At 59.4% G+C, this 106,509-nt stretch overlaps 3 protein-coding genes across 24 annotated transcripts; 2 read left to right on the top strand and 1 right to left on the bottom strand.

Annotated features, from left to right (window-relative positions):
* Window positions 1-16,378: 16,378 nt before the first annotated feature.
* Window positions 16,379-19,759, bottom strand: GRINA (glutamate ionotropic receptor NMDA type subunit associated protein 1). Of its 2 annotated transcripts, XM_054499071.2 has the most exons (7): window positions 19,602-19,759; window positions 18,192-18,594; window positions 17,990-18,102; window positions 17,716-17,916; window positions 17,421-17,549; window positions 17,186-17,329; window positions 16,379-17,102 (listed from the first exon to the last, which is right to left on the bottom strand). In XM_054499071.2, the coding sequence occupies exons 2-7, from the start codon at window positions 18,568-18,570 to the stop codon at window positions 16,953-16,955; spliced, it is 1,116 nt and encodes a 371-aa protein (XP_054355046.1). In that variant the 5' UTR covers window positions 18,571-18,594; window positions 19,602-19,759; the 3' UTR covers window positions 16,379-16,952. The 2 variants fall into 2 exon arrangements, with proteins under 2 accessions (XP_054355046.1, XP_063525363.1); XM_063669293.1 differs by having other exon boundaries at window positions 16,379-17,916; window positions 19,602-19,758.
* On the top strand, window positions 18,880-33,144 carry PARP10 (poly(ADP-ribose) polymerase family member 10). Of its 4 annotated transcripts, none has more exons than XM_063669290.1 (12): window positions 18,880-19,188; window positions 24,057-24,134; window positions 24,259-24,437; window positions 24,515-24,769; window positions 24,842-25,078; window positions 25,162-26,027; window positions 26,138-26,359; window positions 26,465-26,561; window positions 26,759-27,403; window positions 27,506-27,639; window positions 32,223-32,397; window positions 32,474-33,144. In XM_063669290.1, coding segments are annotated over exons 2-12 (3,159 nt in total). In that variant the 5' UTR covers window positions 18,880-19,188; window positions 24,057-24,132; the 3' UTR covers window positions 32,821-33,144. The 4 variants fall into 4 exon arrangements, with proteins under 4 accessions (XP_063525360.1, XP_063525362.1, XP_063525361.1 ...); XM_063669292.1 differs by lacking the exon at window positions 18,880-19,188 and adding an exon at window positions 19,834-20,069; XM_063669291.1 differs by lacking the exon at window positions 18,880-19,188 and adding an exon at window positions 23,668-23,737.
* Window positions 33,145-33,248: 104 nt separating this feature from the next.
* Window positions 33,249-94,712, top strand: PLEC (plectin). 18 transcript variants are annotated; one of them, XM_063669279.1, is made up of 33 exons: window positions 33,249-33,599; window positions 34,928-35,126; window positions 71,482-71,543; window positions 71,935-72,024; window positions 72,933-73,010; window positions 73,104-73,196; window positions 74,163-74,329; window positions 74,860-74,975; window positions 75,056-75,150; window positions 75,244-75,363; window positions 75,443-75,538; window positions 75,727-75,854; window positions 76,077-76,170; window positions 76,805-76,959; window positions 77,045-77,363; window positions 77,444-77,521; window positions 77,598-77,759; window positions 77,925-78,029; window positions 78,130-78,225; window positions 78,504-78,629; window positions 79,573-79,725; window positions 79,811-79,965; window positions 80,047-80,173; window positions 80,280-80,463; window positions 80,538-80,695; window positions 80,829-81,007; window positions 81,893-82,031; window positions 82,119-82,475; window positions 82,550-82,633; window positions 82,801-82,905; window positions 82,994-83,092; window positions 83,990-87,370; window positions 87,479-94,712. In XM_063669279.1, exons 2-33 carry the CDS (start codon window positions 34,934-34,936, stop codon window positions 93,695-93,697), a joined length of 13,713 nt encoding a protein of 4,570 aa, XP_063525349.1. In that variant the 5' UTR covers window positions 33,249-33,599; window positions 34,928-34,933; the 3' UTR covers window positions 93,698-94,712. The 18 variants fall into 18 exon arrangements, with proteins under 18 accessions (XP_063525349.1, XP_054353734.2, XP_054353747.2 ...); XM_054497759.2 differs by having other exon boundaries at window positions 33,328-33,599; window positions 75,056-75,162; XM_054497772.2 differs by lacking the exon at window positions 83,990-87,370 and having other exon boundaries at window positions 33,328-33,599; window positions 75,056-75,162.
* Window positions 94,713-106,509: the final 11,797 nt, after the last annotated feature.

Raw genomic sequence — 106,509 nt, 5'->3', positions numbered from 1 at the left:
GTGAGATGAAGGCGAGAACGAGGGCAGGATGGCCTTGCAGTTTCTGGCATGGGTGGTGGAGCCCCTGTTTATACCAACCCAATTGGAAGGAAAACCAAGTTTAGAGCGAATATTTGGAGTCAGGTTTGGATGTGCTGCTGAGATCAGGATGTTAAGGAGATGAGCCAGGAGGCAGGGGGTACTGCTCCAGGTCCTAGAGGAGAACCTACTCTGGGCTGGAAAGATACACGTTACAGGTATCAGCTCCTAGGTGGCAACTGGACCCGTATGAGCGGATGAGTTTGCCCAGGAATTGGGAATGAATGAGAGAGAATAGCCTTCAGCCCACTGTGCCTAGTAGAGCCAGGACAAAGCTGCAGAGGACATACAGCAGAAGTGCCCATAGCAACAGGAAAACCGGAGAAGGCTGAGCTGGGAGGCCACGGGCAGAGGATATTTCAAGATTATGTGAAGCAGCAGTGGTATCTAGTGAGGCTGAGAGGTCAGATGAGACGGAGACCGAAAAAGTGTGCGTCAGCTTTAAGGACTTGGAAGTCATTGGTGGTGTATCAAGGGGTGTTTGGGTGAAGTGGTTTGGCCAAGTCCAGATTCACAAGTCTGAAAAGTGAGTGGGAGGGTAAGGTGGAGATAGGGCACACACAACCCTTCCCAGAGGTTTGTTTGTACGGAGAAGTGCCGGCAGAGCTGCAGGCAGGTTCCTCCTTCACTGTTCTCTTCCTCCTCTTGTAGCCTGGTGCCAGGGAAGACTGGCCCACCATGCCTCCGCTGCTTCCAGCCCCTCCTTAGAGTCACAGTGCACAGTAGAGGCCCTCAAAAGACCCCCAGGGTCCCCCAGAATGTTAAGCTGCAGCTTCTTGCTCCTTTCTTTGCATTAGCCTCCACCAGGCTTCCTCTCCTCCCCCTACTTTTATTTCCTCTTCATTTGCATTTTCTTTTTCTTTTTGTTATGTTGTATATACAAAGTGTCCTTTGGTGTCCAAGTCTATTGGGTTTGAGCTTGGTATAAAGAGTACCACAAGTTTGGGAGTGAGATTCATCCAAAAATGTATCCACATCCATTTGGATGGTATGTCTGGGGGCTAGAGTCTGGGGAGTGAGAGACACTGGGCCTCTCTATGCTGCTCTCAGTCCTGCCCTTCTGAGCTCTTGGACAGTGTCACTTGGGAACAGTCCCAGTTCCTGGCCGCAGGGAGGCTGGGCCCACAGGAATGACAGGAACCTCCTGGGGTGCACTGGGGTTTGCATTCCTCCCGGCCCGTTAGGGGCTCACTGTGAACAAACCTCCAGTGTTGTCCCACTTGCTTTTGCTGAGTCAGATCTCCTCCTTCCCGTCTTGGGTCACTGGCTTTTGCACAGTTTGTCCTCATTCAAATTTGCCTCATTTGATTCCGCTCAGCATTTCAGCTTGGCAAGGCCTTCAGGGATCTTTGCCCCTTTCTTGGCTTGGGATTCTCTGTGTGTTTAACAAGTTTCCTTCTGAAGCCGTCTTTTCAAGGCATAAAGTTGCCAAAGAACGGGGGCCTGCAGCCGGGAGCCCCCTGTTCCATCCACCTGACAGGCCCCAACGTGCTGCCTCCATGCTGGGTGCGCTGAGAGGCACCTCCTGGGAAGCAGCTATCCGCTACGTGTCCTAGCAGTACTGGCCATGAGAACATTTCAATCCTGCCTGCTGTGGCCATTTTGAACCTCCGGGTCTGCCTGTTGCTGACGAGGAGCTGCCGGGAGGGAGTTGTCCAGTCTGTGCTCCCACAGATTCAGTTGGCATTTGACTTCCAGGGCCCTCTGGGACGTCGGCAGTGACTCCTCTCCATTGCTCTCCTACACTTCAGACAATGAAAGGGCCATGGCCGACATTATTGAGCGCTTATTGTATACCAGGCACTGTTGTGACAGTCCTAACAAGCCCCCGAGGCAGGTAGTACCCCATCCAGCAGGCGGGGCCACTGAGGCATGGCCATGTCAAGTACCTGGGCTCTCCCATGGGCCCTGGGTCTTTCAACATTTTCCCAGCTGTCAAGGTCAGGGCTTGGTGCAGGCAGCCTAGTCTCGCACTTGCTCTTCTCGCCTCTAGCCTCACCTCTTTTGCTTCAGCCTCTCTCTGCACAGCTGCCAAGAGTGGCGGGTGTGTCTTTCTGACACCCCATTGGAGCTAGGCTCTGCCCAGAGGAAGGACCTAGAGTGATATCTCAGGAGAGGACAAGGGCCACAGCAAACTCTGCTCTGCATCCCAGAGCTCAGCACAGGCCCTGACACATGATAGGTGCTCAATAAATATAGGAATGCATTTTTATTCAACCTTTTTCTTTTTTCTAAAGGAATTGCACAATGAAGCTGGAGAAGCTGCTGTATACCAGCAGTTGAAACAGACAAGATAATAACTGGCTTCTGAGTGTCTGAGGACATGCCCCTGGTTTCTGAGGAAACCAATATCCCTTTGATTAGTCTGGAGAGCCCTGGGGAGGCAGACAGTCCCCACAAGAGGAGGGATATCTGCTTGTCTACCCGGGGCCCTGCCAGCCAGGAGCTGGGAAGAGTGACCTCAGAGGAAAGGCTCCTGAGGTTTTGGCTAGAAGTAGAGACTTTTGGTAATATGAACGTGGTCATCAACCCCAGGGGTTATCCAGGTACCCCTCATGAAAGGCTCAGGGACTAAAAGCCAGGGACAGAGACCGGGAGGGCTTTGTCAGGCTTTGGAGCCTTGCTAACTTCTCTGTATTGGCTGGTTCCTTTCTGCTGTTTACACAGCATTGTTTGGAGGGCAGCAAACAATGTTTGGTGGGGCAGAGCAGGGGGGTGGCATTCAGGCTGGGAGTCAAAGACCAGGAAGGGTGGACTGGAGAGCAGGTGGACACCAAGGCCTGCTGGAGGTGTGTGGTTGGGCTTCCAGCCCCTCAGACTCCAGAAATGACTGTGGACTTGGCAGCTTAAACAATAAACGTTGATTTTTCATGGTTCTAGAGGCTGGGAAGTCTAAGGTCAAGGTGCCTGCAGACCTGGTGTCTGGTGAGGACCCTTTCCTGGTGAGCAGATGTCTGCATTCTCGTGTCCTCACATGGTGGAGTGGAGAGAGAGAGGAAGCAAGCTCTCAGTGATCTTTCTATAAGGCTCCACCCTCATGACCTAATCACCTCCTAATGCCGTCATATTGGGGATTAGGATTTTAACACGTGCATTTTGAGGGGGGACACAAACATTTAGTCCATAGCAGACTCCAGAGCCCCAACTTCAGACCCATGTTACCCCCTGACCCCAAACTTTGGTTAATTCCTACTCTTCCTTCAGACCTCCACTTGCGTGTTGCCCCTCAGGGCCCCCAAAGTCTTCATCAGTCCTCATCAGACCAGTGCCCACCCTTCAGCTGTAGCACAGGGGAACTAGAAGCACCACTTCCCAGCTTTCTCGCTATGGGCCTGGGGCAGGCCCCTAACCTCTCTGTGCCTCTGTTTCTTCATCCGTCGAGTGGGGATAACTTCCCTCCTCCTGCTGTCATTGTGAGTGTGAGATGCGGTGATGCGTGGAAGACAGAGAAGGCACTGGCTGGCTGAGTAAAGCTTAACACACTTTCTCTTCAACCCATAGATCTTGAAAACCTGCTAGGTGCCAGGCACATCGTGGGTCCCGCAGGACACAGCAGGGAACAGCCAGACATGTGGGAGCCGTTGCTCTCCCTCTGGCTCTGTTTATATTGCCAGGAAATGCCCAAGGCAGCCAGGCTGGAAGTTGATCAGGGGACTCGGGAGCACTGGGGTTAGGGGGGCCCTAGGATCTGACAGGCCTGAATGAGGGTCCCCACTCTTCAGTCAGTGTTGAGCACCATCTCTTACCAGTGCGGGGAGAACAGCAAAGGCTCTGGAGCTGACATTCTGGAGGACAGTGGGCACTTGGAAGATGGTCAGTGTGGTGGCCTGTGCTCCGTGCGGAAGGTGGAGGAGGGGAAGGGGGCAAGAGCAACTGTCTGGTACGGAGTGGTCAGGAGGCCTCCTTGACAAGGTGCTGCTTGGGAGCAGACCTGAAAGAAAGCAGGGAATGAGAAGGGGCAAAGCCTTCCAGGCGGAGGGGACAGCCAGTGCAGAAGCCCTGGGGTGGGTAGCAGGCTTGGTGTGTTTTTGAAGACCGTCAAGGAGGCCAATGAGATGGAGGGGAATCAACCACTGTGGGGAGGGGACGGCCGGGCCGGAGAAGCATGGGATGGAGTCTGTAGGCTGAGATGAGGTTTTGGATTTTACATTCAGTGACATGGAAAGGCTATGAGGGTTTCTAGGGAGTGGGAGGAGCTACCCTCATTCAAAGAACTGTCCTGATTTTTAAGAACCAGTTCATACGATTATGATTGGCAAGCCCTAGGGGCAGGATAGTAGCCTCTGTTAGGTGGCTCAAGTCTGCTACCAGCACTTCCATAGGCGCTTGGTAAATCTTTGTGGAGCAAATACACGTGCTCTGCCTGGGCCTGTCTGCTTCCCTTGCTCTGAGGCCTCAGGGTAAATTCCAGGCCTCCTTGCTTTCTCCTCTCACTTCCTGTATCTCCATCCACCTTCAGCGGCTCACCTCGGACGTGGTGGATGCTGGTCCCTCCCCGATGCTCTCCTTACTCCTCTCTTGGTACCTTTCTTTTTTTTTTTTTTTGAAAATGAGTCTTGCCCTGTCACCCAGGCTGCAGTGCAGTGGTGCGATCTCAGCTCGCTGCAACCTCTGCCTCCCGGGCTCAAGTGAGTCTCGTGCCTCAGCCTCCTGAGTAGCTGGGATTACAGGCACCCGCAACCACGCCTGGCTAATGTTTGTATTTTTAAAAGAGACGGGGTTTCACCGTGTTTGCCAGGCTGGTCTCGAACTCCTGACCTCAAGTGATCTGCCCGCCTCGGCCTCCCAAAGTTCTGGGATTACAGGCATGAGCCACCGTGCCCGGCCTCTTGGTAGCTTTTCAACTGTGCCCACTCCATTCACCCCAGGAGCCTGCCCTGCTCCCAGTCTGTGCCTTGTTCCTGCTCTGGGACACTGGGTCTGACTTGGTGCCTCTGTCCCACCCTTGCTGGACCCCACAGCTGAGCGCCGACCTGTGAGACACTGTCTCTCAGATATAGTCTGTTCCTGAGTGGAGAGTGAGTTGGTCCTCTCCCCAACCCTCAGCTCAACTGAATCAGCATAGACTCTAAAAAAGGAATTTTCATCAGGAATCTCTATGAACATAGGGAAGGAGACAGAGGGGCTTGGTTTAGGCCCTAGCCTGGGGAGTGGTGTTTAAATCTAGCCCAGTCTTCCACCTGCTGCGTGGAGTTGGCAGTGTGAGGTGCCGGCAGGTGGGGCTACTTCACTTGTGGCATGGGGACAATGACACCTACACTCAGTTTGTCCTAAAGGTCAGAGGACATCTGGTAGGCACTGAGGCCAGTGAATACCTGGTTATGATTTAAGTTTTGTAAAACTAAAACTGTCCCCATTAAACAATAACTCCTGCTTTCCCCTCCCCGCAGTCCTGGCCCCCACCATTCTACTTTCTGTCTCTTAAGACTTAAGGGGGACACCATGCAGATTTCTTCTTTTTTTTTCTGAGACAGAGCCTCAACCTCCTGGGCTCAAGTGATCCTACTGCCTCAGCTTCCTGAGGACTGCAGGCAAGCACCATCATACCCAGCTAATTTTTTGTTTTTATTTTTTGTGGAGATAGGGTCTCATTATATTGCTCAGGCTGATCTTGAACTCCTGGCCTCAAGTGATCCTCCTGCCTTGCCTTCCCAAAGTGCTGGGATTACAGGCAGGAACCACCATGCTGGCCTTTGTTGTTGTTGTTGTTGTTGTTGTTGTTGCCTGAGCTGGAGTGCAGTGGTGCAATCACGGCTCACTGCAGCCTCGGCCTCCCAGGCACAAGTGATCTTCCTGCCTCAGCCTCCTGAGTAGCTGGGACTATAGGCATGTGTCACCACACCTGACTAATTAAAAAAAATTTTTTTTTTTTTTTTGAAGAGATGGGGCCTTACTATGTTGCCCAGGCTGGTCTTGAACTCCTGGGCTCAAGCTATCCTCCTGTCTTGGCCTCCCAAAGTGCTGAGATTATAGCTGTGAGCCACTGCGCCGGCCCCTATGCAGATTTCTGTTGCTCTTTTTTTATGTAGAGTTGCCTCCTTTCTAGAACTCTGTCCTGGAACTATGTTTAGCTTCTTCAGCTTCTCCAACCTGATTTTTATCTCAGGGAGATGCCACTGCTTTGCCTGGGACTGTTTTCTGTCACGTAGCCTGAAATGTGCCTCTAGGCAGAAAGCCAGGATGATCATAGTGCTCCTGTCTCCGGGTCACAGTCCTGTGCTGCCTGTTGCATCACAGGACAGTTTTACAAAATGTTGGTATAATTTCTGAAAATCGTTTCATAACTTTTTTTTTTTTTTTGATACAGAGTTTCACTGTGTCACCCAGGCTGGAGTGCAGTGGCGCAATCTGTCTTGGCTCACTGCAACCTTCGCCTCCCAGGCTCAAGCTGTCCTTGTGCCTCAGCCTCCCAAGTAGCTGGGATTACAGGCATGCACCACCACGCCTGGCTAATTTTTGTATTTTTAGTAGAGACAGGGTTTCACCTCATTGGCCAGGCTGATCTCAAACTCCTGACCTCAAGTGATCCACCCGCCTTGGCCTCCCAAAGTGCTGGAATTACAGACGTGAGCCACCGTGCCCGGCTGTTTCATAACATTTTTTAGTTGTTTGTAGTGGAGTGTGCGTGTAAATCCTGGTTCTGTCTTAGTCCTTTGTGGCCGGAAGTCTCCATATTTATTTTAAAAATCGATTGTCCTGCATTGGTTTGTAGGAATTCTTTTTACATTTTTGATGGAAATCCATTGTCTGTTGCATGTGTTATGAATATCTCTCCCAGTTTTTAACTTGTTTTCTCAATTTAATTAATTTGTTTTTGAGATGGGGTCTAGCTATATTCCCTAGGCAGGTCTCAAACTCCCAGATTCAAGTGATCCTCCTAACTTGGCCTCCCTTATTTTTTTATTTTTCAATTTTATTTAAGGTATCTTTTGATGAACAGAAATTCCTAATTTGAATAGTGTCGAATGTTTTTGTAATTAGTGCTTTCGTGTGTCTCAAGACAGAAGTTGTAAAGTTTTGCTTTTGAGATTTATATTCTTCATCCAACAATGGTGGATTTTTATTTTGAAGTAGTTACCCAGTTTCATCTTTAAAATGGGTGTGGTTCTATTGTTAGCTTTTCTGTTATATTCCTTTTTTTTTCTTTTGGTCTATTCTTGCATTAATACCACACTGTTTTAATTGTTATTGTTTTATAATATGTCCTGATATCAGGGCTAGTCCCCATCCAGAATCTTCTTCAGAAGAAGTGTCCTGAGTATTTGTGTATTCCTGTTCTTTTACTCTTCTATGTCAATTTTAGAATCAGCTTATTGAATTCTGTTGGGATTTTTTTCTTTTTTGGAGGTAGGGTCTCACTATGTTGCCCAGGCTGTTCTCAAACTCCTGGGCTGAAGCAATCCTCCTACCTCAGCTTGCTGAGTAGCTGATACTGCAGGCATGTACCACTGTGCCTGGCCTATTGTGATTTTTATTGGACTTACATTGAATAAAGATCAATTGGTATGAGATTTACTTTTAAAATAAAGATGCCTCTATTTAAAAGCTTTTATTATGGAAAATTTCAAACCTATTGAAAAGTAGAGAAAATAGCCTGATGGACCCACATGTATTCATCACCCAGCTTGTAAAATTATCAGCATTTTGTCAATCTTGCTTTATTTATCTCCCTCTTGCCTTTTTTTCCCTAGAGTATTTTAAAGCAAATCCCAGGCACTTTATTGTTTCATGAGTATTTCAGTATGTATCTCCATGGGAAGAACTTTGATATTTAACATAACAACAATGACATTATTATCTCTAACAAAATTAACACTGAGAATCGACACACACACACGCACACACACACACACACTTGTGTATACATATTTAGAGATGGATCTTGCTGTGTTGTCCAGGCTGGTCTCCAACTCCTAGGCTCAAGCAATCTTCCTGACAAACTGTTGGAATTACAGGCTTGAGCCACTGTGCCCAGACTTTTCTTTTCTCTTCTCTTCTCTCTTCGAGATGGAATTTTGCTCTTGTTGCCCAGGCTGGTGTGCAATGGCGTGATCTCAGCTCACTGCTACCTCTACCTCCCAGGTTGAAGTGATTCTCTTGCCTCAGCCTCCCGAGTAGCTGGGATTACAAGAGCGAGCCATCACATCTGGCTAGTTTTGTATTTTTAGTACAGACGGGGTTTCAACATGTTGGCCAGGCCGGTCTTGAACTCCTGACCTCAAGTGATCCTCCTGCCTCAGCCTCTCAAAGTGCTGGGATTACAGGCATAAGCCACCACGCCCAGCCTGTATTTTGAATTAAATTTATATTTTAAAAAATAAGGTTCGGCCAGGCACTGTGGCTCACGCCTGTAATCCCAGGTACTTGAGAGGTTGAGGGTCTCTGAAGTAGGAGCGTTGCTGGATTCCAAAGGTCCAGGCTGCATGAACCATGACCATGCCTCTGCACTCCAGCCTGGGCAATAGAGTGAGACTCTGTCTAAAAAATAAAAACTAGAGGCCGGGTGCGGTGGCTTACGCCTGTAATCCCAGCACTTTGGGAAGCTGAGGAGGGCAGATCACGAGGTCAGGAGATCGAGACCATCCTGGCTAACACAGTGAAACCTCGTCTCTACTAAAAATACAAAAAAATTAGCCAGGCGTGGTGGCAGGTGCCTGTAGTCCCAGCTACTCGAGGGGCTGAGGCAGGAGAATGGCGTGAACCTGGGAGGCGGAGCTTGCAGTGAGCCAAGATCGTGCCACTGCACTCCAGCCTGGGCGACAGAGCGAGACTCCGTCTCAAAAAAAAAAAAAAAAAAAGAATTTATTTTTTGTAGAGATGAGGTCTCACCACGTTGCCCAGACTGGTCTCAAACTCCTGGGCTCAAGCGATCCTGTCTTGGCCTGGTATTACAATCACCTGGGATTATAGGTGTGCGCCACCATGTCCGGCTGATTTGCTAATGTTTTGCTTTTTTACATATATGTTTATGGAGATATTGGCTTGTAAATTTCCTTCCTTTTAATGAGCTTGTCAGAATTTGGTATCAGTGTTACACTAGGTGTATTAGTTTATTGTTTGTTTGTTTGTTTTTGAGATGGAGTCTAGTTCTGTCGCCCAGGCTGGAGTGCAGTGGCGTGATCTCGGCTCACTGCAAGCTCCGCCTCCCGGGTTCTAGGTGTATTAGTTTATTAGCATTGGTAAAGTCCACAAACAGCATAGCTTAAACAGCAATATTTGTTCTTTACAGTTATGGAGGCTAGAAGTCTAAGATCAAGGTGTCTGCAGGGCCTTGCTCCCTCAGGTGCTAGGGAAGGATCTCTTCCAGTCCTCTCTCCTTGCTTCTGGTAGTTCCTTCCTTGTGGCAACACACCTCCAATCTCCACATGGCATTTTCCCTGTGTGTGTGTGTCTGTGGTCAAATTTCCCCATTTTATAAGAGCATCAGTTATGTTGGATTAGGGAGCCACCCCATTGCAGTTGACTTCATCTTAACCAATTACATCTTCAACAACTTTATTTCCAAATTAGGTCACACTCTGAGGTACTGGGGATAAGGACTTCAGCATATGAATTTGGTGGGGGCACAATTTACCTCACAATGCTGGGCTCGTAAAATGAGTTGGGGAGTTTTATGAGATGAGCATAACCTTCTTTTTATGCAAGTCTTGGTAGATTATGGGTTGATGTCTTACCAGTTTTGGAAACATTTCAAGCGTTATGTATTCAGACATTACTTCTTCCCCATTCTTTCTACTCCTTCTGGGACTCTAATTATGGGTATTTGTGACCCTACTCCCCACATTCTCTTATACTTTGTTCTCTATCCATTCTCTTTATTCTCTTCATGAGTTTTAGGATATTTTCTATCGACCTGTCTTCCAGTTCACCAGTAGTTCACTTCTGACTTGTCTAATTTGCTTAAACCTGTCTCTTGAATTTTTGGTTTCAGTTAACTGTATTTTTCTATTAAAGAAGCTCAACTTGAGCCAGTGCAGTGACTCACACCTATAATCCCAGCACTTTGGGAGACCTCATCTCTATAAAAAATAAAAATTAAAGAAAAAAAAAGAAGCTCAATTTGAGTCTGGATGCGGTAATCCCAGCACTTCAGGAGGTCGAGGCAAGAGGATTGCTTGAGGCCAGGACTTCGAGACCAACATGGGCAATATAGTGAGACCCTCGTCTCCTCAAAAAATAAAAATAAAAATAAAAGATTAAGCTGAGCGTACTGGCTCATGCCTGTAATCCCAACACTTTGGGAGGCTGAGGTGGGCGGACCACTTGAGCTCAGCAGTTCAACACCACCCTGGGCAACATGGTGAAACCCCATCTTTACAAAAAATACAAAAAATTAGCCAGGGGTGGTGGTGCATGCCTGTGGTTCCAGCTACTTGGGAAGCTGAAGTGGGAGGATCCACTTGTGCCTGGGAAGTGGAGGTTGCAGTGAGCCGAGATTGTGCCACTGCACTCCAGCCTGGGTGACAAAGTGAGACCCCATCTCAAAAAGAAAAAAAAATAGCCAGGTGTGGTAGTGAGCGCCTGTGGTCCTAGCTACTTGGGAGGTTGAGGCGGAAGGATCTTGTGTCCAAGAGGTTGAGGCTGCAGTGAGCCATGACTGTGCCACTGTACTCCAGCATGGTCAACAGAGACCCTGTTGAAAGACAGAAAGAACAAGAAAGAAAGAAGGAAGGAAGGAGAAAAAGAAGGAAGGAAGGAAGGAGAAAAAATTAAAGAAAAGCTTGATTTGATTTTTTTTTTTTTTTTAAACAGTATCTCACTCTGTCACCCAGGCTAGAGTACAGAGGTATGATCATGACTCACTGCAGCCTCAAACTCCCTAGCTCAGGTGATCCTCCCGCCTTAGCCTCTTGAGTAGCTGGGACTACAGGCACACACAACCATGCCTGGCTAATTTTTGTATTTTTTGTAGAGATGGGGTTTTGCCATGTTGCCCAAGCTGGTCGTAAACTCCTGGGCTCAAGTGATCCGCCTGCCTTTGCTTCCCAAAGTGATGGGATTAAGGCCAGCCCTTGATTCTTTTTATAAAATCCAATTGTCTAGGGAAATTCTCCACATTTTCTTCCAGTTTTCTCCATTTCCATGTGTATTTTTCTTAACATCCACCATATTTATTTAAAGTCCTTATTTGCTATCTTTAATCTTTGAGTCACCTCTAGTTCTGTTTCTGTTGTCTTGTATTTCCTCTTGGTTTTCAGTCATAGTGTCCTTTCTTTTGAAATGCCTAGTAATTTTTAACTGAATGACAGGTGTTGTCTATAAAAAATTGCAGAGGTCATGGATAATATCTTTTTCCAGAAAGCATTTGCCTTGTCTGATTACCTTCAACCATTAGAGGCAGAGCTGAGCAGAGTCTGGGTTGTAGTTTTGCTAAAGCTCTGTCTGGTTCACATCTGCCCCTGGTCCAAGGCCTCTAGGTTTCTAGCTGAGAGCCTGGAGTCTCGCCAGTGATCCTTCGCTGGGTGGGTCCCGAATGAGAATCCCCATCTCCTGAGTGCAACTATTGTGAATCACACAGCTGCAACTCTTTCCTCACAGTTGAGGGGTCTCTCTTTACATTTGTTATTACATTCCTGCTCAGCTACATATATTTAAGTGTTTTAGAATATTTCGTCTTGGCTAGGCACAGTGGCTCATAGCTGTAATCCCAGCACTTTGGGAGGCCAAGTTGGGAGGATCGCTTGAACCCAGGAGTTTGAGAGCAGCCTGGGAAATATAGCAAGACCCTGTTTCTACAAAAATAAAAATAAAAATAAAATTAGCCAGGCATGGTGGTGGGCACCTATAGTCCCAGCTACTTGGGGGACTGAGGTAGGAAGACTGCTTGAGCCTGGGAGGTTGAGGTGCAGTGACCCATGATCTGTGTCCCGGTCTGGGTGACAGAGTAAGACCCTGTCTCAAAAAAAAGGAAAAAAAAAAAGAATTTTTTGTAGCAAATTTTATGTGTTAAGAGTGGGAGTTGGTTGCTTCAGTTACTGCTGGGAAGAAAAAGAGTGGGAGTTGGGATCTCAGGTCCCAACTCCTGGGACTCAGTTCAGTCCACCATCTTGGCTGGAAGTTCTCCAAAAAGAACTTCAGAGAAGTGAAGGAGTTTAAGCAGGGGAATGACATTATTTGATTGTTCATCAAAAAGATCCTTTTGTGGTGCTGAGGATAGATTAGGGGTTGCTATAGAGGCGATCATGGCCTTGCCTTCAGAGAAGGGCATAAAGTTGAGAGTGTTCAGAAGATAGAACCAGAAATAACCAAGGGTCATGATAGCATTTGGGTTAGAGAGGAAGATTTTGAGCTTGGTACTTGAGTCCTCCCACGAAGCTGTGGATACCATTGAAAAGCTGGCCAGACTGGGAGGAAGGAGTTGCACGACAGCCTCGGGTTTGGAAGTTGCAGTGAATGGGCAAGAGATGTGGATGACAGAGTGAAGCGGGTCCAGAGGGTGGAGGGCCTGCAGAGAGAAGAGGCATTATCCGGCAGTGAAGAGATGGGAGTTGAGAAGTTGGGGGTGGTATTTGCATTTTGGGCATTCTGAAAAGTCTTCAGTGTGTCCTATAAGCCTTAGGGAAAGTAGACATTTGGGAGACATCTGTAGAGTGTCTTGGTGCCAGCATGAGCCAGACCATCCTGCTGCCTGGGAAGCAGCATCTGGGCCCTGGCAAAGGAGGGGCCACCTTGAAAGCCTACAGGGCTGGGACCAGGTCCCCCAGGAGTCCCTCCCCTCCCCCCTCCCACTGCCCCCAAGTCCGGGTCTCCCTGCCTGCACCATCACCATAGGCTGCACTGATCTTCCTGCCTCTACTTAAACCATCTCAAGGATGATCACTGCCTACAAAATACCGTTCAGACTTTTGAGCTTTTTACTCACGGCCTCGACTGGCCGCCTCAGCACGCTGCGACTCTCCCATGCGTCCTCTCCTTCTTCTACCTGCTTCCCCAAATGTGTCTCCTGCATCCCCTGGGCTTTAATGTTGCTCTCTGCACTCCTCAGATGCTGACACTGAGCCAAGGTCCAGCAGAGTACGGTGTCCTCTGGCCCTGGTGAGGGCAGTGAGCATTCGTGCTGATCGTGCTGTGAAAAGGTCATTCCTTCATTTCACGTTCGATGCCTGTGGTGTGCCAGGCCCTGGACTGGGTGCTAGGCTGGATGTTAAAACTCACAGAGCACAGTCCCTGTTCTGAAGGTGCTTCCAGTCCAGAGCTGCAGAACAGTGGCCCCGGTTAGCCAGAGGCAGTGGAATGGGGTTCCCGTGCTGGTTTCACCTGAGCTGGGGTCCAGAGCTGGCCCCAACTGTCTGTTAGGGTTTCAGCAGGCACCGTTGATTGACAGCATTGCTTTGCAGGGTGGGGAATGGGGTGGAGACTTGGACATTTTGTTCCATAGATGTCTGTGTTGTTTAATCTTGAAATCAAGTGTGGGTTTAATATTTGCTTATGTATATAACTTGTTTTTTGATTGAAAAATAAATTCTTTTATTTAGGTCTCTTTTTGGCCTTCATATAGTCAGTAACCTGTGTCAGCGTTCCTTGTGAAGCCCCCAGGACACGCCCATGCTTGAACAAGCCCGGGGCTGCTCATCGTGGGGGAGCGTCCACACCCTGGGGCGTCGTGTTAAGAGAGTGCTGGGAAAGGACTTCTTACAGGATTTGGCTTGAGTAATCTGGGGGAGGGTTTAGGGAAGCAGGACTTTGCTTTGGATTGGTGCTGTTAGGAAGCAGGCGTCATTCTGCAATTGGGAATCTCAATGCATCGTATTTGGAAGGAGGACAGACTAGAGCCAGGCTAGAGCTGTCAGCTGTGAAGAGGCAGCAGCCACTCAGACTGGCTGGGACAGGGCACTGCTTGCCCTTTTTACAGCTTGGACAGTGCCCGTGTTTTGTCTGTGTTCAGACGTGATTACAGAGGGGGCTTGTTTTTGTACTGATCCATCACGGTCACAGAGCAGTCTGATGTCGATATTCTATGAAATTTCAACCAGGAGACACCGAGGGCTCTATCTGTGAGTGCCAGGACAGCTCCTAGCAACACCAAGGCCTCTATCTGTGAGCACCAGGCCAGCTCCTAGCAACACTGAGGCCTACCAGATAGGACCAGATCAGCTCCCAGATGTCAGCAACTGGTCTTCTTTCTACCTGAAGAATCAGTGTGGTGGCCTCACAATTGCTATAGGTGCGTTCAGCCTCATGACTCCATGTGAGCACCCCGTGCGGATTCATCTGCCTAGCCACATCACCAGGTACTTGGACTCATTTCACTCCCTGGCTGGGACACAGCAGATAGCAGACCTCTCAGTTGCCACACACATCCCACTGGCCTTCGGCTGCGCCCAGCCTGGCTTAATTGGCGCCTCCCGATGCTTCTGGAGGCATCTGTGCTCCTAGCTCCTCTCTGGCATGTCTCAACGGCTTCCTTGTGGCCCACTTCACCTGTTCACAGCCCCATGACTTCCCCTGCACAGTCTATTGCCAGACTCATCTTCCTAAACACAAACCCAGCTGTGGCCCCTGCCTGAGGGCACTTCACCTGCAGGATGGGCCCAAGCCCTCCTGTGTTGTTCAGCCCTGGCCTTCTCTCTGGCAGTGGGGGTCTTTGCTGTGGATCCTCCGCCCCCCGGCCCTGCCCCACACCTCTGGAGCTTGCCATCCCCAGGGAGCCTCACTAAAGCCTCTCCCTCTCAGCCAAGAGTTTGTGTCCGTCTCAAACTCCTCAAGAAAACAATGTCCTGGCACATTTTGCTTGGCAGTTACTCCCGAGGCCACCCCCTGCCCCCGCACTGACGTTCTTGTTAGCCACATAAACACTTTATTCTCCTCTTTCGTATAAAATCCTGAGGGGTCTGGGAGCTAGAGCTAGGCAGGTTCTTTCTCCTCCTCAGCGTGCTGGCGCACAGGCAGGCACCCGGATGAGGAACTGCACCTGCTCAGGAAATGGCCGGAAGGGGAGGTGGGGGAAGGGAGAGCCGTGTGGCCCACTCGCTGCTCAGCATGTGGTTAGCCACAGCAGAGGACACGGTGGACTCCAGGAGGTGCCCTCATGGCTGGGAAGGCAGTGTGTGTCCCCACACAGGCAGAGGGACCGTCTGTGAACAATGACAGCGCTGCAGCAGGGAGCCCACTCGTGACTCAGGTTGTGCAGGGTCAGGGCCCTGGGCTGAGAGGCAAGAGGACAACAGGAGGGCAGCTGGAGCCACCAGTGGGCAGATGGCAGGGCCCGTGTACCAGGCTAAGGAGCGTGGACTTCATCCTGAGGGCACTACCGAGGGTTTTAGGCAGGCGGGCAGTGCAACGCATGTGATAGATGTTTCAGAAACACACCACTAGGGTCCTGGTGGAGGGTGGGGCAGGCGAGGCTGCCAGGTGAGGCAGGGAGGTTGGGAGGGAGAGGGAAGCGGGGCAGCCCTGCTCTGGCCTGGAGATAATGCAGGAGCAGGTTTCAGGAAGGATGAGTTTGGCCCTGGGCAGCCTACAACTGCGGTGCCCGCGGACATCAGGGTGGCGCTGGCTTCATACATAGAGGTGCTAAGGGGACTGACTGGGCAGTGGGGAGGGGCCTTGAGAGATCCTCAGGCCATGTTGCATGGAGAGCCTCGAGGCTGCAGTGGGAATGTCCAAGTCCAAGGCTGCCTCTGGGCCTAAAGCCGCGGGGCGTGAGAGCTCAGCAGGGCTCAGACCAGCCAGGTCCTAGGCAGTGGAGGGACCCCCTGCAGAAGCAGCAGGTGTCACAGGGCAGGAAACGCAGTATAGGCTGGGGCTGAGGGCTCCAAAGGACCGGGCCTGGGCAGGCCAAGGGGCCCAAATGGCTGAGCCCTCAGTCTCTGTCCAGCTCTTGGACGGGATCTCCAGCCTGCATTTCTCGTGGGGAGGCTGGAGAGAGGCAGGCCTGGGCAGAATATCAGGGTGCCCACACAGATGGACTGCACAGAGCTGGGGAGGCCCAAGGAGCGCCCAAGAAGCATGGCAGGCTGCCCTAGGGCAGGCCAATGACCTGTGCCGCTGGCCCAGGTGACAGAAAAGTGAGGGGGCTACACCGTACCATCTCCAGGGAGCACCTGGTGGACACAGCCAGGCCACTTACCATCGGGGTACCCCAGCACAGGCTTAACTCACTCTGGGCACCCCAGGGTCTCTGTCCATCAGTTGGGAACCCAACACACACCTTATGATGTAGCTGTGTGTAGGCAGAGGCTTGGTACTGTATTAACCTCCACTATTCATTTCTGGTCCTGTGTCCCCATCAGCAGGGAGGGCCTGGAGTCCCTCCCAACTTCATGTTGAAAGTGGCAGGCAGAAGAGTGACCAGGGGAAGGCAGAGAGCAAATCCCATTTATTGGAATTTCACTGACAGCAAATTGAGAGGAAGGCGTCCCCCTCCCCTGAAACATGCCATCCTCTCTGCCCTCAGGGCTCAGCACAGGGATAAGAACCCCACTCCGCATGTCCCCAGAGGGCAGCACTCCAGGGTGGGGGGGGGGAGGGGAGGGGTGCTCTACGCCAGGCTGGGGAGCTGGGACAGGAGGGAAGACGTGCACCCTCACCTCTTGGCTCAATCCCTCTCCCCGGGACCTGGTGCTGCCCCCAGTCCCTGGGGTGGGCTGGCAGACAGGGCTCATGCAACAATGAGTAGACAGGAGGTGGCACGGAAACGTGGCCTTGGTGCCCCTTGGCGGGGGCGGGAGGACTAAAGGGGCCATGCTGTGGCCACAGAGGATCCAAATGGAAGTATCTGCAGTGTACATACAGGAGGGTTGGAGAGAGGCATCCTTTGCCCCAGACTGTGCCTGGGGACAAGAGAGAGGGGAAGTACAGCTGGCACTGCTGTGCCAGGGGCAGGGTCCAGGCCAGCCATGCCACCTGAGCGGGCACAGCGAGCTGGAGCTCGGCTACTCCTTGGCGCGGCCAATGATGGTGAGGATGTACAGGAAGATGTTGATGATGTCTGTGTACAGGTTCAGCGCAGCAAACACATACTCTTCTGGGCTCAGGGACAGCTGCTTGTTCCCCAGCAGCAGCTGGGTGTCCACTGCCAAGAACTGGAGGTGACAGCACAGTGGTGTTGAGGGACAAGACTGCCTGCCCAGCATCCCACCCCTGGCCAAGGTCACCCCTCACTCACGCAGGTGAAGAGCAGAGCGCCCAGTGAGGCGTACACAATCTCCAGGATGCGGTTCCGGATGAAGATGCAGAGGATGGCGAAGATGAAGAGCACCACCATGCTCACCAGGAGCACGCCCATGCATGAGGTGAAGTCATAGCGGGTCTGCAGGTGGGAGAGGAATGGGCCATGGGGCTGGGCCTGAGAAAGCTGCTCAGCCCCTGCGGCCACAGCCCGGCCACGGGAGGCCCCTCACCTGCATGGAGAAGATGACGACGGTGAAGCAGACGGCTGTGGTGATGCCCACGGCCATGATGACTGCCTCGGTGTTGTAGAAGCTGGCGATCATCCCCACCATGTACGACAGGCTGGCGGTCAGGACCGACTGCGGGTGGGAGACACAGGCTGGCCTTGGGTGTGTGCCCCCATGCCACCCCTGCCCGCCCCTGCCTCATGAGCACCAGGAGAACCACGGTGACCAGGCCTGGAAGAGTGGGCGTGTGGGACTGCACGGCCAGACCCGGGCCCAGAGGCTCAGGTTTGGGGGTTACCAGTGCAACAAGGTTCCAGGGGTGCTTTCGCCGGAAGTCCCCACAACAGCTGAGGACGATGAGGGAGATGAAGAAGACAGCATAGGAGACATAGTAGGTCCAGACGTTCTCTCGGACAAAGCCCTTCACCTCCGCAACAAAAGTGAACACAGACACCGTGGACAGGGTCACCGACAGCTGCAAGGTCAGCACTAGGAACACCTGGGGAAGGAGCCGCTCAGAGTCATCCGCTGGTAGCCACACCCCCCACCGCCTCAGAGATGCCCCTACCCACCTTGCGGATGAAGGCCTGTCGGATGCTCTTGTCATCCCAGTTGGTGGCAGGGAAGTCCTGGTTGTCATAGTAAGATGGGGGACCCTCCTCCTGGTAGTTTCCATGCTGGGGTGCTGAGAAGCAGACAGGCTGGGTCAGTGCCACTCACAAGCACCTCCCCCTGCCCTCCCTGCCACCCCACCCCTCCCTTCCTGAGACTCACAGTCAGGGTCTTGTCCTGGGAAGACCTGTGGCTGTCCATAGGGGTTGGGGGGGAAGGGGCTCTGGGGATATGGCCCCTGGGGGTAGCCCCCTTGGGGGTAGGGGCCCTGTGGGTAGCCCTCTTGTGGGTAGGGGCCCTGTGGGTAGCCCCCTTGGGGGTAGGGGCCCTGTGGGTAGCCCCCTTGGGGGTAGGGGCTGGGGCCATGGGGGTACCCTGGCTGACCGTAGGGGGAGGGCTGGAAAGGGGGCTGTGGGTAAGGGGCCCCAGGGTAGGGAGGCTGAGCATAGGGGGGCATGGGTGGTTGGGGCCCCCCCGGATATCCAGGGTTGGGGGGAGGATAGTTGTCCCCAGACACCAAAAAACTCTTTTCATGGGACATGGCCTCGGGTTCCGCGGTCCGCCCCTAGAGAAGACAGACAAGGAACAGTGGAACAGCTGGCTTGACGACAGTGTCGGGACCCAACCCTGCGCAACTCCACCTGCTTCTGGGAACCCAGGGAGAAGCAAGGGAAGACCGTGACCTTTGCCCCGGGCTGTGGGGAGCCCCGGAGCCTGGGCCCCGAGAAGCGCGTGAGGATCGGACCGGCGGCGCCGTGGGGCCTTCCCAGGGCTCTAGGCCGCCTTTAGGGTGGGGGAGGGGCCGGGCGAGGGGACGACCGCCAGCCTCGGGATTCGGGGCTTGGGTCGTTTCTCACAAGCAACCGGAGGCCTGCGCCGCTGCCGGCGTCTCCCGGGTGGGAGCTCAGCGCGGAGGCTGGGGTCCCGGTCGGGGACGTGTGGGGTGTGCCCGGACCCTCCCCTCCGCATCCCGCCCCTTAAGCAGCTTTAAGGGGCCGGAGCCGGCGGCTATTTCTATCCCAGGAAATCCCCGGGCCATCTGTGACCAACAAAGGCCCGAGCCCCCCCACCCCCCCGAACCCAACAACAGGGCCCAACGGCCCCTGGCTCCGGGGTGGGGGGATCTGGCCTGGATCGGCTGCCGGTGCCTGCCAGTGGGGTACGCCGGGAACAGCGGGGTGCGGGGGTGTGTGGGGGATGGAAGCGACCACGGGGCGTGCGGGGAACAAAGCGGGCGTGGGGCGAGGCGGGTAGGGGCTGCGGCCGTGGCACTGGCACCGAGAGCGGATGGGCCCTCCGCGGGCCGGGGGCGCACAGGGTCATGGGTCCAGCAGTCGCCGCAGCGCGCCGCCCCCTCCCTCCGGCTCCAGGCCGCCGCGGCTCCCCGCCCCCACCACCGCCGCCACCTCTGGCCGCGAGCTGCCGCGCGCCCCGGCCGGACCAACTGACTGACCCGAGGCGGCCACGCTCGGATGCGCAGGACCCGCGTGGGGGGCGGGGGCGGGGGCGGGGGCGGCCGGCCGCGCGGCGCAGCGGGGCGGAGGCGCTCCTGGGCCCGGGCCGGGGACTCACCGGTGGCGGGGCGCCGCAGGCCGGTACCCACGGTGTCCGCTGCGCGGCCGCGCGGTGATGGCCGGTGCGCCCGCACCCGCACCCGCTCGGCGGCCGCTCGGCTGGGCCTGCGCCTGCGGCTCGGAAGACGCAGCGGGGCCTTGTGACGGGGCGGGGCAGGGGGCGGGGCCGGGCGAGTTCGGGGGTGGGCGGGGCCGGGCAGGCGGGGCTTCCGCGGACCCCACCCGCTGCGCCGCCCTGCGTGTTCCTCTTCGCTCGGGCCAGAGGCCCGCCGCTCCCTGTCTGCCGAGGGGTGGGGTCGGGCGGTGGGCGCTGAAGACCCCTGGAGGCAGAAGTCTGGTCTGGCCAATTTGGCTGGCCGTTCGGCAGTTAAGAAATTTATTCCTAAATGCGGGGTTTGCTGAAGCTGCCCGGGACTGACCATCCGTTTTCGGCCTTAAAACCCGACGTTCACTTCTTTTCATCCAGGTGTGTCCCAAATCAAGAAGCCTAATTGTTCAGTTCCCAAATCGAGGCCTCGTGGTTTAATTGCCCCATTTTCTCTATCAGCCCAAACTCTGTCAGGCCTGCTACTAGAGACCCTTTTTTTTTTTTTTAATTCTTGTGGATACATAGTAGGTGTATATTTATGGGCTACGTGGGATGTTTTGATACAGGCATGCGATGCATAATAATCACATCAAGGTAAATGGGGTATCCATCAGCTCAAACATTTGTCTTTCGTGTTACAAACAATACAGTTATACTCTTGGAGTTGTTTTAAAATGTACAATTATTTTTGACTACAGTCACCCTTTTGTACTAACAAATACGACGTCTTATTTTCACACTAAAGACCCTGAACGCTCGCTTGTCTGCCTAACGTCCTCACAAGCTGCGAGGGGCTGAGGCTTGGGGATACAGCAGGACTGGAGGCTAGGCCACCTCCCTGCTTGGCTCCGAAGTCCTTTTGGGGGAGCAGTGACTGACACAGGCAGGGTACACCCTGCTGCCAGCCTTCCCACCCAGGGCCCAGACCACACCTGCCCTCCTGCCCTTGGACGGCCGGCCTCTCCCAGACCGCTCTGAGTCCTACACCTATGGTGCGCTGGTGCAATGTTTAGCAACCAGACCTAGTGAGGGGAAGCCTGGGGTGCATTTTTTGTACATGCACATGGTGTGAATACTCCACCGGGGCTGGTTTCAAGTTACCCCCAGCTGAACAACCAGTCCACAGAAATTCCCGAAACTGTACCAGTCTGCTTGTGGTGTGAGTGGTGCCTGTGGCAGGCCCTCTGCATCCAGGGTTGGCGTAATGGGTAACCTGTGATGAGTTCCATTAGAGGAAACGTGGAAAAAGCAGGGATGGATTTACCTTTGTAGAAGCAAAAGCTCACAAAATTTGAGAGACCTTTAAGAAAAATAAAATGCTTGCTGGGCGCGGTGGCTTACGCCTGTAATCCCAGCACTTTGGGAGGTCGAGGTGGGTGGATCACAAGGTCAGGAGATCGAGACCATCCTGGCTAACACCGTGAAACCCTGTCTCTACTAAAAATACAAAAAAAATTAGCTGGGCGTGGTGGTTTGCACCTGTAATCCCAGCTACTGGGGAGGCTGAGGCAGGAGAATGGCTTGAACCTGGGAGGCAGAGGTTACAGTGAGCTGAGATTGTGCCACTGCACTCCAGCCTGCATGACAGAGTGTGACTCTGTCTCAAAAAATAAATAAATAAAAATAAATAAAATAGCCGGGTATGGTGGCTGGCACCAGTAATCCCAACACTTTGGGAGGCTGAGGCAGGTGGATCATCTGAGGTCAGGAATTCGAGACCAGTCTGCCCAATAGGGTGAAACCTTGTCTCTACTAAAAATACAAAAATTAGCTGGGCATGGTGGTGCGTGCCTCTAATCCTGGCTACTTGGGAGGCTTAGGCAGGAGAATCCCTTGAACTCGGGAGGCAGAGGTTGCAGTGAGCCAAGATTGCACCACTGCACTCCAGCCTGGACGCAGAGGGAGATTCCGTCTCAAAGAAAATAAATACTTTTTTTTTTTTTTGAGACGGAGTCTCGCTCTGTCTCCCAGGCTGGAGTGCAGTGGCGTGATCTTGGCTGACTGCAAACTCCGCCTCCTGGGTTCACACCATTCTTCTGCCTCAGCCTCCCAAGTAGCTGGGACTACAGGCGTCCTCCACCATGCCCGGGTAATTTTTTGTATTTTTAGTAGAGACAGTTTCACTGTGTTAGCCAGAATGGTCTCGATCTCCTGACCTCGTGATCCACCTGCCTTGGCTTCCCAAAGTGCTAGGATTACAGGCGTGAGCCACTGTGCCTGGCCAAAATAAATAAATTTTTAAAAATTAAATAAAGTAAAATGCTGAGTACAAAGTTGAGTAAAGGGCTTCAGGAGGGGTCATGTAGGCAGAGTCCCTAAGTGTTTTTAGATTTATGTTAAATCTGCCTTAAAAACAGAGTAAGGGGCTGGGCGCGGTGGCTCATGCCTGTAATCTTAGTACTTTGGGAGGCCAAGGTGGGTGGATCACCTGAGGTCAGGAGTTCGAGAGCAGCCTGGTCAACATGGCGAAACCCCGTCTCTACTAAAAATACAAAAATTAGCTGGACATGGGGGCAGGCGCCTATAATCCCAGCTGCTTGGGAGGCTGAGGCAGGAGAATCACTTGAACCCAGTGGGTGGAGGTTGCAGTGAGTCGAGATCACGCCACTTCACTCCAGCCTGGGTGAAAGGGCGAAACTCTGTCTCAGAAAAAAAAAAGGCAGAATAAGGGAGATCATGACAGAGGGGTGGCCATGGGGGTTTGTGGGGAAGGTAGGGCCAAGCAGAGGGAAGGGCCAGTCCCAGGCCACTGAGGCAGGAGTGGCCTGTAGCTCTGCAGGAAGAGCTGAGAGCCTGGAGCCCTCTGAGCATCAGGGTGTGCAGGGGGCATGGGGCCAGAGAAGGGACTGAGGTCTGGTCAGGTGCAGCTGGGCAGGTCCTCAAAAGGACTTTGGGGTTTTTTTTTTTTTTTAGACAGAGTCTCACTCTATCACCTAGGTTGGAGTGCAATGGCACGATCTCAGCTCACTGCAACCTCCGCCTCCCAGGTTCAAGCGATTCTCCTGACTCAGCCTCCAGAGTAGCTGAGATTATAGGCAGCTGCCACCATGCCCGGCTAATTTTTATATTTTTAGTAGAGACAGGGTTTTACCATGTTGGCCAGGCTGATCTCAAACTCCTGACCTCGTGATCCACCTGCCTCAGGCTCCCAAAGTGCTGGGATTACAGGCATGAGCCACTGCGCCAGGCCCCCAGGACTTTGGTTTCTACTGTTGCTGATGCTGGGAGCTGTAGCAGCTGCTGGTGTCACTTTACAAGGCTCACCCTGACACCTCTGTTGAGGACCCACCGTGGGAGTGGCAGACAGAGACTAGTTAAGAGGTTAGCCTAGCTACCTGGCGAGAGATGCTGGAGGCTGGGACCAGGGTCGGGGCAGCAGAGGTGTGGCATGTGCAGGGTTAGGAGTGCAGGCTGGCCAGGTTCCTCAGCTCCCTGGAGAGGGGAACAGCAGGGGTGGGGCTGGGTTTTGGTGGGCTGAAGGGTGAGTGGGAAGTAGGAGATGGAGAGCGGTAGTGGCCACAGCTCTTTGAAAGGCTGGAAGCAAACGGAGCTTGGGTGATGTGGGAGATTTGTGGCGAGTGGGAGTGTGGATTCTGAAGGCACCGCCCAGGTTTGAGGCCTGGTGCTGCTGTGGGCCTGTCTGCACCTCCGTTTCCCTTTCTGTGGTGAGGATTAGCGGCAGCAAGGAATGCAGTGGAGCCATCACCTTGTCACCTTCTGGGGTTACTTGTGACGATGCCACTGATGGTGTGAGATGGGGAGGTGCAGCCAGGACAGAAAGCTGCAGGAATGGGCAGGCAAGACCTGAGGCAGGAGGAAGGCTGTGCTGCAATGCACATTCTTGGAGACCAAGGGTGGGGAACTGCCCATGCTCAGCACCTGGCAGGTGTGAGGGACCAGGAGCAGGGTTGAGAAGGTTGCTGGGGGCGTTGAAGGCCAGCCTTGGCCGGGGGCGGGCCTTCAGACCCAGCACTTTGCATGCAGAGGGTGTCATGGACACAGAGGCTTGGAGATCCTGAGTGAGGGGCAGTGACTCAGGCCCCTTGGTGGGTTTAGTGGGGCAGGTGATTGGCCATTTTCGGGCCGTGGAGGACAGACCAGTGGAGGGCCATCAGAGGACACTCCTGTCTACCCTGCCAACCAGGGCCTGGAGTGGGCCAGATGGGGCCGGTGGGCTGGGCTGGGATGGCTGGAGGGTCCTGAGGGGTCCAGCCTGGCCAACACCTCCTGGTCAGCTGGGGTTTGAGGCTGCAGCAGGAGAGGAAGCATCTGAGCCCCAGTACCCAGGCCTCAGCGCCCAGGGCCCAGCTGCTCCCTCCCTGCTTCCGTCTTTCAGTTTCACTTTTGTTTTCCTGCTCCCTGCAGGATTAGGCTTGCTGAGGGGCAGGCGCAGGAGTCCTGGCTGAGCTCATGGCCTGAGGCTGCCTAGCGGCCGCGGGGAATGTAAGTGCAGTGTGTGGGGCCACCCATAATGGGGGAGCACCGAGGACACACCTCGGAGGGGCCTGGGGAGGGGCAGGAGGGGTGGAATGGGCTGTTTCCCTACCCACCTGATGCCCCGTCCCAGGGTTGCAATGGCGGAGGCAGAGGCAGGGGTGGCAGTGGAGGTCCGTGGACTGCCCCCTGCCGTGCCCGACGAGCTGCTCACGCTCTACTTTGAAAACCGCCGACGCTCTGGAGGGGGACCTGTGTTGAGTTGGCAGAGACTGGGCTGTGGGGGCGTCCTCACCTTCAGAGAGCCTGCAGGTGAGAGGGCTGGCTGAAGGGAGCCTGGGTGCCCTGATGTTCTAATGCCTGACGTCCTGCCCCGCCCCTGCCCACAGACGCCGAGAGGGTCTTGGCCCAGGCAGATCATGAACTACATGGTGCCCAGCTGAGCCTGCGGCCAGCTCCACCACGAGCCCCTGCACGCCTGCTGCTCCAAGGACTGCCCCCTGGCACCACACCCCAGCGCTTGGAGCAGCATGTCCAGGCCTTGCTGCGTGCCTCGGGGCTCCCGGTACAGCCTTGCTGTGCCTTGGCCAGCCCCCGGCCAGACCGGGCTCTGGTCCGGTTGCCCAAGCCCCTTTCTGAGGCAGGTGAGAGGCAGGGTTGGGGTTGAGGTGCCGGCTAGGGGAGGTTCCCTGAGCTGACCTGCACATTCCCCACAGATGTCCGTGTCCTGGAGGAGCAGGCCCAGAATCTGGGCCTGGAGGGGGCCTTGGTGTCCCTGGCCCGGGTTCCCCAGGCCCGAGCGGTGCGTGTGGTGGGGGATGGTGCCTCTGTGGACCTGCTGCTGCTGGAGCTGTACCTGGAGAATGAGCGCCGCAGTGGTGGGGGGCCCCTGGAGGACCTGCGACGCCTACCCGGGCCCCTGGGCACTGTTGCCTCCTTCCAGCAGTGGCAAGGTGAGTGGGGCTGGGCAGACCCAGCCGACCCTCCCTCTCCTGCAGAAATCTGACAGGCTTTCTGTCCTTTCCCTTCCTCCAAGTGGCAGAACGAGTGTTGCAGCAGGAGCACCGGCTGCAGGGCTCAGAGCTGAGCCTTGTCCCCCACTACGACGTCCTGGAGCCCGAGGAGCTGGCTGAGAACACCAGTGGAGGGGACCACCCGTCCACCCAGGGGCCTAGGGCTACCAAGCATGCTCTCCTGAGGACCGGAGGGCTGGTGACGGCTCTGCAGGGTGCAGGGACTGTGACAATGGGCTCTGGCGAGGAACCAGGGCAGTCAGGGTCCTCTCTGAGGACAGGTCCCATGGTGCAGGGTACAGGGACTATGACAACGGGCTCTGGCCAGGAACCAGGGCAGTCAGGGTCCTCTCTGAGGACAGGTCCCATGGTGCAGGGTACAGGGACTATGACAACGGGCTCTGGCCAGGAACCAGGGCAGTCAGGGGCCTCCCTGAGGACAGGTCCCATGGGGTCTCTGGGACAGGCAGAGCCAGTTGGCTCGATGCCCATGGGGTCTTTGGAACATGAGGGGCTGGTAAGCCTGAGGCCTGGGGGGTTGCAGGAACAGGAGGGGCCCATGAGCCTGGGGCCTGTGGGGTCTGCAGGCCCAGTGGAGATCTCTAAGGGGTTGCCGGGGCAGGAGGGCCTGGTGGAAATTGCCATGGACTCACCAGGGCAAGAGGGGCTGGTGAGTCCCATGGAGATCGCCATGGGGTCTCTGGAGAAGGCAGGGCCTGTGAGCCCAGGACGTGTGAAGCTGGCGGGGCAGGAGGGCCTGGTGGAGATAGTGCTGTTGATGGAGCCAGGGGCGATGCGCTTCCTGCAGCTCTATCATGAGGACCTTCTTGCGGGCCTGGGAGATGTCGCTCTCTTCCCACTTGAAGGACCGGATGTGACTGGCTTTCGGGTGAGTGACCCCGCAGGACTCCTCACCTTCAGCCCCCTCCTCCTACTGGGGACTCAGAGTACCTTTCCTGTGCTCTAAACCTGCAAACTCTCTCTGCAATGGCCCTGCAGCTCTGTGGAGCCCAGGCTTCCTGTCAGGCGGCTGAGGAGTTTCTGCGGAGCCTGCTGGGCAGCATTAGCTGCCATGTGTTGCGCCTGGAGCACCCGGGCAGCGCCAGGTTTCTCCTGGGCCCAGAAGGGCAGCACCTTCTCCAGGAGCTGGAGGCTCAGTTCCAGTGTGTCTTTGGGACAGAGCGCCTGGCCACAGCCACGTTGGACACAGGCCTTGAAGAGGTAGAGATGGAGTCCCACCCCTGCCCTCCCCTTTCTCACGCCTCTGCCCCAGGCCTCCTCTGCCCTTGCCCAGAGGCTAGTGGTCCTGACGTCCTCTCCCTACAGGTGGACCCTACCGAGGCCCTCCCAGTGCTCCCTGGCGACGCCCACACCCTGTGGACCCCAGACAGTGCAGGTGGTGACCAGGAGGACGTGAGCCTGGGTAGGGCTCCCTGGGAGCCCTCAGCACATCCTGTGGCCCTCACTTGACCCCACTCCCTGCCCTGCTCTGTGCTCCCATCTGTCTACTGACCCATCTTAGGCCCACCCTGTACCCCAAAAACTTGCTCCCCATCTTTCACCCATTCCAACTCCTCCTGGGCCCAGCCCCTGACCCCAATGGCCTCTCCCTGCCCCCAGAGGAGGTCCGAGAACTGCTGGCCACCCTGGAGGGCCTAGACCTAGACGGGGAGGACTGGCTGCCTCGGGAGCTGGAGGAGGAAGGGCCTCAGGAGCAGCCAGAGGAGGAGGCGACCCCAGGGCATGAGGAGGAGGAGCCTGCGGCCCCCAGCACTGTGGCACCCAGGCGGCTGGAGGAGGAGGCCGCTCTGCAGCTGGCCCTCCACCGGTCGCTGGAGCCTCAAGGTCAGGTGGCTGAGCAGGAGGAGGCTGCTGCCCTGCGGCAAGCCCTAGCCCTCTCCCTGCTGGAGCAGCCCCTGTTGGAGGCAGAAGAGCCCCCAGATGGGGGGACTGATGGCAAGGCCCAGCTGGTGGTGCACTCGGCCTTTGAGCAGGATGTGGAGGAGCTGGACCGGGCGCTCAGGAGTGCCTTGGAGGTCCACCTCCAGGAGGAGACGGTGGGGCCCTGGCGCCGCACACTGCCTGCAGAGCTGCGTGCTCGCCTGGAGCGGTGCCATGGTGTGAGTGTTGCCCTGCGTGGTGACTGCACCATCCTCCGTGGCTTCGGGGCCCACCCTGCCCGTGCTGCCCGCCACTTGATGGCGCTTCTGGCTGGCCCCTGGGATCAGAGTTTGGCCTTTCCCTTGGCAGCTTCAGGCCCTACCTGTGAGTCTACCTCCTGGACGGAGGGACGGTAGGGTGGGCTGGTTAGCGGGGGCCAGTGCCCCGGGCATGGCTCTGACCGTCCCCCTTTTCCCCACGTGTCAGTGGCGGAGCAGACGCTGAAGGGGCCCTGGAACAAGCTGGAGCGTCTGGCAGAGAACACCGGGGAGTTCCGGGAGGTGGCGCAGGCCTTCTACGACACCCTGGACACTGCCCACAGCAGCATCCGCATCGTTCGTGTGAGTCCATGCCCTGTCTGTCTGGCCTCATGGCGTCCTGGGCTCTTGCACCATTAGCACCTTGCCAAGTCTGTGGCCTGTGCCTCTCGCCTACATCAAGGTCAGCTGACCAGGAGCTGACAGGCTCCCAGCCCTGTTCTCTGCCCAAAGGGCATTCCCAAAGTGGGTAGGGAAACAGGAGGGAACAGAGTGGGGGCCTTGGGATCTGATAGGCCTGAGTGTGGGTCCCCACTCTGCCACTCGTGGCTGGGTCACCAGGGACTGTGGGACCAGCTCCAGGCCTCAGTTTCCTTATTTGGCGCATGGGGCGGTGATGCCATCTTGTGGTCATTTTGAGGATTACTCGTTTCACAAATGCGTCCCTTGTGCTGTTCTGGGCGCTCTTCTGCCTCCACAGAAAGGCCCGGGCTCGCTGCGGTCACTGTGCTGGGGTCACTGTGCTGATGACACTGCGCAGGGCACTCTCTTTTTTTTTTTTTGAGACAGAGTCTCGCTGTGTCTCCCAGGCTGGAGTGCAGTGGCACGATCTTGGCTCATGGCAAGCTCCTCCTCCTGGGTTCACACCATTCTCCTGCCTCAACCTCCCAAGTAGCTGGGACTACAGGCAACTGCCACCACGCCCGGCTAATTTTTTAAAAAATAGTTTTAGTAGAGACGAGGTTTCACCATGTTAGCCAGGATGGTCTCGATCTACTGACCTCGTGATCCGCCCGCCTCGGCCTCCCAAAGTGCTGGGATTACAGGCGTGAGCCACCACGCCCAGCCTTGCGTGAGGCACTCTCAACTCTTGATGCTCAAAGTTGTGCGTGGGGCCAGCAGCATCACCCTCCACCAGGAGCTGATCAGAAATGCAGAAAGAACCTCTGGTTGTCCCCAGACCTGACCACTGCCACGACCACCATCACCACCGTCATCACCACCATCACACCATCACCATGACCCTCACCACTCACTGTCATCACCACCATCATCACCATAATCACCATCATCACCATCATCATAACCTTCACCACTCACTGTCATCACCACCATCATCACCATCACCACCATCACCATCATCACCATCACCACCATCACACCATCACCATGACCTTCACTACTCACTGTCATCAGCACCATCATCACCATCACCACCATCACCATCATCACCATCACCACCATCACACCATCACCATGACCCTCACCACTCACTGTCATCACCACCATCATCACCATAATCACCATCATCACCATCACCATGACCCTCACCACTCACTGTCATCAGCACCATCATCACCATCACCACCATCACACCATCACCATGACCCTCACCACTCACTGTCATCAGCACCATCACCATGACCTTCACCACTCACTGTCATCACCACCATCATCACCATAATCATCACCACCACCATCACCATAATCATCACCACTCACCATCATCATCACCATCACCACCATTAGCATCACCACTGTCACTGTCAGCTTCACCAACACACTGTCACCACTCACCACCACCAGCATCACCACCACCCAGATGCACTGAGCTCATATCCTGGTGGTTTTGTTAATTATACGTACTTGGTTCTTCCAGTGAGCACCTTTATGACTTTAAATGGTATGCTTGAATTTTTTTTTTCACTTGACAGCTTTAGAGATTGTTTCTTGCCTTCCTGCATGGAAGATGAGGAGAATGGGCCTCGCTTCTCTCTCTTTTGCCTCCTCCCTCATCTTCCATCTCAATTTGGTCAGTTACATTATTTTTATTATGTAGTAAAGGTTTCTGTAACTATCGCAAAGCCTCCATGCTTGGGCCATAGGTTGGTAGACATACTATAATAACGAAAAACTATTTACCACTGAGCCATAGAAAGACAAATGAAATCCTAGTTATTAAAATTGTGTTCTGTGAAAAAGATGTTCTAGGATTCAAGGCTAATGGCTCTTCTTTTTTCGACTTTCTTCATTTTTTCCAGGTCATGCTTGACCACCGGGTTACTCAGTACCCCGCTTGTCACCTTTTGGCACAGATTCTTTTGTTTAGTGGGAGTATCTCCTTGAGTGGGTGGTAAACATATTTGACTTTTAAATTTACATATATGTGAACATATATATTAAAATGTATACATTTATATATTAATATATACATTTATATATATAATTTTTTGAGACAGTGTCTCTCTCTGTTGCCCAGGCTAGAGTGCAGTGGCATGATCTCGGTTCACTGCAACCTCCACCTCTTGGGTTCAAGTGATTCTGCCTCAGCCTCCCAAGTAGCTGGGATTACAGGCACACACCACCACACCCAGCTACTTTTTGTATTTTTAGTAGAGATGGTTTTTTGTTTGTGTTTGTTTGTTTGTTTTGAGATGGAGTCTCGCTCAGTAGCCCAGGCTGGAGTACAGTGGTGCGATCTCAGCTCACTGCAAGCTCCGCCTCCTGGGTTCACACCATTCTCCTGCCTCAGCCTCCCGAGTAGCTGGGACTACAGGCGCCTGCCACCAAGCCCGGCTTATTTTTGTATTTTTAGTAGAGACGGGGTTTCACCATGTTAGCCAGGATGGTCTCAATCTCCTGACCTCGTGATCTGCCCTCCTTGGCCTCCCAAAGTGCTGGGATTACAGGCGTGAGCCACCGCACCCAGCTGAGACGGGTTTTTTTTTTTTTTTTTTTGAGACGGAGTCTTGCTCTGTCACCCAGGCTGGAGTGCAGTGGCATGATGTAGGCTCACTGCAAGCTCCGCCTCCTGGGTTCACGCCATTCTCCTGCCTCAGTCTCCCGAGTAGCTGTGACTACAGGCGCCTGCCACCACGCCCGGCTAATTTTTTGTATCTTTAGTAGAGACGGGGTTTCACCATGGTCTCGATCTCCTGACCTCGTGATCCGCCCACCTCTGCCTCCCGAAGTGCTGGGATTACAGGCCTGAGCCACCGCGCCAGGTGAGACAGGGTTTTGCCATGTTGGTCAGGCTGGTCTCGAGCTCCTGACCTCAAGTGATCCACCCACCTTGGCCTCCCAAAGTGCCGGGATTACAGGCGTGAGCCACTGCACCTGGCCGACTTTTAAATTTATATTGCCCTTTACAATTAGAGGTATTTTGCAACTGTAATTTGATGTTGGTATAAACTTCAATGTTCTCGTGTGTCCTAATATGCCCTTATTTGTTCTCATTCTTCATTACTAGTTTGGCTGGATATAGTGTTCAGGTTCAAAATATGTTTTTCCTCAGATATTTGAAGACATTGCTGTTTTTCTTCATTCTTAAAAAAATATTTTTCTTGGAAAGTTAAAAAATATCCCCCCATGGTTTCTTAGCATCTGGTGTCGGTAATGAGAGACCCAATGTGAGAAGAGAGGCTTCTTCCAGTTTGCATATTGACCTCGTTGTGTGTGTGTGTAAACTTGCAGGGGTGGCCGGGCGCGGTGGCTCACGCCTGCAATCCCAGCACTTTGGGAGGCTGAGGCGGGCGGATCACGAGGTCAGGAGATCGAGACCATCCTGGCTAACACAGTGAAACCCCTTCTCTACTAAAAATACAAAAAAATTAGCCGGGCGCGGTGGCAGGCGCCTGTAGTCCCAGCTATTCGGGAGGCTGAGGCAGGAGAATGGCGTGAACCCAGGAGGCGGAGCTTGCAGTGAGCTGGGATGGCGCCACTGCACTCTAGCCTGGGCAACACAGCCAGACTCCCTCTCAAAGAAAAAAAAAAACTTGCAGGGTTTTCTTTCACTCTGAAGGTTGAGGTTTCCTGGCACGTGGGTGCCAGGGGCATGTCTTTCCTCATTGTCTTTCTTGGCATTTCATGGATCTTGTGTATCTGAAGATGTTCCTTCAGCTCAGGGAAGCGTCTTCCCTGTGTGCGCTGGAGCTCCGGCCGGTGGAGCTCCTGCTATGCGGGCTCAGACCTCAGGCCCCCTCACCGGCTCCCTCGGAGTTCCTTTCTCTTCCGTTAGCTTCTCACTCTGCGTCAGTTCCTGAACTCCATTTAGAACACTAGCTGGGTCTTCAGTTTGAACCACTTCCTCATTTGGCTCACCCCCTCTAGATTTAGCTCAGCGTCCCTTTCTGAATGCAGGAGCACTCTGATTTTCAGACTAGTTCCTTTTCATAGCAGCTAGTTTTGTTTAATAGACATGGTTTTCTTTTGCAACCCTCCAAATAAACTATTTAAAATTTCTTTAAAAGTGTTTCCCAGGGCTGACTGTCAGGTTGGTCACCTGAGGCCTTCTCTCCCAGCTGGGTCTTTCAGCACTGAGAGGTCTGTGAGCATCTCCTGGTGTTGGAGTCAAGTCCTGTAGGCAGCATAGGGCCCTGGCTCAGCTTTTCTCTGCAGAGGCCTGGCTTGAATGGGTGGGGTTTGCCCATCCGCAGACCTCCACGGGAGGGGGAGGGGTCAGGCCTCCCCAGCGGCCCTCTGAAGTCACTTGCCTCACGGAGGTGTTACTGTCTGCTGCTGGACAGAGCATGATGGGGGCTGCAAGGGCTCCCTCAAACCCTGGATTCCTCCAACAGAGGGCTCCTGGTTGCCAGGCTCAACTCTGCCCTGGGTCGGCCCCAGGGCGTAGGGAGGGTGTTTAATCCTGGCCCGGGCCTTCCCCGCAGGTGGAGCGCGTGTCGCACCCGCTGCTGCAGCAGCAGTATGAGCTGTACCGGGAGCGCCTGCTGCAGCGATGCGAGCGGCGCCCGGTGGAGCAGGTGCTGTACCACGGCACGACGGCGCCGGCAGTGCCTGACATCTGCGCCCACGGCTTCAACCGCAGCTTCTGCGGCCGCAACGGTGAGGCCTGAGCCGGGCAGGGGCGGGGGCTCTGCGCACCCCGACCACCCTGACCTTGCCCCGTCCCGCCCTGCAGCCACGGTCTACGGGAAGGGCGTGTATTTCGCCAGGCGCGCCTCCCTTTCGGTGCAGGACCGCTACTCGCCCCCCAACGCCGATGGCCATAAGGCGGTGTTCGTGGCACGGGTGCTGACCGGCGACTACGGGCAGGGCCGCCGCGGTCTGCGGGCGCCCCCACTGCGGGGTCCTGGCCACGTGCTCCTGCGCTACGACAGCGCCGTGGACTGCATCTGCCAGCCCAGCATCTTCGTCATCTTCCACGACACCCAGGCGCTGCCCACCCACCTCATCACCTGCGAGCACATGCCCCGCGCTTCCCCCGACGACCCCTCTGGGCTCCCGGGCCGCTCCCCAGACGCTTAACCGAAGGGGCCACCCTCTGGCCTCCTGCTTCCCAGGCTCCCGGCTCCGCACAGGCTGATGCTCCCCGTCCCCAACTGTGGCCGCCTGAGCTGTCCCCGGGGACGCCCCTGCCTCCCCCTGCGGGCTCCAGAAGGCGGTGTGGGGGATGGGGGTCAGCAGCGGCCGAGGGGGGCTGGGCTAGGTCCCCGCCTGGGCCGACCCCACCACCAGGGGTCAGCAGAGCCCAGGAGGCGACACCGCCCGCCCGCCGCGCCCAGACCTCGCCCGAGTCGGCTGTTGTTTGAATAAACGTGAACGTGAACCCAGGCGGAAGGGCCCCGGGAACTCCGACTGCGACCTCTGTTTGGGGAGTGGGGACCTCCGCGGCCCAGGGGCGGGGTCTGCTGCTTCCGAGGAGGCGTCGGGGTGCGGGGCGGGGCCCGGAGCGCACCGGGGCGAGCGCATGACGTTCCCGTGTCGCGCACGCCGGCGCAGACAGCGTCTCCTTGACTACCGGCCCGCCCCGTGCGCCCGGGGCTCAGGTGTGCGCCGCTGCCCTGGCCGAGTCGCCCGCGCGGGCCCCAGCCCCGCCGCTCCCGAGATCTCGCCGGCCCCGCGCAGACACGGGCGCCCGATCTCGCTGGCAGCGTTCGCTCGCTCTCGGCCGGGCCCGCGCGGCGCAGTTCTGGGTGGGGGCTGGGGCGGGGCTCGGGGCTCGCCCCGCCTGCGCCGCCTCCGCCGCTCTCCCGGCCCGAGCAGTCTGGCTGCGGCGGCAGAGCTGAAGGGAGCGGAGCCACCAGGCATGTATGACCGCGGCCAGGATGGAGAGGCGCGCCGCGTGCGGGAGCTGCGGGGTGGGGGTCGGGGGGGGGGGTCTCCGGCCGCAGGCCACACGGAACTGGGGGCTGCGCCGCGCCCCCTCCTGCCCTCGCTCCAGAGGACAGCACCTCCCCGCGCGCCCGACACTGCGGAACTGGACGGGCGGTGCCCGGGGTGTGGGCAGGAAAGGCTGCTGGGGAGGCGCGGCTGACCGCAGGGCTCCGGGCGGGGGGCTGCAACCGGGGCGGCCCGTGGAGAAGCCAGTGGGGGCGGGGCGCGGCGGCCCCCTGCTCGGTGTCCGCTGTCTCTTCCCTAGCCCTTGGCCTGAGGGCGGAGGCACAGAGCCCACATTGTGCCCCCACGCCAGCCCACCCCCGCGGAGACAGAGCCCCATTCACCTGCCGCACGCCAGTGCTCTTGGGGACGGGGCTGGGGAGTGTGCGCGCGTGGGTATGCGTGCGTCCTGGTTGCGTCCGCGGTGCCGGTGTACGCGCCCCCACGGTGGGCTGCTGGAGCGGCGGCCTGGGCTCCCTCCCGGCCTCGCTGCAGCAGAGCTCCCGCGGCCCACGCCGCTGCGGCTGCAGCTATTTATAGGCCTTCGCTGCGGAGATCGAGGTGGGACTGCGGGCTGAGGTGGGGTGGCGTGATGGGGAGTCCTAGAGGTCGAGAGAGCTTGGAGGTGGACTGCCGGTGTCCAGGGGAAGGGCTTGGGTGTCCTTCCCTGATGACCCGCTGAGTGGAGGGGGCGGTGGTCAGCGTTCCTTGATGGCCTCGCCTGCCTGGGATTAGAGGGTTAGAGGCGGGTCCAGTTTGGGATGGAGGCAGTGGAGGCCGGCGTCTGAGTGAAGGTAGTCACCCCTTCCCCTTCCATTTGACAGGGTGGAAGGTGGTCTGTCGTGTGCCGGTTGAGCCCCTGGGTGACAGAGTAGGCGGGTGGGGTGTGGGTGACTAAGAGAGGAGAGTGGAAGTCAGTGTGTGGGAGTGGGGGTGGCTAGGGTGGTCGGTGTCCTGGTGATGGACCGGAGGGTAAGGCCAGTGGCTGGGGGGTCACTGCGTGGGTATCTGAGGAGTGCGCGGGAGGGGGCAAGGCAGCCATGGATGGAGAGAGGGTAAGTCAGTGCCTGGGGCTAGAGCATGGGGGTCAATATGTGGGTACAGCAGAGTGCAGGAGGGGTGTGGGTGCCAGTGTCCCGGAGAGAGGGTGGGTGGAGAGAGGTCAGTGTCTAGGTTAAGAAGGCGGTGGGTGGGTCGGCGTGCAGAGTCCACTCCTGAACAGGCAGAGATGTGACCCCTCCTGCTCCCCTTCCAGGAGGCCATGTCGGGTGAGGACGCTGAGGTCCGGGCAGTCGCTGAAGATGTCTCCAATGGAAGCAGTGGCTCGCCCAGCCCTGGGGACACACTGCCCTGGAACCTTGGGAAAACCCAGCGGAGCCGGCGCAGCGGGGGTGGCGCTGGGAGCAACGGGAGTGTCCTGGACCCTGCGGAGCGGGCGGTCATTCGCATCGCAGGTAACTGCGCAGGGTCTTGCCTGTGCACCTCCTTGGCACACGCAGGTTGACTGAGTTCCCGCTGCGTGCTGGGCGCTGGAGCTGGGACTGGGTGGGGGAGGCCTAGGGGGATCTGCGGGTCAGGGAGGGCCTCGCGCGTCCCAGGTGAGTGCAGGCGGCACAGCGCCACCTGCTGGCCCCACCCAGGCGGTTCATGAGGCCTGGGGTTGGGCTTCTTGCTGCGGCATCCATCCTTGACTTTAACACGGTCCAGTGCCCAGATGCAACAAGGATAATTTTTTGGGCTCCCCACCAGGCCCTCGGTCTTGGCTGCCACAATGGCGGCCAGGTGGGAATGTACAGGAGCAGTGTATAGGGAGGGGGTGCCTGGTTGTCTGGAGCCCAGCCTCTTCCTGAGCCAGGATCTGGCCTTGCTTTCCAGTAGCTCCCCATCCAGGGAGACCGATGGGAAGCACCCAGCGAGAAGCCTGGGGAAGCGGGAGGGCAGGAGGGAAGTGGATGACCTAGAGCTGGAGGCCATGGGTAGGGTGTGCTAGGACAGGGAGGAGCAGTAGCTCCCTAGGCTTTGGCTTGAGAGTCCTGACCTGTTCCAGCCGGAGGGCAGGGAGGCCCCTGCGGGAGGCCAGGAGAGGGCTGCAGGGCCAGGTGCTGAGCCCTGGGGGGATGTTGCAGACGACGGGAAGCGGGGCTGGTAGGAGCAGGAAAGAGGGAAGGAGAGGGTCACTGCTCTGCACCCAGCCTCAGCCCCAGGGTCTGGTTCCATCTGCATGACCTTCAGGGCTTTTCACAGCACACACGGGCTTTAAAGAAAGAAGTCACTTTCTTCCCACTTGAAAGGGAATCACTTGTGTCGTTCCCACGCCTGGGCTTTCCTCAGCATCACCTTTACACTTGTGGAGGAGTGTGGGGGGTCCCGAGGCCCCGGCTGACCGTGGTTGCCTTCAGTACTCACTGCAAAGGCTGTGCCGGCAGCCAGCACCTTCCGCGCCGGGGCTCTGCGTCCTCTGACGGTTTCCTTAGGACCGATTCCTGGAAGCGGGACTTGCAGTTACAGGACATATGGCATTAAGCTTGGAGAAAACACGGCCAGGGGCATCCCAGACAGGGTGGCCGACATTGGTGAAGGCGGGGAGAGCGGGGGCTTTGCCAATCTGATGGGTGGAAAGAGTTGTTTTAATTATCACCAAGCATTTTTTTCTTCTGTGAATGGGCTATTCCAGTCCTCGTATGTGTACTTAATTTTTCTTGTGTGTGGTGTTTTAAGGGTTCTTTATACCGACTCAGTCGTCTCCAGTGTTGCAATGGGAAAGTTCTTAGCTGCACGCAGGAAGCGAGGTGGGGGGCGGGCAGGGGCGCGTCTCGGGAGGCAGGTCGCCGGCCGGGCGGGGAACAGACAGGTCGCGGCCGCCCCTGGGCGGGGGACACCCGAGGACCCCGGGTGTCGGCGGCCGCGACCCGGGCGAGAACGGGAAAGGGAGTGCGTGCGGGACTCGGAGCCCGCGGAACCGGCCCGCCGGGAGGCGCCCAGACGCGGCTCCCTCTGCCCGGCCGCGGCGGCCCCGGCCCCGCCTCGCCCGTGGGGCATCCTGGGTGCGGGGGCGGGGCGGGGCGGGGGCGGGGCGGGGGCGGCCTCTTTAAGCGGCGCGCGCGGCCGCGGGGACAGAGTGGCCGCCGGGTGCTGGAGGTTCCGCTGCACCCCGCGCCCGCCGGCATGGCCGCCCCGCTGACGTCCGGCCCGCTGCCCGACGAGCAGGACTTCATCCAGGCCTACGAGGAGGTGCGCGAGAAGTACAAAGGTACGGCCCCCCTTCCCGCTGCCGGCCGGGCCGCTCCTGACAGCCCAGCCGCCGAGCACCTTGTTGTCCACGGTGGCGGTCCCGATCGCCGGCCCGAGCGCGGCCACTCCGCCGGCCTCGTCCGCCTGAATCGCCCCCCACGGCTGCCAGTGCCTAGGGGAGGGGAGGGCGCGCTCCGCTGAGCCCCCGCGGCCATGCCCTTAATAGGGCATCTCGCGGCTCGGGTGGGTGGGGTGGGCCGCGGGCGGGTGGGGGCGCTCAGGGCTTGTGGGGGTCGGCTGTCTGAGCCAGGATCCGGTGTCCGTGGCCAGCAGACACATGGGTCAAGGCTGAGCCATCCCCTGCCTCTCCTCTGGGGCGCGTCTGCATGGAACAGGGACAGCCCCGCCGCCTGGCAATGGGTCACATAGTTGCCGCCTCTCCTCACCTCCCTAAACTGGCGAGGGCCTGGGCTGCCACCCTTCCTTGGCAGGGCACCCCCCCCCACACCCCTTCTCTGTTCCCTAGGGGACAGCTGTGGGCTAGGGGTCAAGGTGGCCCCTCCTTCCTCTCTAGGGGAGCATCAGAGTGCCCTGACCATCTGCTTGGTGCCTCGGCAGACCCCCTTGCTCTAGTCCACGCCCACGGGGAGCCCCTGGACCCTCCCAGGTCCTGGTCCCGCCGGCCATTCTTGCAGCCCAGCTGCCTGGCTCAGCCTGGGTCGCCCGGCTCCAGGCGGTTGTGGACACAGCATTGGCTCCCGGCCTGCAGAAGCTTAGGGGCAAGGGACTGAGCTGCTGGGGAGGGTCGCGGTGGGGGTCCCGGGCAGAGCCGATCAGAGCAGGCTCCAACCCCACGTGTCTGGTTTTGCTGGCTCTGCCCCCAAGGGCAGCTCAGGGAGAGAGGTCCTGCTGGGGCCCCGTGGTGCCACTCTCCACCACAACCTTGCCCAGCTGGGTAGGTTTCATGGTGCCCCGAACTCACCTCCTTCAGGCATCCTCCACCAACAGCTCTGGGGCAGGGTGGATGAACTGCTGTGGTTCTCTTTGATAGTGCTGTGCCCAGCCCCTTTGCCTGTTGACTAGTTCATTCGGGCCAGGGGAAACACTCCTGCACCCTTGGGGAGGCCTTGAGCGGGCAGCCTGTTGCTCATGCTCTACATGGCCAGCCCTGCCTTGGAGGGAGCACCCGGATGGGTGCTGGGGTATAGGGCAGGGAAGCAGCCGCCCACCTGGGCTCCAGCCCTCCTGGCAAGCCCCAGGATAGAGCTGTTTCTGAGCTAACCACTCTGTTCAAAGTGCGGGACCTGTGCAGAATTGTTTCCTCCTGGAGTTCTTGGTCTGGTCAGATTGCTGGGCTGCCTGGGGTGCCCCAGCCTGTTCTGGGCATTGTGCTGAGGCTTTCCTGGCCCCAGGGCTGTCTTTCCTCTACCTCCTGGGGTGGGAGCTACTTCTGATTCATCCAGGGGTGAGCCAGACAGATCCCTGGAGGTTGCTGGGACCCTATCTCAGGGCCCTCCCTCCCAAGCTCAGCTCCTCTGGAGGCCAGGATTGGTGTTGGACACACTCGCAGTCCTGGCCCATTGTCTGCCTTCTGGGCTTGGTCGTGGAGGCTGGTGAGGGGGCAGGGGGCTGGGGTGCCTACCTGAAGTGGGGTTGTCACGTGACGGTGCAGCTGCCCGCATGTGTGTGGCACTGGCCTGACAGTGGCTAAACAGCAAGGCAGGTGCTGAGGCTCCGTGAGCACACCAGGTACCCCAAGTCTCCTTAGCTTGAGACAAGGGGACGGGAGGGGCTGGGCTGGTACCTGTGTCTGGGAGCCACGGACCAAGGCTGAGGAGGACCTGCAGGAGGTCAGAGGTGGCCCCTGTGCCCTACACTTTTCCAGGCCTGACCTCTGTGAGCCCCTTGGACCTGCTAGAAGGCTGGAGCCCCGGCCCTTCCTGTCCCTGGGGTGGAGGGACTGCGGGAGGGCATGGCACCCCTTGCCAGCCAGCCAGTGACGGCGAGGCAGCCCCAAGTCCCTCCATGGTAAGCAGCTGCGGGCCCCTGTCCTGGGCCCAGCTCAGCATTTGGTGGTTCTGAGGAGGGCAGGGAGGCCAGGCCTGCGCCCCCTTCCCAGCTGATCCCTGCACTGAGGAGGTGCTCTGGCTTAGGCCTCCTGGCCTCCTCCCCTCTGTGGCATTGCCCCAGTTCCACCTCACTCTGCCCTCTCACAGACAACTCCCTGTCTGACCCTCACCCCAGTGACCTTCACCCCCCACCCCACAACGTCTCAGACCCTCCCCTGGACACGTCATTCCCTGGCTCTCCCCTGGAAATCCCCGGTCTTCCCTGTACAGTCAGTCGGCCACTGCTCCGCCCGGAACATCGCCAACTTCCTGTCTGCCTGCGCCCCTCAGCCCCCCTATTCTCCCTGTCCGCCATCCAGGGCAGATTCCTCTGGGGCTGAGGCTACTGCAGCCTGTGGCGGGAGAGCTCTGGGCACCCCGTGGGAGAGGCCTCCGTGCTGAGGGCTGTGGGCTGGTGACTTAGACAGTCGGCCCAGCTGCCAAGAGGTGTCCAGTCGCCCGGCCCCCCAAGCCTGGCCTGTGACAGCTCATAGAGGCTGGGCCATCCTGCCGCACCGTGGGAGCCTGGAGAGAGACCTGGGGTGGGTGCGGCAGGGCGGGGACAGTTCTAGGAGAGAGTTGTGGCGACGAAGGTGAGTGGAGGTGAGGCGGTCAGTGAAGAAAGAAAGAGCGGCCCAGCAGCAGTCCAGCGTTGCGGGCAGGGGCCTGTCCTGGGGGTCAGGGCATGAGTGCAGGCCGGGGAGTGGGGAGTGGGGCCAGCCAGGGGCCTGGGCAGCTGGGGATAGAGACTTTAGGTTGTTGTGTTAGGGATGGGAGTGGGGCTTAGGGGTGCTGTGAGGTGGTCCTGGAGGAGCAGCAGGGGTGAGAATGAGGCCGGGGTGAGTACTGTTGGTGAGTGGGTGGCATTGGTGTGGGCCAGGGGCCAGGGGTGGGAGGCCTGCATTGGTCTGGGGGAAAAGTGGGCCTGGAGAGGGGCTGGGTGTGTTTGGTGCCCACAGGGCGTATGCCCAGCCTGTGGCCTGCATTCTCTTCACGACCGCTTGCCAGCCCTGGGCCTGCCCAGTGCCATTGTGCCTGGCCCCCTCCTCATGTGTCCCCACTCTCGCCTGTCCTGGACTCTGAGCTTGGTTATCTGTGTCCCTGGCACTGGCCCCAGGCCCTCAGCCAGCACTGCAGGGTGTTTGCACGGGTGAGTGGGTGATGGTGTAGGGCGTCATCTGCAGTGGTTGGTGCTCAGCTGGCAGAGGGCAGGCTGGAGGTTATTTGGGGCTCACTGGAGAGGAATTTTGGTCGGTGTTTACTGTCAAAAGTAAAACGCTCCAAAAAAAAAAAAAAAAAAAAATTCAAGCAGGGTGGAAGTATACGAAGAAAAACGGGGAGAGTCACAGCTCTGGGCTCAGGCTCCCGGCTAGGGCGATCGCTGTGCATGACAGAGGGTGAGAGAGAACACACGGATTTGGCCGCCCCTTTACAGGGAGCTCAGACTGAGATTTCCTCTGGAGCCACTGGCTTTTCATGTCAGTACCAATTAGGTTGACCTCATGCTGATTATTAGTATTTTTTAATAGCTTTATTGAGAGGTAATTCACATGCCATACCATTCACCCATTCGAAGTGTCCAATTCAGTGGTTTCAGTAGATTCGGAGTTGTGTAGCTGTCAATTCCAGGATATTTTGTCACCTAGCCCCTGGCAACACTGCTCTCCTTTCAGTTATGGATTGACCGCCTCACCTCCACTCACCTTCATCGCCACAACTCTCTCCTAGAACTGTCCCCGCCCTGCCGCCCCCACCCCAGGTCTCTCTCCAGGCTCCCATGGTGCGGCAGGACGGCCCAGCCTCTATGAGCTGTCACAGGCCAGGCTTGGGGGGCTGGGCGACTGGACACCTCTTGGCAGCTGGGCCGGCTGTCTAAGTCACCAGCCCACAGCCCTCAGCACGGAGGCCTCTCCCATGGGGTGCCCAGAGCTCTCCCACCACAGGCTGCAGTAGCCTCAGCCCCAGAGGAATCTGCCCTGGATGGCGGACAGGGAGAATGGGGGGGCTGGGGGGGGCTGAGGGGCGCAGGCAGACAGGAATGGTTATGGATTGGCCTGTACTGGCCCTGGGTCTGGCCTCTTCAACTTGCTGGGACGCTCTCAGGGCTGCTCACGTCACTGTGCCATCAGCACCTCACCCTCCCCCTGCTGGAGTCCGTCCCGTGGTGTGAAGTGCCCACTTTTGCTTATGCGTTTATCAGTTGACAGATAGTAGGTTGTTTCCACCTTTTGGCTGTTATGAGTAAGGCTGCTATGGACGTTTGCATACACGTTTTTGTGTGGTCGTATGTTTTTTATTTCTGCTGGGTAGATACCTAGGAGTGGAATTGCTCAGCTGTGCGGTAGTTCTATATTTAACCATTTTGAAGAACTGCCAGATTGCTTCCTAAAGCGGGTGCGCCATTCTGCATTCCCAGTAACAGCCGGGTGCGAGGTTTCCAATTTCCTCACATCCTCACCAACACTTGTTATTATCTGACTCTTTGATTGCAGACATCCAATCCTAGTGGGTGTCGAGTGGAACCTCATTGTGGTTTGATCTGCATTTCCTGATGGCTAATGACATTGAGCACTTTGATGTAATTGTTGGTCATTTTTTATATCTTTTGAGAAATGTGTATTTAAATCCTTTGTCCATTTTAGAATTTGCCTTTTGGTATTATTGACTTGTAAGTGTTCTTTATATATTCTAGATGCCAGTCCTTAATCAGAAATACGATTTGCAAACATTTTCTGTTTCTATGGTTTGCCTTTTTATTTGCTTGCTGGTGTTTTTTTTTTTTTTTTTTTGAGACGGAGTTTTGCTCTGTCACCCAGGCTGGAGTAGGTTCAAGTGACTCTTGTACCTCAGGCTCCTGAGTAGCTGGGACTACAGGTGCCTGCCACCAAACCCGGCTAATTTTTGTATTTTTAGTAGAGATGGGGTTTCGCCATATTGGCCAGGCTGGTCTCAAACTCCTGGCCTCAGCCTCCACAGTGCTGGGATTGCAGCGTGAGCCACCTCACCTGGCCGATGGTGTCCTTTGAAGCATGTACATTTTAATTATTATGACTCCAGTTTATCTATTTATTTCCTTGGTTGCTTGTGCTTTTGGTGCCATATTTAAGAAGCCATTGTCTAATCCAAGTCATGCAACTTTACACCAATGTTTTCTTTTCTTTCTTCTTTTTTTTTTTTTTTTGAGACGAAGTCTCACTCTGTCACCCAGGCTGGAGTGCAGTGGCAAGATCTCGGCTCACTGCAACCTCTGCCTCCTGGGTTCAAGCAATTCTTCTGCCTCTGCCTCCCGAGTAGCTAGGATTACATGTGTGTGCCACCACACCCAGCTAATTTTTGTATTTTTAGTAGAGATAGGGTTTCCCCATGTTGGCCAGGCTGGTCTTGAACTCCTGACCTCAAGTAAGCCACCTGCCTCGGCCTCAGTGCTGGGGTCACAGGCGTGAGCCACCGTGCCTGGCCTGAATTCTTTGATTATTAATTAAGCTGAGCACATCTCCTAGAGTTGTTGACCATTTGCACCTTTTCTTTTGTGAACTGCCTATTCACAAGCATTGTTGGCCAGGCTGGTCTTAAACTCCTGTGCTCACATGGAAATGGAATACAGCCACGTGTCTGGCTTCTAGGACTTGCTATAATGCTTTCGGGGCTGCTCACGTGAGCATAGGAGTTTGAGACCAGCCTGGGCAACACAGTGAAACCCCATCTCTATTAAAAAAAAAAAAAAGAATAGCCTCCTAGGCTCAGGGGATCCTCCTGCCTTGGCCTCCCAAAGTACTGGGATTACAGGTGTGAGCTGCCGCCATGCCTGGCTACTACACCTTTTTACATCAGGGACTTGAGCATCTGTGGATTCTGGTATCCATGGGGAGTCCAGAACCCATCCCCCGCTGATACCGAGGGACAATTGTATTCAGCTTAAACTTCGAAGTTGCCTGTGATCAGCACCAGCTCATGGAACAGAACTTTTCAGCTCCTTGAACGTTCCCGCTGTGTCCCCAGTAGCTGGGCACACCATGGATGGGTCTCACACCACGCATCTATTTTTGTTTAATTCTGTCTGTTTCTTTCTTTTTTTTTTTGAGACGGAGTCTCGCTCTGTCGCCCAGGCTGGAGTGCAGTGGCGGGATCTCAGCTCACTGCAAGCTCCGCCTCCCAGGTTCACGCCATTCTCCTGCCTCAGCCTCCCGAGTAGCTGGGACTACAGGCGCCCGCCACCGCGCCCGGCTAATTTTTTGTATTTTTAGTAGAGATGGGGTTTCACAGTGTTAGCCAGGATGGTTTCCATCTCCTGACCTCGTGATCTGCCCGCCTCGGCCTCCCAAAGTGCTGGGATTACAGACGTGAGCCACCGCGCCCGGTCTAATTCTGTCTGTGGTTTCTTTAGCCATATCAATTTTTAACATTCACCAGTCTTTTATCATTTCTGGATTTTATGCTATGCTTAAAATGGCCTTGTTTTATAAAAACATCTGCTGAGAGTTGCTTCCAGCACTGGTGCATTTTTTAAAATATCTCCGTCGTTAATCTTTGTGGAATTTGCTTGGGGCTGAGGTCGAGATGTTCAAGGAGGCTCGATGTCATGCTTGGTGTCACGCTCATAGGGTCTGGCTGTGGGCTTGTGGGTAACAGGGACGATTGTAAACATCTCCCCTTCCACCAATCCAGCTTCCTGACGCAGGGGCTGTGTGTTGCTTCACTTCTGTACCCCCGAGCCGAGCCCCGCCCTGTCCTGTGGCAGAATCCAGCTTCCTGACGCAGGGGCTGTGTGTTGCTTCACTTTTGTACCCCCGAGCCGAGCCCCGCCCTGTCCTGTGGCAGGTGTGGCTTGAAACAAGCGTTGGGTGGGAGGGATAGGTGGACTTGGAGCTGGCTGGACCCCTGCAAGATCCTGGCCTGGTGCCTCCGAAGGAGCGGCTGAGGAGACCCCGGTGGTGGCTGTGGAGGTGGAGAGCAGCCTGGGGTGGAGAGGATGTGCCTGTGGCAGAGAGGGCGGAAGAGCCGGCACTTAGCCTTGGGTGCACAAAATCAGAGATGCCTGTGAGATAGGAATGCGTGTGCAGACACTGAGGTGCAGGAAATGCCGGGCTGAGGTGGGGAGGACAGGCTGGGAGTCCATCACTAGGGCAGGCCTCAGGCCAGAGCTCCGAGCCTGGGGTCCTCCAGAGCTTAGGGGCCTATGAGAAGAGGCAGCCGGGAAGCAGAGCAGTGGGCAGCTGTGCAGCAGAGCCATGGGGGCCTGTTGGCTCTGTGAAGGAGGGAGGGGCGTGAGGAAGCAGGGCCACGTTGGGAGCAGGGTGAGGCCTGGATGGTGCTGGGACCAGGTGATGAGGAGTGTTGGGACCTCAGCGGGACTGCTTGGGGTGTCGTCGGATTGGAGGTGCCAGGGGGCATGTGGGAAGTGCTCAGGAGGCCCTGCTGGTGCCGGGCTATGGTGGGTCCAGCAGGGTGGCAGGGAGGGAGAACCCTCTCCAGGACAGAGCGGTGACATTGAGGCTAGGCTGCAGCAGGGCACAGCCTCAGCTGGATGCTGGCCCGAGTTCCCTGGGGAGGGAGTTCCCTGGGCTTTGGCCTGAGGGACCTGCATGGTCACAGGGGGCATCACCTGGCCCAGGGTGAGTACTGAGTGGTCACTCACATTTACCCAGCCACACATCATCAGTGGCCAGTCCAGACTGCTGCTCACCACTGAGGGCCCTGGAGATTTTCCCAGGGTTGGGCTGTTGGGAGGGTGTGGGCAGTGGTGCCCTGTGACCTCTGTTTCCCCAGTGAAGCCCAAGAGGAGCTGGCAGCAGAGGGGCCAGGGGCCAGGTACCTCAAGAAGGGACTGGAGGAGGCTGGGAAGGGTGATGCTAGTGGGACCAGGTGCCCAGGTCTCCCACCACTGGGGTCATGGGTGATCCCCACAGACCCACAGTGGGTAGGGAGATGCGGGGCTGGGAGAGCAGGGGCCGTGGGTCATGAGGTCAGGGACCCAAAATGGGGCATGGGCCGGGTCATCTGTAGGCGCAGTGGCCTGGCATGATGGCAGACCAGGCGGAAGGGGAGTTGGGAACACGCGTTCAGATGGTGGAAGGAGGGTGCCAGCTGGGAAGACAGGCTCCTGTAGGACTTGGGACATCAGCCTGTGGGGCCTGCTCTCCAGGTTTTGGGTCCTGGTTAGCTGCAGAAGAGTCCTCCCAGCTGGTGGTCAGCTCTTGGCAGGACTGTTGCTGCTTCTTCCCAGAGGCAGAGGGGACCCAGGACCAGGAATGGGATGGGGATCACTTTGTGTCCCTGTGTGGCTCCAAGAATAGCGGCAGACCCAGGGCCAGTGGTGCAGGAAAGGAAGGCCCCAGGATGGCATCAGGGTGGCTGGTGTGAGTCTGGGTGCTCTTGGGCAGGCTGGTGTGTCAGGCGGGCTGGGGCCAAGTGGGACAGTGAGGAGCACACCAGGGGCACACCAGGGCTGTTGGGGGGTGGGGGTTGGGTGGGGGAGTGGGGTTGGTCAGGGCTGGAAGTGCGGGTCTGCAGGTGCAGCAGAAAGAGGTATCTGCAGTAAGGGTCTCTGGTTGTGGCTTTTATGATTTTTATTCTGCTCTGTTTTTCAAATGAATGTGTCTTTTGACCTTTTGAAAGTGCATCTCTTTCTCTTCTTTCTTGCTAAACGAGTGGCTACCTGGGAAGCTAACAGAGCAAGCACAGGATAGGCCTAAGAGACACAGCTGGACGCCATTGTCATGACTGCCACAAGAACGCATGGTCGTTTACAGAATACAGATACCCCCAGAGTACACCCCAGTTTGTACCCACAAACTGGGTGGCCTAAAACGACAGAAATGTATTCTCTTACGGTTCTGAAGGCCACACGTCCAGAATCAAGATGTTGACAGGGCCACGCTCCATTGGAGGCTCCAGGGCGGACTCTGTTCCTGGCCTCTCCAGCTCCTGGTGGCCATCGGTGCCTGGGCTCGTGGCCGCATCACTCCAGGGTTGGCCTCCGTCCTTCTGTGGTCCTCTCCGCTGTGCTTCTCTTCCATCTCTTGTAAGACACTTGGCATTGGTTTCAGGCCCCCCACTGGGTAATCTAGGATGATCTCATCTCAAGATCCTTGTCTTAATTACACCCGCAAAGACCCTTTTTCCAAATAAGATACCAATTATGGGTTCCAGGGAATTGTTCATAGACATATCTTTTGGGGACCTCCATTCAACCTACTACAGTCTGTCCTCTGGCCCCTCAAAACTTACATCTGCCCCACTTCCAAAATAAATGTTTGTTACGCCAACATGCCCCAAAGTCTCAACCTATTGTAGCATCAACTCTAAGTCTAAAATTCCATCAGCTCAGCCAGGCGCAGTGGCTCACGCCTGTAATCCCAGCACTTTGGGAGGCCTGTGGGTGGATCATCTGAGATCAGGAGACCAGCCTGGCCAACATGGTGAAGCCTTGTCTCTACTAAAAATACAAAAATCAGCCAGGCGTGGTAGTACACACCTATAATCCCAGCTACTCAGGTGTATGAGGCACGAGACTTGCTTGAACCCGAGAGGCAGAGGTTGCGGTGAGCCGAGATTGCACCAATGCACTCCAGCCTGGGTGACAGAGCAAGACTCCATCTCAAAAAATAAAAAAATAAAAAAAAATTAGCCAGGTGTGGTGGCGCATGGCTGTAGTCCCAGCTGCTCAGGAGGTAGAGGTAGGAAGATTGCTTAACCCTGGAGGCTGAACCCAGGTGACAGAATGAGACCCCATCTTAAAAAAAAACAAGAACAACATTTAATCAGCTCAGAAGTCCCACATCTGATCATCGAAGTTGTGTCTAAATCAGGTGTTGGTGAGGCTCTGGGTAGGATCCAGATGGGGGCAAAATTTTTCTCCATCTTTTTACTTGTAAAACTAGAAAGCAAGTTTTATGCCTCCAAACTGCAATGTTGGGCTAGGCATAGACTAGACATCACCATTCTCAAAGGGAGAAATATAAAGGAATAAAGGGGTTGCCAGTCCCAAGCAAGTCTGAAATCCAGCAGGGCAAATTCCATGGGGTTTCAAGGCCTGCGAATGCTCCTCTGTGGCTGAGTGCCCTACCCTCTGTACCTGCACCTCTGCCAGCCTCTGCCTCTAGGCCTAGGGCCCTGACCTTGGAGTCATTCTTCCTTTTTCTCGAAGGGTAGCACATGTTTGCAGCTGCCTGGGTCTGTCATCCTGTTTCTTGCCTGTAGACTCTCACAAGCCCAATACCTTCCTTCATTTCATCCTGTCTCTGTCCCCTTCAATCCAAGCAGGCAGTGTTTCTGCTGGTAAGACATTCTCATAAACCTTCTGGGTCTCCGCTGTATGTCACAGGGAGCCAGGCCATTAGAGAGAAGGGTTCACTCGGATCCTCCCTGGATAATCTCATCTCTATTCCTGGCTTCTGTTGAGATGAGCGAATGGACCCATGAGTCACACACCTCATCTCTGCAGAGATGGCTTTCTCTGCAGAACACACTTTCCTAACAGTGAACCTCCCAACATGAGCATCTTTTGCAATCTAAATAGGCTGCAGATATCCCAAATCACCCATGCTGGTTCCTTTTTGCTTAACAGTTCCTTCCTCAATTTATCTCTTTCTTCCTGTACTTTACCATAAGCAGCAAGAAGCAGCCAAGCCACACCTTCCACACTTTGCTTGGAAATCTTTTCAGCTAAATATCCAAGTTCATTGCTTACAAGTTCTGTTGAGCACCCGACAGTGAACACAGTTCAGCGAAGTTTCGCTTCAATGTGAGAAGCACCTTCCCTCCACTTTCCTCGTTGCCTTCTAAGGCCTCACCACAAGCAACTTTAATACCCATATTTCTACCAACAGTCTGGTCAGACAGGCTAGGCTTTTTCTACTGTGTGCCTCAAGACGTCCCAGCTTCTGTTTATTACCCAATTCCAAAGCCACATCCACATTTTCAGATATTTGTCACAGAGGCACCCTGCTCCTGCTCACTGTCTGTATTGATTTCCTGTGATTCCCATGGGGAAAAGCCACAAGCAGGGTGCTCTAAAACAATAGAAATTTATCTTTTGATTGTTCCAGAGGCCAGAAGTTAAAAATCTGGTGTCGGCAGGTCCACGCTTTCTCCGAAGGCACCTGGGAAGAGCCTAGGAATAGCCGCCTGCCTCTTCCAACTCCACTGCCCCTTGGCTTGTGGCTGCGTCATGCCAGTCCCTGCCTCTGTGTCTCTCCTCGTCTAAGGACACATGCTTTTGGATCTAGGGCCCACCCAGGTAATCCAAGATGATCTCATCTCAAGATCCTTTATTTAATTATATCTGCAGAGACCCTGTTTCCAAATAAGGCCACATGTATGAGCTCCAGGGACATGGACATAGATTTTTTGTGGCCACCATTGGACTCACCCAACCATCCTTCAGTAGTCGGTTAATGTAGAACTTACATGTTTTTGTTCCATAGTCATTGTTTTAAAAAGTGTGCACAATGGGCTGGGCGTGGTGGCACGTGCTGTAATCCCAGCACTCTGGGAGCCTGAGGTGGGAGGATCTCTTGAGCCCAGAATGTCAGCACTGCAGTGAACCCGGGCTACAAGAGCAAGACCCTGTCTCAAAAAAAATAAAAAAGCATGCACGGGGTTCTTTAGTGTGTGTTAATTTATCTGTGATTTCATGATGTAATGTTATGAAGTATTTCAGACAGACGTAACTTCTTTTACTTAGTGATACAGCTTGGGCATCTCTCTCTGACATTAATTTACAATACAGCATTCCCCTGTATGGAAACCATATCATATTTAACCAATCAATCCTTTCTCCTAGGACATGGAGCTTAATTTTGGATTTTTGTATTAGAAATGGCTGCAGTGAGCAGTGTTGTAGCTGGGTCATTGTGCATCTCTATGACTGTTGCTAAAAAGGGAATTTCTGGCCAGGTGCAGCGGCTCACGCCTGTTATCCCAGCACTTTGGGAGGCCGAGTCGGGCAGATCACAAAGTCAGGAGTACGAGACCAGCCTGACCAACATGGTGAAACCCCGTCTCTACTAAAAATACAAAAATTAGCAGGGTGTGGTGGTGCGCACCTGTAATCCCCGCTATGCACGAGGCTGAGGCAGGAGAATCACTTGAACCTGGGAGGCGGAGGTTGCAGTGAGCCGAGATCGCGCCATTGAACTCCAGCCTGGGTGACAGGGCAAGACTCCGTCTCAAAAAAAAGGAATTTCTGGGTCAAGTGGTTTTCAAAATTTAAGCTTTAATTTACACCAAGATACCATTTTTTACCTATCATACTGGCAAAAATAAAAAATCTCGATTTCTAGGTTCTGTTGGTGAAGCTGTGGGAACCAGGCCAGAGAAAGCGTCTGTCAGAGCCGCAAACGCGGTGTGTCGGAGCAGAAGACGGGCACTGGCCTGAGTGCGCTCAGAGGCTGGGCCCACACGTGCCGCTCTGCATGGCCAGACGTGGGTCACGGTCCCCGTGCAGAGTGGGAGGCCTCCAGCTGTGGCATGGGTGGGAAAGCAGGGGCAGAATGGTGCCCGGAAGATTTCACCGTTTGTGTTAAAAGAAAGAAAACCAACAATCACATGGTATTTGCTTGATTTTCTGTAAAGAAATTCTGGAGAAACAAACAGGAAGCCACTAACAGTGATTTTCACAGTGTGTGTGTGGGTGGGGGGAGACAGGGAAAAGAGAGGGGAGCAAGACTTCTCTGTCTACCCTCAGTGTTTGAGTCACGTGAATATTTTCTATTCCAACACGATTTTGATTTTTTTTTTAAAGTTTAGTGAAGGGAAGAATGTAAACTGTTATAAATTCTTTTTTTTTTTTTTTTTCTTGAGACAGAGTCTTGCTTTATCACCCAGGCTGGAGTGCAGTGATGCAGTCTTGGATCACTGCCACCTCTGCCTCCCAGGTTAGAGGGATTCTCCTGCCTCAGCCTCCTGAGTAGCTGGGATTACAGGCACCCGCCACCACACCCGGCTAATTTTTGTATTTTTAGTAGAGACGGGGTTTCACCATGTTGGCCAGACTGGTCTCGAACTTCTGACCTCAGGTGATCCGCCTGCCTCGACCTCCCAAAGTGCTGAATTACAGGCGTGAGCCACTGGGCCCGGCCTAAGTTTTTATTTTATTTTATTTTTTATTTTATTATTATTATTATTATTATTATTTGAGACAGAGTTTCGCTCTTGTTGCCCAGGCTGGAGTACAATGGCATGATCTCGGCTCACTGCAACCTCCGCCCTCCGAGTTCAAGCAATTCTCCTGCCTCAGCCTCACAAGTAGCTGGGATTACAGGCATGCACCACCAGGCCCCGCTAATTTTGTATTCTTAGTAGAGATGGGGTTTCTCCATGTTGGTCAGGCTGGTCTCGAACTCCCAACTTCAGGTGATCTGCCTGCCTCGGCCTCCCAAAGTGCTGGGATTACAGGCGTGAGCCACCGTGCCCGGCCAGTTCTTTTTTCTTTTTTTTGAGACGGAGTCTCACTCTGTCGCCCAAGCTGGAGTGTAGTGGCGCAATCTCAGCTCACTGCAAGCTCCGCCTCCCGGGTTCACACCATTCTCCTGCCTCAGCAGGTGCCCGCTACCACGCCTGGCTAATATTTTGTATTTTTAGTAGAGACAGGGTTTCACCGTGTTAGCCAGGATGGTTTTAATCTCCTGACCTCGTGATCCGCCCGCCTCGGCCTCCCACAGTCCTGGGATTACAGGCGTGAGCCACTGCAGCAGGTTTCAGACACAATTTTTAAACAATTTCTAAGTTGCTGGCTAGGTACTGCAGTCCTTTCTCTGAGGGTCGTCCCTCCAGCAGTGCCCAAGTGGGCCGACTCCTCCCGCCTGCCCAGCACCTGGTGTTGGAGCTTCGGACAAGTCACATGGCCTCTCTGTCTGATGGCGACTTGTGTAATGAGTCTCCTGGCAGAGGCAGCGGGAGAGTGAGCAGAACTGCTGCCGCGTCAGGTTAGCACGGCATCTGCCACCTGGGCCTCTGCATCCCGGACCCCGAGCCTGGTCTTGGAGCCATCCTGGAGCCGGGGCGTTCCCTGCATCAGCTCTGACCGATCGTCAGTTATCTTATTCCAGCGTGTTTTGTGCTGATGAAGAGTTTTTTCCTGCTGTATTTTCCTAACTTGTTATTGCTGGCCTAAAGAAATCTCTCGGGTCTTCTAACTGCGTTTGAAGCCAGCCTCTCAATGAACTCTCTCTGAGCTCTAGTAAATGGTGAGTTGAGTTGTTTCAGGTGCCAAGAGTAGCAGTGCTGACTTGGGTAAATGCTGTCCCATGTCCTGGCACTGGACCGAGAGCTGCGCCTGCACCGTCCGCGTTCACCCTCACATGCCTTCCCCTCAGCAGCCTCGCCTGGCACTGGGAGGGTGCCCCGCTGTGCTACAAGGGGGCATTTATTCTCATGTTAACAATGTAACCATCATCCCTTGTTATAAATACTGGTTTTTATCAAATGAGCTGTCAGGATTTTTTAGATCAATATACCGGTTTTCTCCTTTAGTCTACTAGCAAAGTCAACGATATTAACAGAGTTCTGGGAAAGTGCATTATCCTTGAACTCCAGGAATTCATTTCTTCTCTTGCTCCACGTTCCCTGTGGTGACACCTTCGTGTCTGGTGCTGGGTGAGGCAGCCGCCCCAGGGGCCCACAGGTGTCTCGGTGTTGGAGGGCTGAGAGGGAGGGAAGGGGGAGTCACCATGGATCAGGTGAGAAGCCTCCCCGCAGAGGCCTGGCGAGGTCCACCTGCTGCAGCGGAGCAGGTGCCTGCGTGCAGAGGGCCTGCAGAGGGCAGCGGCACGGCTGTGGTGGGACCTGCTTGTGCTCAGAGAGCGCTGGCTGCTGTGTGCCCAAGTGCTTGGAGGTGAGGGGCAACGAGGGAGGCTACCACTGTCTTTGAGGTGAAAGTGTGGTGGCCAGGCCAGGGTATGGTGGAGACAGTGGGCACAGGACAGGTTTGAGAGATATTTGGGAATGATGGGCCCCCTAATGGTTGGGTCATATGGGTGGGACCCAGGACCTTCCCCCCAAACTGGTCTCTAGCAGACCCCGGTATTGAGATACTCTTGTACTGGGCAGCAGGGGAGAGAAGAGAAGGATGTGGCTTGGAGAGGTAACCTCTGTGCCTCCTGGGCCCTCAGTGGGACTCCCAGCAGCCCTGGTGGGCATCCAGTCCTGCAGTGGTGGCCCTGGACCCCAGAAATCCTGCAGGCTGCCTGTTCTGACTGAGCTCACACTGAGCCCCACCCTGTGCAGGGGTGGCCTCCGGAGTGTGGAAGGCTGTCCTCCCACCTCAGTCCCGCGGCATCCGCAGAGGCCGGGCTGTCGTTGGGCCAAGGCTGCGAGGCAGAAGCCTGGGGCAGGTGAGGTGGCTCCTGTGGACCTGCCGCAGGCTCAGGTGGGGAGCAGAGCAGGGGTCTGTGTGTCCGGAGGGCTGAGTGTGTGCAGGATGTATCTATGGCAGGATTTCACTGGGCCTGGTCTCCCTGGGGCTATCGTGGGGGGCCCCAGGTGGAGGTGTCTGCCAGCAGGGTGTCTGCCTGTCGCAGGTTGCCTCTGCATGGGATCACCGGGTCACAGCCCACTGGCCTGCTCCGCCACCACCAGAGAGCCCCAGCAGAGCAGGCTGCCAGGGGTTAGGGGCTGGGTGGGTGGGTGTGAAGATGGGGCAGGGAGCAAAGCTGAGGGCAGGCAGGGCGGTGGTGGGCAGGGCCTCAGGAGAGGGCCCGTCCCATGCGCAGGTGTGGTGTGGGGGACGGGGTTGGAGCCCCTTCTTTGGCCTGGGCCTGTGGCCAGGGCAGCCAGGGCCTCAGGGGACTGGTGAAGAGGGGGTTGCTCTGTGCCCAGAAAGAGGGGTTGGGAAGGAGGGAGGGCTTATCTGTGGTGCCTGGGCTCAACCTTGGTTCTGGGGTCCCCAGTGGTGTGGGGAATTTGCAGAGAGCTTCAAGAGGATTTGGCTTTGCCCAGGGTGTGAGACCTGGCCAGGAGACCTGATGGCACCCCAGCTGTGCATGGGGGCCATGCTGGGTTCGACCAGCAGAGTAGAAGCTAGAGGTAGGGGTTTTCCGGTGGCACTGGTGCTGGTGAGCCCGACTCCAGCCTGGGGATCCCTCCAATTCACTGGCCTGGACACACAGACCCACGTGCTTCTTCGGCAAGACTCCTTTGTGATCCATGAATTGGGGCCAGAGCAATGAGATCTCCTGGGCAGTGGCCGGGGCTTTGCTTCCCACGCTCCAGAGCTGCGTCACCAGGGCGCCCAGCTTCCTCTACCCCGGCTCCCTTTCCTCCCCGCTGCCTAAATCTCTTGCTCACGGGCCCTTCGCTGCCAGCCTGGGACCTGCCTGTCCTGTTGAAATCCCTGGCTGTAGCCCTGTCTCCAGGCGCCCCCCTCCTGGCTGCAGCCACCTCCACATTCTTGGGGGTTGCCTGGACTTGTTTTCTCTACGTCAAGGCCTTGGTGCACGTGGGGCCCCTCTTCCTGTGCTGGCTGCCTGTGGCCTGTCCCCACATAGCTGTCCCTTCCTCTGGGAAGCCTGTGCCGGGAAGGAACCACAGAGCTGACTAACGTGCAGCTGGCTGAGCCTTTCCCAGGGTCATCGTGGCCGCCCCCACTTCCAAGGCTGCCCCATGTGGCCACCGTTCCAGGCAGGCTGGGCTGGGCAGTCTCGGGCTCCTTCATGGGAACTTGCTGCTGCTGCAGCTTGTCTATAAGCCTCTGGCTGCAGGTGACCACAGGTGACCATGGTGGCCGCTCATAGGTGGGCAGCTTGACTTCAGGGGGGAAGTTAAAGGCAGAGTCAGTGCATGAAAACCTGTGTGTTCCTTCTCTGAACAGCTGTGTGCCCTCACCTTCTCATTAGCTTAAAACCATGATCCTATTTTTTTGTTTGTTTTTGAGTCAGTCTTGCTGTCTCCCAGACAGGAATGCAGTGGTGCAATCATGGCCCACTGCAGCCTTGGGTGGGCTGGTTCAAGCTATCCTTCTGCCTCAGCGTCCCAAACAGCTGGGACCACAGGCACGGGCCACCGTGTCAGGATAGTTTTTTAGTTTTTTGCAGAGACGGTGTCTTGCTATGTTGCCCAGACTGGTCCTGAATTCCTGGGATCAAGTGATCCTCCTGTCTCAGTCTCTGAAAGTGCTGAGCCACCACACCTGGCCAATCTTATAACATTCCATTTTATGCATTTTAATCTTTTAAAAAAAAACTCCCTGGCTGGGCATGGTGGCTTATGCCTGTAATCACTTTGGGAGCCCAAGACGGGTGGATCACTTGAGGTCAGGAGTTCGAGATCAGCCTGACCAACATGGTGAAACCCCGTCTCAACTGAAAATACAAAAATTAGCCCGGTGTGGTGGCACACATCTGTAGTCCCAGCTGCAGAGGCTGAGATAGGAGAATCGCTTGAACCCAGGAGGCAGAGGTTGCAGTGAGCCAAGATCACGCCATTGCACTCCAGCCTGGGTGACAGAGCGAGATTCCACCTCAGTTAAAAAAAAAAAAAAAAGTCTCCCTAGGCTGAGGAAAATTTTTATGCATTAAATTTAAAAAATTGATCTGGACCAGGCAGTGTGGCTCACACTTGTAATCCCAGCATTGGGAGGTGGGAGGATTGAGCCCAGGAGTTTGAGACCAGCCTGGGCAACATACAGACAGACTGTCTGTATAAAAAATTAGAAGATGAACTGGGGGTGGTGGTGCACGCCTGTAGTCCCAACTACTCAGAAAGCTGAGGTGGGGGTATCGCTTGAGCCCAGGAGGTTGAGGCTGCTGTGAGCCGTGATTGAGCCACTGCACTCCAGCCTGGGTGACAGAGTGAGACCTTGTCTCAAACAAAACAAAAAACAAAAAAACCAGCATTTTTTTTTTTTAATGTATGAACTTTTTAGATCTGTTTATAAATATCTGTCACTTTCACTTGAGGTTTAATAAGGAAGTACGATTCACCTGCAGACCAAACTTAGGTTTATCCAGATATAGCCTAGTAAAACCTAACTGGGAATTTAGCAGTGGTGCTCTCTCGGCTCACTGCAACCTCAGCCTCCTGGGTTCGAGTGATTCTCGTGCCTCAGCCTCCTGAGTAGCTGGGACTACAGGCGTGTGACACCATGCCTGGCAGATTTTTTTGTGTATTTTTAGTAGAGATGGGGTTTTGCCATGTTGGCCAGGCTGGTCTCAAACTCCTGACCTCAGGTGGTCCACCTGCCTCGGTCTCCCAAAGTGCTGGGATTCCAGGCATGAGTCCCCGTGCCCGGCCTGAAATTCTGTTTTAATTCCTCACTTCACCATTTTCCCTAAGTTTGGCAACTGGTGTTTCTTGAGACTCCCCACACCCCGACTGGCTGAGTCCCAGGGAGGGCAGGGACGGGCAGGGGCACGAGAGACTCCAGAACTGCTGGGTCTACAGTGCAGGTGGGGCTGGCTTCTGGCCCTTTGCCTGTTAGCTCGTACCCGTGGGAGCTGCCAGCCTCGCTCCTGGGTCATGGTCACGTCCTGCACACCAGCCCCAACCTGGCGCACAGTGGGTCTGTTTGCAGGAGGGGAGGGACTTACGGGTGAAGGCAGAGGAAAGGCCTGGCTGGAGACTGAGGCAGGCTGGTCACTTCTATCTTGCGGAGGCCATCGTGCCCGACACTACCAGCACGGACTGGGGTGGAGCACAGTTCCGGGGCCAGTGTTGAAGGGGTGCCCTGGTGTGGGCAGGGCCCAGCATTCCTCAGTGCCTCCCTGCAGTGCAGTGAGTGAGGCAGAGCTGACCTCACCCTGCCAGCGCGACCTGCTCCCCCAGGCGTGGGCAGTGACACACAGCTACTCCTGCAGGCTGAGGAGGCTGACCCCATTAGCCATAGGGGTGGTTGGATCAGAGCAGCTGCGAAGGGTCCCTGGTGGTCGTGGGGGGGTGGGTGGGGGATGGAGCCGCAGTGTCATCTGGAGGCAGTGGAGATGCTGGCGAGTGGGCAGACTTGGGGGAGCAGCCAGGAGGACCTGTGGGGCTGCCTGTGGGGCATCCTGAGGCTGGGTGGGAGGGGCAGAGGCCAGGGTGCAGGTCGGACCTGTCATCTTGGGAGCCAGTGTACAAGGTGCCTGACCCAGGGCTGCACAGAGGCGCGACACCCCGGGGAAGGGGCACACTGCTGGGGCCGGGGAGGTGGGAGGTGGCCGCCCAGGGTCTGGGGGCTTGATCTCAGCAGCCTGCCAGCCCAGGCCCTGGAGTTGGGCCGGCTGAGGAGGTCACTGGGACATCTGGATGGGTGGGTATCTCCTGCAGGGCGTGGGTGGCGGCTTCGAGGCCCTCTCACCTGTGTCCCACAGGCTGCTCTAAGCATGGCTCGTTGCAGTGGACGCGGGGGGCTGTGGGGTGGGCCGGGGGCTGTGGAGCTGGGGAGTGGGCCGTCCGAGCGCTCCCGGATCTGGCCTGGTGACCTGGCTGTCTGGCTGGGGTTAGCGGGGTCGCGTGCCCCAGAACCAAAGGCTGGGAGGTGCGGGTGCGCAGTGCGGCCGGGAGCATGCGCCCGGGGCGGCCCTGTCCGGCGCATTGATTAGCTGAAGCCCCGCCCCTGGCCGGCAAGCCCTGCCCCGGACCTCCGGGCTCCTCCCCCGGCTGCGGCGCTGGCCTGGGCATTGCGGTGCGGGGCTGGACTCTGCCTGGTGGTGGCACAGCCGCCCTCAGCCCCGGCGCAGACATGGACCCCTCGCGAGCCATCCAGCACGAGATCAGCTCCCTCAAAGGTGCGGTCCCGGGGCCGGGCCCGAGCCGGGGGGCGCGGACCACACAGTGACCTCTGGCTGGGTGCAGCCCACGCAGGGTGGCGGGCAGGATCTGCCATCCCTGGGACGACACTGGGTCGCTGAGCCAGAGCCGCAGGAGACCCCAGACTCGTCCCCCTCCGGGCTCCACCTGGTTCGGGGTCCTACTGGGCTGGCTCCAGCGGCTCCGCAGCCCTGCAGGAGCGTCGGGGGCGGGGTGGCTGCTGCGGCGGCGGCGGCGGGGCGGGGACAGGGACCCAGTGGGAGCTCAGCCTTCACAGCAGGGTCAGCCCCTTCCACCCGGCCCGAGTTTGCCGCCCACAACCTGGCGTCCAAGGGGCAGAGCAGGGCTGGGGGACCACTGTGCAGAGGCGCCGGGCCGGCTGGCCCTGAGCAAGTCCACACTGCGGCTCTTTGTCTTGGGGTGGGGTGGGGGGGCTGGGGGCTGCCCAGAAGCCCTGACTGGTTGCTCTGGAAACCCAAAGGGGTCTGGAGTGGGGGGAGAGGGGGCCGCCCAGTCGCACACCCTGGCCTTCCCAGTGCTGAATCAGCTCCCGCATCGGTTCCCACAGGGTGGGGGCAGGGGGCGGTAGCTTCCGGGCGGGGGTCTGGGGGGACGCCTGGACCCTGGCGCAGGGGTGTGTGTGCTTCAGGGGGGTGTGTGCTGCAGGAGGTGTGTGCTGCAAGGCGGGGTGGGGGTGGCGCATGCCGCAGCGGGGGCGTGTGCGGAGCTGCCAGGGTGGGCCAGGAGCATTCTGCTCTGGGCTCCTCCCTGCGGCTTCCCTTCCCGCCTGCAGGCCCCTAGCTGGTGGGAGGGAGAGGACTCCCACCGAGCCCCGCCCCCTCTCTCTGCTGGAGGAAGCTACCGCCCTCTCCTGCCCGGAGCCGGCTTGGGGGAGGCGGGGCTGGTTGGATGGCGGCCCATCGGGGGTCAGTCCCGGCACCCCTGCAGGCCTGTGTGGGAGAGAACCTAGGTCCGCGTGGTTTTAAGGGGTCTTGGGATCATTTTGGGACAGTGTGGGTATCATGGGTTAGTTTGGTGGGGCCCTTGGAGATTTGGGGGGGATTAGGTTAGGAAATCAGGCCAGGAAGATGCGGTCGGCCTGCCGGGAGTGCAGGAGGTCAGTGTTGGGGGCGGTCGCTGAGGGACTGGCCAAGAGGGTAGGGACTTCCTTGGGCACAGGGCTGGGCAGGCTTGGACCCAGCTGGTGTTCCCAAAGCCACAACCCTGGTGGGTGGAGGGTCCACAGGTGCTGGTGGTCCGAGGGGCGTGGCCACTCTGGTCCCTACGTCTTCCTGGAGCCTCATCTCCTGAGGCTGGCCTTTTCCTGCCTGGGGCTGGCTTCAGAGGGAGGGAGAGCCATGCCGCAGCGAGCTGGCCCTGCCAGAGGGCTGTGGGAACCGTGGCTGTGCCTTTAGAGTTTCCCCGCCACCACACCTCTGTGCACGCAGGCGTGTGTGTGTGTGTGTGTGTGTGTGTGTGTCTGTGTCTGTGTGGAGCCTGCACCGTGGCGCCATAGCGACGGCCCCATAAACCCGCCCCCATAAGCTGCTTGTTGGCCGCCTGCCAGCTGCTGGCCAGCGCCTCCCACCTCGGGATCCCCCCTCTCTCCCCCTCCCCACCACCGCCCTATTTATAATCAGTTCCCGGGTTTGCCGGGCTTTGTGGAAAGGGGTGTGTCGGCTTGGGGTGAGCAGCGATCCGGGTGGGGGTCCATGGAGCACAGCCTGGGACAGTGGGAGTGTTGGGTGCGGTTCTCATGCCTGGACCCTCAGTGGGGGCGGCAGCAGCGGGGCGGGGAGGTGGGGTGGATGATGGGTGTGGCTGGGCCAGGCCTGCAGGGCCTCACAGGGCAGTTTCCTCTTCCCTTCCCTTGGGCCCTGGCCGTCTTCTGGCCTGGCACTCTTCCACCCTGCCTCCATCCATCTGGCTACAGATGGGCACTTGGGCTGCCCAGGGTGGGCATCTGTGGGCGGTGGGGACTCGGTGACTTTCTCTGTGGCAGCAGCTGGGAGTCTCTGGCCTCCAACAGCTGGGTTGGAGGTGGGGGTGAGTAGAGGCCCCTCTGAGCCCCCAGGCCAGTGCTCTGCTCAGAGGGCTATGGGCTTGGAGAGGCCACTCCTGATCTGGCCTGGAATGGGAAGTGTTAACGTGAGTGGCCACTGCCTCTAAGCCTGGTGTGTGGAGGTGGGGGCTCTGTCTGTTTGCCTGCCTGATGGACAGCAGCAGCGGTGCCTGCAGCCCGCCTGTCCATGTGCTGTGGCAGCTGCCCCCAGCCGCTCCCCTCGGACTTCCTCCCTCAAGACCCCAGCTTCTTCCCCAGGCCCTAGTCCTCCCCGCTCAAGCCTCGCATGCCTCCAGGCCTGGCAGCCCAGCACCCCGCTTCAGATCCCTGTGAAGCCGGGACATCAGAGCCCACATCCCTGCCGAGGACCCCTCCTGCCCTCAGCCCCCCGCCTGCCCTGCCACCCTCTTCTTTAGACTCTTGGTCTATATCCGCCCCCACTCGCCCCAGCACAGTCTTAGGGACCTTAAAGGATGTGTTTAGAAACTGATGTCATTTCTGACGTTGGAGCCGCGGGGCCTGGTGGGGGGAATGGGGCAGCTGTGGGGGTGGCCGCTGCCTCTTGAGGTGCCCCCCACTCTACAAGGGCCCCGTCGGCTGTGGGTGGGAGGGGCCGCCCATGCTGCTGAGTCAGAGGGGGCCGGCCCGGCGTCCTGGAGGAGGGCGGGCAGCCGGCAGTGCCGGCAGGGATTGCACGGAGCCAGGCGCCGCGAGCCACACAGCCGGGAGCCCGCGCCCTCACGCTCGTCACCCCAGCCTGCCCGCCTGCCCGCCTGCCCTGCCGCTGCCCGCTGTCACACCCTGTAGTGCAGGAGTTTCTCGCGGCTCCCCGGGCCTTCTCGTGGTACCCTGCCTGCTGCCTTCACCCCTGCGCTGCCCGCCCGGCTCCAGCAGCCATGGTGGCCGGCATGCTCATGCCGCGGGACCAGCTGCGGGCCATCTATGAGGTGCTCTTCCGCGAGGGCGTGATGGTGGCCAAGAAGGACCGGCGGCCCCGCAGCTTGCACCCCCATGTGCCCGGCGTCACCAACCTGCAGGTCATGCGTGCCATGGCGTCCCTGCGGGCACGGGGCCTGGTCCGTGAGACCTTTGCCTGGTGCCACTTTTACTGGTACCTCACCAATGAAGGCATCGCCCACCTCCGCCAGTACCTGCACCTGCCGCCGGAGATCGTGCCCGCCTCTCTGCAGCGCGTGCGCCGCCCTGTCGCCATGGTGATGCCTGCACGCCGCACCCCCCACGTGCAGGCTGTGCAGGGTCCCCTGGGCTCCCCACCCAAGCGGGGGCCGCTGCCGGTGGAGGAGCAGCGGGTCTACCGTCGGAAGGAGCTTGAGGAGGTGTCACCTGAGACCCCTGTGGTGCCTGCTACCACCCAGCGGACCCTGGCCAGGCCAGGCCCGGAGCCTGCCCCAGCCACAGGTCAGCTGCACCCTGACCCAAAGTCATGACGGGTGGAAAGTGGGGGTCTGGTGGTCGGGTCTTGGGCTTGGGCCTGGGCTGGAGTGGTTGGAGTGGTCGGCCGGCTTGCGGAGAGTCGCTCACACCAGCAGGTGGCCCCCCCTGCCCGAGGGTGGGGGGTGCGCTTGCTGATGGACCCACGTGGCCCCTCCTCCTCAGCTGGGGACCTTCGGGTGTATAGGCCAAGGAGGAGCCTGTGGCCCAGGCGCACCCGGGGGCGCCCCCTCCCCTGTCTCCAGCACTGCCCTTGCCTTCGCCCGCTACGTCTCCTCTCCTGTCCCAGTGGCCTGTCTCCCCCGAGGCTCCTCGGCTCTGAGGTGGGGGTGTGCGAGGAGGTGCTGGCGCCGGTTGGGTGTGGCCCTCTTCCAGCACGTGGCCTGGCCGCCTCCCTTGCCCCGGGGGTTGATGGGTCAGGCTTGGTGTTGCACAGAGTGCTCAGTGTGACCGGTAACTGAGTGCTTGGCCAGCTTGGGCTTGGTGGTGGCTGGGGACGGCCCTGGGCGGGATGGGCAGAAGCGCGGGGTCCAGGCAGGAGGCTCCTCTGGCAGGGCAGAGGCCAGGCTGGGGTGTGGTGTGTGTTGGCCCAGCCTGGGGCCTAGATAGGCCCTTCCCGGTACGAACCAGGTCGCACAGGACAGGACGGGTCCTGTCATCCCAGAGGCTTCCAGAGACCCTTTGCTCTGCCCCTTCTCTGTGGCCTCCCTCTGTCCACAAGTACCTGTGCCAGCAGGACGCAGGTGGACAGATGTGTCCCCTGCAGCCCGAGGCTCACACACACACTGTGGAGCACGCTGCCTTCCGTGCTGGCTCCGGATGGCCCGGTCCCCCGGCACCTGGCCCCACCTCCCTCTTTGGGGCTGGCACCTGGGAGCAGCTTGCTCTCTGAGGCTGAAGAAGGGGGCCTGGGGTGGGGCTGTCAGGGTGGGCAGGATTTGCCAGGGTGTGGGGGAAGGGACCCAGGGGAGGCCCAAGTTTGGGGCACAGCTGCCCGTGTGGGATGCTGGGCAGAGCCCTGGTGCTGGCTGGCCTGGGGTGAGCTGGACTTGTTAGGGGCTTGCCTTGGGCCCATCTGGGAGGATCAGTGAGGCTGTGGGATGGAGGCTGGCCTCCCCTCCTGGCTCTGTCTGCGGCTTTGGACAGGTTGTGTGGCCTGTCCAGCTCCTCTCTAAATGGACGACATGTCTCCCGACAGGAGGCATGAGACAGAGACTGCGTGGCCAGGCGTGTAGTCCAGGCCCCAGCCCATGTGGTGTTCCTGCTGGCCTCTCCCACCCGCCACCCCTGCCCACCCACCCCCCAGTCATTTGGCAGCCCAGCTTCCCCATGCTCAAGTCCTGGCTGTGGTGACTGGGAGTCCCTCCCTCCTTTTTCTCCTTCCTTGTCCGTGGCTGGGCTGGGCCTGCAGGGCGGGCAGCTGGCGGCAGGGCCAAGCGGGGGGCGGTGCTGGGTGTGGCTGCAGCAGGCAGAGCGGAGGGCACCCCTCCCCGATGGAGGTGACTCAGTCCCCCCAAAGCCACAGCCGCCAGCAGCAGCTCAGAGTTTCCAACAGGAAGCGAGCCACAGCTCCGGGATGAGTCAGGGCCAGCAGGCTCAGACCCCTCTCTTGCCTGGACCTCACGGGCTGAGCTTGGGATGGGAAGCTAGGGGAAGGAGGAGGCTCGGATGTGGGGTGTGGCAGAGGGCCAGGGCTGGGCCTCAGGCAGTGGCAGGGGTCAGGATGGCCCTGCATACAGCCCAGGGCAGTTCTGATGATACCTGAGACCATGGACTTCTTGGAGTTTTTAAGTGACCAAGCAGTGAGCTGCCCTGCCCTTCCCCACTGCGCAGCCGTGGGTCGGCAGAAGGGCAAGGCCAGAGCTCGTGGGCCAACTGTGCTGGTCCACGATGGCCCTGTTGGATGGGCTGCCCCTCTCCACCCAGCCCTGGCTAGGGAGCACCAGCTGTACCCCTGCGGTGAGGCCCCTGCCCTCCCTGTGCCCTGGTGGTCTGCTTGTCCCTGGGTGGGGCCCATGGGGGCCTGCTGGCAACACATCTGTGTGGGAAGCCATCCGTCCACCTGCTTGTTTAGCCATGCACAGGCCAGGGCCAGACCCAGATGGAGCCCCTGCCCCAGGGGGCTCCAGATATGTGGGGTAAACTGGGTGAGGAGAGAGTGATGGGGAGGTGGCTTCAGAAGCAATCAGAGAGGGCTCTGAGGAGGTGCCTGCCCTGCCAGGAGCAGCCCAGAGAGAGGGACAGAGGGAGGCTGGAAGGCCAGAGGGAGAGGACCCATGGGAAGGCCCTGGGCCTGTGGCAGAGAGTTTCGGTTGCTTGGTGTGGTGGGAAGTTGTAAGAATGTGTTTTTATATGTGAGTTTCATTTACGTTTCATTTTTATTTTATTTTATTTATTGTTTTGAGATGGAGTCCCGCTCTGTTGCCCAGGTTGGAGTACAATAGCACAGTCTTGGCTCACTGAAACCTCCGCCTCCCAGGTTGAAGCGATTCTGTCTCAGCCTCCTGAGTAGCTGGGATTACAGGCATGAGCCACCACGCCTGGCTAATTTTTGTTTTTTTTTTAGTAGAGACGGGGTTTCGCCATGTTGGCCAGGCTGGTCTCGACCTCCTGACCTCAGGTGTTCCGCCTGCCTCAGCCTCCCAAAGTGCTGGGATTATAGCTACCACCCAGCCCTAATTTACATTGCAAATAGCGATGCCTTGCCTGGCTCAAAATTCTGAAGGAACCGAGGATTGTGTGGAGGAGACGCCAGTTGAGCGCTGTCCATGCACCAGCAATGGGCAGGGGCCAGGTAGCCGCCACCACGGTGAGTGCTGTCCACGCACAGCACCTAGAGCTGCTTCCCACAGCAAAGGGCAGGGGTCGGGTAGCCGCCACCACTTCCCCTCTACACGGAGGACACGCCTGTGCCTCGACCTCCCCCCTTGGCCCTCTGTGGCCCGGCGTCAAGGAGGATGCCTGGAGGTGGCCTGGCTGCCTTGCCCTTCTTCCCAGCCACAGGGTACACTGGGTGGAGGGACTGTGGCCTGGCCAGCTCTCCACAGGGATCACTGGCTTGGCCGAGTCACCCGTTTGCGGGATTTCTGTAGATCGCCGGCAGGCTTCTAAGGGGTAGTTACGGTGGGATTTGATTTGCACTTCACTGGTCAACAAGCACCTGGGTGGAGAGGTATGGAGAGGGGAGGCAGGTGTCACCATTGCCCCTGGACAGATGCCTGGGGCTGTGCTGGTTGGGGAGGACTCAGGTGGAGGAAGAGACCACCTTTGGGGCTGAGGAATGTGAGTCTCAAGGAGTGGGGTGGGGTGGGCAGTTTGGGGCTCTGCTCCTGCCTGGCTCGTGAAATACCGCTGGGCACATGGATGCCTGGAATGTGGGTGGGAGGGCAGGGCTGGGCTGGTGGGGCCTGCAGCGGGAAGGGGAGGCTATAGGGTGGGGTCTGCTGGGCGGGGGGCCTGCTGGGCGGGGCAGGAACAGTAGGGAAGACCCATGGGCTGGGGCCGGAGGGCTCTCTGGGATTGCAGGCAGGCCAGTCCCCTGCACCCCCAGGCAGGTCTGCTGGGCTGGTCTGACCCGTCAGTCGGCTGGGCTTCAGCTCTGCTTACTGACTAAGGGGTGGCTGCGAGGAGGAGCCGCTGCTACCAGGGCCTGAGTGGGCCCTCCCTCTGCCTCCCATCCCTTTCCTCCCTTCCTGCCTCGCCTTCCTCGCTGCCGGCTCTCGGAGCAGCCTGGCCTGTGCAGCAGCCATGGACAGGTACAGCATGGAGGAGCTGATTCAGCTGGGCCAAGGTAGGGCAGGCAGAGCTGGGTGCTGTGGGAGGCAGAGGAGGGGGAACCAGGGACCAAGGCCTCCGGCTGTGCAGGGCCACGAGGGGGCCGGGGCCGCCCCGGCAGACCTGTCTCTTCCCACTGCCCACAGTTCTGTGCCATCAGATGCCAGAATCTGGGATGCAGGGATAGGCACAGCCCCCTCTCGGAGCTGCCCCAGGGGTGTGTGTGGTGTGTGTCCAGAAGCACAGGCCTGTCTGGCCCTCCGTGGAGTGGTAGAAGAACTGCCCGCTGCCAGCCTGGGGCACTTCTCCCACCAGGAGCTGGTTCTCACCCAGGCCGTTGAGTCAGGCTCCTCTGAGGCTTCCCCAGCCCGTGGCAGGGAGTGGGCTGAAACGTCCGGCTTGTCGGCCCCTGCCCACTGCTGGCCAGATGCCGTCCTGGGCTCAGCTGGGAGCTGGGCCCTCTCTGGCATGCCTGGGTATCCCTGACCCTCAGGGCTGCCTGGACCTGCCCAACCCCTGGCCGCCCAGAGTGAGCCACTGCAGGCATTTCCCTCGGCCGCACGTTTCTGAGGTGTGGGGCCGGAGAGCAGGAGGCTGGGGTGCGCCCAGCAGACAGGGGTCCCAGGGAGAGGAGCAGGACTGTGCGTGCCCCACGTCCTGTTTCCCCGGCTGCATTGGGATCTGATCTGCATAGGATATGCTATGGGCCTGCCTGTGGCGAGGCTCTCTGACCCAAGCCTTCCACAGAGCAGGGCTTCGGGACTCCTGGGTGGAGCCAGGCCAGTCTCCTGCCGTGGCCCAGGAGAGGCGTCTCCATCCCAGATCCCTGGGACCCCAGGAGAGGCTGTGCTGTGGGGCAGGCGCTTGCCTGGGTGGTCTGAGCCCTGATTTCTGGCTGCCTGGATCTCTGGCCCGTGCATGACCTTGGGGCGGCTGTCCCGGCCACCGGTGGGGCCAGGTGCTGTGTTGAGTGACCTGCGCAGGGCCCTCTGGGAGAATGGGCGGCCTCTTGTCTTGGTCCTTGTGGCCTTTCCAAGAGCACCCCCTGGGTGGGCAGGGCAGGTGGGTGGGGGCTGCACCCCCTCCTGCAGGGACGTGAGCCCGCACCTCCCGCGCCCTGCTCTATTCTATTAGAATCCCCTGTGGGAGCTGGGGGACCGAGGTGTCGGGTGGCACCACCCAGCCAGACCTGACTGCAGCGGGGCCTGGGTGCCCTTGCACCGCACGTCATGTTCTAAGTCTGGGTGGTGACGGTCCTCGCGCGCCCTCCTCAGATATTTATATCCCCTGGGCCCCTGCCCACTGCTCCCCTCCCCCACGAGCTGCTGCTGACAGCAGCACGGCCGTGCCCTCCTCCCACCCGACGCTGCCGCCAGTGGCTTGTGCCTCCTCCGAGGGGCCTGTGACCTCCCACACCCCTGTCCCGCTTTGTCTGCCCCGTGGGCTCCTGCCACCGTCCCCGATGAAGATCGTGCCCGGTAGGTGGGCAGCCCTTGAAAGCCTTGTGAAATCCTGGCCCCTTGCTGGGGACGGGCCAGAGGGCTGGGGCTGAGGCTAGAGGCCAGGGGCTCCGTCCCTCGCCCTGCACGCAGCCTGCCTCATGTGCCCTCACCCAGACCCCCTCAGCCCTGGTCTGCAGTCTCACTTTTGGGGCGTTGGGGCTGGTGAGGAGGGCGAAGGTGAAGGAGTGTGGTGGGATCAGCTGCAGGCTTGGGGTGGGGTGGGGGCTCTGGCATCCCTCCATGCCTGCCAGCTGTCCCCAGAGGGCAGCCTTGGAGGCAGAGTGGGCTGCTCGGGCCCCTCTTCTGGTGGGGACAGCAGGGGGAGGCTGGGAGGGAGGGAGGGTGTGTGCCGAGGCCGCGGGCAGTGCTGGGGGGCTGCGGCTTGGCCAGGCGTGCGACTGGCCCCTCCTCCCAGCGGGTGTGGCCGCGGGGACGCAGGGGTTAAGGCCAGCTAACCTTGAGCGTCAGTAGCTCTGCGCAGGGACAGCTGAGCCGGCCGGGTGGGGAGTGAGGGTGGGGAGGCGCCGAGGGCCGGACCGGCGGAGGGAGGAGGAGAGGAGGCGGGCGGGAGCTGTTGTGGGGCTGCCGCCGCGTATGGGGCGGTCCTGCGGGCAGGGCAGGCTCCGGTCCCGGCGTTCCCCTTCGCTCGCCCTGCACGCAGGGAGGGGGGCTGTCTAGCCTGGAGCAGCCGGTTCCCAGCGCAGGAAGGGCAGCCCTGGCGGCTCCGCGTGGCGGCTATGGAGCCCTCGGGCAGCCTTTTTCCCTCCCTGGTGGTTGTGGGCCACGTTGTCACCCTGGCCGCTGTGTGGCACTGGCGCAGGGGACGTCGGTGGGCGCAGGACGAGCAAGGTAAGCCCCGCTGGTGGCTGCCAGGGACTCGGGGCGGGGCAGAGGGGCCGCCTGCCTCCCGCCCCTTCATTCCCTGCGCCCTCCCCTTCCTGTTTCCAAGCTGAATGTCAGTGAAGCAGTGTTGCCCCCCCCCGCCCCACCCTGCAGTGTAGACCCTGACCCTGCTGCAGTCCCAGGGCCGGGCGGGCTCTGCAGCGGCCCTCAGCCTGCAGCCTGTGCTGGGCAGGTGGGAGGAAGCGGAGGCCAGCAGGGCAGGACCGTCCCCCTCACGAAGGGAGGCCTGTGGAAGCCGCCGTGGCAGGGACAAGTGGGGCAGGTGCCTGTCCGGCCAGCACTGAGGTGGAGGTGGCTCCCTGCACACAGAGCAGGGGGTGGAGCCACACACAGGTGAGGCAGGTGCCCTCATGCCCTCGGGCCGCACAGGGGGCGGGGGCAGCCAGGCTGTGCCCTGCTCTCCCTGCTCAAAGTCACCAGCTCCTGGGCTGTGGTCCCAGGTGGCAACCGTGCCCAGCACAGGATGGGGCGGGGCCCTGGGGATTGGGCAGCTTCAAGCATGGGCTTCTGGCCAGAGGGACTGCCTATCGGGGACCTGGCCGGCCCGATCTCTCCTGCAGTGAGGGCGCTGCCCGGCTCAGCTCCTCTGCTGGATCCCCGGACTTGAGATGAGTCAAGATGGGGCTTCTAGGCGTGGCTCTGGGGATGCCCGGAGCTGCCGGGGACTCAGCTGCCAGGATGGGACTTGGGCTGAGGGCTTCTTCCCCATCCATGTTTTTGGCTGGGGACCAGACACTGTCCCTGCCTCCCCACCTCAGCCCACAATTGTCCCCTTCGGCCACGGTCCTGGCTCACAGGACGCCTCTACTCCCTGGTGGTGCCAGACGCGGCTCAGCTCCTCGGTTCTGCCTCCAGCATTGTCTGCCCACCACCTGATCCCATGCCCTGCCTTGCTCCCTGGGCCCTACAGTCCCCACCGCACATCCTGCTGGGAGGCCCCTCCAGTCCCCACCGCACATCCTGCTGGGAGGCCCCCTCCCATGCCGCTTCAGTCCCAGGGCAGCCTCCCAGCCCGGCCCGTGGGTTGGGGCGCGGCTTCCTGGCTGCGCTGGGCGGGGCTGCGCGCCAGGGGCAGGTTCTTTGGGTCTGGGCCTCGCTCCCGCAGTGGGCGGATGGTGGGGGGGAGGTGGAAGAGGTGGAGAGCGAAGCTGGCGGCCTCGCAGCGTGGGCTGGAAGCAGAGGCGCAGCCGCGGTCCAGCTTCCCGCACTGTCCGTGGGCCGAACCAGGGCTTAGGCCGTGGCCGGCATGTCGGGGGCGGGGGGCGCCTTTGCCTCGCCGAGGGAGGTCTTGCTGGAGTGGCCATGCTGGCTGGACGGGGGCTGCGAGCGGGCCCGCAGGGGCTACCTCTACCGGCAGCTGTGCTGCGTAGGTGGGTGCGGTGGCGTGGCCGGTGGAACAGAAGGGGCCGCCGTCGCTCTCACCTAGTGGGGCTGGGTCTCTGCTGGGAACCACCGCCCGGGCTGGGATGGGGGTGGTGCCTTGGCCTGGCGCAGCCTTGGCCCCGAGCTCCGGAAACACCTGGGGAGGAAGGCGGGGTGATGTTCCCCTACCCCCATTTGTTTGTCTCTAGAGAAGGGGCTGGAGGGGGCGGGGCTGGCCCACCCCCGGCTGCTCCACGTCAGCCTGGGCTTTGGCCTGGGTTTCCAGGACACGGGGGAGGGAGGAGGTGCTGAAGGCGGGGCTCCAGGCCTTCTGTGGACTTGCTGCAGTCCTGGGCCAGTGGGATTCCCTTCCCAGTCTTGGGGTTTCCATCCTAGGACCGCCTCCACTAGCTGCGGGACCTCAGCCATAGGGTCCACACCTGTAAAACGGGGGCGATACTCCTCAGAGGGCCACGGCAGTACCTGTCGTGAGGGACCCTGGACAGCACAGGTGTCAGGCAGGTGTGCAGAAGCACCTGAGCTGGGGGTGTTCTGGGTACGTCCCAGGTGGGAGAGCCAGCTGAGCTGCAGCTGTAGAGGGTGGGTGTAGCCTGGGTGGGTGGGGCGGGAGTGTCTGTTGGTTTTAGGATCAGAATAGGATGGATGGGGTGGGGCAGGCTGGGCTGGGAGGGAGGGGAGGTGATGAGGAGGGAAGAGTTCAGAGCAAAGAGGCAACCAGAGGCAGGAAGTGGGGAAGGGGAGCTCGAGCCAGGCTTGGGAGGTGGAGGCCCTTGACTGAGCCCCCAGCCCACCTGGTCCCAGCCCCGCCCCGCCCCGCCCCAGCCCTTCTCCTCACCCGGTCCCAGCCTTGCCCGAGTCCATGTCTGGAGTCCCCACCATGCCCCTTCCCTTCCCTGAGCCCCTGTCCCATTCCTGACCCTGGCCCAGCCCAGGGCGACATCTTCGGAAGCCTGTTAGTGGCAGGGAGAAGGCTGGAACAGGGGCCTGGCTGGGGTGGGGTCCACGTGGGTCCCGGACCTTGGCCCCGGCTCCCAGTTTCCAGCTGTCCGGGACTCCCTGTGCCCGCCTCCCTGGCTGTTGCGGGATCTCACACTGTGTGCCTCAGCAGAGTGGCTGCCCCGTTACTGCAGGCAGGAGCCACCTGGTCACGGCCAGGCCCCCAGAGCCCACACCCAGCAGGCGCGGTGCTTGGCCTCAGGATAGCTGCCAGGCCCAGGGCTTCTGAAGAGGCAGACAATGTTTCCAGAGGCTTTGGACCCAGGGAGGGGAGTCAGAGGTGTGGGGTCCGGGGTGCCCTTGGGCACAAGACTGGAGGTGCTGACCAGTGCGGGGTCAGATTTTGATTTGGGGGCTTCTGGTGACCCCTGAGGTTCTGGGGGCTGCTGGGCCGGACAGGCAGAGCAAGAGGGTCACCCTGAATCTCATGCCAGGCTCAGAGTCCATGCATGGAGACCAAGGGGTGTCTTCGTGGGGCGGCCTGTACGATGTGGCAGAGCCCTAGGGGCTGGCTGTGCCCCTTGGCGTGGAGTGGGGGCTTCCTCACCTCTGAGGGGTTTGGGCACCCCCTATTGTGAGGGTTCTGGCGCCCCCTCACGGCCTCAGGGGCAGTATGGAGTGGGGTGAGCTCTTCCCAGAACCGAGGCTGAGTGCCGCTCCCAGCTGGACCGAATCTGCCTGATGTGCGGTTGGAACATTCTTGTGGTTGGGGCAGCGCATTCTTTCCTATGGTGGTCGGGTGGGCTGGGCAGGCCCAGAAGCTGGCCAGAGGCAGCCCCGCCCCGGACCCCAGGGAGCCAGAGGCCCCAACCAGCGCAGGCCCTTTGCCCTTTGCCCTTTACAGCATGAGACTGCTTCCCTTGAGCCCCACCCAGCTGCAAACAGCACCCCCCACCCCTGGGGTCGCCCAGGTCCTGCCTCAGGTGTGGCTTCCCCTCTGTGAGTCACAGGCTTGGGCCCCCTCCCCATCCCTGACTCACTGGCGAGGCCCCTCCTGGGGCTTCCCGATGCTCCATCCCCCCACGAGGCCTGGCCTCCATGAGTCAGCCCTCAGCTACGTGCCTCCGACCTGAGGTGTCTGCCTGGGCCAGGGTGGGCTCCGCAGGTGGGCGCTGCTCCAGGATGTGCCAGGTGGGCAGCTTGGGAGGGGCCAGGCCTGGGGTGGGACCCCACTGGCCCCGGAGCAGGAGCCTGGCCTGCCCTGGGGCAAGGCAGGCACCATGGGGCAGGGTGTGCTCCCCGCTTCATGCAGGTCTGTGAGGAGGTGTGACTGAGGGGCTGCAAGAGCTGACGGGCAGCAGGCCCCCTCCCCTAGCCAGGTATCAGCGGCTTCTTGAGTCTGCTCCGGCAGGGTGGGTGGGCAGAGGCTGAAGCAGGGCCTGGCCCCGGCCTGGAGGGAGCTCCAAAGAGAGGCGTGGCCTCAGAGCTCCTCCCATGGGGGGAGCCCTTCAGTCTGTCAGGGGGTCCTTCTGGGTGGCTGTGGGGATGGCCTGTGTTCCTTTGTGGTCCTGGCACCATTTGGTGTGCAGTGAAGTGCCAGCTCCCCCTGTGTCCCCAGGTCCCCCTAGGGGGCTGCAGTGGGCAGGATGGGTGAGGAAACCCCGGTTTCCTGTTTCTGGCGGGCCGAGGGCGTGTCTGTGGGGGAGGGGGCTCCTTGCTCCTTCCCGCCGGGACACTCCCCTCCCTGGCGGCGGCCTGGGCAGGGTGGGGCCTCGGGGGCGGGCCGGCCTCGCCAGGGAGTACAGCAGGCAGGGAGTGGCCACACTGACTGGGGCTCTGAGCTGAGCCTGTGCTGAGTGAGCGTCTCGTGGGGTCGCCAGCCTTCAGCTGCTTGTGTGCCACACGGGGCTGCCCAGAGCACTGTGCCTGAGGCTGAGGGTCCGGGCGACGAAGGTGTGGGGGCAGCATGTCTCAGCACCAGTTCCGCGTGCCGCAGCCCGAGGGCCTGGGCCGAAAGAGAACCAGCTCGGAGGACAACCTGTACCTGGCTGTGCTCAGGGCCTCTGAGGGCAAGAAAGGTAGCAGGGCTCCCCTGGGCACCCCCGCCAGGCAGGGCGGGCCACTGCGGGAGGAAGGCCCACTTCCTGTGGCAGGAAGCCTTGGCACCGCGTGGGGGGCTGGTCTTGGAGATGGGGGTCGGGGGCCAGCCATCCCCACCCAACACGGAGTGGGCCGACAGGCGCCCGCAAGGCTGACGGGGGCCTCCGAGCGTCAGGTGTCGGGCCTGGAAGGGCGAGGAACTCTGCGCTCTGGGGAAGGTTCGCTGCCCTGTCAGCAGCACACACGGCTTCCCTTCCGACACCCCAGTGGGCCCGGGCCCTGGCTCTGCCACACCCCTGCTTGGGTCTCAGTCTGTAGAGGCGGGGGAAGTGCAGGACGGGACTTGTGTGCCCTGGGCTCAGGGTGCGGCCCAGGACCCTCCCATTTCCTCGGGTGAAGAGTCAGGGGTGGGGTGGCTGTACCTGGTGGCACCTGGGCCCCTGGCACCTGGGTCTCTGCTGTCCTGGCTGGGCTGCGGGTGAGGGCGCCTGGGTCTCAGTGTGTGATCTGAGGGAGGCTTTGGGGCTCCCCAGGCGGGACCTGGCCAGCCAGGCTGCTGTGTCTGCATGGTGGTCACCTGAGGGCCCCCGGGGCTTCACCCAGGCCCCAGGTAAGCTGGTCTTGTCTCCCCCAGATGAGCGGGATCGTGTGCAGAAGAAAACCTTCACCAAGTGGGTCAACAAGCACCTCATCAAGGTTGGTGGCGCATGCTGGTGCGTGTCACAGGGGCCGAGGCTGTGGGAGGCGCTGAGGGAGGGTGGCCCCTGCCGCCCAAGGCTGTCCCCATGCTGCCTGTGCGCTCACCTTTCATCTCTGAAACCTGTTATTTTCTGTCCTCTTTCTTCCCTACGCCTGCTCCTGCCTCTCTCTTCCTCCTCTTCCTTCTGGTCTTTCCTGGTCTCTCCTTGCAGCACTGGAGGGCAGAGGTAGGTGCCTCCGAGGGGCAGGGGTGTGTTCCGTGGGCTCCTGGGAGACTCAGCCCCCGCCTCCTTCCCTCTGGGACCAGCACCCACTCTGTGGGTCAGCCTCCCAGGGCCTATTGGTGGCTCTGGGGGACTGGCCACCTCAGCCGCTGCTGTCCCCACAGGCCCAGAGGCACATCAGTGACCTGTATGAAGACCTCCGCGATGGCCACAACCTCATCTCCCTGCTGGAGGTCCTCTCGGGGGACAGCCTGGTACGTGTGCCCCTGCCCCCTCCGGGCCCTGCCTGCCCCACCTGGAGACCTCTGCCTGCCTTCCCTCCTTGGGGCCTCTCCGGCCGCCCACTCTACTTGGAATCCAGCTCAACCCCTCCTGCCTTCTCCCTGGGGGCAGCCTGGCCTCGTCCCTGGCAGCACCTCCCGCCCAGGCTGCTGGGCATCACAGCCGAGGGCCTGGCCTGGTAGTGGCCGCAACCCTCGGACCTCGGCTGCTCTGGGCCTTGCTGCCCTCTGCGTCGGGACACAGTAACCTCATGCTCCGCTTTGCTTTGGTTTCTCTGCTGCTTGGACTCTGAACCTTGACCTCTGCCCTTTACCCTTTGCCCTGCTCTGGCTGGGCAGCCGAGGGAGCGGGACGTAAGCAGGAGCTCACGCCTGGTGAGTGGCTGTGCCTGCCGGCCGCAGCGGCACGGGAGCTCCACAAGACCGTGGAGCCCAGCTTTCTGGCGGCTGGTGGCCCATCGGCCAACCCCTGCCTGGCTCTTGGGCGGGTAGGTGGTTGGGTGTCAAGCTGCCTGTCCACCGTGCTGCCCAGAGCTGGCCTGGGACCCACGGGTGGCTGCTGTGGCTGCCACTGCCAGACAGGAGGACCCCCCCTTTAGTGCCACTGCCCTCCACACGAGGCTTCCTGGCTATTGTCTCCTCCCACCCCTTCCTTCCTTCCCTCAGCCTGGATCGCTGGACTTCCCGAGCCCTGATGGGCCGGGCCTGGCCCCTGGGCTGGTGGCCTCCCTTTCCCTGCGGGGGAGGGTGAACCTGGGATGAGGGGCTGCTGCCCCCTGGGGAAGACCCTTGGCTCGGTTGCTGTGGCGCTTTGGGGCATGCTGAGGGTGGGGCCCGGGAGCTATAGCTGCACTGTGGGTGCTGACTGTGCCTCCCCACAGCCCCGGGAGAAGGGCAGGATGCGTTTCCACAAGCTGCAGAATGTCCAGATTGCCCTGGACTACCTCCGGCACCGCCAGGTAAGGCTGCCTACCAGGCCCTGGGCCCCACCCAGACCCCTCACCAAGCCAGCCCTGCCCTGTGGGCCGTGACCGAGAGCCCCTCGCTCACAGGTGAAGCTGGTGAACATCAGGAATGATGACATCGCCGACGGCAACCCCAAGCTGACCCTTGGCCTCATCTGGACAATCATTCTGCACTTCCAGGTAGAACGGCTGCCCCCAGGACCCCCACCCCCTGCAGGAGTTTCCAGGGTAGCCTGGGCTCCTTGGCTGGCGGGTTGATCTGCTTTCTGGCTGGGTCGTGGCCCGGGAGGTGACTGGCACCGTAGGTATGGTGGCACCTGGGTGCCTTCCTGCCAGCCGCAACCCTGGACTGGATCTGTGGCCTGAGGGTACAGGCCTCTCTCTGAGGCCACCTATCCGTGCCCTCTGGCCCTGGCTGGGAAGGGCCCAGAGCCTCCCTGTGGAGGAATGCGGGCCCCGGTGCCTGCCCTGGGGAGGCTTCTGCAGCAGCACAGGCTGACTCACCCGTTGCTTGTCCTGGCTGCACAGGAAACCACAAATCTGAGAGCTGAGCAGGCAGAGCCTGGTGCTGGCACGGCAGCTGAGTCACACAGGCTGGCAGGACGACAGGCAGCTAGGGGTGGGTGGGCAGAACCTGGCCTGAGCATGCCACTGAGTGCAAAGCCAGGCTGCCAGAGGCCCCACCTGCCAGCCTGCAACGAGCGATGGAGCTTGACCCCCAGCCTTTTCCAGGCCTGGGGGTTCTGGGCCAGGTTTAGGGGTACACTTATGGGCTCCTCTTATGCCCACTGCCCTTCCACTCTGCTCTATCCCAGCTCCGGGAGGTGCAGGGTGCAGCCTAGCCCTCCCCAGCTAGGGGAATGGGCACCTGCTGTGTGGTGGCAGTGAGGGTTGGGGGTTCTGAGCTGCATGGTGGCAACTGCCGCCGGCTGGAGTGGCTGGACTTGTGGCCCCGAGGCATGGCCAGTCCCAGCAGCTTCCCAACAGGGAAGGGCCCTGGAGCCCAGTGCTGCCCTGGCTGGCTTGGTAGCCCCATGCACTCCCCCTGGGTGCTGAGCTACCCCTGGCCCTGTGCACGTGGCTGTGGGCACAGAGCAGGCCTGGCAGCCGTTGGCTGAGCTGTGGCCTGCTTTCTGCTGTGGGCAGATCTCAGACATCCAGGTGAGTGGGCAGTCGGAGGATATGACGGCCAAGGAGAAGCTGCTGCTGTGGTCACAGCGCATGGTGGAGGGGTACCAGGGCCTGCGATGCGACAACTTCACCTCCAGCTGGAGAGACGGCCGCCTCTTCAATGCCATCATCCACCGGCACAAGTACATGGCCTCGGGGGCAGGGGGCTGTGGGCTGGGGGCACCCCAACAGTGCCTCCACTAGGCAACTTCAGACACGTTGGGGCAGGGAGGAGGGCAAGAGGAACAGGGATGAGTGCCAGCTGGCCGCCTCGGGGTGGTGGAGTCTGGGGCCCAGCCCCACTCTGGTGCCCTTCAGAAGCACCACCACTTTCTCAAGACTGGAGGGCCCGCGGGCTGCCGGTCCTCACAGCCAGGTGCATGTGCCCTCTGTGGATGCCTCCGGAGGGGCCTGGTGGGGAGGGTGGCTGCAGGGAGCCCCAGCTGCCTGGCACCCTCAGCTCTGCGCAGTCTTCTGTGCTGTGCCCCTGGGCTTCTGGGTGTGGGGGTGGCAGGGTGCTCTCAGCTCTGCCCATGTGGCAGCGTACCTTTCAGGGTGAGTGTGGGGGGTCCATGGTTGCTGGGATGTGTGAGGAGCCAGCCTGTGCACCCGCCTGTGTGGTGTGGCCGCTGGTCTTGTCCCACCCACCTGACCAGCCACCTGCTTGTCCTAGGCCCATGCTCATCGACATGAACAAGGTGTACCGGCAGACCAACCTGGAGAACCTGGACCAGGCCTTCTCTGTGGCAGAGCGCGACCTGGGAGTGACGCGGCTCCTGGACCCCGAGGGTACGTCTGCGTGGCCTTCCTCCCTGCCCCTTCCCCTGCTGCCTGCCCCAGAGCCACCGCTGAGCTGCCCTTCCCTGCAGATGTGGATGTCCCTCAGCCCGACGAGAAGTCCATCATCACCTATGTCTCGTCGCTGTATGACGCCATGCCCCGCGTGCCGGACGTGCAGGATGGGGTGAGGGCCAACGTGAGTGGGGGGCCCGGAGGGCAGGGGGCTTGGGCCTGGACGCCCCGACGGCCCCTGACAGCCGCCCGTGTCTGCCCGCAGGAGCTGCAGCTGCGCTGGCAGGAGTACCGGGAGCTGGTGCTACTGCTGCTGCAGTGGATGCGACACCACACCGCCGCCTTTGAGGAACGCAGGTTCCCCTCCAGCTTCGAGGAGATTGAGGTGGGCCTGCTGTGTGGGGTGGGGTCCTGGGCCTGCCCTGAGGGCCGGGCGTGGTTGCTGACACCCTCGTCGCTGGCAGATCCTGTGGTCTCAGTTCTTGAAGTTTAAGGAGATGGAGCTACCAGCCAAGGAGGCCGACAAGAACAGGTCCAAGGGCATCTACCAATCCCTGGAGGTGAGTGGGACCGCTGGAGGGGTGGGCGGTGTCCTGGAACCCCCCAGGCCTGAAAGGTTCTTCCAGAGCCCGACCTGACCCTGCGTTTGGGACCAGGGCTGTCCCAGGTCTGGTGGGCTGGGGTCTGAGGGCCCAGCGCCCCACCCCCTGCCCCCCGCATATAGCCTGAGTGTGGCCCCTGTCCACAGGGAGCGGTGCAAGCAGGCCAGCTCAAGGTGCCCCCTGGCTACCACCCGCTGGACGTGGAGAAAGAATGGGGCAAGCTGCACGTGGCCATCCTGGAGCGGGAGAAGCAGCTCCGCAGCGAGTTTGAGAGGTGGGTGGGGCCCTGTGGTGGCGGGGGAACCACCCGAGGGTGAGTCACTGCCTGGGGAGGAAACCCCCCCGCCCCGCCCCCAGTGGGGGAACCCGAGCTCCCACTCGCCTTAGGACAGTGGGCCACAGCCAGGGAGGCCACAGCAGGAGGCGAGCTGCAGTCTGTGGCCAGGGCTGTGCCGGCTCCGGCCAACGCGGCCCCTTCCCTGTGCTTCTGCCGCAGGCTGGAGTGTCTTCAGCGCATCGTGACCAAGCTGCAGATGGAGGCGGGGCTGTGTGAGGAGCAGCTGAACCAGGCTGATGCGCTGCTGCAGTCGGTGAGGGGGTGTGGGGCAGGCAGCGGGCGGGAGGGAGGCCCCCGAGGAGCCTGCCCCGCCCTGCAGCCCTAAAGCAAGGAGGGGGCTGTCCCCCTGGGCTCCTGGGGCAAGGGCAGGGGCAGGGGCGGGGCATACGGTGGGGAATCCAGGCCTGAGCTCCTCCCTCCTCGTGTGCAGCCAACTCTCACTGCCTGCTTTGGGCAGAGTTGGTTTCTGGCCACGGGGCAGAACCCAGGGTGGCTGCCTTGCCTCCGCCAGGCCCCCTCCCCCACAGCGGTTTACTGTTAGGGGAGGGCCCAACCCACTGCTGATTGCCCAGGAGGACAGGGCCCACGCGGCATTACAGGAGGAGTTACCTGGGGTGGGTGATGGAGGATGAGGCCCAGGACCCCACAGACATGGTCACGGGGGTCTCGGTTCTTGGACTGGGCAGAATTACTCTGGACTTGGTCCCAATCCCCCAGAAGGCCAGCAGGAAGATGTGTGAGGTGCAGGGAGGGAAGGGGAAGGACAGAGATGGAGGCAGTGGCCCACTGAGGCTGAGGAAGCGGGTGAGGGTGGCCGTCTTGGCTGGGGCCCCTGTGAGGTCAGAGGGGGATCAGCTGTGCTCCGAGTCATGACAACGACCTTGCAGGATGTCCGGCTGCTGGCCGCAGGCAAAGTGCCACAGCGGGCGGGGGAGGTGGAACGGGACCTGGACAAGGCGGATAGCATGATCCGGCTGCTGTTCAACGACGTGCAGACCCTCAAGGACGGACGGCACCCGCAGGGCGAGCAGATGTACCGCAGGTGGGCCCCACCCCGCCCTCCCTGACGCCCAGGTACACACGGCCCCAGGCCTGCCAACACCTACCTGAGTCCTCTGCTGCCCCAGGGTGTACCGTCTGCACGAGCGCCTGGTAGCCATCCGCACCGAGTACAACCTACGGCTGAAGGCAGGCGTGGCGGCCCCTGCAACCCAGGTGACCCAGGTGACTCTGCAGAGTGTGCAGAGGCGCCCCGAGCTGGAGGACTCCACTCTGCGCTACCTGCAGGACCTGCTGGCCTGGGTGGAGGAGAACCAGCACCGTGTGGATGGTGCTGAGTGGGGTGTGGACCTGCCCAGCGTGGAGGCACAGCTGGGCAGCCACCGAGGCCTGCACCAGTCCATCGAAGAATTCCGGGCCAAGATCGAGCGGGCACGGAGTGACGAGGTGGGTGGCACTGAGGGATGGGCAGCAGGGGGTTGGGCCGGGCCCAGCCACTGCAGACCTCACCGTCTGATCTGTTGCAGGGCCAGCTCTCCCCCGCCACCCGGGGTGCCTACCGTGACTGCCTGGGTCGGCTGGACCTGCAGTACGCCAAGCTGCTGGTGAGTGGGGGCAGGGCCAGCTGGGGGAGGTGGGTAGCCCGCAGTGGCCTGCTGACACGCACCCTCCTGCCCACAGAACTCCTCCAAGGCCCGCCTCAGGTCCCTGGAGAGCTTGCACAGCTTTGTGGCAGCCGCCACTAAGGAGCTAATGTGGCTGAATGAGAAGGAGGAGGAGGAGGTGGGCTTCGACTGGAGCGACCGCAACACCAACATGACCGCCAAGAAGGAGAGCTACTCGGTGAGGGGTAGCCCAGCACCCCTGAACCCCACAGCCCCCTCCCCAGCTGTGCCCTGGCCGTCCCCTATGGTCAGAGACCAGTGGGGGCCCTGGGTCGAGTTTGCCGGGGGCGTGGCAGAGCCGGGTGTGGCCGGCCGTCCCTGAGACCCTTTGCTCCGGTGCCAGGCACTGATGCGGGAGCTGGAGCTGAAGGAGAAGAAGATCAAGGAGCTCCAGAATGCTGGGGACCGGCTGCTGCGGGAGGACCACCCGGCCCGGCCCACGGTGGAGGTGGGGCTCCCTGGGTAGGGGCGGGGCTGCGGGGGGCCGTGCTGGGTCCCCAGGTGGGGCGGGGCGGGGCAGGGCCTGACGAGGACCTGCTGCCCTGCAGTCCTTCCAGGCGGCTCTGCAGACGCAGTGGAGCTGGATGCTACAACTGTGCTGCTGCATCGAGGCACACCTGAAGGAGAACGCTGCCTACTTTCAGGTGAGAACCGGAGCTCCCCTCCCAGCTGTGGCTCAGCGGCAGCCTTGTAGGAGCCCCCAGAACCCCTCGGCAGCTCCAATCAGGAGCCTTCCTATCTGCAGACGTTGCCAGCTGCTGCCTGCAGCCTGACCGGGGCCTTGGACAGGGGTGCTCCCCGGGCCTCCTGGGGGCTTTGCCACTCCTTCCTCAGTGCCCCTGTCTTGGGCCTGCCCCGGGACAGCTGTAGGCTGGGGCTCTGGTCCCAGGTAGCCCGGCGTGACCCCCTCCCGCTGCCCCAGTTCTTCTCAGATGTGTGGGAGGCCGAGGGGCAGTTGCAGAAGCTGCAGGAGGCACTGCGTAGGAAGTACAGCTGTGATCGCTCCGCCACCGTCACCCGGCTGGAGGACCTGCTGCAGGATGCCCAGGTGAGGGAGGGGGTGTGCAGGGGTGCGTCAGGAGAGGCTGGCCTGGAGTCTGGGCTGCATGGGTACTCTGGAGACTAGCGGGCAACTGGAGGGGCCAGCAGGGGTTGGGAGGCACCATGGGAGGTGTAGAGGTCAGCCGAGGGGGGAATGAGGCAGGATATGGGGAGCCAAGAGGCAGCTGGTGCGAGCCGGGCCGCCCCCATCTCCACAGCCACAGACTGAGTGGAAGCCTGAAGTCAGCAGCTGCCGCCAGCCCTTGTGCTATAGAAGGGGCACCGCCAGCCCTTGTGCTATAGAAAGGGCACCGCCAGCCCTTGTGCTATAGAAGGGGCACTGCCAGCCCTTGTGCTATAGAAGGGGCACTGCCAGCCCTTGTACTATAGGAGAGGCACCAGCTGTTTGGCCTGAGATCTGGAGTGGGCCGAGTGGAGCTGGGCTTCGTGCTCTGGGGGCAGGGGTGGGATCACCCAGGAGGGCGGGTGCACAGTGGGGAGTGACAGGGAAGAGGGACTGGAGGCTGGAATGGCCTCTGAGGTTGGCAGGGCTGGGCCTGCGGGAGAGCCGGCAGCTCCCAGGTGTGTGCCATCCTGCAGCCTGGCCCCCACAGAGGGGTGGGATGGGAGGAGGCAGTGACCTTCTGCAGCCCGCAGGGGAGGGGCAAGGGGCAAGGGCATTGTAGGGACCAGAGCATAGCTGGGAGGACGTGGTGGGTGAGCTGGGGTGAGAGGAGGGTGCCCTGTCTGGGTTGGGAAGGAGCGAGGGTGCATAGGTCTGCTTGGGGCCAACCCCCGGGGCCTGTCCCAGCTACACCTCCTGCTTCCAAGTGCCGCCATCCCGGGAGCATCAGGAGGGCCCCACAGGCCTGGTCCCGGGGTCTGGGGGTGCCTGGGGCAGGCCTGTGGGTCTCCATGGCCCTCGTCTGGATGCTGCCCCTCCCCCACAGGATGAGAAGGAACAGCTGAACGAGTACAAGGGGCACCTCTCAGGCCTGGCCAAGCGGGCCAAGGCCATTGTGCAGCTGAAGCCCCGCCACCCAGCCCACCCCATGCGGGGCCGCCTGCCCCTGCTGGCCGTGTGCGACTATAAGCAGGTGGAGGTGAGCTCGGGCCCGGGCCCCACGGGGGGGCGTGGCCAGGCAGGGCACGGTGTGGCCGTGTCCTCACTGACTTTGCCCGTCCCAGGTGACCGTGCACAAGGGTGACGAGTGCCAGCTGGTGGGCCCTGCACAGCCGTCCCACTGGAAGGTGCTCAGCAGCTCCGGCAGCGAGGCCGCCGTGCCCTCTGTGTGCTTCCTGGTGCCCCCGCCCAACCAGGAAGCCCAGGAGGCTGTCACCAGGTGGGTGGCGGGGGCTCAGCGGGTTGGGGGTGGACGGCGGGTGGGGTGCTGGTGATGCTGACTGTAGCCCTGACCTGCCAGGCTGGAGGCCCAGCACCAGGCCCTGGTCACGCTGTGGCACCAGTTGCATGTGGACATGAAGAGCCTTCTGGCCTGGCAGAGCCTTCGCCGCGATGTGCAGCTCATCCGCTCCTGGTCCCTGGCCACGGTACTCCTGCCCCCCAGCCGGGGGCTCTCTGGGTGGGAGGAGGGGAGACGCGTTGTGCAGGGCACGGCCGCCTCGCCCAGCACTGAGCCCCACGTGCTTCCCCCAGTTCCGCACCCTGAAGCCAGAGGAGCAGCGCCAAGCCCTGCACAGCCTGGAGCTGCACTACCAGGCCTTCCTGCGGGACAGCCAGGACGCGGGCGGCTTTGGACCCGAGGACCGGCTGATGGCCGAGCGCGAGTACGGCTCCTGCAGCCACCACTACCAGCAGCTGCTGCAGAGCCTGGAGCAGGGTAGCGCACGGCAGGGCTGGGGCGGTTGGGCTGGTGCGAGGTGGGCAGTGGAGTGACCCGGATGTGTTCCCCAGGCGCACAGGAAGAGTCTCGCTGCCAGCGCTGCATCTCCGAGCTCAAAGACATCCGGCTGCAGCTGGAGGCCTGTGAGACGCGCACCGTGCACCGCCTGCGGCTGCCGCTGGACAAAGAGCCGGCACGGGAGTGTGCCCAGCGCATCGCTGAGCAGCAGGCAGGGGCCGTCCCCACCCCATCCAGTCCCATCCCTCTCCCCATCCCTCTTCCCACCCTGCCTCCTTTGGCCTTCAAGGGGCGCTGTGTGCTGCGCTCGGTGATGAGTGCGTTCCTACTCCCTGTCTTTGCAGAAGGCACAGGCGGAGGTGGAGGGGCTGGGCAAGGGGGTCGCCCGGCTCTCCGCCGAGGCCGAGAAGGTCCTGGCCCTGCCAGAGCCATCGCCTGCGGCCCCCACGCTGCGCTCGGAGCTGGAGCTGACGCTGGGCAAGCTGGAGCAGGTCCGCAGCCTGTCTGCCATCTACCTGGAGAAGTGAGTGCACCTGGCCACAGGCGAGGGGCTGGGTCGGCTGGGGGGTGCTGGGGTGAGGGCTGTGACCTTGCAGGAGGGTGCAGGAGGGAACGAGTTGGGGGCTGTTCAGAGATCTGGCCAGGAGGCCGGAGGCCCAGCTGGGGTGGCGGCCGCAGAGATGTTGAGAAGAGTTCAGGGCTGGATACGCTTCGACAGTGGCGGCCAGGGGACTTCCTGGTGATGAGATTCAGGTGTGGGGAAGAGACAGTGGAGCTGGGCAGCGGCTGCTGAGTGAGGAGGGGAGGCTGTGGATCCACTTTCAGTGGCACAGTAAGGAATCCTGCACCCTGCCTCTCGTCTGTCCTGTTCTGGCCTGGACTTAAGGGCCTCTGGCATTTATTTCCAATGTGTTATGTCATAGTCTCTTCCTGTGTTGCAAACCACATATCCACCCGCTATCTACTCTTCACAAAACCAACACAGTGATAGGGCCGCCACTGGCTGCCACAGGGTGCCATTTCCACCCCGGTGTCCCCTTCGCCCAGTCTTGGGCTGCAAGGGCTGAGAACTACGCTTCCAGGCCCTGTGGGCACCGGGATGCCGCTGTCATGCAGCCAGTGGGCTCTTCCTGTCTCGGGGCCTTGGGGTCTGCCGTTCCTGGCTGGCACACCCCCTCTCCCCTCTTCAGGCTGGGGCCTGAGTGTCCTTGTGTTGCAGAGGCTCCCAGCCTCCTTCTCACCAAGGCTGTTCTCCCTGAAGCAAGCCTCTGACCACAGGGTCAGCCAACCCCCAGGGTTGGGTCTGGGCTTGGCAGGCAGCACCCTGGGTCGCTGTGGCTTGGGTTCTATCCCCTTGGGCTGTTGCTCGAGCCCCATGTCATGGCCCTGAGCCCCACTTTCCCGCCAGGCTCAAGACCATCAGCCTGGTGATCCGCAGCACGCAGGGGGCCGAGGAGGTGCTCCGGGCCCATGAGGAGCAGCTCAAGGAGGCCCAGGCCGTGCCGGCCACCCTCCCGGAGCTCGAGGCCACCAAGGCCTCTCTGAAGGTATCGTTTCGAGGCTTGGGCCTCATGGCGGGGTGGGGGTACAGCGGGCCCAGCTGAAGCCACACATGTCCCTCCTGTCCCCAACAGAAGCTGCGGACCCAGGCCGAGGCACAGCAGCCAATGTTCGACGCCCTGCGGGATGAGCTGCGGGGGGCGCAGGAGGTGGGGGAGCGACTGCAGCAGCGGCACGGGGAGCGGGACGTGGAGGTGGAGCGCTGGCGGGAGCGGGTCGCCCAGCTGCTTGAACGCTGGCAGGCTGTGCTGGCTCAGACCGACGTGCGGCAGCGCGAGCTCGAGCAACTGGGCCGCCAGCTGCGTTACTACCGCGAGAGTGCCGACCCCTTGGGCGCCTGGCTGCAGGACGCCAGGCAGCGGCAGGAGCAGATCCAGGCCATGCCGCTGGCCGACAGCCAGGCTGTGCGGGAGCAGCTGCGGCAGGAGAAGGTGGGCTTGGGTCGGTGGGGATGGGGTGGCTGGGCGTGCCCTGCGGCCACTGCTCTGACCGCACCATCCCCCAGGCCCTGCTGGAGGAGATCGAGCGCCATGGCGAGAAGGTCGAGGAGTGCCAGAGGTTTGCGAAACAGTACATCAATGCCATCAAGGTGAGGCCCTGCCGCCTGCGCCAGGCCCCAAGTCCGGGACTGTTGCCGGGACGGCGGGCTTTCCCTGAGCCTGGGCCATGCCAGGGAAAGCCCATGTGAGGGTTTGGGGGCTGGGCAGGGGCCATCGGAGGGCAGAGCTGGTGGCTGACCACAGTGCACTGCCACAGGACTATGAACTCCAGCTGGTCACGTACAAGGCGCAGCTTGAGCCGGTGGCCTCCCCAGCCAAGAAGCCCAAGGTCCAGTCCGGATCAGAGAGTGTCATCCAGGAGGTAGGATGAGGCTGAGCCTAACTGGGCGAGGGGCTGGCAGGCCTCGAGTTGCAGCTCTCGCAGGGCTAACCCTGGCTGTACTCCACAGTACGTGGACCTGCGTACGCGCTACAGCGAGCTGACCACACTCACGAGCCAGTACATCAAGTTCATCAGCGAGACTCTGCGGCGCATGGAGGAGGAGGAGGTACAGCGCACTGGGCGGAGGCTGGGCAGAGGGGTCCATCTCACCACCCGTTGCGTCCCACACGCAGCCAGAGGAGCTGCCTGAGGCCATTTCTCGTGGCCCTCCCCACTGGCGCTGCCAGCACCCTCTGCCCCCAGCTCAGCCTGCCCCAGGCTGCCCCACCTGTGGCCTGCCCCCCGGCCTGGTGTGGCTACACTGCTCCCCCACAGTGGCTGGTGCCGCCTCTTCTCCCTCGTAAGCGTCCCCCCTGCAGCCTAGCGGCCGTCCTGTGGGCTCTTCCTTGGCGTTCTGCGTTGGCCTCTCCGCTCAACCCTTTGCTGCCAGAAGTCGGGGGTGCTGGGTTGTGGGGCTAGGGAGGGGTCTTCCAAGGCACCCGTCTGTTGGCTTCTCCCTGCCTTCTGCGTGGCCCTGAATCCTCTTCTGAGCTGGCGCGGGGCTGCACTGCTGTCTCCACGCTGGCCGCCTCGCCCCACCCCGCCCCACCCAGGCTTCCCACCCTGGTCGGGGAGAGGGATCCAGTGGTGGGAGCCAGGCCCCCTGGTGTCCAGCAGAGCTCAGGCAGGGCTGTGTGCTGGGCGTGGCTCGCAGGTTCCGAGCTCCTGCTTTGCTCTCTCTCTCCCTGTCCGTCTGTCTCCGTCGCCTGTCTGCGGGAAGCAGGGAGGACGCCTGGGCCTCCTTCCCCAGGCTGGTGAGCACAGTGGGGCCGGCTGCGATCGCTGCCCGAGTGCCCTGGGCGGGTGCACGCTGTCTCCTCCGCCGGGCTGGGGCCTCTGTCTTCCCTGACCCCTGCTCCGCGCTGTCTGAGGGAACTGTGCCGGTGCGTGCCCTGTGAGCACTGGTGCCTGCCCGTGTTCACACTCTTCTCTGCTTCTCTTCTTCTCTCTGCTGTGGCCGCAGAGGCTGGCTGAGCAGCAGCGGGCAGAGGAGCGCGAGCGGCTGGCCGAGGTGGAGGCCGCGCTGGAGAAGCAGCGGCAGCTGGCCGAGGCACACGCCCAGGCAAAGGCACAGGCGGAGCGGGAGGCGAAGGAGCTGCAGCAGCGCATGCAGGAGGAGGTGGTGCGGCGGGAGGAGGCGGCGGTGGACGCGCAGCAGCAGAAGCGCAGCATCCAGGAGGAGCTGCAGCAGCTGCGGCAGAGCTCGGAGGCGGAGATCCAGGCCAAGGCCCGGCAGGCAGAGGCGGCTGAGCGCAGCCGGCTGCGCATCGAGGAGGAGATCCGCGTGGTGCGCCTGCAGCTGGAGGCCACCGAGCGCCAGCGTGGCGGGGCCGAGGGGGAGCTGCAGGCACTGCGTGCACGGGCGGAGGAGGCGGAGGCACAAAAGCGGCAGGCGCAGGAGGAGGCCGAGCGCTTGCGGAGGCAGGTGCAGGACGAGAACCAGCGTAAGCGGCAGGCGGAGGCAGAGCTGGCCTTGCGCGTGAAGGCCGAGGCCGAGGCAGCGCGTGAGAAGCAGCGGGCCCTGCAGGCCCTGGAGGAGCTGCGGCTGCAGGCGGAGGAGGCAGAGCGGCGCCTGCGGCAGGCTGAGGTGGAGCGGGCACGGCAGGTACAGGTGGCCCTGGAGACGGCGCAGCGCAGTGCAGAGGCGGAGCTGCAGAGCAAACGCGCCTCCTTCGCGGAGAAGACGGCACAGCTGGAGCGCTCCCTGCAGGAGGAACACGTGGCGGTGGCACAGCTGCGGGAGGAGGCTGAGCGGCGGGCACAGCAGCAGGCTGAGGCCGAGCGGGCACGCGAGGAGGCAGAGCGGGAGCTGGAGCGCTGGCAGCTCAAGGCCAACGAGGCGCTACGGCTGCGGCTGCAGGCAGAGGAGGTGGCGCAGCAGAAGAGCCTGGCGCAGGCTGAGGCTGAGAAGCAGAAGGAGGAGGCAGAGCGCGAGGCGCGGCGGCGCGGCAAGGCGGAGGAGCAGGCTGTGCGGCAGCGGGAGCTGGCTGAGCAAGAGCTGGAGAAGCAGCGGCAGCTGGCGGAAGGCACCGCGCAGCAGCGCCTGGCCGCAGAGCAGGAGTTGATCCGGCTGCGAGCCGAGACGGAGCAGGGGGAGCAGCAGCGGCAGCTGCTGGAGGAGGAGCTGGCCCGGCTGCAGCGTGAGGCGGCTGCGGCCACGCAGAAACGCCAGGAGCTGGAAGCCGAGCTGGCCAAGGTGCGGGCCGAGATGGAGGTGCTGCTGGCCAGCAAGGCAAGGGCTGAGGAGGAGTCGCGCTCCACCAGCGAGAAGTCCAAGCAGAGGCTGGAGGCCGAGGCCGGCCGGTTCCGCGAGCTGGCCGAGGAGGCTGCCCGCCTGCGTGCCCTGGCGGAAGAGGCCAAGCGGCAGCGGCAGCTGGCCGAGGAAGACGCGGCGCGGCAGCGGGCAGAGGCGGAGCGGGTGCTTGCGGAGAAGCTGGCCGCCATCAGCGAGGCCACGCGGCTCAAGACGGAGGCAGAGATAGCACTCAAGGAGAAGGAGGCAGAGAATGAGCGCTTGCGGCGGCTGGCGGAGGACGAGGCCTTCCAGCGGCGGCGGTTGGAAGAGCAGGCGGCACAACACAAGGCTGACATCGAGGAGCGCCTGGCCCAGCTGCGCAAGGCGTCGGACAGTGAGCTGGAGCGGCAGAAGGGGCTGGTAGAGGACACGCTGCGGCAGCGGCGGCAGGTGGAGGAGGAGATCCTGGCGCTTAAGGCGAGCTTCGAGAAGGCGGCCGCTGGCAAGGCAGAGCTGGAGCTGGAGCTGGGGCGCATCCGCAGCAATGCGGAGGACACGCTGCGCAGCAAGGAGCAGGCCGAGCTGGAGGCTGCGAGGCAGCGGCAGCTGGCGGCAGAGGAGGAGCAGCGGCGCCGCGAGGCTGAGGAGCGCGTGCAGAAGAGCCTGGCGGCCGAGGAGGAGGCCGCACGGCAGCGGAAGGCGGCGCTGGAGGAAGTTGAGCGGCTGAAAGCCAAGGTGGAGGAGGCACGGCGCCTGCGCGAGCGAGCAGAGCAGGAGTCGGCGCGGCAGCTGCAGCTGGCCCAGGAGGCTGCCCAGAAGCGGCTGCAGGCGGAAGAGAAGGCGCACGCCTTCGCGGTGCAGCAGAAGGAGCAAGAGCTACAGCAGACGCTGCAGCAGGAGCAGAGCGTGCTGGACCGGCTGCGCAGCGAGGCAGAGGCGGCCCGGCGGGCGGCTGAGGAGGCGGAGGAGGCCCGGGTGCAGGCGGAGCGTGAGGCGGCACAGTCCCGGCGGCAGGTGGAAGAGGCCGAGCGGCTGAAGCAGTCGGCAGAGGAGCAGGCACAGGCCCGGGCTCAGGCGCAGGCGGCTGCAGAGAAGCTGCGCAAGGAGGCCGAGCAAGAGGCGGCGCGGCGGGCACAGGCGGAGCAGGCGGCCCTGCGGCAGAAGCAGGCAGCTGACGCGGAGATGGAGAAGCATAAGAAATTTGCCGAGCAGACGCTGCGGCAGAAGGCGCAGGTGGAGCAGGAGCTGACAACACTGCGGCTGCAGCTGGAGGAGACCGACCACCAGAAGAACCTGCTGGACGAGGAGCTGCAGCGGCTGAAGGCGGAGGCCACGGAGGCCGCACGCCAGCGCAGCCAGGTGGAGGAGGAGCTCTTCTCAGTGCGCGTGCAAATGGAGGAGCTGAGCAAGCTCAAGGCACGCATCGAGGCTGAGAACCGCGCACTCATTTTGCGCGACAAGGACAATACGCAGCGCTTCCTGCAGGAGGAGGCTGAGAAGATGAAGCAGGTGGCGGAGGAGGCCGCACGGCTGAGTGTGGCAGCCCAGGAGGCTGCGCGACTGCGGCAACTGGCAGAGGAGGACCTGGCACAGCAGCGGGCCTTGGCAGAGAAGATGCTCAAGGAGAAGATGCAGGCCGTGCAGGAGGCCACGCGACTCAAGGCTGAGGCGGAACTGCTGCAGCAGCAGAAGGAGCTTGCGCAGGAGCAGGCGCGGCGGCTGCAGGAGGACAAGGAGCAGATGGCGCAGCAACTGGCGGAGGAGACGCAGGGCTTCCAGCGGACACTGGAGGCCGAGCGGCAGCGGCAGCTGGAGATGAGCGCTGAGGCTGAGCGCCTCAAGCTGCGTATGGCTGAGATGAGCCGGGCCCAGGCCCGCGCTGAGGAGGACGCCCAGCGCTTCCGGAAGCAGGCGGAGGAGATCGGTGAGAAGCTGCACCGCACGGAGCTCGCCACACAGGAGAAGGTGACTCTGGTGCAGACACTGGAGATCCAGAGACAGCAGAGTGACCATGATGCTGAGCGCCTGCGGGAGGCCATCGCTGAGCTGGAGCGTGAGAAGGAGAAGCTCCAACAGGAGGCCAAACTGCTGCAGCTCAAGTCTGAGGAGGTACCGCCCCCTCTACATGCGACGGGCGGGTGGGCCCGGGGATCTGCTTTGGTGGGTGGTGGGTGCTCCTGGGCTGGCGGTCCCTGATCACACCCTCTTCTTCTGCAGATGCAGACGGTGCAGCAGGAGCAGCTGCTGCAGGAGACGCAGGCCCTGCAGCAGAGCTTCCTCTCTGAAAAGGACAGCCTGCTACAGCGGGAGCGCTTCATCGAGCAGGAGAAGGCCAAGCTGGAGCAGCTCTTCCAGGACGAGGTGGCCAAGGCACAGCAGCTGCGTGAGGAGCAGCAGCGGCAGCAGCAGCAGATGGAGCAGGAACGGCAGCGACTGGTAGCCAGCATGGAGGAGGCGCGGCGGCGGCAGCATGAGGCAGAGGAGGGTGTGAGGCGCAAGCAGGAGGAGCTGCAGCAGCTGGAGCAGCAGCGGCGGCAGCAGGAGGAGCTGCTGGCTGAGGAGAATCAGAGGCTGCGTGAGCAGCTGCAGCGCCTGGAGGAGCAGCACCGGGCGGCGCTGGCGCACTCTGAGGAGGTCACTGCCTCACAGGTGGCAGCCACAAAGACCCTGCCCAATGGCCGGGATGCACTTGATGGCCCCGCGGCAGAGGCAGAGCCAGAGCACAGCTTCGATGGCCTGCGGCGGAAGGTGCCGGCCCAGAGGCTGCAGGAGGCCGGCATCCTGAGTGCGGAGGAACTGCAGCGGTTGGCGCAGGGCCACACCACAGTGGACGAGCTCGCACGGCGGGAAGACGTGCGCCACTACCTGCAGGGCCGCAGCAGCATCGCGGGGCTGTTGCTGAAGCCCACCAATGAGAAGCTGAGTGTTTACGCCGCCCTGCAGAGGCAGCTGCTGAGTCCCGGCACGGCCCTCATCCTGCTGGAGGCGCAGGCGGCCTCAGGCTTTCTGCTGGACCCTGTGCGGAACCGGAGGCTGACTGTCAACGAGGCTGTGAAGGAGGGTGTGGTGGGCCCCGAGCTGCACCACAAGCTGCTGTCGGCCGAGCGCGCCGTCACCGGCTACACCGACCCCTACACCGGGCAGCAGATCTCCCTCTTCCAGGCCATGCAGAAGGGCCTCATCGTCCGGGAGCACGGCATCCGCCTGCTGGAGGCCCAGATCGCCACGGGCGGCGTCATCGACCCCGTGCACAGCCACCGCGTGCCCGTGGACGTGGCCTACCGGCGCGGCTACTTCGACGAGGAGATGAACCGCGTCCTGGCGGACCCCAGCGACGACACCAAGGGCTTCTTTGACCCCAACACGCACGAGAACCTCACGTACCTGCAGCTACTGGAGCGCTGCGTGGAGGACCCCGAGACGGGCCTGCGCCTTTTACCGCTCACAGATAAGGCTGCCAAGGGCGGGGAGCTGGTCTACACTGACTCCGAGGCCCGGGACGTCTTTGAGAAGGCCACCGTGTCCGCGCCATTCGGCAAGTTCCAGGGCAAGACGGTGACCATCTGGGAGATCATCAACTCGGAATACTTCACGGCAGAGCAGCGGCGGGACCTGCTGCGGCAGTTCCGCACGGGCCGGATCACGGTGGAGAAGATCATCAAGATCATCATCACGGTGGTGGAGGAGCAGGAGCAGAAGGGCCGGCTTTGCTTTGAGGGACTGCGCAGCCTGGTGCCAGCCGCTGAGCTGCTGGAGAGCAGGGTCATTGACCACGAGCTGTACCACCAGCTGCAGCGAGGTGAGCGCTCTGTGCGAGAGGTGGCTGAGGTGGACGCTGTGCGGCGGGCTCTCCGGGGTGCCAACGTCATCGCGGGTGTATGGCTGGAGGAGGCAGGGCAGAAGCTGAGTATCTACGACGCCCTGAAGAAAGACCTGCTGCCATCCGACATGGCTGTGGCCCTGTTGGAAGCCCAGGCCGGCACCGGGCACATCATCGACCCTGCCACCAGCGCCCGGCTGACTGTGGACGAGGCAGTGCGCGCCGGCCTGGTGGGCCCCGAGTTTCATGAGAAGCTGCTGTCAGCCGAGAAGGCTGTGACAGGGTACAGGGACCCCTACACGGGGCAGAGCGTCTCCCTGTTTCAGGCCTTGAAGAAGGGCCTCATTCCCCAGGAGCAGGGCCTGCGCCTGTTGGATGCCCAGCTGTCCACGGGTGGCGTTGTGGACCCCAGCAAGAGCCACCGCGTGCCCCTGGATGTCGCCTGCGCCCGAGGCTGCCTGGATGAGGAGACCAGCAGGGCTCTGTCGGCACCGAGGGCCGACGCCAAGGCCTACTCTGACCCCAGCACAGGGGAGCCGGTCACCTACAGCGAGCTCCAGCAGCGGTGCCGGCCCGACCAGCTGACCGGGCTGAGCCTGCTGCCGCTCTCAGAGAAGGCTGCTCGGGCCCGGCAGGAGGAACTGTACTCAGAGCTGCAGGCCCGTGAGACCTTTGAGAAGACCCCGGTTGAGGTCCCCGTGGGCGGCTTCAAGGGCAGGACGGTGACGATGTGGGAGCTCATCAGCTCTGAGTACTTCACTGCGGAGCAGCGGCAGGAGTTGTTGCGTCAGTTCCGCACGGGCAAGGTCACCGTGGAGAAGATCATCAAGATCCTCATCACCATTGTGGAGGAGGTGGAGACTGTGCGGCAGGAGAGGCTGTCCTTCAGCGGCCTCCGTGCCCCTGTGCCAGCCAGCGAGCTCCTGGCTTCCGGGGTCCTCAGCAGAGCCCAGTTTGAGCAGCTCAAGGACGGCAAGACGACGGTCAAGGACCTTTCGGAGCTGGGCTCCGTGCGGACGCTGCTGCAGGGCAGTGGCTGCCTCGCCGGCATCTACCTGGAGGACACTAAGGAGAAGGTGTCCATCTACGAGGCCATGCGCCGGGGCCTGCTGAGACCCAGCACAGCTGCGCTGCTGCTGGAGGCGCAGGCGGCCACTGGCTTCCTGGTGGACCCCGTGCGGAACCAGCGCCTGTACGTCCACGAGGCTGTGAAGGCGGGCGTGGTGGGCCCCGAGCTTCACGAGCAGCTGCTGTCCGCCGAGAAGGCCGTCACCGGCTACAGAGACCCCTACTCGGGCAGCACCATCTCCCTCTTCCAGGCCATGCAGAAGGGCCTGGTCCTCCGGCAGCACGGCATCCGCCTGCTGGAGGCCCAGATTGCCACGGGCGGCATCATCGACCCTGTGCACAGCCACCGCGTGCCCGTGGACGTGGCCTACCAGCGCGGCTACTTCGACGAGGAGATGAACCGTGTCCTGGCGGACCCCAGCGACGACACCAAGGGCTTCTTCGACCCCAACACGCATGAGAACCTCACGTACAGGCAGCTGCTGGAGCGCTGCGTGGAGGACCCCGAGACAGGCCTGCGCCTCCTGCCGTTGAAAGGGGCGGAGAAGGCTGACGTGGTGGAGACCACGCAGGTGTACACTGAGGAGGAGACAAGAAAGGCATTTGAAGAGACGCAGATCGACATTCCCGGCGGCGGCAGCCACGGCGGCTCCACCATGTCCCTGTGGGAGGTGATGCAGTCGGACCTGATCCCCGAGGAGCAGCGGGCCCAGCTGATGGCTGACTTCCAGGCCGGCCGGGTGACCAAGGAACGCATGATCATCATCATCATCGAGATCATTGAGAAGACAGAGATCATCCGCCAGCAGGGTCTGGCCTCCTACGACTACGTGCGCCGCCGCCTCACGGCTGAGGACCTGTACGAGGCTCGGATCATCTCTCTCGAGACCTACAACCTGCTCCGGGAGGGCACCAGGAGCCTCCGTGAGGCCCTCGAGGCAGAGTCCGCCTGGCGCTACCTCTATGGCACGGGCTCCGTGGCCGGTGTCTACCTGCCCGGCTCCAGGCAGACACTGAGCATCTACCAGGCCCTAAAGAAAGGGCTGCTGAGTGCCGAGGTGGCCCGCCTGCTGCTGGAGGCACAGGCAGCCACGGGCTTCCTGCTGGACCCGGTGAAGGGGGAGCGGCTGACTGTGGATGAGGCTGTGCGGAAGGGCCTGGTGGGGCCCGAGCTGCACGACCGACTGCTCTCGGCTGAGCGGGCGGTTACCGGCTACCGCGACCCCTACACTGAGCAGACCATCTCGCTCTTCCAGGCTATGAAGAAGGAGCTGATTCCTACCGAGGAGGCCCTGCGGCTGCTGGATGCCCAGTTGGCCACTGGTGGCATCGTGGACCCCCGCCTGGGCTTCCACCTTCCACTGGAGGTGGCTTACCAGCGCGGCTACCTCAACAAGGACACGCACGACCAGCTGTCAGAGCCCAGCGAGGTGCGCAGCTACGTGGACCCGTCCACCGACGAGCGCCTCAGCTACACGCAGCTGCTCAGGCGGTGCCGCCGTGACGACGGCACCGGCCAGCTGCTCCTGCCGCTGTCGGACGCCCGCAAGCTGACCTTCCGTGGCCTGCGGAAGCAGATCACCGTGGAGGAGCTGGTGCGCTCGCAGGTCATGGACGAGGCCACGGCGCTGCAGCTGCGGGAGGGCCTGACCTCCATCGAGGAGGTCACCAAGAACTTGCAGAAGTTCCTGGAAGGCACCAGCTGCATCGCTGGTGTCTTCGTGGACGCCACCAAGGAACGGCTCTCGGTGTACCAGGCCATGAAGAAGGGCATCATCCGCCCTGGCACGGCCTTTGAGCTCCTGGAGGCGCAGGCGGCCACCGGTTATGTCATCGACCCCATCAAGGGACTGAAGCTGACGGTGGAGGAGGCTGTGCGTATGGGCATTGTGGGCCCCGAGTTCAAGGACAAGCTGCTGTCGGCCGAGCGTGCCGTCACTGGGTACAAGGACCCCTACTCTGGGAAGCTCATCTCCCTCTTCCAGGCCATGAAGAAGGGCCTGATCTTGAAGGACCATGGCATCCGCCTGCTGGAGGCCCAGATCGCCACGGGTGGCATCATTGACCCTGAGGAGAGCCACCGGCTGCCCGTGGAGGTGGCCTACAAGCGCGGCCTCTTCGACGAGGAGATGAACGAGATCCTGACCGACCCCTCGGACGACACCAAGGGCTTCTTTGACCCTAACACGGAGGAGAACCTCACCTACCTGCAGCTGATGGAGCGCTGTATCACCGACCCCCAGACGGGCCTGTGTCTCCTGCCGCTGAAGGAGAAGAAGCGGGAGCGGAAGACATCCTCCAAGTCCTCTGTGCGCAAGCGCCGAGTGGTCATTGTGGACCCCGAGACGGGCAAGGAGATGTCAGTGTACGAGGCCTACCGCAAGGGCCTGATTGACCACCAGACATACCTGGAGCTGTCCGAGCAGGAGTGCGAGTGGGAGGAGATCACCATCTCCTCCTCGGATGGCGTGGTCAAGTCTATGATCATCGACCGTCGCTCCGGCCGCCAGTACGACATCGATGACGCCATCGCCAAGAACCTCATCGACCGCTCAGCACTGGACCAGTACCGCGCCGGCACGCTCTCCATCACCGAGTTCGCCGACATGCTCTCGGGCAACGCCAGTGGCTTCCGCTCCCGCTCCTCCTCAGTGGGATCCTCCTCCTCCTATCCCATCAGCCCCACCGTCTCCAGGACCCAGCTGGCCTCCTGGTCGGACCCCACTGAGGAGACGGGCCCCGTGGCTGGCATCCTGGACACGGAGACGCTGGAGAAGGTGTCCATCACCGAGGCCATGCACCGCAACCTGGTGGACAACATCACGGGGCAGCGGCTGCTGGAGGCACAGGCCTGCACTGGGGGCATCATCGACCCCGGCACCGGTGAGCGCTTCCCTGTCACCGACGCTGTCAACAAGGGCCTGGTGGACAAGATCATGGTGGACCGCATCAACCTGGCCCAGAAGGCCTTCTGCGGCTTTGAGGATCCACGCACCAAGACCAAGATGTCGGCCGCCCAGGCCCTGAAGAAGGGCTGGCTCTACTACGAGGCCGGCCAGCGCTTCCTGGAGGTGCAGTACCTGACCGGCGGCCTGATCGAGCCCGACACGCCGGGCCGTGTGCCCCTGGACGAGGCCCTGCAGCGCGGCACGGTGGACGCCCGCACCGCACAGAAGCTGCGTGACGTGGGCGCCTACTCCAAGTACCTCACCTGCCCTAAGACCAAGCTCAAGATCTCCTATAAGGACGCGCTGGACCGCAGCATGGTGGAGGAGGGCACGGGGCTGCGGCTGCTGGAGGCTGCCGCGCAGTCCACCAAGGGCTACTACAGCCCCTACAGCGTCAGCGGCTCCGGCTCCACCGCGGGCTCCCGCACCGGCTCGCGCACCGGCTCCAGGGCCGGCTCCCGCCGTGGCAGCTTTGACGCCACTGGCTCCAGCTTCTCCATGACCTTCTCTTCATCCTCCTACTCCTCCTCGGGCTACGGCCGCCGCTACGCCTCGGGGTCCTCGGCCTCCCTGGGGGGCCCTGAGTCTGCCGTGGCCTGAGCCCACCCCGCTCTGCATGCGGCCCAGCCCGGCTCCCACCGAGGCGCGGGGGCCGTTTTCAATGCTTAAAGGTGTCTTCCTCCCAAGTGGTGCCTAAAGTTTAACCAAAAAGACCAGACTAATATATTAATATATATCTGCTGTCCAGACAGCCTGTATCTTGGGGGACAGGGCTGGCCCAGCCCTGCTGGCCGCCTCACCCCCTCGGGTCTCCTCATTCCCTTCTACCTGCCACTCACACAGCCAGGTGCCTTGGAGGGTCCCAAGCTGGGCCCCAGCCCACCCTCCGGTCTTCCCAGGGTAGCCCACCTGCCAGTCCTAGCTGCACAGGGCAGCTGGCTGGGCCCAACCCTGTCAGTAGAGGGCCCTGGTGTTTCTAGCACTGGCCTGCACGGTGGGCCTTGCTGGGGACGGGGGGCCCCAGTCAGCCTGTCTCCCAGTCTACCCAGAGAAGCCCCTTCCCCATGGGAAGACGAGGCCCTCGGGCCCAGCCCCCACAGTGCTGTCTGATCTGTGCTTTCCAGCTCACCCCCCACACTCACTCCTGAGACCCCTGGTCTCCGGCATCAGCCTCCAGCCTCTGTTCCCCTAGTAAGTGCCTTCCATGTCGGCCTCTAACCCCAGGCCCCGAGGACCCAGACCCAGTGGGGAGACGGAGGTTCCAGCTGGCATGGCTGGGAACTGCAGACCTGTCCTGGTGGGTCCAGGGGCCCCTCCAGCTTGTGGAGCCCCACCCTGGGGTGCTGCCTGCCCGTCTCTCTCCCATGGAGCCCCAGCCCCCTTTGGGCCCAGGGACACCGGCCAGGCTCTGTGCTGATCCTCCTGTTCCACCCAGCCCTGGCCTCAGCAGCGATCACCCCTGCCTCCACCTTCCGAGCTTTGCATGTTCCACTAACCCTGGGCGGGTGGCAGGTGGAGGTGTCAGGCTGCTGGCGCCTCTGCAAGGGCAGAACACTAACCTGACCGTGGGCGGGGCCTTGCGGCATCCGCCCCCAATAAAAGCAATTCCAACCTTCCCGCGCCTCCTGCCTTGTGTCTTGGGGTCAGGTGTGTGTCAGGGACAGGGTGGACATTGCAACCTCAGGCTCCAGGCTCTGAGCTCAGCCACTATGGCCGGTCAGGGACTTACGTCTGTGTGCAGCAGAGACCAGGTGCCCACAGGAGGGCAGCTGAGAGACCCTGGGCAGAGGGATTCAGTGTGGGGTTAGGGTGGTGGCCACACCGAGGCCGGGCCCGCTGGGACCTGCTGCCGGTCAGGTGCTGACCGGTCTCCCAGCCCCACCCTCTGCACTATAAGGGGCTCATGTTTCGTTATCTGAGGCGGCGTGTGGCATGCTCCCATATCAGTCACTGGCTGTGGCCCCCTGGCCTCTGGGGAGGGTGCCACATGGCCCCGGGTCAGTTGGTTCCTGCTGGCCGGGCAGCCCTCCAGAGAAGGGGCCACAGGCAGTGGGCCTAGTATGAGGGCCTCTACCACAGTCTGCCGTGTCTCGGCCCCATGGCCATCACGCTCTGGGGATTCCATCTGGATGGGCTTCTCCAGGCTTCCGAATGGTGGCAGTTTCCGGGAAGACAAGGGAGGAGGGAAGTGGGGCCACCCCAGCCTGCAGTAGCTGCTGGCCCAGGCTCAGCCAATACTCCTTTTTTTTTTCAGGCAGTCTTGCTCTGTCACCCAGGCTGGAGTGCAGTGTCATGATCTCGGCTCACTGCAGTCTCCGCCTCCCATGTGCAAATGATTCTGCTGCCTCAGCCTCCCGAGTAGCTGGGACCACAGGTGTGCACCCAGCTAATTTTCGTGTTTTTAGTAGAGATGGGGTTTCACCGTGTTGGCCAGGCTGGTCTCAAACTCCTGGCCTCAAGTGATCCTCCCTGCCTTGGCCTCCCAAAGTGCTGGGATTACAGGCGTGAGCCACTGTGCCCGGCCTTCGCCCCTCTTCTGCCGGTGGGACCCAGGCCCTCACCCTGGGGTCCAAGTCCTGGTCTTCTCACTCTTGCTGGGCTCTACCCTCCCCGCCCCGGCCCTGTAGAGGGTGTTCTGCCTGCTGGTCCGCTGGAACAGGAGCGGCCCTGGCCGGGTGGAGGGTGCTCTGCCTGCTGGTCTGCTGGAACAGGAGAGGCCCCAGCCCGGTGACCCACAGCCATCAAGCGGGGTAGCGCCTCACTCTGTCCCAGGTGGCTGGGTTTTAGGACTTCTGAGCCCGCACAGCTTAGAGTTGCAGGGAAAGGAAGCACAGGTTGTCAGTGGGTCACTGGGAGCTGGTGAGTGGGCGGCCACTCTGCCTCTACCCCTTGGTCCCCAGACCCATGCGGTCCTCTGTGGGGCCATTGATTTAGGCTGAAGACCACATCCTGGAGGACGGGACCACACAGTCCCAGAGGGTTGGTGTCAGGACAGTGGCACCAACTCTTTCCGAGAAGCTCGCCGACGCTGCAGGCTCTGCATGCAGGCTCTGCGGCGCCCGTGTTCCCGCTCCCTCTGCACCCCCTTGCAGGAAGCAGTCAGAGGCCCTTGGGGCCGTTACACAGGAGCCCGTCTCCCAGGGCAGACACGGAGGCACCGTGGGCTGGAAAGGTGGGTCCGTGCCTGGAATACCAGCTGTTGTCTTTCCAAGGGGAAGGGGTCTCCAGGGCTGAGTTTACCTCCAAGTGACCGGTTGGTCTCTGGCTGGTTTTGCGTCCAGGGCCCCTGGTGGTTTTTATTGCTAGAGGATGGAATGTGCTGCTGCCGACAGGAGCTGGGCATGTCGTGGGGCACCTGGCTTCGTCTGCTCCTCCATTACTCCAGGCGGGAGCCGTGTGGGAGCACCGGACGCTGCGTCACTGGCTGTGTCACTGGCTTGTGGGTGGCTTGGTGCCTGCTCTGCAGCCGGTGCCCCTGGTGAACACCCACAATTCCCCACGCCGGTGTCCACCCGGCAGTTCCATTCCCCAGTCTGTCTTCCAGCCTTGCCCTCCTCAGGCCCTGACCGGCCAGCCGAGCCCTTCCCCAGCCCGCCGAGCCCTTCCCCAGCCCTGTGCATGTGTGTCCTTGCCGTGATCTGCTCTCCTCTCCTCATGAGAGGCCAGGGATCAGCCTCGACCCCTGACTGCAGGGCCAGCCCGAGTGGAGTGGTCCAAATACCATGAACCCAATCGCCATGAAGCAGGCCGGGCTTGGCCCCCACCCAGTCACAGACACCCTCTGAGGCTGTAGGCTGACTGGCAGGCAAGCTGGAAGCTGGGCCACCTGCCTTTGCAGCCCTCTGGCTCTCATGGCTGGTGCCCAGCTGTGCACTGCCCCTTACCCTGGATCCTCACTGTGCCGCTGACCTTAGCCTGGGTGGGTCCTGTGGTACTGGCTCCTGGTGGGAGCTGTGGCTACACCATCCCCAGGAACTTCTCTGAACAGTCTGCAGTTATCTGTTGCAGTCGGGACCTCCTTGCTTCAAAACTTAGGACCCGTGCTGTAGCTCTTTTGGGCCTTGCCGGAGACCCCTTGACGCATCCTTCCCCACCTGCAGCAGGTGCTCCTGGTACAAGAGCTCTGTTAGCTCACAGGGCCTGAGTGGCAGGACTTTGTTCCACAGCCTCACCAGCTGTGCTACCCTTCCTTTTCCTGGGCCCCACTCAAAATGAGAAGCCTCTGTGCCAACTGATAAAGAGATCTGTGTGTGGTATCGTGCTGTGTCTGGTATCGTGCCATGTGTGGTATCGTGCCGGGTCTGGTATTGTGCCAGGTCTGGTATCGTGCTGTGTCTGGCATCATCGTGCCGTGTCCAGAACCCAGAGGCCTGCCATCTGCCAGCTTCTTTCCTGGTGGTAGGAAATGCAAGGCTCAAAACTCGTTCTTGACCTTGGACAGGACGTCCTAACATGCCCAGATCTCTGGACTCCTAAAACCTTCATGACGTGACCAGTCCCTGAATCTTGGCTCAGCCTCCGTCCTGCCCTGGAGTGCCCGTGTCCTAGCAGGACGCTCAGAACGCCTGCCACCTCCTGCTTGCGAGGCCTGGTGGGTGCGATGCTGCCAGTGAGCGGACTTGCGTGTTTGCGCTTTGGTCAGTTGTCTGTGTGTCTGCATGTCTGTGCGCCGCTGTCCACCCCGTGTGAGTGGGAACTGCCCCTGACCTCCTCCCGGTGCAGTGGAGAGCCCTTTGCCCAGCCAGGAGCCACAGGACACCGTCTGAGGCTGTGAGTCTGCTCCAGGAAGGACCACAGACAGCACAGCAGCTGGAGTCGGCACTGTGGGGGGACGCTGTGGCTCAGCCGCCGTCCACCACAGTCCACCCAGCTCTTATAGGGACCTGACCAGCAAATTAAGTGGGAAGATGGTGACCATCACCCATGTACCCTTTGGGCATCTGCGGTGTTGCTGACGCCGCCGTTTTGACCAGGATGTTGTATTGTTTTATTTCCTTGGCTGGAGCTGGGGGTAGTTTCTAAGGCTTCCATTCGGTCTTTCCTACTACAGTGATTTTTACTCCATGGGCCAAAGAGCCCACATGAGGATTTGCCCGCTGTTGAGCATGCCAGTTCAAATTTCACGTTCCTGGGCTGGGAAATGATGGGCTGAGGCCTAGGCCAGGACTCCAGGTCCTTCCTGACCCCATATTCCCTACCCAGATGGGAGCCTCTGAGGGTGCTTTGCGCCCCAGGTGTCAGCGTCCACTCAGACCCTGATCTGGGCGTCTTCCTCTCCCCAGGGCACAGTTGTCCAGATAAGCATCTTTGGGTCCCTGAAGGGACTGGGGGGTCACTGCTGTCCACACTTGGAGGCGTGAGGCCTTTCACAAGGGGACCTGGCCACTCTTTCCATTTGTGGGCTCTCGCTCTGAGAACTGGCTGACATAAGGAAACAAAGCAAGCGGTTGTGTTTTCCATCAGAGCAGTGGGCCCAGACTCGCTCACTCGTTTTAAAATTTGTGGGTGCCGTGTGCTAAGCCAGTGGTCCTCCCAGTGTGCCTCAGGACCACCTGGGAGCCTGTGAGGGGCAGAGCCTTGGCCCCGGCCCAGACCAACTGAGTCAGAAATCCTGGGCCTGGGGCTCAGCCAGCTGTGCTTTAAGGAGCCCTCCAGGGGCTGCCGTGTGCCTGAGTGTGAGAACCAGTGTAGTGAGCAGCCGCCTCGCAGGCTGCCCATCTGCATCTCCTGTCAGGATGCGGTTCTCCATGAGCTGGCTTCATGGGCCCCCGTGGTCAGGGTCTTCTGGCCACTGCCCCCACCTTCCCTCCTGCTGCCAGCACGTCTCAACAGGTGGGAGCTCCAGCGGCTGCACTGCCGTGGATGCCAGGCTGACAGCATCGCCAGGCCGTTGGTGGTGGTCTGACCAACTGTGGCATCTGTGTGCCAGGCCCACGTCTGCGCCCCCTGTCCCAGGCAGGCTCCCCAAGGCGGTGCCTCGCTACACATGGTTTCTGGAGAATTCTCAGGAAAGGGGTGCAACAAGTAGGGAGGGCAAGGAGCTGGCAAAGGGGGCTGGAGCCATAGCCCTGCCCCACGGACATCTGAGAGGCAGGGGCACAGCTCAGAGGCTCTGGCTCCTGCCCACACATGGGTCTGAGCTGCCTGTGGGGTGGCACGTGGTCCTTAGGCATCTCTGAATGAGCAGCTCTTGTCAGCCAAGGGCAGCGTTCTGGAGGAGGACACAGGTGACCGTCTGCAGCAGCTGGGGAGGGGAACAAGGACACCCAAGGGGATCTTGGAGGATCGGCCACGGCAGCTGCCTTCACAGTGGCAGCTCCTCAGCAGCAGCGCAGACGGACCGAGAGACCCTTGAAAACTCCTCCTGCGTAAATCTGGGTAAAACTTAAATAGCTTCTCAGGTGCATTCCTGACGTTACCAAAAAGACAAGGAAACCACCAGGGGTGAAAGATAAAGGGGGGCCTCAGTGCAGCGGCTGAGCTGATGCTTCCCGAGGAATTTGTTGATCCTGGAAACCTGAAGCCTCGGGTTTTAAAGGTCCTCAGGAACAGGAGGCCGGGATGCGGGCCGTACAGCCAGAGGCCTCTGTGGCATCCGGATCCTCAAAGGGCTGCAGCCAGCGAGAACATGGGTTCTCTGACGATCCAGCCACAGAAGGGAAACGCTGGATCCTGCGTGGGCTCTGGCAGGAAAGTGTTTCCACTGAGCTTTACAATTTCAGGCCATCCCCCTGTAGGGTCTGGAGAAGCCCCATGTGGAGGAATTACATCACCATGGCCTCAGGGTGGTTGTTGCCTGGTACCTGGTATGAGCCAATATAATCTTATCTGGAGGTCTTGCCCCCAACCAAGGCTTCCCAGGCTTCAGATAAAAGCCCTCGGGCTTTCCAACATGACACAGTCAAAAGTTACAAGACGCATGGAAACAAGCATCATGAACAAGGGCAGAACTGGAACCTGAGGGACGCAGGATACTGGAATTATTCAATAAAGAATACACAGTAAGTATGTTTGAAATGTTTATAACACAACAAATTTATAATGTGAAAAGTAAAATTCTAGCTAAAAAGAGCAAGAAGATTTTAAAGAAATTTGATAGAATTTCTAGAAATGAAACGTATACTAATAATATTTAAAACTCAATGGACTAAACAACAGACTAGTCATAGTTGAAGAACTGGTGCATTAAATAGTAGATCTAAAGAAATTACTCAGAATTTATCCCAGAGATGGGAAATATGAAAGAGAGGTTAGGAGGCAGAACAGAAGACATCTAGCATCAGTCTAGCTGGGGTTCTATAAGAAGATCCTGGAATAAGGTGAGGACATTTTGAAGAAATAGTGGCTGATAATTGTTTTCCAAATAGATGAAAAACATGAACCATTTATCCAACAGGCACAGTAAAATCCAGGTATGGCAAATAAAACATCTACATCAAAACACATTGTAGTAAAATTGCGGAAAACCGAAAACCAAAAAAGAAAAAAAAAATTAAAGCAGTTAGAGAGAAAAGACAGATTCCCTACAAAAGGATAATGGACACAACTCATTAGCAAAAGCGGAAGCCTCTTAATGTGTGTTTTGTGAACTAGGAGCGAGGGCTTCACCCTTGAACTTCTGAAATGAAGACTGTCGAGACCCAGCGCAGACCCCCTGTGGAGACAGAAGTTGACTCCATGTTAGGTTCTAATCCACCGCGCAGACTTCTGATGAGCCGCTGTCCTGGGAATGCCCCGATTCCTGCCGTATCTACTGTCCTTAGTGTAAGAACGTGCACTCGCTATGAATCCTGCCTTTCCATCAGAGCAGCCTTGATGTTATTACACAGATTACAGGTGACGATGCGTTCTTGCCCGTGTGGAGCACGCAGACCCTTTCCCTACAGAGAAGCTGAGCCCTGGGTCTGGGGAGCAATGGTGCAGAGCTGCACCTGTTCCACCCAAGGCCACCCCTGGCGGCAGGTTCCCCAGTAGAGCACCCTCTCCTGACAAACTGAATCTGTCAGCCTCATTCTTTGGTTTCTCAGCTCCGTCCTCACGTGGGGGTCACTTTGCATAAGTGACCCTTTCATGGAAAACCCGCTGATCAGAACCTGCATTTTTTTTTTTTTTTTTTTTTTGAGATGAATCTCGCTCTGTTTTCCAGGCTGGAGTGCCGTGGCATGATCTCGGCTCACTGCAACCTCCCCGTCCTGGGTTCAAGCAATTCTTGTGCCTCAGCTTCCCGAGTAGCTGGGATTCCAGGTGCACGCCACCACGCCCGGCTAATTTAGTAGAGATGGGGTTTCACCATGTTGGCCAGGCTGGTCTGGAACTCCTGACTTCATGATCCGCCCGCCTCGGCCTCCCAAAGTGCTGGGATTACGGGCCTGAGCCACCGCGCCCAGCCAGAACCTGCATTCTTTTTTTTAAGAGATGGAGTCTCTGTCTGTCATCCAGTCTGGAGTGCCGTGGACCATCATGGCTTACTGCAAACTCAATGTCCCATTTAAGGAAAAACAATAACAATTCTGTAAAAACGCTTCCAAAAAATTGAAGAAGAGAGAACCTCCTCAACTGGATAAAGGGCATCTATGAAAAATCTACAGCTAACATCATATTTAATGATGAAAAACCAAATGCTTTCCCTTAAGATCAGAAAAAAGGGCAACATTGTATTGAAGCTTCTAGCCAGTGGCAAAGAAAAAGATAGATAAATAATAAATAAACAAACAAATGGCATCCATATTGAAAAGGAAGAAGTAAAACTGTCTTTATTTGCCATTGGCATGATTACCCATGTAGAAAATCTGATAGAATCTACAGAAAAACAACTAGAACTATTGAGTTCAGCCAGACTGTGGGAAACAAGATCAAGATATAAAAATCAGCTGTGCGTCTATGTTCTAATAATGGACAATTATAAAGTGAAATTTAAAACATCACTTAAAATAGCATCAAAAATATGAAATATGAATAATTCTGATAAGATGTGCAAGACCTGAACGCTGAACACTACCAAACATCGATGAGAGAAATTAAACCCCTAAGCCCATGTAGAGATAGACCTTGTTCATGTACTGGAAGACTCGATGTTGCCGAGATACACTCTCCACCTTTTCCATGTACTGGAAGACTCGATATTGCCGAGATACACTCTCCACCTTGTTCATGTACTGGAAGACTCGATATTGCCGAGATACACTCTCCACCTTGTTCATGTACTGGAAGACTCGATGTTGCCGAGATACACTCTCCATCTTGTTCATGTACTGAAAGACTCGATGTTGCCGAGGTACACTCTCCACCTTGTTCATGTACTGGAAGACTCGATGTTGCTGAGGTACACTCTCCAACTTGAACTACAGGTCAGTGCAACCCAATCAGAATTCCAATAGGTTTTTTTTGTGTGTGGAAATTGACAAGCTGATTCTAAAATTAATATGGAAATGCAAAAGACCAAAAGCAGCTGAAACAACCTTGAAAAAGAAAAGTGAATTGAGGGGACGTCCACCATCTGACTTGAAGGCCTGTTGCAAGTCTATTGTAATTAAGACAGTGAGGTATTGATATTAATACAGAAATATAGATCAACCAAGTCCAGAAATAGACCCACGCATCTATTGTCATTTGATTTTAAGTAAAGGTACAGAAGAACTTCAGTGAAAAAATAATGATCTTTTCAACATCTATATGCAAAAAATGAATCTCACATCATGTACAAAAATTATCCCAAAATGGATCACAACTGGAATCTAAAATGATAAACCATCTAAAGGAAAATGTAAGAGAAAAATCTTTGTCATTTTTGAATTATATTTCTGAAATATAACACTAAAATTATGATCTATAGAAGAAAAAGATCAATAAATTGGACTTCATCAAAATTAGGAACTTATGCCCTTTAAAATACACTGTTAAGAAAATAAAATACAAGCCACAGACTGGGAATAATACTTGTAAATCACATAACTGATAAAGGACTTGTATCCAGAATATACAAAGAACCCCCAGCACTCAATAAACAGAAATAATCCAATTTAGAAGTAGACAAAAGGTTTCGACAGACATTTCACCAGTGAAGATATACGGATGGTGAACAGCACATAAAAAGACGCGCAAGAACATTAGTCATTAGGAAGATACAAATTAAAATTACAGTGAGACACCATCATGCACCCACTAGAATGACTAAAAATTTAAAAAGACTAAATATATCAAATGTTGATGAGGAGGTAGAGCAACCAGAGCTCTCACACTGAGCTGATGGAAATACCAGTGGTTCAACCACTTTGGAAAAGAGTTTAGCAGATCCAGGCTGGGCGCGGTGGCTCATGCCTGTAATCCCAGCACTCTGGAGCTCTGAGGCAGGCGGATCACCTGAGGTCAGGAGTTCAAGACCAGCCAGGCCAACATGACGAAACCCCATCTCTACTAAAATACAAAATTAGCTGGGCATGGTGGTGCGCGCCTGTAGTCCCAGCTACTCGGGAGGCTGAGGCAGGAGAATCGCTTGAACCCAGGAGGTAGAGGTTGCAGTGAGCTGAGATCACGCCATTGCACTGCAGCCTGGGCGACAAGACTGAAACTCAGTCTCAAAAAAAAAAAAAAAAACTTTTACTGCCTTTGTATTTTTCAGGAAGAGGGTAGATATTTTGATTGGGACTCTGGACTTTGTCACATATCCATGTTGAAAATGTAAGAGCAACTATTCAAAGAATGGAGATGCAGTATGTCTGTCTGTGGAGTCCCAACAGGAAACAGGGTGGCTGAGGAATGCTAACAAAGAAGCCATTCACCACGGCGTGGGCAGGGGGGTGGCAGCGGGAAGGAGGGTGGCCCTGCAGGACCTGCCAGCACTTGCTACCTCAGGCAGATCCTGGTAGAGGGCTGCTGCTTCCCGTTACGGTAGAACAGGTTTCTCCGTTTCCAAGGTGTTTGTGTGTGTGTGTGTGTGTTTTGAGACAGAGTTTCACTTCCGCCTCCCGGGTTCAAGCAATTCTCCTGCCTCAGCCTCCCCAGTAGCTGGGATTACAGGCATGAGCCACCACACCCGGCTAATTTTGTATTTTTAGTAGAGACAGGGTTTCACCATGTTGGGCAGGCTGGTCTCGAACTCCCAACCTCGAGTGATCCACCCACCTCAGCCTCCCAAAGTGCTGGGATTACAGGTGCGAGCCACCACGCCCAGCCTCCAAGGTGTTTTATCTGCTGTGTGTTCACCTGGTTCTGCAAAGTCCCAACGAAACAACTTAATATTACAAATTTCATCATCAAAATGGCTGACCCCAATCAGGAAACACGTGGGCTCCTGGATGTTCCAGAAGCAGCAGTGATGCCAGACAGGTGAGCCCCAAAATTGAGGCTGAGCCTGGGAAAGAATTCAAGGACGAGCCAGTGTGTTAGGCAGCAACTTTTAATTTTTTGAGACAGGATCTTTCTCTGTCGCCCAGGCTGCAGCACAGTGGTACCATCGTAGCTCATTGCAGCCTTGACCTCCCGAGCTCAAGCAATCCTCCTGTCTCAGTCTCCCGAGTAGCTGGGACTACAGACGTGTGCCACCACACCCAGCTAATTTTTGTATTTTTTTGTTGTAAAGACGGGGTTTTGCCATGTTGCCCAGGCTGGTCTTCAACTCCTGGGCTCAAGCAATCCGCCCACATTGGCCTCCCAAAGTGCTGGGATTCCAGGAGTGAGCCCCTGCACCCAGCCTAGACAGCAACTGTTACTAAGTGGCCCACCAGAGTTGCAGCAAAGGGGCTGCTCCTTGAGAACAGGGGCCACCCCACAGGCAGTGCACCCAGAGTCGCAGCTGAGGCAGGGCTGAAGTCAAATTTATACCCAATTTTTTTTTTTTTTTTTGAGACAGGGTCTTGCTCTGTCACCCAGGCTGGAGTCTGGTGGCGCCATCAGGGCTCACCGCAGCCTCGAACTCCTGGGCTGAGGTGATCCTCCTACGTCGGACTCACAAAGTGCTGGGATTACAGGGATGAACCAGGGCACCCAGCCTACCCACTTTTACTTACATGCAAATTAAGGGGCGGTTTATGCAGAAATTTCTAGGATGAGGGTGGCACCTTCTGGGTTGTCTGGTTGTTGCCATGGAAAGGTGCAGTAACTTCTGGGTGTGTTACCACAGAACAGTAAAATGACATGGCACACTGGTGGGTGTGTCTTACAGGGAGGTGCTTCCACTTCCCTGTAAGACACTTGTTTTAGCTAGTCCTCACTTTGGTCCAGTGTCCAAACCCCGCCTCCAGAGTTGAGTCCTGCCTCCTGCCTCAGGAGGAAGGCTGCCCCTACTGCTGGGCCCTGGGAGAGGCCATTCTTCAGTGCTGGGAGTGCATTGAGCAGAGCTGCACGCCACAGACAGGAGCGGAGCCCTCCCACCCCAACACACACACAAGGCCACCCAGCAGTCTTGTGTCCTGGACAGAGGGCTGACATGGGGAGGGGCAGCCCCCAGGCAGGAGACAGTGGAATTGTGATGGGGATTGCACTGAATTTGCAGGTCACCTTGGGGAGTGATGCTGAGATGACTTTCTGTTCATTCATGTCCTCTTCATTTCTTTCAGCAATGTTTTCTAGTCTTAAACATACAAGTCTTGCCTTTCTTTGGCTACGTGTATTCCTGAGTACTTTATTATTTGCAGTGCTAGTGTGTATGGAGTTGTTTGCTTAGTTTCATGTTTGGATTGCCTACTGCTAGCAGGAAATACAACTGATGTTTGTATATTGTGGAGACAGCCCACCGAGCATTGCACCTGTCCTCCAGGGCCTCTGAGGACAGCCCAGCACGATGGCCGGGCCTGGGGGGCAGACCAGCTTGCCCTCCCTACTGGATCATATGCAGGCAGGACCTGGGTCTCCGGGCCCCGAGCTCTCGCCCCCGGCCTGTTTGCCCACCAGGTCCCAGGGACAACACTGTCAACAGGCTCCTCCTCCCTGGGCTTGGCATGGAAGGGCTTCTTGGTTCTGGGGCCTCAGCTGGTTCCAGCCGATCAACCCACAGCTCCCTGGCAGCCCCCACCCTGAACTGGAGTCTCGCCATAACCCTGGGCTGTGGGCCGTGCTGGGTGAGGCAGAGAATGCTTAGGTAGCTGCAGCTGCTGACCCGGAGGAGGAACCTCTCTCCCAGAGGCATTCATCCCACGCTCTAAGGAAAGGGAATGGACCACTCGAACCCAGGAGTTCCAGGCAAGGCAGGACGCCCGGAAGGGATGGGGTGGCTGTGATCTGTGGGAAGTGGCTTCCTGCTCTACCCCTCTCAGAACAGGAGGCTTTGCCATCCTAGAGACGCATTCGGAAGATGGGACAGCTTGAGCTTACTCAACTCACCCGCTTAAATCCCTGAGTTAAAAAAAAATTAACTGATCGTCCTTAGGAGATCCCGGCAACAAGCTTACATTTTTAAAATTGATAAATAAAAGAAA

This window comes from Pongo pygmaeus, chromosome 7, assembly GCF_028885625.2.
Source record: "Pongo pygmaeus isolate AG05252 chromosome 7, NHGRI_mPonPyg2-v2.0_pri, whole genome shotgun sequence".
In the NCBI taxonomy this organism is placed as follows: domain Eukaryota; kingdom Metazoa; phylum Chordata; class Mammalia; order Primates; family Hominidae; genus Pongo; species Pongo pygmaeus.
This window is presented reverse-complemented; position numbering and strand designations above follow the sequence as displayed.

Excerpts from the sequence above, each read along its gene's own strand:
- PARP10 (XM_054499063.2), top strand. The coding sequence starts at position 24,221 with ATGGGCTGTTTCCCTACCCACCTGATGCCCCGTCCCAGGGTTGCAATG. Across the intron at positions 27,404-27,505 it reads GGCAGCTTCAGGCCCTACCT|TGGCGGAGCAGACGCTGAAG; the intron begins GTGAGTCTACCT and ends CCCACGTGTCAG. Across the intron at positions 27,640-32,222 it reads GCAGCATCCGCATCGTTCGT|GTGGAGCGCGTGTCGCACCC; the intron begins GTGAGTCCATGC and ends CCTTCCCCGCAG.
- GRINA (XM_063669293.1), bottom strand. The coding sequence starts at position 18,570 with ATGTCCCATGAAAAGAGTTTTTTGGTGTCTGGGGACAACTATCCTCCC. Across the intron at positions 18,103-18,191 it reads CCCAGGACAAGACCCTGACT|CACCCCAGCATGGAAACTAC; the intron begins GTGAGTCTCAGG and ends TCTGCTTCTCAG. Across the intron at positions 17,917-17,989 it reads GACAGGCCTTCATCCGCAAG|GTGTTCCTAGTGCTGACCTT; the intron begins GTGGGTAGGGGC and ends CTCCTTCCCCAG.
- PLEC (XM_054497754.2), top strand. The coding sequence starts at position 59,694 with ATGGTGGCCGGCATGCTCATGCCGCGGGACCAGCTGCGGGCCATCTAT. Across the intron at positions 71,544-71,934 it reads TCAACAAGCACCTCATCAAG|GCCCAGAGGCACATCAGTGA; the intron begins GTTGGTGGCGCA and ends CTGTCCCCACAG. Across the intron at positions 78,226-78,503 it reads AGAACGCTGCCTACTTTCAG|TTCTTCTCAGATGTGTGGGA; the intron begins GTGAGAACCGGA and ends CCGCTGCCCCAG.